General features: G+C 47.5%; 3 protein-coding genes and 1 non-coding gene across 8 annotated transcripts; 3 read left to right on the forward strand and 1 right to left on the reverse strand.

Annotated features, from left to right (window-relative positions):
* The first annotated feature begins 302 nt into the window (after positions 1-302).
* Positions 303-37,501, forward strand: SLC12A5 (solute carrier family 12 member 5). The gene is made up of 25 exons (XM_074347352.1): positions 303-741; positions 13,584-13,678; positions 14,013-14,144; positions 14,533-14,679; positions 15,500-15,554; positions 16,055-16,185; positions 17,782-18,023; positions 18,755-18,966; positions 20,619-20,789; positions 21,091-21,189; positions 21,337-21,394; positions 23,305-23,479; positions 24,092-24,210; positions 24,530-24,628; positions 25,542-25,661; positions 26,004-26,108; positions 27,389-27,557; positions 29,671-29,866; positions 30,712-30,881; positions 31,263-31,394; positions 32,361-32,468; positions 33,335-33,457; positions 33,550-33,749; positions 34,349-34,482; positions 34,685-37,501. Exons 1-25 carry the CDS (start codon positions 621-623, stop codon positions 34,774-34,776), a joined length of 3,405 nt encoding a protein of 1,134 aa, XP_074203453.1. The 5' UTR covers positions 303-620; the 3' UTR covers positions 34,777-37,501.
* A 634-nt stretch (positions 37,502-38,135) lies between these two features.
* NCOA5 (nuclear receptor coactivator 5) lies at positions 38,136-66,916 on the reverse strand. 4 transcript variants are annotated; one of them, XM_074347353.1, is made up of 8 exons: positions 66,758-66,914; positions 55,832-55,898; positions 46,872-47,198; positions 45,365-45,501; positions 44,259-44,385; positions 42,202-42,401; positions 40,517-40,837; positions 38,136-40,056 (listed from the first exon to the last, which is right to left on the reverse strand). In XM_074347353.1, exons 2-8 carry the CDS (start codon positions 55,867-55,869, stop codon positions 39,467-39,469), a joined length of 1,740 nt encoding a protein of 579 aa, XP_074203454.1. In that variant the 5' UTR covers positions 55,870-55,898; positions 66,758-66,914; the 3' UTR covers positions 38,136-39,466. The 4 variants fall into 4 exon arrangements, with proteins under 4 accessions (XP_074203454.1, XP_074203455.1, XP_045375279.1 ...); XM_074347355.1 differs by having other exon boundaries at positions 39,860-40,056; positions 40,494-40,837; positions 66,758-66,915; XM_074347354.1 differs by lacking the exon at positions 55,832-55,898 and having other exon boundaries at positions 66,758-66,916.
* An 18,671-nt stretch (positions 66,917-85,587) lies between these two features.
* On the forward strand, positions 85,588-95,755 carry CD40 (CD40 molecule). Of its 2 annotated transcripts, none has more exons than XM_010958645.3 (9): positions 85,588-85,738; positions 89,048-89,126; positions 89,401-89,526; positions 89,788-89,934; positions 90,294-90,387; positions 93,065-93,126; positions 94,682-94,780; positions 94,887-94,915; positions 95,465-95,755. In XM_010958645.3, exons 1-9 carry the CDS (start codon positions 85,688-85,690, stop codon positions 95,609-95,611), a joined length of 834 nt encoding a protein of 277 aa, XP_010956947.1. In that variant the 5' UTR covers positions 85,588-85,687; the 3' UTR covers positions 95,612-95,755. The 2 variants fall into 2 exon arrangements, with proteins under 2 accessions (XP_010956947.1, XP_010956949.1); XM_010958647.3 differs by having other exon boundaries at positions 94,682-94,768.
* TRNAV-AAC (transfer RNA valine (anticodon AAC)) lies at positions 93,916-93,988 on the forward strand. Its single transcript has one exon. It is a non-coding gene; the product is annotated as a tRNA-Val (tRNA).
* Positions 95,756-125,437: the final 29,682 nt, after the last annotated feature.

Genomic DNA, 125,437 nt, shown 5'->3' on the forward strand with positions numbered 1-125,437 from the left:
GCTCCTTCTCATCAGTGAGGACTCAGTTCAAACATCAAATCTTCTGAGACGTCTTCTTAGACCATCCCCTAGAATAGTCCTTCCCCTTAGTCATTATCCCTTGGCCCTACTTTTCCTTCTTAACATATACCACAATCTCAAATTATATCATCTATGCGTTTGCCCACTTTCTCCTCTTTCTCCTCTCACTCATTAGAATTTAAGCCACACGAGGTCAGGAAGCCAGTCGCTCTCATCCAATGCTGTACCCCCGGGGCCTAGCACCCGAAACACAGGCGCGCTATCGAGATGTGTTGAATGAACGAGTGAATGAAACCCTGGTGTTTAGGAGGGCCCGAGCTCCATGAGCCACACACTGGGGACCCTGGTGCAAAGATAGCTCTCCGCAGTGGGTGGGATCCTCAAGCGCTTCCAGTGGAATTGAGAACCCAGGGCCTCAAAGCGAAGTGGCTGGATACAGACGCTCAGCACAGCGGGCACTAGGACCCTGCGCGGCGCCGCGGCCGGCGGGGGGCGGCCGGCGGAGACTGGGAATCCGCTCTTTCTGCCTCCTAGATCCCGGCTGCGGCCACTTGTGCGATCCGGGTTCCTGCCGCGGCCGCCTGGCCCCTTTCGGCACCATGAGCCGCAGGTTCACTGTCACTTCGCTGCCCACCGCGGGGCCTGCCGGGACCTCTGACCCAGAGTCCCACCGGCTTTCAGCAGCGGATCCCCGCCGCCTCTCAGGGGAAGACGCCAAAGGTAGAGGCCGCAGGGGGCGGGGCCTGCCTAAACGGGGCGGGGCGACACAAGGGGCGGGGCCATGGTGGGCAGGCTTTCTTTTGGGAGGGGAAGGGGCCAGGAATGATGAGAGAGGGTGCAAGCCCAGGGCCAGAGAAGAGAGAAAAGCGGGGAACTAGGGAAATGGGGGAAGGCTGAAAAGGAAATGTTGAAAAGAGGGGCCAGATTCGAGGTGGGTGGGGACATAGGGAAGAGGGTGGGGCTAGAGGCAAAGGGGCGGATCTTATGATGAAGAGGTTAGGGCCAAGGGGGCTGGGCCGGAACTCAGTAATGGGGCGGGGTTATCTAGGGTATGGGGCTGGACCAGAGGGGAGAAGGTGGAACCAGGGAAAGGGGAGGGCTATGTGATTAAGGGGTAGGTCTGGAGCCAATGGGAGGAGGCAGGATTAGCTCGGTTTTGGGGCAGAAAAGGGCGGGACCAGCGAAGGGGTAGGGCAGTAGCATAGGGGTGGAGTTGAGGGCGTGAGGGAAAATGAGTCCGGGTCGCTGGGTCTCCTGGTCTCTGGTGCCGGGCAGATCCTCCAATCCTCAGCCACCCAGGAGGTGTCGCGGACAGCGCCTGGGAATCCCGTTAAGGAGACAGGAGAAAGAGAAGTTTCCACCCCGGGCAGCTAGATCCTGGGTGGATCCCGTGGGGACTCCAGTCCCGACCCTGGGGACTCACTTAGCTCCCTCTGCTTCAGCTCCACAAGGAGTGCGTGGAGCCAGCTCAGGCAGGACTGGGGGAGGGTATCTTTCTTTAGGGCCCAGTGCAGTGGTCTTGTAATGGAAGTTACACGCAGGGTACATAAGAGAGAGGACGGAAAGAGTCCTACTAGCCTTCGGTGAAGAATTAGTATCCTGTATGCACACAGTCTTCTCCGCAGGGGGCACTTGTCAGGGGTCCCTTCGCTGGCTCTGTGCCCGCCAGGTCTGGAAGGAGCCTGGAGAATCGGCTTGAAGTGGCCCCAGCGCGGGGAGGAGGAAGAGCCTCCCCGGGCCGCCAGGGGTCACTGCTGAGCCGCAGGTGAGCTCGCTCTGACCCCAGCAAAACTACACCAAAACCCCTTTAGCGGGTTATTTGTTGAATCCCCTCATTGGACAGATTACCAAACTGAGGCCGAGATTTCCGCAGAGCTCCAGTCCCGTGAACAAACCGCCTCCTGGATGTGGTCACTCGGAATTTTGGGGCTCTTTTCTCTCTTAATCTTCCCCATAATCTATCTGCCCCTTTTCTCATTTTCTGTAATGTCCTTATCATCCTTACAGATTTAAAAGTCAAAACTCTGGGAGCTATTCTCAACTTCTTTTCTCACCTCACCAGATCTGATTGGTCCTCCTGTCTTGGCCATGACACTTTCCAAACTTATCCTGAATCTTGTCACATCTCTCCTGCTGTCACCATCACCCTGGTCCAATCCTCCATCAGCTCTCACATGGCCAAGAACACAGCCTCCTCACTGATCTGCCTGCCTCCAATCTTGTCCTAACTGCTCTCCACACAAGCCCCCCTCCTCCATCGCTTGTAGAATAAACGCCAAACCTTTCATTCAGCCTGTCATTCAAACTCCCCCCTCATCTGCTCCTGTATACCTGTATGTTGTTCTCCCCACCTCCATTAGCCAGGGAAACTCCTACTCACTCTAAGTTATAGCTCATTTAACCTCTTCTGAAAACCTTTTTCACTCTCCCTCACTTCCAGGCAGAGACAGACATTCCTCTCCTGCCCACTGCACCATTATAGCACATGTCCCAATGGATGGAAGTTATTTACTTGTGTGTCTCCATCATCTCAAGGGCAGGGACCATATCTTTCTGTGTTCCAAATTCCAAGCCCACAGCCTTGCACTTAATAGGTGCTTACTGCCCTTCATATGAGAAGGGGAGTGGCTGTAGGTTCCTACTTCCCCTACTCCTGCCTTCTCACCTGCTATTGCCCATCCCCTTGCCTGTGAATAAGATGGCTCTCTCTTATCCGAAGGCAATTACTCAATCTTCCCATTCCCATTTCCAAGATCCTGCATATTGAAGTAAAATACAGCTCCCAGTATTGGGTGTGCAGGTGTGTGTGCAAACTGGATGTGAATCTGGAGTGCTGTGGGCATGTGGCAGAGGTGGTGTGGGTCTTTGCATGTCTTGAAGGAGGGGCATCCCATGCTAGCTCTGTTAACCCGTGGAGCAGTCAGTGAGTCAGTGCTTACGTATGTCACTGTATGTCAGTGTGTTGATTGGCATGTTGATGTGTGAATTTCCATGTCTATCTGTTGGGTGGATACCTGTGTGCATGAGTTTATTGAAGTTCCATCTTGAGAGTAATTTGGGGAATTTTAACCTCTTACGCCCTGAGACAGCCTCCAGCACATGGCCTCCCTAGGAGAACACAAAGTCTGCTGGTATCTTTCCCAGAGCTGTTCTTGTGTCAGTGCTCTGGCCCCAGGGAGATGCTTTCTCAACCTCTTGTCCTCATCCAGGCCCATGGGGAGAGATGACAGTATGTGGAAGGTGGAGGAAGGGTTGGGGGAGGTTTTGTAGGTTATTTGCATAGGAGCCTTGTGTTTCATTCTGGATCAAGGAAGTGGTGTTTGCCCCTGGAGGTGCTTCCTGCTGCCAGGGAATCAGCTGTAGGTGGGAATGCAACTTATGGGGGTGAAAGAAGCAAGTCAGTAGCTGATCCTCGAATCAACCACTAACCTTGGGCTGCAGCTCCCATGCCTCAATTGCCTCATCTGTACCATGGGAAGATCAGTGGTGACTTGGCTGGATAGAAGTGGACCTGGGACAAATTGTTACAACTCTGAGCTACTGCCCCATCATTTTCTACCACTCTCTGCTGTGCCTCAGCTTCTCATTAGGAAGACAGGGCACTAGGAAGGGTGTGGCCCTGGTTAAAACTAATAGGAGTTAGGATGTGTCCCCATGAAGTGAGAGGGGGCCAACTTATGCTAGGGGGATGGAGCAAGATCACAATGTAGCCCATCCATGCTCTAGCTCAGGCTCTGTGGTGTAGCCTTGGGCACACTGCTTCCCCTCTCTGAGCCTCAATTTCCCCATCTTGAGTATAAAGAAGTTATTGGACAGGAAGCTATCTGAGGGTCCTTCTAAACATAAAAATGCTAAGATTCTTTGATGATCTAGAAGAGTCATGTTCTCTACCTCCCCCATACCCAAACCTCATGTTTCAGTCTATCTGTAAATTGGGAAGAACAACACTGAATTATTGGTATAAATATCTGATCTGGAGATCTCCAGCCTACCCAAGGAGTTTCCCAGTCACCCACTCCTCAAGCCAGGACTCAGAACCTCACTGCCCAGTACCTCAGCCCAAGGTGAGCCCTGGGAATCTCCATGGCAACAAACTGGTTAGGAACGGGGCTGTAGTTGCCATGGTGATGAGCTGCTCCCTCTCTCTCTCTCCCTCCCTCCCTCTCATCCCCCTTATCTCCCCTCCCCTCTTCTCAATGAACCAGAGCGATCTGATCTTTGGGCACCAGCTCTCCAGGTCGGGTGGGGATGGGGGTGGGTACAGTGAGAAGGGGGTCTAGACTGAGAAAGAGGGAAGATGGGTTGAATCAGTGGAGGAATGGGGGGCTGTTGGGGTGCGATTGCCATGGTGACAGGGCTGCAGCCTGTTAATTAAGCCCCCGGTTACCACGGAGACGATGGTGGTTGACGTGCTCTGCAGCGAGCCTTGTATGTGTGGGGTGTGCTGTGTGCCGGACTCATCAATTCACTGCGTTTTGGGTCTGGAGGACAGGGCCTGCGTGTCAGGGAGAGAAGAGTGAAGAGAGTTCATGGCCTTGGCTCTGTGAGGCTGGAGCTTGGGTGGGTCTGTTAGACTGTAGGGTTAATGATATAGAGACAAGGGTGGATAGGGATTAAGCCATAAGGAGGAGCACTCTGCCTGCCTTTCATGGAAAAAGAACCCAGTCAGGTGGCTCCAGTTTCTTCCAAACAGCTCTTTTTCCTGATTCAGCGGATGGGGCCTGGACTGGAGGTCAGGGAGCTGGATTCTAGCCCCTAGTTTGCCACAAGTTCAACCCATGAAGAAAATCTGTACCTTTCCAGACTTTCTAGACTCTAATTTCTCCATAAATGAGGACTGGTAAAAAGAATTTATAAAGTTTCTTCCAGTTCCAAATCCTGATACTTATGAGGCAGCTTCCCTGACCTTCTTTCTCTCCGAGAAGCATAAAGTGGGAGGGGGATGAATTTTAGAGACTCATAGTTTAGAAATAAGACCCTGCTCAGCTCTGCATCTCATCTTTAATGAGAGGATCCCCCTGGCCTGAGATCTTCCTAGCGCTCCGGGTGGAGATGGGGTGCTGAGCTGGCAGCCATGTTCCTGGGGCTCGGAGTTGAGTGTCACCTTACTGGCCAAGGCCTAGCTGGCAGTATAGGAGGTGCCTGCAATGTATTTTCTGAAAGCTTCACTGCATAGGGTTGGCCTGAGGCCAGAATAGGGATCAGTCTTCTTGAGAGGTGGGGGCTGTGAATCAAAGGACTGGGGTCTCCCCTTGGGGCTGTCTCTTTACTTGGCCTTGCCTCCTCAGGAAGAGCTCTGTGGCTTTAGTCTGAGATAAATGGAGCAAGCATGAAGAGTTTTAAGAGTGGGAAAAAGGCCTATGGATTATGCAGCCCAACCCTTTCATTTTACAGATGGAGATACTCAAGCCCTGAGAGAGGAAGTCAGCTTTGCCCAAAGATACACAGAGTCTGGGGGCAGAGGACAGGATAGCACCACAATTTCCTGAATCCCAGATGCTTCATGAGATTGGGGGTCTGTGAGGGTGGACAGACGGGGTACCTGGGAGAAGAGGAATGACTCCTGCCTTCACCTGTACTCCCTTGGGATTTAGGTTTTCTCTGTGGGCAGGCTCAGTTCCTGAGTAGCCAGGGCTCTGGACCACAAACGAAAGGAAATACCCCTAGCGGAACATCCCAGACCAGGGATTGCTGGAAAACCTCAGCACTTAATTTATTTCACAGCACTTCTCAGACAAACATGTTACACATTTTACTATGTTACCTTTCTCTACGGACTAGTAGAAAACCATAATGCCAGTGGTGGTAGTGATGGTGGTGGTGGTGTGTGTGTAATGGAATGCTTAGAAATTCTTGAACACTGGCCTACCCACCTGCAACCCTTTTAACCCCTGTCACCAATCCAAACTCATCTCACTTTTTTTGGTGGTTTTCTCTCTGGGAAAGCCAAGAAGACCAAATTTCACACCTTGCCTGAATAGCTAGCTCTCCACCCTAAAGAGTCCTTCCAGTGTCCACAAAACCCAGTGGCAAGGATACCTTACTAGTGGCCCCTCCCAGTCAGTCATCGAAGACTCTGTGGTTGACCCAATCTGAAACCACTGACAAATGTTTAGCAACAGAATCTGAGCGGCAGGCCCTGTCCATGGTTCTGAAAACTTACGTCCTATAACCGCGTATCCAGTCAAGTAGATGTTGTTTGCTTGCTTGCTTGTTTGTTTGTTTTTAAAAATGACCCTTGAAGGTCTTCTGGGCCCACCTCCAGCTGCAAACTGAGAGGCCACTCTAGTCTTGCATCTCTGAAGCCTGAGCACAAGAAATGGGAAAGAGCTCATCTCAGGCCCAGTCCCTGTTCCTTTCTTAGTAGCCAAGGATTAGAGGCTGCTGAGCAGTTTGGATATGATTACATTCTTTCCCCTACTATTGGATGCAGGATCCACTTAAAAAGAGGTTATGTTGAGGAAAAGAATCCTAAACTTGAATAAAGGAAACTGGATTCTAGACCAAGTTCTGCCATTCACTGACTGGCACTGTGTTCTTAGGCAGTCATTCTCCTTCTTTGGGCCTCAGCTTTTTCACCTGTACAATGAAAGCTGTGCATTAGCTAAGATGATTGACTCGATCCTCTCCAGCTCTGGAACTTAGAGGGCTAGTGTTGGGAGCTAGGGTAAGTCTGGAAAATCATTTTCCCTTTATCTGCCCTCCCCTTTGGATGTTTACATCTTCCAGGGACTCAAAGGGTCCAAACCTCTGATGCTGCTTCACTAGTTCAAGCCTGGATTCCAGGGGTGCTGAGGGGTCCCAGGGTAATCAAGCTTCTGGGGGACTAGTGTCAAGGGAGGGGGAGGAACACAGAAAGCATGTTAGCTCTGGAATCCTCAGAAAGCAATCCTGGATTAGGGGATTAGACACTCCCGCCCCAGGAGAAAATCTGGTCCCAAACCGACAGGCGGCCTCATTTTCCCCTCCCCCATTCTGTCCCTGGCCAGCCTCCGACCAGTCTGCCCTCCCTAGAGGCTGCACCATCCCCAGTGGAACCTCACTGCTGCCTTCTCTCCTCAACACCTCTCCTTCCTAGGGTCATTCTACAGTCAAGAGGGTCCTTGTCTGTGGACTCCAGTGATTCTTCTTGGAGGAGAGATGCTAGGATTTTTATCAGTATAAGCACAATGAAAAGGTTCACTGCAACTTCTCAGACTCATACCTCCCATCTTAAGACAGGATGAGCCAGACAGTTCAGCCCAGTGACCCGGAACCTCCCTGGGGGCAGCACAGTGCTTCAATTAAAGGCTCTGGCCTCTATACATCCCAAGCTCCCACCTCTTGAACAGTGATTATGGGAGAGAGTCTGGTTCTCCACCATTCTTCAGGGCTGGCCTCCCCAGCTTTGCAGACAGGCTCTCTAGGGACCCATATTCCATGGCGTCCTACCCTCACTGCCTCAGTGCCCCTCATCTTCCCTCTAGGGGTCACCCCAGACCCCCAGCCAGGCAGCCGCTGCGGGGCCGCCTCCCCGCGGCCGCGACCTAGTTCCCTGCCGTTATTTTTAGGGCGCGGGATGGCACCTGCCCACGTGCCGGCCCCGCCTGCGCTGGAGAGTGGGGGGCGGGCGGAGCTGCTTCTGCTCAAGGGAAGCGAGGCCCCTGTCCCCCGCAGCACTCTCTGATCCCACCCGTGCAAGCCCCCAGTTTTCGTGCGAGGGGACCTCCAGACGCGCTCTGCCCGCCCCTCGTCCCCTCTTCTTCCTCCCTCCCGCGCTCCCCCCACAAAACCCCGCCAGTGGCTCACGCCTCCTGCATACGGGATGAGGTGAGCAGCGCCGCCGCTGAGAGGGGGCGCGCGCGGGTGTGAGCGTGTGTCCGTGTGCGAGTGTGTGTGCGCCGGGCGGGCGGGCACTGCAGCTTCTTCCTCCGTGGAGCGGAGAGCGAGAGAGAGCTAGAGCGAGAGAACGAGCGAGCGGCAAAGGCGGGCAGAGGGGCACGGGCGAGGCGGTGCAGCCATCCCCGGGCCCGGCTCCGCGCCGCCACAATGCTAAACAACCTGACGGACTGCGAGGACGGCGATGGGGGAGCCAACCCTGGTAAGCAGCGGTCCGGGGGCGGCGAGGAGAGGAGGCAGCTCTGGGGTTAGAGACAGAGCGGGGGCCGCCTCCTTCAAGGAAGAGGCTGAGATTGACCGGGCGGTGGGCACCCAAGGCGGCCTGGAGCCTTGCTCTATTGGAATGCGCCAGGCGCTGTCCGAGGTGCTGGAATGCGCCGCGCCCCGGGGCAGGGCTGGGGGCTGAGAGGTTGCCATTGCTCACTGCCCGGGGGCAGACGTGGGTTAGCTAAGCCGGGGAGGCGGTGGGAAGGGGTTGGAAGAGCTAGAATGAGCTGACGTGTAGCTCGACGGGTGGGAGGAGGGCTCCTCTCCCCGAGAAGGGACCCCGGCGTCCTGGCGCAGAGCGTGGACTGGTGGCGCGGGGGTTGGGGGGGGGGCGCAGTCTGCTGCAGTCCCTCGCTCTGAGACTTCCAGCTGAAAGGTGGGGGGGTAGGTGCCTATAGGGGGTTGAAGCCAGATGACAGCCCCCGTCCGGGCTGCGGTGTCTCCTTAAGGGGACACTTGGTGCAATCTGGGCCCCCTCCCCCAAAGCAGCCCGAGGTCCGACCTCAGACTGAAGCGTACCTCCTCCAGGGATTTTTCAGCTCTACTTTGCGGAATCTCCCTCTCCCTCTCGCGTTCCCTTGGGTTCCTATTCAGGACGGGAAGCAAGATTATCCTCCTTTCTTCCCTCTTTCCCCTTCCTCTGGGTACCCTGGGATAGCAGTGAGGTTTCCAGGGCGGGACAGGGGGGAGTCTTTCTAGTCAGCTCTGCTAGCTTCCCCAGTGAGGCCTCAGGAATGGGGTCCCAGCGGCTGAATCCCCGGCGCCGCGCGTGGACACTGCGGACGCGCTGCGGTGGGTGCGGAGACTCGCTAGGAGCAGAGGGGCTTGGAGCAAGTCCTTTCGCAGCTCCCGCTCTCCCCCGCCCTCCTCCGCGGTTTCCCTGCTCCAAGGTCTTTGGGGCCAGCCACCCCCTCGGGCTCCCATGCCCCCCGCCGCCCCTCAGCGGTCTCAGCCATCCATCAGGGCTGTCAGCCGCCCCCAACCCCCACCCTCCAGCGGCGCTGCGTCCCTTGCGCACTAGCGCGCCTCCCGCTCTGGCTGCCTGCGCTCAGCGCCTTCAAATGCTCCCCTGGGCATTGCTTGACCCTCTGGGCCGAGACTCCTGCAGACCTCCCCCAGGGATGTCCCAAGGCACTAAGGGCTGAAAGAGCAGGGTCTTCTAGGGACTGGCAGCCTTGACTTGAAGTCCTAGGGATCCTGGATCCAAGTCAGAGCCAAGTGATCGCTTGGGAAGGCTGTGGACACCAGGGTCCTGGATCCTTTGTCTGACACCCCTTCTTCCTCCCTGAGGCTGAGTGGTATACAGGACTAGGAACTACTGGCTGGCAGCTCATTCATCTCCCCAGTGACCCTGGAGTTACCTCAATATGCAGCTGCCCCCCTCTACAGCAGGCTTAGGCTGCAGCGGGGAAGGGGTTTGGCAAAGTCGAGTCTGCAGCAGAGTCAGGCATCCCAACGCGATGCTCAGGGAATGAAGGTGGATAAATTCCACCTGGGATCCCTTTGAGTTGTCTCCACTCTGAGGAGAGGGCTTTGCTCCCCCAGACATGGGGTACAGTCCAATCTCCCAAGCCTTGCTTTCTCTCCCCTGATAATGACGACTTGCTGGGCCACAGGGTTTCCATGGGGTCTCAGGAGGCCTAGAAAAGAGGCATCTATGTGTGTGGAGCAGGAGTCAAACCAGGAACCCCTTCAGTTCTACACCTTCTCCATTAGTTTCTAGACTCTGTCGCAGAACTATCTGGAGACTTTCTCTCTATATATAAGGGTTCAGGACCTGGAACCAGACTGGCCAGGACCTGGGTCAGGTGATTTGAGTCCCAGAGAGAGAAAGAAGGCCTTCCAGTGGTGCCTGGAAATGGTGGTGGTGGTGGGTCCTAAGGACCTACTGGACTTGAGGGAAGCGGAACCATCAGACCGAGAGCCACTGGCATCTCTGGTTCTTGGAAATGTAGAAGAGAACCTGGGTGCTGACCTCGGAGAGGTGGGAATGACCAGAGTAAGAGGGCTCCTCTGGACTAAAGAACACAAGGATATTGTCTCTGACCCCCAGGTCTCCTTCCCTCTTGGGGTCTGACGCCCTCCCCTACTCCCCTAGTCTGGCTTGGGGATTCCCCCAGGCCTGGCCCCAGGCCCCCAGGGGAGGCTCCTTAGCCCGCACCACTCGCCTGTTTCCTCCCCAGGAGCTCTGGCCGCCGCAGCTTAATTGAAAGCCGATTCGGGCTGAGAGCTCCCAGGGGGCGGGGGCGGGGGCGGGGGCGGAGAGGGCTCAGCCTCAGTCTGGCCCTGCTTCTCTCGCGCGCACAGCGCTGCGCTCTCCCACCATCCTGACTCTTGGCTCTGGGGAATCAGGGCGAGATCCCCCTTCGTGGTCCTGCTCTGAGAATTCACGAAGCTCATCCCTCCCCCTCAACCGGTGTTCCAGGGAGGGGCCGAAATCAGCCCTGGCAGACGAGGCCGGAAGCCTGGCGTCCCATCTAGACAACGGGTGGAAAGGCGGGACCCAAGACAAGCCTACTGAGCTGCCCCCTCCCCTGCCCTCATCTCCTGGCTGGGATCCGGCCCAGAGTCTAGCTCCGAGCTGCGCGCCGCGTTACATAAGCAACTGCGGGCGCGTGGCCGGCTCTGCTCCGCGCTGCGCTCTCTGCCCGCGCGGTCGCCATGGAGACCGGCGCGGGGCTGCTAGATGCCGGGTCTCCGGCCACGACGCCCCACTTCCCACACAGCACGCGCTCTGCGCCTCCACGAAGGAGAAGGGGAGGGAGGTTTTGGGTCTTGCTGTCCTGCCCCTATGAGTGGATGCTGTGGGGCAGAGGGACCCAGCCCGGCAGGAGACAGGGTCCCTAAATCTTGCTGCTGGGGAAGGGATGTGGGATGGGGAGCCCAGGCTGGGTGGGGCACGATAGTATATTAATAATAATCGTAATTGTAATAGTAACAGTAACAGCTACACTTCTTGTGCTAGGCATGCCCAACAGATATCATTTTACTTAATTCCCACAACAGCCCTACGAATTAAACACGATTGTTATCCTTTTGCAAAATAGGAAACTGAGGCTTAGTTTATGTGACTTGCCCAAAGTGCCAACACAGCCAAGGAAGCTGAGACTGGAACCTGAATCTCCTTGACTCCAGCCCGTTTTCTTAACCATTAAGAAATTTCTTCTCATCTCATCCTTTTTCAACCCCTCTAGTTCCCAGTACAGTGTGATAAGAGCATGAGGCATCTTGTCAGCATTTTAAAAAGAGGAGGAACCCACCTCAATTTTGTTTCTCCTCTTTTCTGGCCCCAAACAGCTCTTCTGAGACCCTGAGGGTCAGGAAGGGAGCCTGGGGGAAATTACCTCCACAGACTTTTTCCTGAGCACCCATTATGTGCCAGTATCCCATTGGGAGGACAGATCTGCTGGTCCCAGGAAGTCACATATGTGAGGAGAAAAAAAGAGCTGGTGATGGCCCCTGTTTGGGGAACCAGGAGTTCCTGGCTTGAAGGGTGAGGTGGAGGTGGTGACAGGAGACAGTGGGTAGTGGGTATCCCTTGAGTATGTGAGGCACCAATTCCTCCACCTACAATTTGGATGAGATTAGATTTATAGCAGGTAATGCTCTGGGGATGGACTCTGGATGGGTTTCCTGGAGGAGAGGATGGGGAGGGTTTGGGCAGATGGAGATGGAGAGAGAGCTATCAGGAGATGAGGGGACAGGAAATTCAGAATATGTAGGGCCTCAACTTCACTTGTACTTTGGTCATTGGAGACTATCTCCAGGGTCCAAAGAGATGTCTACTACTGCGATTCAGCCCTGAAACTGAGGAAGTGCGATGGCTGGAAGCAGGGCAATGTGCCTGTGAGAGATCCCTTACATCTCTTTGAAAGGACCCTCTTCTTGATGCCCAAGAGACTTTCTTCTTGGATGATCTCATCCAGGCCCACTGTTTCACACACATCCTGCACAACTTTTCATGGGTTACCCTCATCTCTTTCTCCTACTCAGCCTATCTCCTGGACCCAGACTGATCCATATATACAAGTGCTTCTGGCATATTCACCTGAGTGTCCTACAGTGCCTCACACCCAATCAAATTCAGCATCTTCCACATCCCCTGTCTCCTCCTTTCCCCCATTTATTAAATAGCATCATCCACTCATTTACCCATGCTAGAAACCCAGGAATTATCCTAGATTCCTCCTTCCCACACCCCCAGATATCTGGCATAGAAATATGTGCCAATAACTCTGGAGTCTGTTCCTTGTTCCACATGGCCTTGGTCTGGGTTATCATCAGCCCTTGCCCAGATTACTGGAAGTTCCTAAACAGTTTCTATAGTCTTCATCTAAAGGCCAGAGTGATTGCTCTAAGACCCAATTCTGTTCATGGTACTTTTTTGGGGCCTGAAACTCTTCAATGACTTCCCGCTGTCCTCTGGATGATGTCCAACATCTTTCACAAGGCCTTTTAGTTGTTTAAGGACCCAGCTCACACTAGCGTTCTCAGTCTCATTTTTTCACGTGCCACTCCCCAACCTCCAGTGTTCCTCCCCTCCATGCCCCTTCCTTAGACTCCTGCCAGATCAAACTTCTTTCAGCTCCTCTAACCCAATCCATTCACTCTCACCTCTGGGCTATTGAACATGCTGTTCTGATCATCTAGCTGCCTGGAACACCCTCCTGCCTACCCTGCCCCGCAGTCTAGCTCTTACTCATCCTTCAGTTCTCAGCTGATACGTCACTTCCTCTGAGAAGCCTTCCGTGACCTCCCGGGCTGGGCTGAATGCCTCTCCTGTGTTCCCACAGTCCCTCGTTCATCTTGTATCACAGAACCCACCACTCTGGGTAGGAAATTCCTGGTTACTGCTTTATCTCCCCTGCCCTTGGGTTTCCCAAGGACAGGGATGGTGTCTTCTTCTGTGTTTTACTCTTTTTCCCACCCCCATGCCCATATTGGCGCATAGTAGCCATCTAGCAAATACATGTTGATGGAAGATGAATGAGGGACATAGGAGATGCCAAAGGGGGTCACTTTTCTAAGAGGTGGAGTATCCTTGGGGCCTCGGACTGCAGTGTTCTCTGCCTTTCCCCTTAGGAAAGAGCATGCTTCCACCCTCAAACACCAAGAAGGGGCCAGTTATGGTCAAGGAGGGGGCCCTGGAGAATCTAGGGTGCCATGGTGAATAAGGTAGGACCCTCAAGAGCAAGGAAGCACTTCTACATTCATTAAATACCCCATACGTGCAAGGGAGTGCACTAGTCTCTTTATACACTTTGTCAACTAAAATTCTGCCAGGGCCGTAGTATTAGCTCCAGTTTCCCAATGTGCAGACTGAGGTTTAGAGAGCAAAAGTGGCCACACAGCTGGAAGCTCAGGCAGATGGAGGACAACCAGCTGGTGCCAGACCCCTGACTCCTCTACCTTCTCAGGTGATGGAAACCCCAAGGAGAGCAGCCCCTTCATCAACAGCACCGACACAGAGAAGGGAAAGGAGTATGATGGCAAAAACATGGCCCTGTTTGAGGTGGGTTGCTGAAGGTGTTGGGCCTCCACAACAGTTCATCTCCCCATTCGTCAGCTGCACCCTCCCTCCTTCCCTGGGGAATAGGTCCCTCCTCTCCATCCCTCCCTCAGATCCACCTTCTTTCTTGAACCTCCCCATCCCTTCTTCTCCTTCCCCCCTCCTTATCCTACCACCCTCTTTCCCTTTTCTCCTTGCCTATTCCTTCTCCTTCCCCATCTCATCCCAGCCTCAATGGTCTGCCCTCCTGGTCCCCATCTCTCTCTGCCTCCTACCTTCTAGCTCATCCCCCCCTTCTAGATGCTAGCACCCTAACACTGACAACCTCCCTCCACAGGAGGAGATGGACACCAGTCCCATGGTATCCTCCCTGCTTAGTGGCCTGGCCAACTACACCAACCTGCCCCAGGGAAGTAGGGAGCATGAAGAGGCAGAAAACAATGAGGGTGGAAAAAAGAAGCCGGTACAGGTGAGGGCCTTGGGGAAGAAGGGATGAGGGAGGAAAGCGGGCTAGAGGGGAGAAAGGGTGGGGGAGGAAAGATGGACTCAGATGAAAGGATGGATGATGGAGGCAGAGGGACAGAAGTTGGAGGTGGAGGGAGGGGAAGGGATTGGAGATGAGGGATAGAGATGCAGGGGAGGGGCAGTGGTTTGAAGGATAGGTGTTGGAGACCTGACGGGAGACAGGAGAAGGAGGGGAGGAGGGAAGGGGGATGAGAATCAGAGGGAAAAGGGATGAAGAGATGGGGATGGAGGGAAAAGGAAAGTGGTGGGTGGAGGAATAGAGGAGTAGGAGTGGGCCTGGGGTGTTGGTAGTGATTAGGGGCTGCAGAAACTGATGCTGGCCTCTCCGGCAGGCCCCCCGTATGGGTACCTTCATGGGCGTGTACCTACCGTGTCTGCAGAACATCTTTGGTGTCATCCTCTTCCTGCGACTCACTTGGGTGGTGGGCATCGCAGGCATCATGGAGTCCTTCTGCATGGTCTTCATCTGCTGCTCCTGTGTGAGTGACACTCTCCTTTCTCCCATTCTCTGACAGCTTGGGCTGAGCAGGGACCTGGGGGTGGGAAAGGGGAGCGGGGGAAGCATGAGACCAGAGCTTTTTATAGGAACCACTGCGTATAATATTTGAGAGTAAATTAGGTCTGACTGGGTCTTCCAGCATCTCACAGGCTGGTCCCTGATGGCTATTAACCAGGTTTTACCTGGATCTGTGTTTGTGTGTTTGTGTGTGTCTTGTGCACATGTGCGTGGGTGTGATTACACAGGTAATGCAGACTCATTGATGAAAAAGATGTATAGAAATAAAACTCATGTGTAATAGGTAGCAATTTGGTAGGTCCAGACTCACAAAAAATGGGATTATGTGTCACAAACAGCATTGTAACTGAATTATCCCCATCCTCTCTGAAAAATCAAATGTTCACTGAACACCTACTTCTTGTGACATTTACATTTCCTCACACGTGACCCTTGCTCCACCTGCTCATGTAAGGTATCCAGTGTGGAAGCTAGTACACCTATTTAATAAATGAAGAAACTGAGGCTTAGAGAAATGAAGTGACTTGTCTCTGGTTAGACAGCTGGTCAGAGGCCAAGCGGGGGTTTCCAGAGCTCTCTGATGCTACAGCTTGTGTTTCTTCCATGTGCATGGTGAATAAGAGGTTTTCTTGACAAGAAGGACTTGGCAGGAGTAAAAGTTGGAACAGGACCAGGGAGAAGCTCAGTGGAAGAGGACTTGTGGGTTTGGCGGGTGTTTGTAGGGTATAAGGTTTGGCTCCCCTCCCCTCCGGCTACCACTCTGATGATCTCTCTTCTCACAGACGATGCTCACGGCCATTTCCATGAGTGCAATTGCAACCAATGGTGTTGTGCCTGGTATGTGACTGGGGCTTTTTGGAGGGGAACGGGGCCTGAATGGTTGGGAGAGAGGTCTGGAAAGTTGGAAGGAGGGACAGTGCCCTGGGCTTTGGCAGCCATCAGGACCTCAGGGAGGCAATATTGCAGACCTAGAGGCTGGGCTACAATGTTCATGGGGTAGGTGGGGGCAGCCCATTAAGGGGAGGAGAGGGAGGCTGTTGATGGTATTGTAAAGGGCAATGCAAGATCTCCTCCCTTTGCCTGATGACCCTCCTCTCCATCATCCTATTTTCTGAGCCATGACCTCCTTAGAGGGGTAATTAGCAACATGGTAATTAGCGCTGTAAAATCCACTCAGAGTGTCTGGCTGGGTCTCCCACCAGTCCCAGGGCTACGGCCTGTAAGGCTTGTGAGGCTCAGAGCAATCCCCTTCTCACCACTGTCTCTGATGCCCCCTTACCCTCTATGGCAGCCCGGTGCCCCTTGAACCTCTTGCTGATACTGGGTTCTTTCTGCAGCTGGCGGCTCCTACTACATGATTTCCAGGTCTCTGGGTCCAGAGTTTGGGGGTGCCGTGGGCCTCTGCTTCTACCTGGGCACTACGTTTGCTGGGGCCATGTACATCCTGGGCACCATCGAAATCCTACTGGTGAGAGGGACCGAAGAGGAGGTGTGGGTCCCAGGCTGTCAGTCAGTTAATCGATGCTCCCTGGACACCTCCTATAGGCTAGGCCACTCAGGAAGGGGAATCAGATGTGGTTCTGTCTTTAAAGAGTTCACAGTCTAGTCGGGGAGACAAGATACGCTAATTATGTAACACGAACAGCTGTCGTTTATCAGGAACCCACTGTGCTCTCAGCAGAGTTCCAAGTGCTTTACAGTCATTAGCTTGAATTCTCATGAGGTTTAAGTATTATCATCCCCATTTTACAAATGAGAAGCTCAGCGAGGTGAAATGACTTGCTCAAGGTCACTTGGCTACCAAGTGGCAGAAGTGGGTTGAGAAGAGTAAAATCATGGTAGAAATAAAAATAGTAAGGTCCCACAGTGATTGCCTACTATGTGACCAGAACAGTTCTCAGCCCTCCACGAATGTTAATTGTAGAGGGCTGATGGTTAGTGATTGCAAAGAAGAAGAGAGCCGAGAAAGAGATCTGTTAAGAGTGGGGACAGTTGAGAAGTCAGGTTCGTGGGCAGTGTTTGAAGGAGATGGCTGCTGACTTTGGTCTGGATTCTTCCTGCCCCTGAAGGAGGGGGTGGGAGCTGAAGAGGGTTCCTCGGTATATAGACAGTGGGGCTGACATTTCCCAAGCCCCTACTCTACCCAGACCCCATGACCTGCAATGTGTCATTTTATTTTATCCTCATGACTCTCCCATGAATTAGAAGATGTCCCCATTTTACAGATAAGGAAAGCAAAGCTCAGGGAGTTTAAGGAATGTGTGGAAGGGATATGAATCTGTGTCTTTCTGACCCCAAAGCCGGTGCTTGTCTACCCTACCACACTGCTTCAGAGAACTAGAACTAAAAGATGTCATAGCTTCTGGTCTGGGGACAGAATGGAGTCATCCAGTGACAGGGAGGATGGATGGGGAATAAAGGACCTGAGGAGCCAAATTATGAGAGAATAATAATAGGCCTTTGTGACTTTTACAAAATTAAAAAAGTTATAAAAGCAATTCTGCCCCCTGCATAAAATTGGAAAAATATCAAAGAATGTAAAAAAGGAAATAATAGTCACCTGAAGAAATTCATTATTAACGTTTTGGTGTATCCTTTTAGTTTTTGTTTTTCGACATGATATTCTGTCTTTATAAAATATAACGCAATAGATTTCCCTAACTAACTCTCTTTGCAAATATAACTTACAAGTGAAAATAACTTTTGTAAGAGTACAAACATGTCTAATTTATTCCCGCCCTTCTAATTGAAATAACAAAAACAACAAATAATCATTAAGAATTATATTTGATAACAAAAAGCACAGAAATTAAGAATTGCTCCCAACATCTTTGCTATATCATCTTTTAATGACTGTATAGCAGTCATTGCAGGACAAACCATGATTTCCTCAACTGTTCCAACTATCATTGGATGTTACTTCTAGTCTTCCACTACTGTCAATATGGTGTGATGAGTATATTTTTCCCAAAGCCCTGCCTGCACTTCAGGGTATTTCCTTGGGGTGATTCTTGGTTGGTTCTCACTGGGTTACTCACCTGACTGCCTCACCCCTTTCCCACAGGCTTACCTCTTCCCAGCTATGGCCATTTTTAAGGCAGAAGATGCCAGCGGGGAGGCAGCAGCCATGTTGAACAATATGCGTGTGTATGGCACCTGTGTGCTCACCTGCATGGCCACTGTGGTATTTGTGGGCGTCAAATATGTCAACAAGTTTGCCCTTGTCTTCCTGGGATGTGTCATCCTCTCTATCCTGGCCATCTATGCTGGGGTCATCAAATCTGCCTTCGACCCACCCAACTTCCCGTAAGTGCTGCTGCTCTGAGCCTAAGGCATCCTCCTCCTCCTCCCTGGCCTGGTTTCAGGGGCTTCACACTAGTCTCTGCCAACACCCCTGTCCCCATCTCTCAGAATTGGAGTGATTGTAGATTCAGAGTAACTTCCTTTGTGAGGGGAAATCTCTCCCGGTTTAGGGGCAATCTCTTTAGGGTGGGATAACATTGCTGGAGGTAGGCAGAGTTTCCCTTGTGAAAGTCAATTGCATGCTGGTTGGATGGACTTCGGAAGAGCCAAATGGAATGATTTCTGAAGGGACAAAAACTTTGTATTAGTTAAACTGTTCCTGGGTGGGGACTACCTTGTGGATGGTACAACTTCTCAGCATTAAACACCTCTCTATCATGAGAAAGGACACTGAAGAGAGAGTCCAGGGGCTCAGATCCCTGTTGGTTCTGCCTCTTTCCCTAGGACAGATTGCTCTACATCTTATTGCCCAGAAGAATGGCACGTGGAGACTGCTGTCCACAGTGCTGAAACATAGCACTGCACTAAAATGGTTTGCCACTGTGGCTGCATATTAGAATCACTTGGGGGACTTTGAAAAAAAAATGCCAATTCTGCGCTCCATCCCAGTTAAATCAGAATCTCTGGATATGGGGCCCTGGCATCTGTGTTTCTTCGCGCTCCCCTGGTGGTTCTACTGAAGCCAAGGCAAGGTTACATCCCCCCCCAACTTCCTCCCTTGTTTCTCTCCCCAGGATATGCCTCCTGGGGAATCGCACACTGTCTCGCCATGGCTTTGATGTCTGTGCCAAGCTGGCTTGGGAAGGAAATGAGACAGTGACCACACGGCTCTGGGGCCTTTTCTGCTCCTCCCGATTCCTCAACGCCACCTGTGATGAGTACTTCACCCGAAACAATGTCACAGAGATCCAGGGCATTCCTGGCGCTGCCAGTGGCCTCATCAAAGGTCTGAGGAAGGGAAGAGGTCTGGTGTCCAGGGAGCACTGCAGGGATTCTGGGTTAAACAGTTAGGATTAAGGGACTCAACTTGGGATTCAGTTAAATTTGATGAGTTTTAACTGAGCACCTACTCTGGGACATGTTCTGTCCTTGAGATAATGGAGGGTTAGAGATGAAAGGGAGCATGTGAGCATCTTACCACCTAGTGGGAAAGTCATCAGTTTGACAAGGATTCACTAAGCACCTGCTAAATTCCTAGCACTGTGCTGAGCACCAGGAACACAACATAAGTAAGTCACAGTTCTTGGCCTCAAGGAGTTTAATAGCCGAGACAAATGTAATAGCAAATAAATTATGACATGTGTAGATGTGCATTCAATGAACAGAGACCTCCCAAGGGAGGACGTGGTTATGTGTATAAGGTGGTGAGACAAGGCTTCTTGGATTCATCTGAGAAGGGTTTTGAAGGACAAATAAGAGATTTCAGTTATACAAGGGGAATAAGGGAATTACATGCAGAAGAACAGCTTGCCTAAAAGCATGCAGACACAGAAGAGCATATTGTGTCCTTCCAACCACAAGTAATTTGGTATGACTGGGGCATAAAGTGCAAAGGAAGGAGGGGCAAGAAATGATATTGGAGAGGCTGGCATGAGTGACTGTGGTGAGCCTTGGAAGCCATGTTGAAGAGTTTGGACTGTGTTCTGAGGGCAATAATGCCACCAAAGGGTTTTGAGTAAGGGATAGACGAGGACAGCTTGTTGTTTCTGAAGGTTCACTCTGGCTGCTAATGTGGATAAGCTAAAAGTAGGGGAAAGAACAGAGTCGGGGGTCTTGAAGGAGGCTGATGTTGAGTCCAGGTGAGGGATGACGGTTTTCTGACCTATAGTGATGGAGTGATGGCAGTGGAAATGGTGCAGTGGTTCTCCATCAGGACTGTTTTGCCGCCCCCTCCCCTACAAGAGATATGTGGCAATGTCTAGAGACATTTTTGGTTGTCACAACTGGAGGGTTACTACTAGCATATGGTGTGTAGAGGCCAGGATATTGCTACACATCCTACAATGCTATAGGACAGCACCCCATACAAGGAATTATCTGTTCTCATGACAATTATTACTAAATGTCAATAGTATGGAAGTGGAGGAACCCTTGAAAGGAGAGAAGAGGTGTATTTGAGAAATATTTGGGAGGAATAATGGACAGCAGTTGGAGATGGTTTTGAAAGGAAGATGAGGAAAGGGAGAAGTTGAGGGCAATGTCAAGCTGTCTGAGTCAATGGTGGTGCCATTTACCGAGATAAGAGGTACAGGAAAGGAGTTGGTTTGTGGTGAGTGGGTGGTGAGATCAGTTTGGGAGTTTGGGACATACTGAATCAGTCTGAGATAGGTCTTTGGATGTCTATGTACCCTAGTAGACTGGATTATTTGAGGGCAAGGACTAGATCTGATTCAGATGCAAAGCCCCTGCACATGACCTGGCCCAAAGCAGGAGCTTAGGAATGTTGGTGGATATAAAATGGAGCCAAGGCCCCGGGGAGTGAGAGGTGGTTGACCTTGACCTTTCTTTTTGCCCACCCCACCTCCTGGCCCCAGAGCTTTGGGATCGTGACGTCTGGTCTTCCCCCTGAGCATCCTGTCTCCCCCGTCTCCCCCACAGAGAACCTCTGGAGCTCCTACCTGACCAAGGGGGTTATTGTGGAGAGGCGTGGGATGCCCTCGGTGGGCCTGGCAGATGGTACCCCTGTCGACATGGACCATCCCTATGTCTTCAGTGATATGACCTCCTACTTCACCCTGCTGGTTGGCATCTACTTCCCCTCAGTCACAGGTGAAAGGGAGCTCAGAGAGGGAGGACTCTGCCTGGGAGTGGATGGATAGGAGAAAGCCAGTCATGGTGTGGGGAATTTCTTGGTCCAACAGCCCTATTACATAGGCAGGAGCTAATGATTTCATTCCCACTGGACAGCTGAGGGAATTAAGGCCCGCAGAAGCCAAGTAACCTGCCCAGGTTCTCACACGAGTCAGTGTACCAGGACTAGATCCCTGGCTCCCTGACTCTTGAGGCTGGTGTCCTTTCTTCTTTGTCTGGTCTCCTGTGGCTCCTGTCCTAGCTGCTCCTCTGTTCACAGGGATCATGGCTGGTTCTAACCGCTCTGGGGACCTGCGGGATGCCCAGAAGTCAATTCCTACTGGCACCATCCTGGCCATTGCCACCACCTCCGCTGTCTGTATCCTGCACTGCTGGGCTGGGACCATGGTGGGCGGGGAGGGCTAGACAGAAGGCATCTGAAGCTGCTGCCTCATCTGCTGGCTCAGGATGGGTGGGAAGGAAGGGGAACATCACCCTGGGAATTCTCCTTCATCCTCTGCTGCAGACATCAGCTCCGTTGTTCTGTTTGGGGCCTGCATTGAGGGGGTCGTCCTTCGGGACAAGTAAGTAAGGGGATCGGGATGATCCTGTTCTGGGGAGGGTGAGGTGAGCACGGAGGGCCAAGTTCTGGGAGAAAGGCCTGGCAGGGGTGCTGAAACTTGTGCAAGGGAGCTTTTAGAGGGAGGTCCCAGGGATTGCTTGTCCACTCACTTTCTTGAATTATAATTCCTCTTTCTCATGTCATTCTAGCTCAGAAAGCATGAATGCTGTCTTCTTTCTTTTAGGATAATGACACTTCCCTTTTCTTTTACTTTAGAATCTACTAATTCATTTACTATTTCCTGGATGTCTATGTGTTGGCCACTGTCCAGGGTTCTGGGGGAACAAAGATAAATAACACATGATTTTTGTTCCAAAGGAGCTCTTTGGGGATGGTAACCATGCTTGTCAGCAGACTTGAAATACAGAGCAGTAGGGGTGGTGATAAAGGAAGCCCCAGGGCTATGGAGGTACACAGGAGGCTGTGATCCAGAACTCAGAGGGTCAGGGAAGAGAAGGTGCTGCTCAAAGTACCTTATATACATTTTCTCATCTTTCCCTCCCCCTTTAAACTTTGAGTAGAGGTTACCGAGGTGACTAGCAGGGGGCAAGGCATTCCAGGCAGTGGGAACAGCATGAACAAAGGTGGAGGAGGGAAAGAGCTGTGTGTGTGTGTGTGTGTGCACGCGTGCGCACGTGCACACATACGGGTGCCTATAGCTATAAGCAGTTCAGAGCTTCCGGAGCACACACTGTGGAGGGCGTGTGCATACACAGCCAGCAGGGTGAAATACGAGGTCCTGTCACAGAAGTCAGTTTCCATAGCACCACCCTGGCTTCTGGGAGGTGGGGACATAAGGCGGAGACCTAGGCTGAAGTGGGTCCTGGAGGCCTGGGTTTTGTCACCAGGAAATTTGAGCTGTATTTTATTTTGAAAAATGGGGGAATCCTTGAAGGGTTTTAAGCAGGGAGGTGACCTGGTCAAATGGACAATTTGCATATATTACACCTTTTTAGCTTTTAGGGCAACTTAACCTCTGTTTATCCCATTTCATTTAATCCAAGACCTCCTACAAGACTGCAAGGGATTCAGCAGGTCATCCAGTATAACCCTTCCTCTGATTCTTAAAGTCCTGAAGCAATGGCCCATTTGAACACACCTCTGCTTGCCCACTCCAGGGACAGGGCTCTCTCTACCTACTGAGGCAGCATCTTCCCTTTCAAGACAGTGTCATTGTTAGAAAATGCTTTTCTTGATTCTCACATATCATTACCACACGATGAGGCCAGAACACCCACTTTTAAGATGGAGACACTGAGGTTCTAACAGTTTAAGGGATTTGTCTGGGATGACATAATATTACACATTTGAACGTTTCCTAGAATCACTACTGGGGGAGGTCAAGATGGGCAGGGGACTCAGAGGTATGTATATAATACATAAGCTACAAGGATATATTGTTCAGCATAGGAAATATAGCAAATATTTTATAAATGGAGTATAACCTTTAAGAATTGTGAATCACTATGTTGTGCACCTGAAACTTACATAATATTGTACATTAACTATACCTCCATTAAAAAAAAAAAAAGAATCACTATTTGTACCATGTTCCAGGCAGTGTGCTAAGCTTTTACATACGTTATCTCCTTATCCTCTCACCAAAACCTATCACCATGAGATAGGTTTTAAATGACCCTCATTTTATAGCTGAAGAAACTGAGACACAGAGAGGTTGGATGACTTGCCCAAGGTCACACAGATAGAAAGTGCCTAGGACATTAGAGGCTTTGTCTGTCCCTTGCCCCCTGCATAGAATAGCCCTATGGAGGACATACGGTTGGTCCTGAAGGTAGCGTGGGAGACCTGCCTTGAAAATCCAGGTGGCGTCGCTCACCCAGCATCTCCTGTCCCTTTGCTGCTTTATTCCAGGTTTGGCGAAGCTGTGAATGGCAACCTGGTGGTGGGCACCCTGGCCTGGCCGTCTCCCTGGGTTATTGTCATAGGATCCTTCTTTTCCACCTGTGGGGCTGGACTGCAGAGCCTCACAGGGGCCCCACGCCTGCTGCAGGCCATCTCCCGCGATGGCATAGTGCCCTTCCTGCAGGTCAGTTGGGGGCAGGGCTTAGGGACAGCAGGGCTTAGGGACAACAGGCCTCTGCCCAGCGAGGCCACACAGTGAACCAGGGCCAGGATGAGCCTTGCACTGCCTTCTGGAGCCCTGCCACTCTGTGCAACCACTCAGAAGAGTGGGTGTGCCTTTTTTGGGGGTTTGACCCATCATCAGTGCCATCTCTTTGGGCAGCATTATCTGCTTTTAGGGGAAAAATAAATGGCCCTCCTTTGGCCTGGTGATTGGGTAGGGACGCATGGAGGCAGCCAAAAGTCAAGCAAGAGAAGTGTGGCTCTCTCTGTGGTGCACTCAGTCCTGGCCATTTGCTGGCCCCTGGAGCTCTTCTCCCATCTGTCCCCATCCTTCTCCCCTTCGGGGGTCATTTGAACTTCATTGCACTGGGTACCAATGTCAGAGTGGGCAAGATACTGCAAAAGCCTGGTATCCCCTTGGGTACCTTTAAAAGATAAGAAATTCAGCATCCTCTGCCTACCGCCTCACTGACTAGGGGATTCCTGCCTCTACTGTATGGGTCCCCAAGAACGGAGGAAGGAGACAAGAAGCCCTTAAAGTCTCAGGCCCCCATGATGGTTGCTCTGTCCTCAGGTTTTTGGCCACGGCAAAGCCAACGGAGAGCCAACGTGGGCCTTGCTCCTCACCGCCTGCATCTGCGAGATCGGCATCCTTATTGCATCCCTTGACGAGGTCGCCCCCATCCTCTCTATGTGCGTGCTGGCCTCTGGCCCTCCCCATCAGCTCTGGGGGTCTCTCTACATGGATTCTCCAGCTGTGACCCTGGACAGACCACCCAAACACTTTAACAACCCCACTGTCATAGAAACCTGTCCTTGTTATACAGAGATTCAGCCCCACATGCATCAGGGTGTGTTGTAAGGGGATTTGGCCTTTGAACCCCTTTCTAAGCACCAGAATGTGATTCGGCCATCTCCGCAGTTTCTTTCTCCCTTTTCCCCTTTCTCTCCCTGTTTCTGTTTCTGCCTTCCCTTGCATCTCTGTCTCTCCTGGGGCCTCTCTGTGTTCTAGGTTCTTCCTGATGTGCTACATGTTTGTGAACCTGGCTTGTGCGGTACAGACGCTGCTGAGGACACCCAACTGGCGGCCACGCTTTCGATATTACCACTGGTGTGTGCTCGTTCCCCCTCCCTGCCCCACAAGATCATCCTCTCATCTCAACCTCATCCCAGCCCATCCTCTCCACGTCTAAGGATCCCAAATTCCAGTTTTGCTAGCCCAACTAGCACGAGAAAAGTCTTGGAGAAGGTCTCCTTATAATTACAAGTAATAACCTAACACAGTATCAACTATCTCAGCTACAATCCCTCTCCTGTCCATAGTGTTCAACATCTTACAGTCTAAATGAGAAAACCTCAGTTTCCTCAGCTGTGAAATGGAACGATAACTGCACCTACCTCCTCAGCCCTTGTGAGCATTACAACGCTTGGTGCAGGGAAGATGCTCCTTATGTGGGGCTGGGAGTCCGGTCATTTTACTTGATGGCTCTTTATCCTGACAACAAGCCTGTGGAGCAGACAGGGCAGGAATGATCATGCTTGTTCTACCAAAAGTCTCCAGTAGGGAAAGGACTGGCCCAAGGCCACCCAGCAAGACCATGGCATATGCGGACCAGAACCCAGGCAGCTGCCTCCCATCTCAGTGCTCCTGCTATGCCAGTCGCCTCTTCCTAGGGGCACATTCTTCCTGCGAGATCTTGCCTCCAGCTCTTCTTAGAGACCCCTGTCTCAGAACTCATCTGGCAGGGCAGTCTGACAGGGTCTAAGGCACTGAGACAGGGCAGAGGGTGACTTAGGGGTTGGGTGGGGCAGGAGGTGGTGCCCTATCTGCGGCTGCTCATTCATCCAGAAGGTCCCATGTCCCCTGGTGCTCATGGAGATGATGGTGTGGGTTCCCCTAGACCTGGCCATAGCCTCCCAAGTCTTGCCCAGGCCCTGCTCTATACAACTCTTGCTGCCAGAGCCCCCGCACCAGTGACAGCCCTGCCAGGGCTTAGAGCCTGGGTCTCCCTCCCACTGTCCAGGACACTCTCCTTCCTGGGTATGAGCCTCTGCCTGGCCCTCATGTTCATCTGCTCCTGGTATTACGCCCTGGTGGCCATGCTCATTGCTGGGCTCATCTACAAGTATATCGAGTACCGCGGGTAAGTGTGGGAAGTGGGGATGGCTGCGAGAGGCTGAGGGATGGGAGGGGGTGAGGAGGGGAAAGGGGTGATGGGTGCTTGGAGGGTGGGGGTGGGGACGAGGTAGGAAGTGGGAGAGGATGGGGCTAGCATGGAGGGGAAAGGATGATGGGGAGGGTTTGGGAGATGCGGGGCAGGAGCAGAGGGAGGGGCTGAAGCTTTGAGAAATGGATGTGGCAGGAGCGATGTGCACCTCCTGTCTGAGCCTGAGACAGATGGCTCTGGGCTGGGGCAGCCACTTCATTGTGGACGGTTCTCCCTGACACTACTTGGCCTTCTGTGATCCTCCTTCCTGGCCCCCAGGGCAGAGAAGGAGTGGGGTGATGGGATCCGAGGCCTGTCTCTCAGCGCTGCTCGCTATGCCCTGTTACGCCTGGAAGAAGGGCCCCCGCACACCAAGAACTGGAGGTAAGTGGTGGGGGCACAAGTGTCAGGGCTCAGGGAGGGCGAGGAAGGGAGCAGGGCCTGACCCACCCTGCTTGCTTTGGCTGAGTGGTGTTCCCGCCATAAAGGTGAGCTCTCACCTCTCCTCCTTGGCTCAGCCTCATCTGAACCCTTTCCACCTACAACACCCAGGCTGAGCTGAGTTCCAGACATTTTGTTCTCCAAAACCCCACCTGCCACACCAGTCTCCATCCATCCATTCATTCCACCATTTGTTTAAAAAAAAAAAAAGAGGAACACATGATGTGTGCCCAGCCCCCTTCTAGTCTCTGGGGACAGAGGGAGCACACAGTTCCATGGAGAAGGCATATGCAGAGACAGATAAACTTAATGTCGCATTGCATTTGCTCTGGGAGAGGTGGAATCATCCACTCTGAGAGTTATAGGACCTCTTAGAAATCTCTAGGTTGATAAGAATCCCTCCATTTTATGCACGTGAAAATCAGGGCCTAGAGAGGGTCTCAGAGGTCATGGAAGGCAGAACTGGACCCAGAATCTTCACCTCTTGCCTCTCAGCCCAGGGTGCTAACTGATTGCTCTGCAAGCCTGACCCCTCATTCTTCTCCCTCAGGTCCAATATGCTAAGAGTAGGCCTGAGACTCTAGACTATGCCCAGGACATCGTTGGCTTGTCCTTGCTGATATCTACTAAACTGGGTCTTCCAGAGACTGGGCCTTTGCATAATTTGTCTGTGAATCCTTGAATGCTTAGCACAGGGTCTAGCCTAGAGCAGGTGCTTATAGAATGCTACCAGATTGATAGGTGGTTGGGTGGATGGGATGGCTAAATGAATAAGGAAATGAACAGTTAAATAGATGGGTAGATGGCTAAGTCTACATACGTAGGGGAGGGTGCCTGAGTGAAGAGATGAATGTGTGAATGGACAGTGGTAGGTGGCTATGGGGATAACTGAGTGAATAATACATTTGTAGGTAAATTAACATAGAAATGAGTGGATAACTGAAGGATAAAATAGATGGGTGGGTGGTTGGATGGACAGATGTATGGATGAGTGAGGTAGATGGAGAGATGGATGGGTGGGTGGATAGTTGAATGTGTGGGAGAGGGTCGGATGGGTTGCTATTCAAAGAAGGGGATGGATGAATGTTTAGGTGGGCGGATGGATGTTGGGGGTATAGGTGGATGGAAGAATGGAGAACAACTGGTTAATGAACTCACCAGTGTATGGTGTATGTGTGTATGGTGGGTGGTGGCTGGATCATGTGACCTTGCACTCTCTTCAGGCCACAGCTGCTGGTGCTGGTGCGTGTGGACCAAGACCAGAACGTGGTACACCCACAGCTGCTCTCGTTGACCTCCCAGCTCAAGGCAGGGAAGGGTCTGACCATCGTGGGCTCTGTCCTTGAGGGCACCTTTCTGGACAACCATCCCCAGGCCCAGCGGGCAGAGGAGGTGAGTAGAGGCGCTGGTGGGGACAGGGGAAGGACAGGGCACTCAGGAAGACAGTCCTTGCTCCTTTCCACGTTCCTTCCTTACCACCTTTGCAATCAACTGGGGCTCAGGCTTTTCTGTCCTCTTTCTTGGAAGAGGAGTCCAAAGGCTAAGTGAGTGTGTTCCTTAGAATCCAACTCACAGAACTCGACCATCTGAGCCAGAAGGGCACATTTTATGGGTAAGGAAACTGAGGCTTAGAGAAATCAGTCCTTTTGTTTAAGGACAGAAAACAGACACACAGAACTGCTAGACTAGAGGCAGGGGAGGGTATAACACAGTGGTAGAATGCATGCATGAGATCCTGGGTTCAAAACCCGGTACCTCCATTAAAAAAGAAATTAAATAAATAAATAAAATTGTTAAAAAAAAAAAAAACTGCTAGATTCCTACTCCAGACTTCTTCCTGCCGAAGTATAAATCTTTCAGTGTTTTCACATCTGTGGGTTCTCTTGAACACCATATCACATGAAATTGGCAGGGTGAGTATCCATATTTGTCACAGGAAGAAACTGAGGCCCAGAGAGGGAAAGCAGATTGCTGAAAAGTCACAAAGCCGGCTGGAAGCATAGGCAGGATTTGAACCCGGGTCTCTGACTCTAGGTCACCTGCTCTTGTTACCATCCACTGGCCCATGCCTATGGAGCAGTGCACAGAGCCAGTGTGGGCTAGGGTGGTTGGGGTCTGCATTTAGTGGCATTAACAGGTGTCTGGAACCTGGTGGGTGGAGGAAGTGGTTCCTGTCTGCCATTTGGGCCTCTCTCCCCTTGGGGCTATGGCTAGTAGTGGAGAGAGGAAAGGGAGCCCCAGGGAGGTGAGGGGAGGCAGGGAGGGGCACCCCTAATGGCTTGTGACAGTTGCTATTTCTGCCTCACTGGGCCGTTCACACCAATCTGTCAGGGCCCAGGGCTGGAGGCCTCCACTGGTCAGTTTAATTCAACATGCAGTGGCTGTGAACGCGCTGTGCACCAGGCACTGGGTGAGGCCCCGGGGGAACATGGAGAGGTAGAAGACCAAATCCCAGCCCTCGAGGTGGTCACAGGCTGATGGGGAATAGCATGAGAGTAATACAATGTGTTGAGTGTTTACAATCTGTCAGGCTGTATACTAAGCCCTACTCATATCATCTTATGTAATTCTCCCTCTTTCTAAATGAGGTAGCTGTCACGATGCCCATTTAATAGATGAGGACACTGAGGCTCATGAAGGTGATTTGCCCAAGGTTACCCTGAAGTTATTAACTAACACAGCACCTATCAACCTCAGTGTATGTTGTATCTTCCCAAACAGCCTGTGACCACCTCAAGGGCTGGGATTTAGTCTTCTACCTCTTCATCTCCCCCAGGGCCTAGCCCAGTGCCTGGTGCACACACAGCACATTCGCAGCTACTGCATGCTAGGGTGGCAGAGGTAAAACCTGAAGAATTGTTTGACATCAGGATATTGGTTAAGAGTGTGAAGGATGGAGTCAGACCCCTGGACTTGAACCTCTACATTAACATACATTAGCTGTATGCCTTTAAGCAAGTCTTAATTTCTCTGAGCCTCAATTTCTTTATCTATAAAATGAGAGCAATGAGAACACTTCCCTCATTGTGCAGATGGAATGGGCATGTAAAATGCTTACCATTATGCTAACTTACAAATTTGTTAGATATATGTTGTCTGGCTATGCAGAAGAGCCCAGTTTCATTCTGGTCTGGGTGGTGGGGGGTGGTAGCTGAAGAAGGTGATGGTTGAGTTGGGCCAGGTAGGGTGTCATGTACTATGGGGGGAGGGAGTCTGGGTGTGGTGGAGAGTCTGCAGAGGGACTGTGTGAGCAGCAGTGGGGTAGTGGGAAGTGTGGGGTCCAATTATGAAGAGCTCTGATTGATCAGGGAGGAATGGGGGCCATAGGTGACAGGGAGCCATGCATGATTCTGGTGCTAGAGGCTGAGATGATCAGAGCCGAACTTCAGAAACATCAAAATGATGGAGGGGAGACATGGGAGGTAGGGAGACTGCAAGAGTCTGGGCAGGGCCAGGGAGGACCGAGGCTGGTCCTTTTCTGACCCCTCACCCCCAACCCGTGCAGTCTATCCGGCGCCTGATGGAGGCAGAGAAAGTGAAAGGCTTCTGCCAGGTAGTGATTTCCTCTAACCTGCGAGATGGCGTGTCCCATCTGATTCAGTCTGGGGGCCTTGGGGGGCTGCAGCACAATACCGTGCTCGTTGGCTGGCCCCGCAACTGGCGGCAGAAGGAAGATCATCAGACGTGGAGGAACTTCATTGGTAAAGCTGAGTGGGCTAGAGGTGGTGGTGGGTTGGGGGCTGTGGTGGGCTGGGTTCTTCGGGCCTCAGGACCATTTCCCAGTTGTCATAGTGTGGATTTTGCAAATGCAGGTGATGGTGTTCAAAGCCGGCCATGTGCCAGGCACTGTGCTGGGTGCTGGGGACTCAGGTGTGAAGGAGACGGTCTTGGTTCCTGCAGGGCTCACAACCCTGGGAGGAAGACAGTGCAGGGCAGTGGGAAGAGCTACAGCTTTGAAGTCACAGAGGCCCAGGGCTGAATCTCACCTCTGGCCCTTCCTCGCTGTATGATTGTTCATCAATGCTCCACCCTCTCTGAGCATAATATTCCTTGGTAGTAGTTGGTAATAAGTAATATAATAACTAATATTTATAGACTGTGTCCTGTGTGCCAGACAAGTGGAGGCTTTCTCTAGCCTTTAATTCTCTCAGCAGGCTGGTGACAGCTAGGCATTGCTGTCTCCATTTTATTGGTATGAAACTGAGGCCCTGAGAGATTAAGGTCACACAGCTGGTAAACCCAGAGGCTGCTTTATAGGTAGATCTGAGTTAGAAGACGGTTGGGAGGATTAAGTGAGCCCTGCATGGTAGAGTTCTTAATCAGAAGGGGCAGGTGTTGTTATTATCACTTGACAGGTGGGGAAACAGGCTCAGAGAGGTTTTCCCAAGTTCAAACAACACATAAGTCATGAGGCCCGGGTAGATGGGGGTTTTCTAACTCCTTAGCCCAAGGCCAAGGCAGGATGGGGTGGGGTGGGGGTGCTGGGTGCCAGGAGGGGACCAGGGTCACTGTTTTACCGTCTGGCCGTCTCCTTGGTCTCCTCCAGAGCTGGTCCGAGAAACCACGGCCGGTCACCTGGCCCTGCTGGTTACCAAGAACGTCTCCATGTTTCCCGGGAACCCCGAGCGCTTTTCCGAGGGCAGCATCGACGTCTGGTGGATTGTGCACGACGGGGGCATGCTCATGCTGCTGCCCTTCCTGCTGCGGCACCACAAGGTGCGCGTGCGCGCGCATGCGCGTGTTTGTGCGCACCAGCCCACGTCCATGGGCGGGGCTCCACCGGGGCCAGCCTCCCCCGTGAGCTCCCGGGAAAGGGCTCCGATCACCTCCTTCACTCTGAGATGTTGGGAACTGTGTCTCCCCTCACAGATATCCTTGAAATATAAAGGAGAACAATATTTAACTCAAGAGAGGGACCCTCACCTAAGCAGGGGAGTTTTTTAGGGTGTGGCCATTGAGATAGAGGATTGTGGGGCTGCATGTGTGTGGGGGAAGGTGAGTGGGAAGGGTGAGGCACAGGGTCCTCTCTAGGCTCTGGCACTGGGTCTCTGCACCGCATCTGGGCTGGATCTTTCTGGGTCCCCCTCACCCTTCCAGGTTTGGCGGAAGTGCAAGATGCGAATCTTCACAGTGGCCCAGATGGACGACAATAGCATCCAGATGAAGAAGGACCTGACCACATTTCTGTACCATTTACGTATCACCGCGGAGGTCGAGGTGGTGGAGATGGTGAGTCTCCAGGAGCCACCTCTGAAGTTTTGGAGTTCCACCTGGCTGTCTTTCCCCTGGGCCCCAGCACCAAATAAGGCAACCCCAACACCCATCAGCTTATGATGCTTCATCCTTTCCCCCTCATCCACTTTTTATCCTTTCACATATTCACCTGAGAGTCTATCCATTCATCCATCAATCCATCCACCCCTCTCTCTATAGGAATAGCCATGTCTCCATGTCTAACACTGCTTATTATTACATGTGAGGCACTGTTCTATGCACTACACACACACACACACACACACACACACACACACACACACACACACACACACACATATATATAAATTCTCACAGCAATCAATGAAACATACACAATTATCAGCATTTCCATTTTACAGATTAGGAAGCTGGGGCACAGAAAGCTTAAGTAATTTGTCCCCAGTGCACACTGTGACAGAGCCAGTATTCAAACCCAGGCAGACTGGCTCTAGAGTCCATGCTCCGAGAGATTATATTCCACAGCCTCTCATCCATCCATTCCCCTCAGCTTATGTATCCATTTACCCATCCCTCTGTGCATTCATTAATCTACCCATATATTCATTAATGTACTCACTCATTCATCCATTCATCCATGTATGTATTCATTCATCTCTGTGTTCCTTTTAAAATTTCTTCCCCTTCTCTACTCACCCAGGTAATTAATTTATCCATTCATTCACTAATTCACCCATTCATTTTCTGGGTCTTATGCTTGGCTGAGGAGGGAATGAGCTGCATTCCTTCAAAGAGCATCACCCTCTGCTTTGTCCTTGCCTCCCACAATTGTTGATAAAACTAGGTCATTGGATAGGGAAGCCCTGGGCTGACAGAAAGAAGGGGGCCTGCCTCCCTTCCCTTGGCCTTGCACCTGAGCTCAGAGCTCATACTTTCTTCCCTTGCCCTCCTCACCCTGTCTCGACCCCTGCCTGCCCACAGCATGAGAGTGACATCTCAGCTTACACCTATGAGAAGACGCTGGTGATGGAGCAGCGTTCCCAGATCCTAAAACAGATGCATTTAACCAAGAACGAGCGGGAGCGGGAGGTGAGGTTGCCCTGGCTGGGCTCTGAAAGTCTCAAGCTGCTGGCAGCTCTGGGTCTGCTCAGGTTTGGGATGGCCTGCTCCTGGCCATTGGCACTGCCACCTCCTGGAACTGGGCTCCCAGCAGTGGGGGTATACACTGCACCTGCATCTATCAAGCCACCTAGCCAGGATGCAGAGGGGCTTTGGCATGGGTGACAGATCTGCTCTCTGTGAGACTTCTGGGGCCCAAGGGAGAATAGTGCAGGCTAATTAGATGTATGGATGATGATTCCTCAGGGGCGTGGGCTGCCAGTGTGGGGGACAAGGGATCATGTGATAGACCCTCAGAGACTGGGTAACAGATGGATATTTCAGGATATAGCTGATGGTAGGAGTTGAGGGCAAACCTCCTAGGGTGTGGATGGTGAGTTCTCAGGGGTAATGATGGTGAGCTCCCATGGGGAGTGGAGTTTGGATGAAAGCTCCACACCAGGGAGTGCAGTCCTTGAGGAAATGAGTGATGGTACCCTGGGTCTGGGGACAGAAAAGCCCTTGGAGGTGGGTGACAGTAAGATTGTAAGAAATGGCATGTACACTGGCCACCAGAACTGACACTGGGACTTAGTGATAAGGTAGAGCTCGGCTGAGCCAGGTGTTAACACTTTGGTCGCTGAATAGTGGGGAGGTTAGGAGTTCTGGAGAGAAGTTTGAGTGGCCATGTCCATGGAACAATAGCCATTTGGTGTGGAAACAATGCAGTATTTTAACAACCGGTACATGTCTCAAAAGTACACATCTTGACTGAACATCAGCTCTGGGAGTAGCTCTTTTTGGGGCATGGGTAGTGACTTCCAGCAGAACTGGCACCACCCTGTGTCACTCCCTAGATCCAGAGTATCACAGATGAGTCTCGTGGCTCAATCCGGAGAAAGAATCCAGCCAACACTCGGCTCCGCCTCAACGTTCCAGAAGAAACAGCCGGTGACAGTGAGGAGAAGCCAGAAGAGGAGGTATGCAGCTGGAGTGGTTTGGCCCCAGCCAGTGGGAGCAGAACGTTTGGGCTCCAAAGGAATCACATGCTGTCCCTTCTTTCATCCCTCAGGTGCAGCTGATCCATGACCAGAGTGCTCCCAGCTGCCCTAGCAGCTCGCCATCTCCAGGAGAGGAGCCTGAGGGGGAGGGCGAGGCAGATCCAGAGAAAGTCCATCTCACCTGGACCAAGGACAAGTCGGTGGCAGAGAAGAATAAGGGCCCCAGTCCTGTCTCTTCTGAGGGCATCAAGGACTTCTTCAGCATGAAGCCGTACGGGCCTGGGGGCTAAGGGATGGGGTCTGGGGTGAGCCTCCAGGGTCTTTGCTCCCATGGCAGAGCAAATGAGCAGAAGGGGTCCTGGTCTGGCAATTGGAAGACCCAGCCCAGACCTTGTCTTTGTTTCCCCAGCTGAGAACTCTGGTTGGGCCTGATTGCGAATGGTCAGAATTCCCAGGTTCAGGCAGTGGAAAGGCAAAGGCTGAGGGGCTGGGAGAGCAGGACCAGTCTGCACTCAGGGTGGACGATGATCAGCCGCTCCTGCTTTTTCTGACCCCCTCTCTTTTTCTTCCTCTCTTTGCTTCTCTTGTGTTTCCTGAAGGGAGTGGGAGAACTTGTAAGTGCTTCAGAATTTTAAAATTCTGGGTTGGTTAGGGTACCTTCTCTCCTCACTCTATCATGAACATTCGATTTGTGCTCCTGACTTCGGGGGTCTCTGAATAGCCCAGCTTGGAGAGGTCTGGGATTGGTAGTCCCTGGCTTGCAAGGACCAGGTCCCAGCAGCCAGGTGCTCCGGGGGCTGGGAGGGCTCCTGAATCCAACTCTCCCCTCTCCCAGGCTCACGCACCCTCCTGCCTTTCTTCCTCCCTCAGGAACCAGTCCAACGTGAGGCGCATGCACACGGCTGTGCGGCTGAACGAGGTCATCGTCAAGAAATCCCGGGACGCCAAGCTTGTTTTGCTCAACATGCCTGGGCCTCCTCGCAACCGCAACGGTGACGAAAATTGTATCCTGGGCTTAATATTGGGAGGAAGGGGGTGGTGGACGTCAGGGGACCTGGGTCTTAACTCTGGGAAGGAAGGAGCCTGTCCTGCTTCAGAATCAGCACCTCGGACAGGGACGCATTCCCAGCGTTCCCCTGGCGCTGAGCGCGACCCTAATTCCATCGCGAGGTACGGGAACGGTCTTTCTCCTTGACGGGCCCTCAGACATGGAGTTCCTCGAGGTCCTCACCGAGCACCTGGACCGAGTGATGCTGGTCCGCGGCGGCGGCCGCGAAGTCATCACCATCTACTCCTGAGAGCCAGGACCTGCCACTCGGGCCCGAGCGCGCCCGGCCCGCGGCCCTGGAGCCCTTGCCGCGCCCCCTGCCGCTGTCACCGTTTACATACAGACCCTGTGCCCACGCCCTGGCCCCCTTTCCCGCTGCCTGAAGCCCAGAGGTCACGTCCGTCGGGGCTGACTCGGAGAGGACCGCCCCCACGCGGAGATAAGAGCCCCGAGCTCCCCGTTGGCGTGTCGCCCTGTCGGCACCGGCTGCCCTTTTTCTAAGCCCGGCCTCGCCCCGTCGGAGGAGAAGCTGCAATAAAAGTCCGGAGGAGGCGCGGAGAGGAGCGGAGCTGGGGCTTTGAGGACCCCGGGTAGTCCGCGTGGCTCTTTTCCCCTCTTCCCACGCACCGCCCGGGTCCTCGCTCTGCGCTCCTCCCCCGGTGGCCCGGAGGGCGCGGGGTGGGAGGCCGCACTCAGCGGTGTCCGTCACTCCTAGTGCAGCCGCAGGCGCAGGCCGGCCGAGCCTATACATAGTGTAAAGGAGACATCGCGTGTATTTTTAACGTCCCCATATTTCTGTGACTAGAAGCGCAACAGACTTCTCGCCACTGTCGAGCTTTCCCGCTGGGGGCGCCCAAGGACGGCAGAGGCCTCGGGAGGCTGGGATTTCCTTGACATCCGAGAGTTTGAGAGCAAAAGTGCGTTAGGCCCAGGCGGGAGTCGTGGTCCCTCGACACCCCCTCGACGCCTCCTCGCCCTTTTCTGCGCGCCCTTGGCTTCCGACCCTTCCTCTTAGTTCTTTTCGGAGACGAGGTGAGACAAATGTCCAACTTTTCCTGGATTCGCCGCCCAGCGGATGTGAGCTTCCACTGCGGCTGCAGAGACGCGCGCGCAGCCTCTTCTTATTGGCTCTTATGCAAGCTGGGGCCAGGATAGGGGAGGGGCGCTCCTCAAGGAGAAGAAACCGAGAGAGGCCCTTGCCCCACCGAGGAAGCCCCGCCCCGGTGCCTTCGCTGGGGAAGCAGGCGTCTCTCCTCAGTCGGATAGTCGCCTGCTCCCCCTATCCCATGGCTCTTCGCCAAAGACTGAAATCTGGGAGCTGGAGGGCGTCCCGTCGCCCGGAGTTTCCTCCCTGGGACAGGTGAAGGCGGCGGCAGAGGTTCTGGTTTAGGGGCTAGACCCACCGGGGAGGCCCCTGATGTTCCAATGTCGCCTGTCCCAACCCGGCAGCTCCGACTTCGGGGACCCAGCTGCCTTCTCCGCGTCCCGGGGCCGGGCCTCGCTGCCTAGCAGCGGCCTCTAGCTGCGCCTCCCAGGTACCTGGGCCTGGGGGAGGGCTGGAGTCGCCACGTGCTTTGTTCTTAGCGCCTCTCTGCCCTCCTCCAACTAGGACCCAAGGCCTTTGGCTTCTCCAACTCCAGTCCTTAGCACTTTGGCTCCACCAGCCCGGTTGGAGGCGCCCTCTATCCCTAGAGAAAGTGCTTTGGCCGGGTTCCCTTCCCCCCAGGGCACGTTACTAAGGGGGATAGGCACTGCATGCTCGTTCCAGGGTCCTCTGGGACTGGGTACAGTACCTCCAGCTCCAGGGCCCTGATCTTCGCACCTAGTTAGACATCTCGCCCACCTCCCAGAGCTGGAGCTACTGGCTACTCCTGACCTCACCACCTCCTTTCCTTCCAGCCCAAGGCAGAGAGCTGGAGCTGGTGCCATCTAGACTGGGTCAGGTGTGGCTGGAATTAGGTCTGAACAGCTGCCGGTTAGGCCAAGGCTCCTCCGAAATTTCAGCAGGGGGCTGGATAGATTCTTCCAGGTAGTAATCATAAGTTGGAGGTATTAGACACCAGCACCTCCCCCAAACCCCCATCCTTCAAAAGACCTCCCTCTGAGAACCAAAGCTGGGTCTAGCCTTCTGGGAGGCTGAGCATTCCCTGGGCTAAAGTGGTGGATAGGCAGAGGGAAAAGGGGCTGTATTAACATCAATTAGGGAACCAAAGTTGCACTACCTGGGCCCAGACTGTCTGGTTGGCAAGAGCAAAGTTTCCGTTGATGAACAGACATCTCACAACAAAAACCCAAGTTTTCTGTGCTACATGTGCAATATTTGTTATGAATGTTATCACACGTCATTCATCAAATTATCTTTACAATCATGTAGCTAGATGTTTCATGTCCATTCAAGTGACTTTTATTCTGAGTGCAATATTTCAATAGCCTTGTAGTGATAACTAGTGTTGCTTTTGTTTTAGACTATGTGCAGGGCAATGCAATGAAGTTGAAAACCCTTGTAAATAGAAGAGGTTGCAAACCAAATCAAGAGTATTTATTACTATTATTAGGCCTGCCTTTAATTTTCAGTGTGTTTCAGTATTCTGCATTCTGCCTCAGTATTGATCTTGTGTTCTTTGTGCCAATATGAAAAGGAGAGGGTTGGTTCTTTCCTTTATTGTTGAATGCTCCCATTTAATGCTTTTTAGCTTTTACTGTATTAATTTTTTAGATTCCCGTCTGCACAAAATGCAATAAAAATAATTTTATTATACCCCTCACAGCCTGAGGTGTGCTGTTTGAACACTCTAGGGGGAAGAATTAGTAGGTGGCAAGAAGGGTATTTAAGGTGGTCCTCCCAGAGGACTCCAGGCTTTTAATCAGAAACACTGACCTCCCCCTACAGGAGACTTGGGTGGGCTGATCCTCCAGGTCTGGTTGCCGAGTTTGTGTGCTAATTCTGGGGCCCTGTCCTAGAGGGACAAAGAAACTGGCAGCAGGGGCATTGCACTGACATCTATGAGGTCATGAGCACTTACTAGGTCAGGCTCAGCGCTGTCAGCATCATGGTCCCTAATTCACTGGAGGCCTTGTGTCAGTTACTTCCCCACCCCCACCCCAAGTTTCCTGATGGGGCTCTCTATTAACTGCTCTCCAAGGCTGTTACCTGTGACTTTATGGTTCTGCCAACTCTCTCCACAATGAGCAGAACAGAAGGTGGTAACTGAGACAAAATCAAAACAGGAGAGTGCCCCACTCTCCACTGGCCTTCGGCCAGAAATGGCCTCCTCACAGTCCTGTTTTCCTTTCCTACAAAAGGAGGACAAGCCTCTGACACAAAGTCTGTCACAAATATGGACGTTTACACAGCATTACAATTAACCAGCAGGCTTTTGCTCTGAACTGGTTATGGAAACTTCTAACTAGGTGAGCTGCATAAGAAAAGAAGCTGAGGTTAAAAGAGGTTTTGAGGCCTGACTGCAGGTTGAGTGCAAGATGGGGCAGACCTCATAGCAGACTGAAACCAGTCAGTGGCTCTGTCAGAGAACCTCACCTTCTGACTCTTAGAAGGAAGGCCCACAAAGAGGCCCTGCAGATATTCACACCCAAAAAAGACAACACAGCTTTCACTTTTTCATTTTAATTAAAAAGTAATCATCTCATCTTATTAACAACACAAGAGTTCCAAAGAGGAAAAAACACTATATAACACAAACAGGTCAGAACATAAAACACTGCCATCTGGGGACCTTGAGATTCTGAAACCACTGTTTACTCAGTTACTGGCAGGGACTCAGCTGAAGTCACTGCACTCCCTCTGCCACGGGCCCCTTGAGACCGATCCACAAGGCTCTAATGAGCACCATCCGTAGGGAGAGGGCAGCTTCCTTTGGCTCCATTTAGAGCAGCAGCCAGAAGTCCTCCCTCTAGTAACATCACTCTGGCTCAAAAGTTACAAACAGCCGCCTATATCCAGAACATGTCCAACTACCAAAAGTCTGATATCAAAATGGTCCCTACCTCCTGCTGCTCAGAAAACAACAAGAGCCTCATTTTTGAGCCAAAAGCTCAAAACAATCACTGAAAACAATGGGTGTTCACTGCCAGAGTCGAGAGTTGCCTTCTCAGAAACAATTCCATGAAACCACTACTGGTCAGGGAGAGGCTGACAGAAAAGTTAGGGGGTAAGAGTGGTTGGGGCCCAGATTCACAGTTTGTGTTAAACTGCTGGTCACTGGAGTTGTTCAGTCCATGGGAGATCCTCCAACAAAATGAAAGCAAAAAAGAAAAAGAGAAAACCTAAAACCAGTAACACTGGGTCAGGCAGAAATGTGTCTGCTCTGTGGCTGCCACGGCCACTCCTTAACAACTCCAGAGGAGCTGGTTTATGAGCCCTCAAGCAGACCCACGTATGTGGGATGGGGCATGATGGCACCGTGCCTGCCAAGTCCAGACTGCTACTCTGCAACCCTGGGCAGGAGCTCGAGCTCTGGCGGGCCTGTGTGAGGCTGGGAAATCTTGGTAGGTTCACAATAAACAAGGGCAGTGGCTCCTGACATGAAAATGCCATCCCAAACTCAGCCAGTTGGGGCTTGGCTCCTTCTCCTCCCCTGCCCCCATATCCAGCTGACAGAGAGACCAGACAGACCCATGAGATATAGAGACAGAGCCCAGACACCTATACTCCCTGTGACCCCAGAGATATTTTCTACCAAAACAAACAAAACAAAAACAAAACAACAAAAAAAAGGACACCCCCAAATGCAGTACAAAACTCTGACTCTAGAAGGAATAAGTAACACAGCCTTGGGCAGAAGAGAGCAGGTGGTAGAAACTTATGACATTCGATGTGGACCTGGACAGGCGCAAAGAACATCCTCCAAACAACTCTAGTTAGAACGCAATAGGCGGGAGGCCAGGGGACGAAGGGAACCGGGAGTAGTTGAGATTCAGCCTCAGTAATGCCTCTGGTACGATCCCATGGGGGCCTGGGGCCGCCCGACCTGTGCTGCGGTCTGGCTAACCAGGTGGGAGAGAGCAGGGCCACTCTGGATCAGTGTGTCCAGAGCCTTCTGTACACTTGGATTGTCAAAGTTGATACCTGTGGAAGACACCGGCCTCTGGCTAGCTAAGTTGCTGGCAGGTGCCAGGCGAGTGGAAGGCTGGCCAAAGAGCCCTTGGGAAGGAGCCCCAGGCCGGGGGCCCATGTTCCGAGCAGATCCTGCCTGTCCCAAAATGTTTGGAGGCTGATTGCCAGAGGCCTGTGATCTTTGCTGAGGCTGGCTGTTCGCTGCTGTGGAAAAATTCTGGTTCTGGGTGTTTCCGGCAGCAATCGAGGGGGATACAGAGCTGCTATTGGCCGCAACCGTGCCACTATTGAAGAGGCTGAGGATTTTGGCCTGAAGCTCTTGTTGGGAGGTGGGGGGTGCAGCTGGAGTGGGTGTAGCAGAGGGGAGCACTTGGCCGCCCTGGAGCGGTTGGGAGCTTGGCTGTGTCTTCAGCGAGGCACCCGAAGTCGCCCCGAGTGGTTGACGGGAAATCGGGCCTAGAAGATAGAATGAGGAAGTACCTGCTTGAAATGTACCCTCCATGGGCAGGAGGCTTAGCAGCCCAGGGAAGAACAACAATCACTGATCACATCAATCACATAGTACACAGACTATAACATCAATTTCCCAAAGGGGCCACTTCATGGTAAGTGCTGTTTCCAGGAAACAGTCTAGTTCCCCTAGAGAATCCCTAAAGAAAAAAGGGCATCCATCTTGGTTACTAGGGAGCCAGCAATACTAGCCCACCCACCACATTAACTACAGGGATCGTAATCCAGTACCCAAATCTTAAGATATCATTACATCAGCATGGATGGCCCAAGGGAGAATCCAAGGGATGGGCTCGTTTCCCTTACCCACCCCAAAGAGCCCTGGGCCTGCAACCCTCCCAACAGAGCCTGGGGATTAGAGAAATGCAGAGTCAGAACTTCACCTCGGCCCTGCCACGTAGCTCACCAGGCAGAGAGTCGGTGCTGCTCCTCATAAGCCGCTCCTTCCGCTCTCGCAGGTAGTTGATGATCTTGTCAGTCTCTTCGGCAGTGAGATACCTATTGTCTGCCAGCAAGTTGATGAGGCTTTGGATGGCTGGAGGGTGCCCCCCGCGTACTCCTTCCTCAGGGCCTCCTCGCTCTCTTTCCTGGAGGATGGCTTCATCAGCCATCTTGGCTGCCTGTCTGGCAATCTCCTCACGTTCCTTCTCCCGGCACTCATTCTTGTAGCGCTCATAATTTCTGGCCACCAGCACCATGGCGTCTGCCTGGGGCATGTTGCGATGCTCTGTGGGAGGGGATGACAAGAGTTATTTACTCCCATGACAGATTTGAGTGTCCACTCTACCAAGCCTTTCCTAACTTCAAACCATCAAGAAAAACATTTCAGTGACAAAAAGCCTTGGATTGGGAGATGGAGAGCAGCTGGAAGGGGAGGGAGATAAAGGCTGGGAAGATAGGTGAATGGATTTCTTTGGAAGAGTTCAGACATCTTTGTACAGAGCTAGTTCTTTGGGGGTATTCCTAGATCACAGCCATGTGCTAAAAACCAAAGTAACATGAAAGTCTCTCACAGATTCAAAAAGACCATGTGGAGAATAACCACAGGAGGCAGGCCACAGGGGTCCAAAAAGCCCTTCTGTAAAGCCTAGCTCTCCACTGTGCTCCTTGGGAGAGAGCTGATTTTGAATTCATCAGTTCAAAGGTCATGGATTAAGATCAAATTGTGACCCTAAATAACCTCCTCTCCTCACCCTTGGGCAACATGATTTACAGGGTGGTGAGAAGATTTCTCAGCACTTGATATAAATGTCTTCACACATCTTGAGGACAGTTCCTCAGAGAGACAAATGACCTGATCGTTTGAGAACCTTATACACTCTGTGGTTATGGGTGTAACTAGTCAGGCAAACAGAGCCTGAAGGTGGTAGGAAAAGGGAAAAGTCTATGTTGTAAGATCAATGAGTAGGACATTAGTTGGCTGAGTCTCAACAATCTGGGAGCAAAGGACTAAAAGCTACTTTAGGGAAGGACTTCAAGGAACCTACTCCGGGTCTCTGGGAGGTCAGGGCAACCTCCCTATTCTCACAGCCCCTCTACCCACTTCTCTAGCACACTTACACATAGTATCCTAATTGCCTGTTGTATTCTTTGTTCCTCATTAGAAAGTTCAATGAAAGCAAGGACTCAATTGCACTCAGTGTAGTATGTGCCAGAGCTCTGCTGGAGCTGGCTCTCACTGGTGAGAGCAGACTGTGCACATCTCTTCCCAACTTACCTTGAAGTGACTTCATGTTGGTGGCTTGAAATAGAACATGGTGGGAGTATTTACACCATGGAAATCAGCAAATGCTATAAACCACACCATCCCCCACCTCCAGAACTGGCTGTTAAACATTTGCCAGCACACCACTGTATACACCTAAGGGCTAAATATATCGTCATATATGGCAGGCCCAGAACTGTATCCAATGAAAGAATATCAGACAGACAAATGACTATCCAAGTTTCCACCAGGACACTTATAAAAGAGCCCTACCACATTTGAGTTGAAATACATTTACCTAAAACCTGCTGCATCTGAGTAAGTCATAAAAGAATTAATGGACTAGTGACTACTTCTGGAATTCTGACCCACTTGGGCCTCCATACCTTGTGGGGTTCCAAACATGATGTTGACTGTACAGGAGCGGTGAATCTGGTGTTGCTGGGTGATGACAATAGCAAAAGGAGACCCTCCTCTGCTAACATCCTCCAAAGCTTGTGACAGTGACACTTCTGTGTTGAGGAAGATCAAGTCCACTACCATGCCTAGGTCTCGAACCTTCCGTCCCACAGATTCAGCATAATCTCTGCAGAAACAAACAGGATCCAGGTGAGAACTTGATCAACTCCCAATCCACACACTGTGACATCTCAGCCAGCTCTGTGTGCTCCTATGGAGAGTTCAAATCCTAGCCCTCCCAGGGTCTCCCTAGCCCCCTCTTCAGGCTCCAAGGATCTAGACCAACTCCTTCTCTTTACATTGACTCAGAATGGTCACACATGAAGTTGCCAATAGCATTTATTGTAGGTATTTAATACCCAGGTCCTTCTCCTGATTCTCTAGTCCAATGGTCATTCCTTAACACCATCCTGCTGCCTAAGACATGTGGCACATACCTGTCTTTGGGGAAGCTGCACAACATAGTGGGGAAAGCATGAGTGTTAAATGCTAGAAAGGTAGGTTTGGATCCTAGTCCTAACATTTGCTTGCAAAGTTGAGGCTTTAAGCAAGTCCCTTTATCTCTTACAGACCTCAGTTTCTTTACCAATAAGACAGGAATAATATGGCTCAGCTTGTATGTCATTTCCTTGACTTTCTCTCCAATCTAAATCATATCCTTGATTTCTTCCTATAGGACTCATCACCAATACATTTATTTTTGTCATCTGTCCACATAGGGGATAAGTTCCACAAGAGGAAGAGGCCATGTGTGTTTGCTTAGCATTACAGCTCCAGGACCTAGCACTTGCCATGCATAGAAAAAAGCTGCTGAATAAATATACATGTAACATGACTATTGTGAAGATTAAAAATAATTTAAGTAAAGCACCTAGCATGATGTAATACATAGTAGGTCCTCAGAAAATGATAGCTATTATCACATATATAAAAAAAAAGAATTTAAAAGAAAAAAGAACAAAAAAGCTATCTACAGGTTAAAGCAGCATCTATTTCTAAGTAAGGTAGCCCAGAGCCTGTGAGCTCTGCCTACTGCTTGGTGTCTCAACACTGATTTCCCTAGTCTCTGCCTTGAAATTAGCTCTTTAACCCCAAACTGCTAGAAAATACATGAAGTTATTTACTAACCACCTGGGGAAAGGGAACACAGCTACTGCCAAGTCTGCAGGCTGCTGTACTCCCTTCTGCATCTCTACTCTGCTTGTTCAAGGAAAGAATGTGAAACAGAAGGAATGCAATGGTGCTGTGAACTCTGGCTTGGCTAGCATGGTCACCTAACAGCTCTGCAAGGCCACAGCACTTCACAAAGGTGGCTTGGTTTTTAGCTGACAAATTCAGAGACGTGTACTTCCCAAAGTACTGGGGATTAAGAGTTGTCCCACAAAGGGGACATCTGTTGCTCTGCCTGACCAGCATATACTCCCTCTTCGATTTTCCTTTTGGAAGGGTTCCCTCTCCCACTCAGTCCACGTGGTTCCACAGGACTAATCCCACCTTTAGTTCTAGGGATGGGCACATGACCAGAACTGCTGGCCAAAGTGACTAATTCAGGGATGGGGAAGTAAGCCAGGGTAGTCCAGTGAAAAACAATTCCAGGACTTCAGGTGGAAGCAATGAGAAAGAGCAGCTCTTTCCATGGGTTTGCTAAGCTAAGACGATACATGTCTAGTACCATTCTGCCTTTTCAAGTAGAAAGCCTGTCTGAGAATGAAGGCAATACAGACACCAAGTCTTTACGACAGTTTGACCCTGGATGTGGCCATACCTGAACTTCCCAGTCAAGCAAACTGAAAACTCCCCTCTGGGGCTTAAGCCAGTTGCAGTGGGTTTTCTGTCACCTACAACTGAAAGGACACTGGCTAACATGGTATAGCAATGCCAGAATACACAACCCAAATTCAGTGGATACAGCTGCCAAGATGGAGCCTGAATTTCTCTTCTGGTCCTTCTCCTCACTCAGGAAAAATATCCAAAGCATTCTTACTTAGTCTGCTTGTTGACCACAATCACAGAACAATCCACAGGCCTCTCGGCATCAAAGCGTCTCTGGATTTCCTCAAAATACTGACGATAAAGCTCTTCTCTACGCCGTTCCTCACGTTTCAAACGCTCTGCAAGATAACACCAGGGAAAACTACAACACAGACTGAACCTTTCTATAAAATTAAGTTACAGGTCTTATTCTAAATCCTGAACTACTTGTAGGTAAAGGTCATAATATACACACACTCTCTGAATTAGTCCTCTAGACTACCACCTGAAATTAACCATAATTACTATTTTTTACTATTATAAATTCACTGAAATGGAATGATTGGATGAAAAGGCATGGTTGTTTTAATGCTTTATCTGATACATGCTGCCAAAATGCCCCCTAGAAAGGCCATTACTAATTTATTCCTTCACAAGGGTGGATTACCTAGTGCTATTTCTCCACATTTTAATCAACATCGAGAAGTGTCATTTAAAAAAAAATTCCTGCCAACTTGATAGGTAAAAGACGGTATTTCATTACTATTCTGATTTGCATTTTTGGGACAACTATTGACAGATACTTATTACTTGCTTAAAAAAAGAAAGCCAGTAAAGAGTATGTTTTATAACAAATTAAAAATGAGGTTCTTAACTCAACTTGTCCAGGTATAAAATAATTTAAAATCTTTAAAGATGCATTGAGAAAAACAGAGTTTTTAAAAAACATGTTTGTCGTAACCTAAAAAGGAGAAACTGTTAGGTAAACATTATAAATAAAACAAAAACCCCCACATGCTACATAGGTAAGGCAGACAGTTATTTGCTCAATGGGCAAAAGTAAGTACTTAACCTCTTCAGCTCCAACTTTTGTTCATTTCTTTTCTTATTGCTGGAATTTCATATTTATTTCTTCTTTTTGCATGACTAAACCAGACTAATTTACATTTAAAAAATGATTTTCAAGCTGAATGCTCTGTGTACGTGAATAGGCTATTTGTATTTCTTTTTGTGAATTGCTTGGCCAAGTCATTAGCCCCTTTCCAGTTGGTCATCAGTTTCCTCTCTCTTTTGTAAAGTATTCTACCAGTAACAGGAATAAACTGTTTCTGACACTACCTTTTGCACGAGACTGACTTTCTGGGACTGGAGGGCCTCGTCCATCAAAGCTATCTCTGTAGCGGTCAAAGTAAGGGTCATCCTTCCTCCTGCAATAGTCATCCATTCGCAGGTATCTGTCGTAAGATCCTTCTCTCCTGAAAATTTAAAGAAATTTGCACAAAGTTAAAAGTCCTATCCCACAAAAATAAAATACAGAGAATTCTTCAAGACCCAGTTGTCTGTGAGGAAGTAAGCATAGTAAGGCATAGGACTTTGGGATTAGACAAAGTTAAGTATCAGGGACTCAATGCTTATCAGTTCTGTGGTTGAGACTAAGTTAACCTACCTTCCAAAATGACTGGGAGGATGTACAGAAAGCTCTCAGCATAAAGTAAGCTCCCTGGCCTAAAGTAAATACAAAATAACTGGTAGTAATTATTGATATTAGTTTCAAGAAACCATTTCATGCCCCCACCCCTAGCCTCCTTCCCTGTGCTTTTTAAAAATTGTGGTTAAAAAACAAAACAAACAAGCCAAAAAGTATATATATAAAATGAATTTTCATCACCCTGAACAGTCTGAACAGAAACTCCTCCCCAATCTCTATAACCTCTAATCTACTTTATCTTTATGAATTTGCCTTTTCTAAATCTATAAGTGAAATCAAATGATATTTGTTTTTTGTGTCTGTCTGTCTGGCTTATTTCACATAGTATCACATTTTCGAGGTCCATCAAGGTTACAGCAGGTGTCAGAATCACTTTTCTTTCTATGAGTGAATAATATTCTATTATTTGGATATATCACATTTTTTATCCACCCACTGATGGACATTTGAATTATGTCTACTTTTTGGCTACTGAGAGTAGTTCTGCCATGTCCATTCACATACATTTGTGAGTCCCTCTTTTCAGTTCTTTTGGAAATATTCTCAGGAGTGGAACTGATAGGTCATAATTCTACTACAGTTATATATTATTTATTTATGTACTATTCTGCTACTATACTGAGGAATCGCCAGTTTTTCACAGTGGTCACACTATTTTACATTCCCACCAGCAATGTATGAGGGCTCTAGTTTCTCCACACCTAGCTAACACTTATTTAAAAAAAAAATTATTATAGCCATCTAGTAGGTATAAAGCGGTATCTCATTGTGGCTTTGATTTGCATTTCTCTGATGACTAATGATGTCAAGCATCTTTTCACGTATTTATTGGCCATTTGTGTATCTTCTCTGTGGTTTCGCCTGGCTCAAACAATGTGCACTCCATCTTTTTTTTGATTTGCACAATGCTGTCTTTCATAGGCCACAGGGTAAGATCTAGATTCATTCACTAAGCATAATTCATCATTAATTCATATATTCAGCAATTATTTATCGAGCACCACATCCATCACTTGATAGACACTGGAAATAATAGGGCTGATAAAGTCACTGTTGTATAGAGCTTTCAATCAGTTCAGCAGAACACACATAAAAAAGACTTAAAACAGAAACCAAGCAGAATAACTGTATATGTACCTGTACATGGGATCTCGGGAGTCTCTCATCTCTCTGTATCTGTCGTACATGGGGTCCCGGTGATCTCGAAAATCCCTTGAGTCTCTTAGGTCACGAAAGTCTCTAAGATCCCTCATGTCCCGAGCATCACGCATACTTCTGCTGTCTCTGTGATCCCGAATGTCTCTGCTATCTCTGTGGTCCCGCAAATCTCGGGGGTCTCGCATGTCTCTACTATCCCGGGCATCCCGGCCATTTCTGCCATCTCTGGGCTCTCTCCTCGGACTTCCTCGAATTGGGGATCGATCACGTCTTGTATCTCGACTGTCTCCAAAGCCATATGGATCTCTGTGGGAGGTAGCAAGAAGATGCTAAGACAAAGAAACTGAATAAGCCAATCCATCAGCTCTATATTGGAGGAAGCCCCCACCCTCCAAGCACTTTTCTCTAAAACATGGCAGTCAAACAGTGAGAACATGATTGAAATGTTAAGGACAGTCATCCATCTGGTCAGCAAATAGACTAGTAGGTTCTACAATCTCAAAAGATTAGGGCAAGGAAGGCTTTACGATCCAGAGCCAAAGGTTTTGATTGGGGTTGTAGGATTTACCAGGCTTCAGGAGTAATTCAGTATTCTGCAAGCATGTCAAACTCTCATCTCTATCTCAATAGGCTTTCAAAGTTAAAGTATCTTCCCCTAGAACCTATTTCTTCCCACCAGACTTGTTTGAAAGAGGCTTTAAAACAGGGGATGAATTGGGTGCTCATAGTAAGGGGCAAGACTCATGAAGAAAAATAGCAAATGGCACAATCTCATACCAAGTAACGGTGCTCAAAAGAGTTGTCCTTAAAGTACAGAAAACTTCACTTAAAACATCTAGCAGGATTCATCAAATTGAGGGAAAAAAGAAAGAGAAGTACAGTAAGATACATACAGTCAAGTATAAGAACATCCAGTTTCTCTGTCTTCTCAACATAGTTACTGAGTAGTGAGTGGTCTCTTTCAGTCTGAGGTTTACATAGAACCTGGTTCATTTTTGCCAAAGTGTTTAGTTTTGTTTTTTAAAAAACAACAGTGTTTGAAGTCACAGGTATATTTGGCCGGCTCTGATTTAGTATCCATGAGACATTCCACTCCCCTAGAAACTCATCCCCAACATATCTAAAATTAAACTTCTTATGCAACCCACTCAGGCCCGGTCCGACTTTTTCACTTCTGCCAAAAATCATCTTCCCAGTTACCAAGGTTTAAGTTCTCAGTAAGTTAACTTCGATTCTTCTTCCCTATCTCCATTAGGCCATTTGAACCTTGTTCATTATTTCTGTCCATTCTCACTGGATTCATAAGTTCAATCCAAACCTTTACTTCTTTTTTTTTAAATTGAATTTTAATTTAATTTTTTTATAGTCAGTTTACAACGTTGTGTCAATCAAACTCTTACTTCTATGCTGGCACCAAGAGTGTCCATTAACAAAACCAAAAACCAATCTTCCAGATTTCAATTCATTCAGCACATAAATGCAAGATTAACTATCTGAATTTCCACCTGTTACCAACTGCAGCTTGGCTATCATGCTTCTGGGCACCCCTCCCTAACAAATCCGGTCCCTTTCCAACTATTCTCTCTCCCCCATTTCCTGACTCAGCCTCCTCAGTTCTACTTAAGCTGTTCTTATGCCTTAACTCACATGACATCTCTGTCTTATCATATGGTTTTTCAATGAGGAATGTTTTTTCCTGCATTAGTTCAAGTATCACCCAATCCTCAAAGGCAAGTTCATGTCCCACGTCTTTCAAGAAATCTCTGATCTCTCTAGTAACTGCTGATCTCTCCTCCGGCTCAACTAGTAAACACTTACTATTTCTATTATTCATCTTGATCTGGTTTACCTTTTTATGACATCTTCTTGTTTGACCCACTTTAAGGGTTACCTCCTCCATAAACCTGCCCTGAACTCTTGATCTTCCCCAACAATTATACTCCTCCTCCAGTCCTTTCCATCTCAGTAAATGGCACATCCATCTACTCAGTTGCTCAAGCCAGGAAACTGGATGTCATCCTTTCCTTAAAGCCCCACCCTCTCCCAATCACACTTCCAATTCTGCTCATGCTTTCTCTGAAATTGATATCCATTCTCCCATGTTTCTTTACCTCCGTTGGTACCACTGGAAGATCAACCCATAATCATCTCTCCCCCAAAGCACAAGAAGAGCCTTCTAAAGTAGTCTTCCCATTTCTGCTCTTACCTTTTTTCTAATATTACTTAAGATTACTCGAGTGATCTTTTGTAAAACCTTATGTAAAACCCTTCACTAGTTTCCCCCAGCATTTAGAATTCAGCCCCAAATCTCTACTAAAGCTAGTAAGGTTGTACAGTCTTGGCTCCTGTCTTCTCCAACCTTGTTTCACTCTCTCCCTAGTTCACCACTTTCTTACAAAACTGGCCTTTGTTATAACTAGTCAAGGTTTTTCCTAATGCCTCTAATGGAGCGGCAAGAATGAATCCATACTCTTTTCCAAGGCTCAGGCTTAAGTATTCCTCACTCTCTGATTCTGTTAGTCTAAAAGTTTATCTTCTATCCCTACATCCTGACCACATTCTCTCACAGAACTTTGTTTTTACTCATGCCATTTATCACAATTTGACATCACATATCAATTTACTTGCTTAATCTCTGTCTGCCCTACTAGTCTGCAGGTTCGTGAGGACTGTCAGTTTGACTCTCTACTAAAAAGCCACTATGTAGGTTTATATTGTTGACCATGCAGCAGATGCTCCATGAATATGTTAAATGAATCTTGCTCCTGCACATACTTCTATTATTGGACTTGTCACAACGTTCTATAGTTATGTGTTTACAAAGCTTTCCTACCAAACAGTAAGCACTCTTGAAGGCTTTGTATCCATAGGACACAGCATAGTTAGGTAAATGTTTAATAAATTGAATTATTCAACTGAACTGTAAGCCTCTCAAGAGCAGGCATCATGCTCTGTTTATACTTTTGTCACCTACCATGACTACACATACAAACATTCATCATGATGCTCTCAGCTTGGAAGAAAACCTCAATTTCATATCATCCACATGGTCACAGCAAAAACAATTTAAATGCCAACTCTGCTTCTATGAAAAGTTCTTGTCATATATTTAAGGCTCACAAGTACTCCTGATTTGCGGAAGCAAACATATGGGAGATCAGGGAATTTAAATGAGGACAGCTAAACATTCTTCCTATTAGAATAAACTACAGACTAACCAGGATTCTTACTTCACTTTTACTTATTAAGTCATATAATCCTTCTAACATATGTAACATCTGATACAATGTAAAATGTGGTCAAATGCCCAGAATCCAATGGGAAGGGACAACTGTAAAGTATTTTTGGATTAATGATCAGTAGATAAACCTGCCTTGGGGAACAGTTAGAAATAGTCATTAGAGGTGGAATCAGATTTCAAGTGTTCTTGCCAATCAAAGCTGAGAGAGATCATGAACTTTATAGACCAAAGACCACACACAAAGCCTTGGGCTGGTGACACTGGGGGTGGGGACACAGATAAGAACACCGTATCACAGCATGTTATGCACAGTCTTAGGATAATTATAAATGCCATATTTGGTTCTCACTCTTTTGAATCTACTGAAATACCTTACTCATTCATCAAGAGTCTACCCCTGAAGGTTGACCATAATTGCCCTAGATTCCCAAAATCTGGGTTCATGCTTCCAGTTTGAGAAGGCAAGCACTCCCTTCCCCTCAATGAATCTCAAGTCTGTGTGCAACAAAATTACAAATTCCTCCTCAATTGCCTTCTAGGTAAAAATGTAGAAGAAGGGGAAGAAGAACCAAAGAAGTATAGAAGCAGGGACAGAGAGAATAATAATTCTCTAAAATGAAAAGGCAAAGTTTTTTTCCTTTCTCCAAAAGATGAGCAGTGTAACAGACTGCTGTTCTTCTGGAGACAAAAACAAAACAAAACCCCTTTTAGGGTCACTTCAGAACCCAAAGACCTCCCCAGAACAAAAGAGCTCCTGCTGCTGGCCCCAACACTTATCTCAAAACAAGATCCAGCTAACAAAAGGGTGGTACAATGTGCAGGATTCAAAGTGCCCCAAAGATGAAGCCTGCTGAATGAGATGCCTGACTTCTGATAACAAGTGGGTTAGAAAATAAGTTTCTGGAGAATAAAATTTACCATATCATCCCATGGCACCAGAGGTGTTTAACTGGAAACCAATGCATTGTACCCTCAGGTACCAGGGCATCAGGTCACTAGAGGCTAAAAAGAAACTGAACAGTAGTTAAATGCATTTCAACACCAGAGTCCACAAACTGAAGGCAGTTGACAAACAGCACTAAAATTCTGTTGCAAATTCCTCATCTATTCAGCAAGGGAGAAAAAAGCCACATGTTCTTTGCCATGAAAGAAATATAGTCATACCATTTGGAAACATTTGAGAGGTAAGGAGGGATGGGCGGAGGGAAAAACCATGGCTCAGATGGCAAGTGATGTGGTTCTGGCAGAACTGCTTCTCTTCCTGGACACTAAAGGGCTGTGTAGAGCACTGGGGAGAGTTTACAGAATAAGAACTCATAAGACGATTATCTTAGAAGACTGATGGACTCTGAGCTTCTCTTTGGCTTAGAGACTGAGATCTCAGGCCCAGGACGGTGTTCTTTGGCCTTGGCTGTACAGAAGGTCAGGGAGGAAGGCCTCTGTCCTTTTCTTTATCCACATATCCTTTCTTTCTGTTCACTGGAATATTTTGCCTGGAAGGCCAGCCTTTTTTTGCTTCTGGAAAAAAATCCTTTATCAGCTCTTCATACCTCTGTTCAGTCACAGACACTGTCCACAAATATCATTATCTAAATAGCTGGCTGCAATGTGATGATCCCCCACCATGATGGCTCCATGCTACTGTTCGAAACAGAAAGACTTGTGCGGAATTTTGCCATTAGGTGCAGGTAGGACACGGGGTGCAATGAGATATCACACCTCACAGATTCAAATTTTGTAAGTGCCCATGCTTCTTCCTAGGAAGCACATTGATGATTTTCTCAAACACAAAGAGGATTTTTCTGTTGGTAGGGAGAGGTGGCACTTGCTGAGAATTGACGGCTCTTCTTTAAGTGTTTGTGCAGAATTACAGCCTGGAATCTTTAACTGTAAGGCCCACATTGAGCTAGCGCTGTCTCATAACCAAGAGCAAGCAGTTATCAAAGGAATTAACACTGTGGACATGCAGAAATCACCTCAGGCCATGTAAGAAACTTGCCTACAGTTAGATTATTTCTTTTCTTTTCTTGATGACTTTCACCGAAGAGGAACCAGGCCTAATATCCTTCATGTTTACGTAGGGAAAATGCTCTGCAGAGTTCTTGATGTAGATTAAGTTAATTCTATTTGCTCTTCTTTAGATCACGCAAGAGGGTTCAAGAAATAGTCTCACTTGGAGGCCAGGTCTGCACAGGGGTATGTTTCAAGACCTGGATTGCCAAAGTGTTGAGCTGAAGACGGAAACTGAGAACTGAGGTACGACTAGAATCATGGTCCAGTCTTCGAGGAAGGTAAGGACTGCTGTCTAGCACCAATGCTAGCCAACTTGCATGGTAAGTACACAGTACAAAGAAGTCCAATGAAGTGGTCCAGTGGTTAAATGATGAGAATTCAGTCTGAAATTTGATCCAGAGCAGGGATCCCGGATGCAGAATGCTGTGCTTGGTTGGGCCAATATTGTCAGAGCAACACTCTGATAGCTGGAGTCATTAGGGAGGCATGTTACGGAACAAAGAGCAATTCCAGCAGAACTGTGCTTACAGAGACATTTGAAGAGGTGATAATCCTGCGAAAACTCCCAAAGATACCCAGGTGTTTTGATACTCAAGGTTAAAGTCCAGCAAAACAAGGTGTTACAAAGGTCCTGCCAGCAAGCTTAAAAACAATTTTCGTATTAAAAGTAGCAACACTGAAGACACAGAGGTGCAACTTAAGGGAAATGTTTGCTATATAGTGTTTTTTTTCCCTGTGAACAATGCATCCCCCTATGGCTGGGGGAACATATAATGATTAAGGTTGCCAAATGAAGACAGTTTGGTTCTTGTCAACATACTGGTACATTTGTTATTATCTCAAGGCTTTGACTGGAAGCACAGACCCAAAGAGAGTGATATCCAGTGTTCACCCTTAGAGAAATGATTAGCCCTTTCCAGGCTAACCACCCACCTTGTCTACTTACTGTATTTTACTTCTGTGCTATTGGTACATCTTAAGAGATAATACACAATCAGGGCAATGGTCAATATATTAGTGTTTTATTTTGAAAACAATGTTCTATTTGTCTGGCATTAGGGTTTTAAATTTTTACCTTTAAATTAAAAAAAAAAAAAAAACTGACTCTTTGCTCAGATTTTAGATGGGGCTCAGACCAGATTTTACTAAACATGAACATTCCTTTTCCCTGAACCTTATTAAGCATGACTATATAGAACTTCATCATGGTTAATAACATGTTGAGGAATCCAGTTAGGGATACAACATCAAGGGGAAGAGTGATTCTTAATGGAATTTGAATTAGCCTAGCTGTCCCTCCTACTGATTGTAAATAAAGCATAAATAAAGCAGGAAGCCACTACACTATCCACATCCCAACAACTTCATTTTAGAATTTATTTCTGAGGAAGGTAATGTATTAAAAGGTATATAAAAGTGACAAATATTTTTATTTATATATTTGGTAAGGAGAACATTTTAAAAGGCCCCCTCTAATGTTGTTTGTATGTTTTAATTTGGATGGGCAGGGATATTAAAAAAAGAAAAAAACCCATAAAGATACTTCTTCCATTACAGGTGAAATTATAGAGCTGCATTTTAGGTTAGGATGAAACTAATCTTTTAAATTTAATGCCCTGGCATGGCTATATTGAATTCCAACCAGGGGAGCTGGTTATTTCCCCAACATTGCCAATGTTTCTTGAATACCTACAATCAACTGGAAATGTTAAAAGCATTTGGTTAAGTATACCGTTAATGGGATAATATAAAATATTCTTCTCAATCCACAGCACAAATGGGAACTACTCTGTATTATGTAATGTGCCCCACTGCCCTTTTTTTCTTTTTGCCTGCAGAAACACACAGACAAAATTATCCAGAGATCATAAGCATCATGGGGACAACAAAGAGCAGGAGGATTTTACTAGTGGAGTCAGTGTCTTTATAGTGACTAATTCTACACTCCTGGTAAGCGACCTACTTCAGAAACACACACATTAGGGTTCCTTAGAAATTGGATATATACCGTATCTCCCTTCAAGCCATTTAGCAACCACAGCTTCTAACGGAGCCCCATATTTCTGAACATTAGATGCAAACTCCTAGTACTTGTATTCCATGTTTACTGGAATAACGAACAACACAGTTGGGACTGCCCAACATCTGCAGCACTGTCAGATACAGCACAACAGAAGCAGACACTGTATGGAACTGCTGAAGTTCTACAGGATTCGTTTATATTCTTTAGGATATTCACACATACACACAAAATCAATCAATACTGTATTTACCTGCAAGCTGCAGGCATACCTTATGGTGTTAGAATGAACAGAATACCAATGTATATGCTCACTTCTGCAGTGAAACCAATGAATGACCAGGGCATCCACCTAACAGCTGTAGTGTAGCTTTAGTTATGGTGTCAGATTCAACTCCTCTGTGTGGGCAGAGTGCTCAAAGAATCCAACTGAAATCAGCAGCGTTACTTTGTCCCTGCCTGAACTCTGCAGAACAGACATGTATATGTATAATCTGTTTCTGGTAGCTTAGAAAATACCCGTCATATCCAAGTGGGGGCATATACACCAAACACACAGCAGCCATTCTCTTCCATTAGTAGGTAACAATGAATACAGGTGTTTTTCTCCCAAAGCAGGATAGCTGTATGTTATGTGTAACTAACTGCTCAGATAATTGGGTGTATCCCCAGTGACCTGTGGAGCTATCAGTACAGACTAGGAGTCATCATACTCAACAGTGTTCAGTTCATCACAGGAAATGCAGTTTATGGTGGTAAATAGTTTAGGTATGTAGTTTACTGTGGAAAACTGGCAATTTCACTTAGGAGCAAAGGCAAAATCCATACTGAGTATCCGCTTGGGCCATGAAGAGATACCAGATATGAAATATGTGTTTGCATTCCACACAAAACTGCACACACTGCATCCACCTGTATGCTCTTTATGGGGCCAGACAGTTGAATACAATACACTCATCTTTGGTGTAAATGGTAACATTAATAAGGCTCCTCTTTGAGAGAAGGGGCCAATTTAATGCATATCTCAAGGGTAAACATCAGGACCATCTCTTCTGTAAATACTGGAAGGAAGAATATTTGGGGAAATGCCTTTTATTTCCAGGAAAGCTAAGAAAAAGGGAGACTTCTGAGAGGTGGAGTGTTTTTGCCCTTTTTATTTCCCCTCAATAGGTAACCCAAGCATGAGAGCAAACGGGATCGGCAGCACAGGCATAGCAGCAATCTCTCAAGCAGCACTTTCTGTAAACCTGGGTTAACATCTGGACCAGCAGCCATTTGGAATGAAGAGTCGAATCTCTGCTGCCTGCTGCAGTGCAGCATGGCACACGCCAACGACCCTGGGGCACTCCTCCTGCAGTGGAGGCTCCCATTGCCACGTGAACTGAGGACAGACAGAGGTTTATCCTCTTCCAATCGCCTGCAACTCATGTCACAAGCTGAACTTGCTGGGTTTGCCACCGAAAACACAAAGCTTCCTCTGCATCTCCTGATGTATGTTTTAAAAAAGCAGCAAGGCCCCTTCACACAAGGCTCATGTTCTTATTGTTCGCTTGAGCGTTTCTGATTTGTTGGGGGGGGGAGAAAAGACCCTTGATGTACGAAGTTGGGCTTAACTCCCCAGAGCCCAACTCTCCCAAGGGAACTCACTGCTTCAGGGTACTTTACCTTCGTGTGGGGCTGGGTCTTGATGGAGCCGTATTCATATTTCTTCTTTCCGCTGCCTTATTAATATCTGAAAAGAATAATCAACCCATCTGTTCAATGCTACGGAATAAAAATAAGATCATCAGCACATTTCAAATGAAAGCAACAACCAAAAAAACTACAGTGACAACCAGATGGTGTAAGAAAATCCATTCAGCAGACACACTGTCACTTGGGCAATTTTTATTAAGTTATGGCAGTACATTGTCATGGCTTGGTAGGGAATGTCCCTCAGTTTTCTAGCTAACACATAATTTGTAAAAAAGTGATTATGTCAATCCTTTAACATTCCGTCAAGCCTAAACCTAACACCTAAAAGGGGAAAAGGTTGTCTTCTAAACTCTTGAAGAGCCAGCTGTCAGATTCTCTTTTGAGGGGAGGAGAAAGAGAGAAAGAGAGTTTAAAAAAAAAGAGTAAAGGCAAATAATTCCATTTTAGGTCACAAAGAAGTAATGGCTGCAATCCATCATCTTAAAACTTCCAATAATCTATGAAGCAAGGTCTCCTTTTAGTTTGCCTTGTGTTGCATTCCATTGGATAGAATCTTCCAAAATGAGATGTAGGAAATAAATTGATTAATTTTTTTCTGAACAAAGTATATGACATATTAACATTTATAACCCTCATAGGTAAGTACCTAAGAATAAACAGTGGCACTTGGTATAGCAGCGTTAGGTAATAAAACACTCCTCATAAGTTTTCATTACAGAAGCCTGGCTCCTAGACCACTAGATAAAGGAGAACAGTGGAAACATACAAACTTACAGAAAGCCAATTTGTGTAGTTAAAGCCTGCCTGCTAAAAACAAAACAAACTTGCTTTGCAAAAACTGAAGTGAATAAATATTACGTCTAAGAAGTGATGACGTATCTGAAGAAATGTACCGATTTATGCCCAAAGATAACACTTGACAATTTTTATATGACTTAAAGTTTTCATACTTTAGTGAATGGAGGAATAAAACTGCTTTCTGCTGCAATGTAATTTTATTCCCCAAACGATAGTGCGTCTAATGACATTAAATGGTACTAAGCACAAAATAGTAATTACGTATTTGAAAAATTCTAACCAGAGTCCTGTCACATGAAAGACCACAGTAATACCAAAAAACTTAAGTGGTCTGGTACAGACTTTACTCTGCTATGCTGTCAACTTTTGAGTTCCTGTTTTAAGTGAGAATGATCTTCAATTTCATTTTAAGTCAGAAGTCTATTATCCTTAAGAGAATGGCTATTGACAAAACTGAAGGTAACATACCTAAATAGAGAAGTATATTCTACCTAAATTGTCGCTTGCTTTTTGAATTGAGCAGACACAAGCTATAATCTATTTTTAAAGAATCAGGAAACATGTTCTATAGGACTTGGCCAGTAATATTTGATCGTGGCTTTGGCACTGCACATCACCGTTTACAACCCTTAAAGTTCACTAAGGCCTGAATTACATATTACATAATGACAGGCCTTATGATGACTATCTAGTTCTTTTATACATAACTGTGAAGAATACCAGTTCAAGTTTAGAAGAAGGGCCTACTGACCTAGTCTGCTCACTTACTTTGTACTGCTTTCTAATATACGGTGACCATGATTCAAGAGAGAAATGTAATGTCTTTGATTATTTAAGTAGTTTTCAAAGTACCTCTGGAATACAGGGGCAGTGGTGGTAGTGAGTGCAGATTTCTTTTAAATAAGTACCATATTTTCCAGAAGGATTCTATGTATTATTAAATGGTCCTGTGAATAAAGAAAACTCACCTAACATTGACTTGACCTGGTAAACATTTAGAGTATGGAACATATGGTACTACTTTAATTGGTATTTTTAAATTTATACAATTTGCCCTCATAATATAAAAAGGACTATTATACAGTATAATTATAGTCAATTCTGTGAGTGCCTACATATAGGTAGGACTGGGGAGACCAAAGCAGTCATGTACTATGCACCTTTGGGGCAAAACTGGTTCCAGGTGGACTGAAGGAGATAAATATTTTCCTTTGACATGGTGAGTTTTTCCTGCAATCATTTGAAAGATTACTTAAAAATTCAAGATTATATCTTTAAGCCATTCTGATTATAATTTGCCTCCTACTATCCATGAAGTAGTCCAAAGCAATCATATTTGAATGATGTGGCTTATGCTTTGTCTGCAAAAAAGAACTCTCAGACTGGTTTCTTATTTTGGGGGTTTAGCAAACTTCTAGTGTAGTAAGTCAAATGTTTGTTTATCCATTCCTACTTAAATATCTACTTTGAGTCAGATATGGAGAAAATAAGACCTGGGAAACTCTGATAGTTTCACTGCCAATCTAAGAAGACTGCTCAGTTAGGAAAGGGGTGGATGGCTTTTCAGGGAGAGTTATGAAAAACTATCATCACCACCAATTCCTATACACAAAAAATCCTAAAATACAAGCAAACAGAATTTTTAGAAAACCTATGAGTTCAGAAATATGGGAAGAACAGAGAAGATACCAAAAGTACAAATAACCTCAGGTAACTGATCATGGTACAGCGAAGACTTAAAGAATCAGGAAAATAAAAAACCTTGCCCCATCTCAATGAACTATCATATAATTTGAAAACTCATAAATTGGAGGTTGGAGGTTCATTTGAAGAAATTTCTCTTCGAAATGCAAATACTGGGACTGGTAAAAGGGGCTTTTGTATTAATTAGTTGAATCAGATTATTTTTCTTCCTAAATCCTCACAGAGATACATAATTTACACCAAGGAAACAGAAATGATGTTAATGTAAAGGAGAAGGAAAAAACAGACGAAAAGACCATTTGGGGAACTTTCTGGACATTAGGTGGGAGCTAAAATTGGAGAGAATTTAATCAACAAGAGGGCAGTGGCAACTTAGGAGTCTCCAAGGAGAGGTGGAATGCCTCCTCTGCATAGAAAAGGGAAGAAATGGTGCTTCTTTCTCTTCCTGCTGTATTCTACCCTGGTCAAGTCAGGCTCTTAGTGTCTCTTCCACCTTAGCTTGGTTGGGAGTTCTATACTTTGTCAATTACATTAGCAACATGAATGCCATTCAAAATCATCATCACCACTAAGTACTTTACCATGGCCTGAATATCTATAATTTCCAAGTGGAGAAAACAGTTAAAAGCACTTCTCAGGTAAGAATTTTTAGACAAGAAAAATAGCACTAACTGAAGGGATTTACATTTAAAAAAAAAACAAGGGAAAATCCAGAAAACATGTTATACAGGAAGTGGCAGAGTGCTTTTAAATCACAAAAGAACGGGGTAAAAAACTCCCAAAGGAGACACAATGTCTAATCTACAATTTTATTTTAGAGTAATATGCCAGACAGGGTTCACACAATGGTCCCTGGATAATGTTATAAACAAAAATGCATGTTTCATTCATAGTATCATGAACTGCTTTGCTCTATTTTTAAATTGTACACCGTAAACCAATTCTTTTCACCTTGAAACCAATTTTTACACTACACAGGCTACTGCAATGGAAAACAGTGGACTATTCTAAATGAGTGTAGTATGAACCACATTCGACAGTACCACCATGGCTGTTGAAAGGATCCAGAAGCCTATACAATTTCAGTAAGTGATTACAAATGAAATAAAGCTTGCTAAAAGGCCTAGTTGAAAACCAACTAACAATCAGTAATTATTAAATTGGAAATGCACGATGATAATGATAATGCTACTGGGAAAACCACACTGACAAGACAGTGGACATCACACATTAAACTCTCAAAACTGGGAAGGGAAGGGACTTCCCATTTAAATTTTATTTATGAAGATGACTTTAACGGTATTATTTTAACACCAGGGATATTATAACGAGTTCCACTGTAACGAGTCAGGGAAACAAGAATGCTCTGTTTGATATTTTTAAATTTTATTTTATAATGAAGTACAGTCAATTTACAATGTTGTGTTAGTTTCTGTTTCTAAATCAATCCTACAAGCTCACTTTGAAAACTATGCATTCTGTCACATTTGATTATCTCCTCCATTTCTAATTAAAATAATTATTCTGTCTTTAAATGTATTAGAATATTATTCTTGGGAATAGGAATGGGGGACACAATGATAACTTATATTTACAGAACGCCTACTCTGTCCCAGAGCCTGTACTAAAAACATTATGTGCATTATTTCATGTAATTCTTTCTACCACTCTTGGAGTTAAGTACTATTATGATCTCCATTTTACAAATGAGGAAATTGAAGTTTAGAGGAATTAAGTGACTTATCTGAGGTTACCAGATGATCAGGAGGCAGAGCTAGAACTCAAAACCAGGTCTGTCTGGCACCAAAGTGCTTAAACATGCCTCTGGCAGGGAGTGCAAAAAACTGATTTCCATTTTGAACACTTTTTAAAGGACTCTCTGATTAAATGCTGATGAAACCTAGAAAAGGCCCAGTCTATGCTGGTCACTCCAATGTTTAAGTGCCCCACTCAACAGGGTAGGACCTACTTACTCAGTTACCACTTCAATTTCTATCACCTCAAACGTTTCTAGCTTTTGCTACTGACAATCTATTTGCTTCAACAACTTGGACAAAAATTCTCCATCAACATTTAACTTCTGTCCCATTTTACTTCTTTTGAGGAAAGAACACTTGGCTGGGATCAGCAAATCTGAGTTCCAGTCCTATTCTGGGGGTAGGGGGTGGGGTCAAGTCACTTGATGTACAAGTCGGGATCTGTAGAGAACTAAATTAATGAACTTGAAAATTACAGTTTATAATCAGTATAACAAATGGTTCTGTATCTACTATGTGTCATACTCTGCACTAAGTCTTGGACGTAAGAAAATAACAAGGCTAAAGTCTCTGTCTTAAAAGAGCTCACTGTTTATAAGAGAGAGGCACATGCACATAGAGAATCACAATACAATTTCAAGTGGGATTATGGCACAGATAACTGTGTATGTATGCTGTAGGGAAGAGGAGCAGGGCAGAGAGAAGACTAGGAAGAATAGGGGACAGGGGAGAGGTGGCAGAGGTGGGGAAGGCCTAAAAGTGACATTTAAACTGAGTCTTGAAGGATGAGAAGAAGTTTACCAGAAAGAGAGAAGTCATTCAAGCATATGCAAAGGGAAAGGAATGGTGTGAAGGACATAATAAGTTAGAAATACTATAGGAAGTTTAATGCAGGGAATGGGAGAACAGGAGGAGGAAAGAGAGGAATTACAGATGCAAGCCAGAGTGAACTAGATAAAAAACTGCTATAAAAAAGGAAGAAATTGGTGGCAAGAGGACCTATTAAGAGGCTATGAACTGAACTACCATATATAGAGTTTCAGTGAAGTCAAATTTATGAAGGCTTCCTGTATGTGTATTATCCAAAAAATGAGGGAAGGGAGGAGTATTTAAATCTAAGACATTCAAAATACTGCCCATAATAATAATGTTCAAGGATCATTGGTTTGACACTGTAGGGAATAGGTGGGAGAACAATATTTAAAAGGTTATGATTTTACCTTCAATAAAGGAATAGAAAATGAACTTACGGCCAGAAGTGTCACTATTTAATAGCCAACAATCCATTGATCAGGAAGAAATAAACAAATCACCCTTCCATAATTTTTTCTACTTTCTTAAAATCTAATTGTGATAAAAAACACATAACATACATTTATCATATTAACCATTTTTTAGCATACAATTCAGTAGTGCTATCTATAGTCACACTGTTGTGCAACAGGTCTCCAGAACTTTTTCATCTTGCAAAACTAACTCTCTTATATCCATTAAACAACTCCTTATTACCCCTATATATATTTTTTTCAGTTTCTACATTGCATTTCTTTAATAAGATACATCAGCATTACCTAAGATTTTCAGATCCCATCTCAAACTTTTAGAATCTAAGGATTAAGCCTAGGAATCTATATTTTAACAAGTTTCTCAGGTGATCCTTGGCAGGCATTTGGGAACTACCATTATCTATTTACCTCTTTAGCTTATACATAACATGTACTTAGATCTTTCATTTAGAAGCCCCTTTAAACTCCTGTGTTCAAGGAGAAATAACTCACAAATATAAACTGTTACAAAGAACATGTCAAAACAATGGCTAAAATCTGTAAAAATACAATCCCTGAAAACAGTATAGAAAGTATAATCACACAGAAACCTCCAAAGGAAATGGGATCATCAACCAAAGTTTCTACCATGCTAAAGGTGGTAGTAGTAGTAGTAGTAGTAGTAGTAGTAGTAGTAGTAGTAGTAATAATAATAATAATAATAATAATAATAATAATAATAATAATAATAATAATAATAATATCTGAGTATAAGGTTAGTGCTCCTTGCTCCCACAAGGAGGAGTGTGCAGTCCACTACTTCCCTTCAATTTCATCTGCTCATTTAAAAAATACCCTGAAAATTTAAGTTTCTTTTTCCAATTATGTAGTTATAAACTGGCAGGAAAAATATTAACCACTGTGCTTGCCACTTTTTAATAGCATGTTATCCTCTTCTTTGGTTAATAACGGCAAACTACCCACTAAAGTTCTCTCTAAATTTCACAAACTAGAGCTGTCAGTATTGTTTTGCTGGCAGGGGCTATAACTTCTGAGGCGTTTGCTTTTTTATCTAGACGCAACTCTTTACAAAAAAAGAAAAATGGCCACACATACATATAACTTCATATTCACACCACTACAAGTGAAGTGGAGCAAACCTAGTCACTAAGTAGACCACAAAATCTTGGTAGGTCTGCTTTCTTCTTAAGGTGAAAGCATCTGACTGATATGAATGGAAGGAATTAAAATATTGAAAACCACAGACATTCTAACTATTCCTATTACTTCTAGTTCAAATTATGAAGCTAAAAAACATTTTACAGTTAAAATTAAGGTCTTGCTTAAAACAAATCCATTAATGTAAATCCAACCATAAACCAGAGCTGTCAATTCCCATTAGTAATACACTAATTAGTATATAAATAAATTAGTACTAGAATGTGCTTCAATCTTCCATTTCCAGTGAAAACTCATTTACTAAAGCCCTAAATCAAGAGTTCTCAAAACTTTAATGTACATAAAAACCACAGGGTGGCTTCTGAAAGGCAGATTCCCTGGCTCCCACCTTCAGAGACCGATCAGTTGGGAGTTGGGGTGGGGAGCTGCATCCAAGGATCTGTATTTCCAACAAGCTATTCTAGTGACTCTGATACTATTCTAATTTAAGTTTCCCAAATGCTGCAAAAAGTTCAGTTATATGCTTATAATCCTAAGTTTTAAAACCGAATGAAAATCATGTTTTTTCTAATTTTTTCTTTTGGATATTAAAAATAATTTCTGAAGAGATTAAAAATAAATATCTTGTATCATCTCTGACCCTAAATACCTGTTATTATTATCTCAATCTCCAACTGCATAATTAAGTATACTCACTTAAAACCAAGTTACCTATACCACAAATTTCTTCAAAGCTTGCCCACTAGCTACAGGATCAACCTAACCTTCAGTATTTAATCATTCCAAATCCAAATCAGGGGACCACTCAAAATATTTTACAGAACTAAAGTTACCTCAAGATATTTTTTAGAGACACTCCACTTTATAACGGTTCACAATTGCAACTCAGGTTGCCCTGATCCTTGTCTAGAGTTGTTAATCTTTACATAGGCCAACAATAATGTTGTTCTAAATATAAAATAAATGGAAAAGAGCTTTACGGTCTAGAAGAGTTCTGATTCTTTGAAGGTAATTATTTTCTTACCATAAAAGTTATTAGTCCAGTTGACCTATTATCTCTTATTTTTTTAGTGATAGGATAAAGAATGAAAATGACCATCCCTATAAATATTCATGTCTGCTGGTAATAAAACCACCATTTAAAAAGCAGCAGGCATGCTGGTATTATATATTTAGCTGTCAGAATACTTCATATTTCCCTAATGTGTTGCTGCTTCAGACAGTGGCCTTACCCTGATCCTTTCATTAATGCATCTCATTAATGAGAATAACATAGAGGACAATTTTCTGTTGGTGTCACTGCCCTTTTAACTTCCTGATAGTTTACTTCAACTCTGCCTAAGCTCAACAGTCTAGACAAATGTGTATGCTGTTCACAGGACAAATCCTTTGGCATAAGAAAGCTGATGGAGATTTAAAAGTACTTGTCTTAAAGGCACGTGGTAATCATTAGTTAACCTCAAGGTATGGAGAGGAAACTGAAAGTAGCAGAAAGAGTACTCACTTTTGGGAAACACTACTACTTCAAGATATTCAAGGGAGGAAAGAAAAAGAAAAGTATCACAATACCTTCCTCTCTTGGACATCTACATTTGCACATGTTAAAGCCTCTGAGAAGTTCTGGAGAAAAGATACTGCTTTACCTCAGTATTTCCCAATTTTGCTTGACCACAAAATCCTTTTGTTTTCAGTAATATCTTGAATATACTAAATATGTGATTTGGGCAAGAAATCCAGCCTTTCTGAGCCATTGTTTACTCATGTGCAAAAAAGATACCGACAAACTTCACAAGATGATTGTTAGGAGAAAGTGAGTTGCTATTTGTAAACCTGTTTTGTGTACCAAATGCACTGCTGGTTGTATGTTATCATTACCACCAAGAATAATGGAGTTTAGGAATAGATGTTTCATTTCTTATGTGGAGAGCCAAAAAACAAAGAAAAAATATAAACAGAAGGGAATAAAATATCAAATATATTTCCTTCAAAGGTTTTCCCATTCTTAAAAGCACAACTGAATTCCAACAATTTGCAATTAATAATAAGGTTGTACAAAGGCACTGCCATCTGCAGGCCATAGAGATGGAATGCTTGCAATAGTTATTTAAAATGAAGTTTCAAACCATCAGGTGCTCTTTCTTGTCAGACTTCTAAAGCCTTCCCGAAAGATGTTTATTCCTAGCTTTTGAGCACTAGTAGATGAGGCTCCATTTGCTGAAGTTCTAAAACTGACTACAGTAAAATAAAACTCTCATTTCTTCTCCGCATAGGATTGTGTTAGAAATGTGAAGAAAATCACCTTAGCCTTATGTAAGTTCTATACTGTGCTCATACAAAGTAACCCCAAAGAGTATGGATTTTTAACACAGCCTTTGAGGAAAAAAACCCTTGAATGGCTTAAGCTGACTTTTCCTTCAATGAGTTAAAGAAAATCTGCTCTCTCACACACAAAAACAGAGCTTATGGATAGACTACAAATAGAATAGACTGTTAACTAATGAATGAGTTAATTTGTCAATGCCTACTTCAAAGTGTGGTGTTCGCGCGACATTGAACAACCTGCACCTAGAAAAATTCCTTCTACTGGGCCTTGCAATACTGTTTCTCCAGCACATTCTACAAGGAAAATCACTGTTCCTATGTTTTAGATTATAAGACTGTGTCAGAAGTTTCAAAGAAGTATCTGGAGAGTGTCAGATGAGCTAACAGAAAGGCAGTGCAACCAGAACGAAAGAAGAAACTGACGTTAACCTGTAGCCAAGTGATCGCCAATACAACGCAAAGCTTGGACTTTATTGTTTTGGAAAAGTCAACATGAGAAAGTTAGTTTTCACACCCAAACTGACTCATACCGAAAACATTAAATTTAGAGTTGTCAAAAACCCAAACTGCTCCATCGGCGTTTGCAGAAACTTTTTTTTTTCTTTTTTTGAACTGTCAGGTAGCTAATACATCACAATGTTACAAGAAAATTGAGGAGGCACACCCGGTGCCCTTGAGCGCACAGTTCCTGAAGTTCTCTGGGACTATCATTCGTTAAGTCAATAAAGAGAGCAGTTTACAACGAGAAAGCTTTATAATATTATTATCCCCGACGACCCTGGGACATTTCATGGAATCCGCTAAGTCTCAGGGAAAAATTCTGTGAAGAGCTAAAGGCGGGAGGTCCACAATTAACCCCATAAGACTCCTAGGGCAGCGTTTCCCAAAGCGTGGAACGCAGAATAATTTCAGGAGGAACAAGGACACACTGTTTATTTTGATAGACAAGTGTTTATTTTTTTTTTACGAGCATTAGAAAAATAAATGGCTTTCCATTATGCGGGTTGTGGTTTACGTTTCCACCTTAAACAAATGTATTTAAGAAGGAGGAAAAAAAAAGAGTCAGAGGAAAGAAAATAACATTTGATAAATAAATAGCAGTACAGATGGGGACACGAACATAAAAGTGCAACGCGAGAAGCTGAAACTGGGGAAACGCCGTCTTAACAAAAGCCCCCCGGCGCGCTGTCCGGGTGCGGAAAGTGCTCGGGGTCCGGGGAGAGCCAGCAGGTCGAGGCGCGGGCTCTGTTGCTAGTTGCCGGGGTAACCTCGGGCTGTTTCTTTCCCCGTTTCCTGGGCCCGGGTCCGCGTTATAAAATGGATAGGGGTGTCACCTAACAACGAGACGCCTCGAGAACGCTGTCATGGGGCCGCGAGGCGGCAACGATTGGGGACGGCGCGCTCGGTTCGCCGCCCTGGGCCGCGCGCCCAGGAGAACGCCGGGTGAGGCCGGCCTCCTCGGCCCGGGTTCGAATCCCGACTGCGCCAGCAAGTCGCTGAGGCCCCGCAAGCGAGTGACTTCACATTTCGAGAAGGGGGCGCGAGATGTGCAGCCCTAGCCTACAGAAGAGCCTGGAGGACTATTTTCGGCGGGTCGCGCACAGATGGGCGGCGGCGGTGCGGCGCCGCAAACCCCGGGTCCACCACTGGCAGCCCCGGCTGGCCAGGCCTGCGCCGGACCGGAGCCAGAGAAGGCCGCGCCCCGCACAGGGCATGCGCAGCCCTGCGCGCGCCCGGAGAGGAGCCGAGGCCGCGGCCGCGCGTCGAGCGGGCCCTCCCGCCTCAGCCTCCCCATCCGGCCCTGGCCCCCCTCAACCGCCTGCCCGTCAACCCCACGCCTCGGCGGACGGCCACCGTTTCCTGGCACTCACCGCTACCAGCGCGGCGGGCTCCCGGCCGCTCCTTCCCCTCAGGCCCGCCGCTGCCGCCTCCGCCTCAGCCCACCTGCCCACCGTAGGACAAAGGCGCCACCAACCGACCGGCGCGGGCACGAGGCAATGGCGGCCGGGGCGGAGAGTGGGGGCAGAGGGCGCGCACGCAGCGGCAGGCGCGGCAATGTCGCAAGAGCGCGAGGGTTTGCGGCAGGACTGAGTTGGGGCGTCGATCTCCTTAGCAACGAGGGCGGGGTTGTGGCTTGAGCGGCGGTTGAGAACGCGAGGGGTTGCCTAGTAACCGTATCTCGACCGAGGATGGGTCCCAGGCCAGGTCTTTTCCACCCTGAAGGGCTTCGTCTTTCTTCTGATTTTCAGAGTACCTTCTTTCCTCTTTAACTGTAGTAATAGATCATTTAAATCTTAAAATACTTTGATTTCGTCTTGCATAAAACTCCAACTGTAGATGTGTGTATTGGAGATTAGTATGTATGTTCCTGTAACCTCTGGATCACAAGGAACAAAGAGAGCAGAGAGGTAGAGAAAAGGTTTTATTTAAATTTACATTTAAATAGGCTGTGTATCCTATTAGTTTCACTGACAAGAGGCAAAAGGCTTCCGGTAATATAGTCACAGGTTCTTCTTGAGTTATTTATTTCTTCCTGGAATATTCATTCAATGTCAAAAATAAATTTCCCAGAATGTAACTGTTGACCCTGAAGCATGTAAAATGTTGTATTGCTCATTTACTCTATACAATATATTTGTAACAGGGAGTGGGATTTGCTCACACAATTGTAAATACGCTCTTTTACATACATACAGCGATGGCTATATGAATCAGGTAGGCTTTTTGATTAGTTAAGAAAATGCCCCAGATCCCACAGGGTCTAATTTTTCTCTTTTTGAATAGTGCATGCCAAATAAAATTGGCAGCTGTGGAATTTGAACACTGTGGGAAGTCACATTTCTTTCACACCAACTTATTTCACTCACTGATCTATCATACACCTACTTGCTAGGCACTTTCATGAGCAAATGCAGACCTATCTCTGCTATCTTGGAGATTACTGTCTAGCAGAGAGATAGAATTAGACGAATAATCACATGAGTACAAATAAAAATAATCGAAGGAAAGAAACAGGGATGCACTCTGTTGCCTAGTTTTTCTCCTTGTGAATAGTGCAGGGTGTGTCTGATGCCTATGAGCAGATATGCTTAGCCTTCAGACCCTTACCATAATTCATCATGGTACCTGGGAAAATGGAAGTGGTGTGGTTTTTCCTGCCTCTGCTGACAGGTCCCAAAGGCAGATATAGACTTGAACTCCCAGGTATTTTCCCTTTACTTTATTCCAGATTGTTCACTCACTCTAGGTGAGAAGTCTCAGGACTTTATGGATTCGCCTGCTTTCCTGATATCCTTCTGTGAGTGAAGTTAAAAACCACACTTGATTCAGTTCAGAATCTTCTGCTTCTTTCCTTGGTTACCCCGTTTTGATGCTTATGCCATAAAGTTGTACCTTTTTCATTGCTTGATTGAATTAATTCTCTTGATTAATTTTGGGGGTATCATTTAACTTAATTTTTCATTATTACTTTTTGGTTAGCTATCCAGGTACAGTGATTCTGTGACTCAACTTCATCTTGTTATCCTTACCCACCCAGAAGTTTCACATTATCTCCTTTAGTCTTCACAACAACCCTATGTGATAGATACTATATAATTTATCTTTTATTATTTTATTTTTATTTCTGGGCTCTCTATTCTGTTCTGATACTATATAATTTAAACTTTAAAAATTCCTTAACATTTCAAACATGCAGTAAACTACATAAGATAATATAATACATACCTTTTTCTTGCTCCTAATACTCTCTTGCCATCTCCTTCCTCTCTCTTCTAGAGATAATCACTCTCCTGAAATACATTTTCATGTATGTTTTGTACTTTTATTATAGAGTGGTGTGTGTGTGTATATTATATATATATTAAATATATATACATCATCTGTATACTATTATTTAATGTTTTTAGATATATATTATGTATCTTTTCACAATTTGCTTTTATTGTTTTAACTGTACTAGATTTTCAGGATTAAACTGTACTGAAACATATAGCTAGTTTAATAGTTCTTAAAGTGTAGTCCTTAGACCAGCAAGTAGCAGTAGCAACCTTGAGAACTTGTTAGAAATGCAGAATTTTGGCTCTACCCAAGACTCACTGAATCAGAAACTCTAGGGATAGGATCCAGCAGTTCGTCCTTTGCCAAGCCCTTCTGGAGATTCTGATGCACCCTAAAGTTTGAGAACTACTGCTCTAACTTATTCATTTTATATGCTGTGTAATATTTTATTGTATGACTCAATCACAGTTTACATATCTGTACTACAGAACAGTTAGATTTCTATTACAAGGAGTCATGCGTTGAACACATTGGTACATATCTTCTTGTGTACACATGTCAGAGTTTTCTAAAATACACACTTAGGCATGAAATCAATGACTTTGTAGTATATCACATCTTGAACTTTAGGAGATTTATAGCCAGATTGCTCTCCAGTGAAGTATTAATATATACTCTTACCAGTAATATATAAGTACCATTTCTAGATATCCTTGCCAACTTTTGATCTTTTCAGACTTTATTCATTTATTTATTTTTGCTCATAACAATAGGTGTGAAATGATAACTTTGTTGTTTTAGTTTTAATTTTCCTGAATTTAGTTATATTGAGCATCTTTTCTTACAGACTATCTGGGTTTCTTCCTTTATGAATTGCCTGTTGATATTTCTGGACCTTTTTTTTTTTTTTTCTTTAAAAATTTTTTTCTTCCAGTTTTATTGAGCTATAGTTGACATACAGTACTGTATACATTTTTTTTTTTTTTGGTGGAGGGGGAATTAATTAGGTTGTATTTATTTGTCTATTGTAATGGAGGTACTGGGAATTGAACCCAGGACCTTGTGCTTGCTAGGCACGCAATCTACCACTGAGCTATACTCTCCCCGCTGGACCATTTTTCTGTTGGGTTTATTTACACTTTCTTATTGATCCATAAGAATTGTTTATATATTCTGGATTCTGATCTTCTGTTAGGTCTTCTCTTTGTGGTTTGTTGTTTTACTTTGTTAATGGTGTCTTGTAATTCAAAAGTTTAAAAATTTAATGTAGTCATATGTTTCAATCTTTCCCTTTATGGTTTGTAGCATTCTGTGTCTTGTTTAAGGATTCCTTCCCTCTCCTGATGTCATGTAGATATTCGCCTTGGTAAATGCTGTTATTATGTCAATTTTATAGGTAAGTCATTTGAATCATCGAGAACTTACATGACTTGCCCAAGGTCACAGAGCACTGGAGGTCAGTGACTTGGGCTCTTGACTGCCAGGTTGCTGTACATTCATTCCACAATTGAGGAACTTCTTGCCATCCTGTTCCACTAGTTGTCTCATGAGAACACCTCTCAGCCTTTTCCTGTAGATATAGAAGATGTGCAGAGTTCAGACAGGCTGCAGGTTAAGCACAATTCTCATTGGCTATAACATGAAACCCTCTGGCTCTAAACTTCATGATTCTTAAAAATAGTTGCAAAAAGTAGGACAAAGAATTCCTGAATATCCTTCACCCAGATTCTCCAAATGTTGAGCATTTCACCTTATTTGCTTTATAATAACTCTGTTTCTTTGTATTACCTAATCCACAGTGTTAGATTAAATACTTAGTATCTCAGTATTATCTCTATAGTATCTTTGTATCATCATGCCTATTATTTGAATTTCACCAGTTGTCCCACTAATGTTCATTAGAGCAAAAGAAACTATTTTTCTGGTCCAGGATCCAGCCTAGAGTTACATGTTGCCTTTAACTTTCAAGTCTCTTCTGTCTCCTTTAATCTGCAACAGTTCCTCAGTCTTTCTTTGTTTTTTGTGACCTTGACTTTTTTGAAGAGTTCAGGCTGTTTATTTTATAGAACGTCCCTCATTGAGGCTTGTCTTATATTTCTTCATTGTTAAGTTCAGGTTATACATTTTTTGGCAGGAAGACACAGAAGTGATGCTCTGTCCTTCTCAGCCAGTAACTTTCTTTTGACTAGAACCCTCTGCAATATTACATGCATAAATGCATTTTTTTTCCAGGCTAAAGAGCTAATATATCTTATTTTCAAATCTCAGAGGAGTCACCTGATCAAGAAACTCTTCATTCCTCTTTGCTGGTCTTGGTGGGGGTCCTTGGCCTCTGAGAGAGGTGAGGAGAGAGGCATTGAGAATGAGGGCAGACAGGCTTGCCACTGAACACAACAGGCTTCACAACATCCCTCTCCCTGGCCCACCCTGGACCCGTCTGTTTGGGGAGTTTACCATTTATGAAGTGGATCACAATCAGACTGCCCCACATCCACAACTCCACACTACCACTTCCCAGCTGGGCCAACTTGAGCTTGTTCTTTAACTTCCCATGCCTCATTTTCTTCATATGTAAATTGGGGATAAGAATAGGGCATACCTCATAAGGTCAGTATAAAGTAAGTTAAATGAAATGAAGTAGCACATATCACTCATAAAGTTCTTAGAATCATGTCTGGCTCACCACACGGACTCATCAGCTCATAGATCTCATGTAGGTTCATTTTATGACACCATAGTTTTTGTCTTTCTATTGGTTTGCTTGTGCTAACAGCTTGTTACACCATCCCTAGAAAATAGAAGCCCTTGGGTTTTCATGGACTACTTTGTTCATAGGTAGAATAAATGCAATAAATGTCACTGGAAGTTGATCAGTGAGTCCTTGTTCTTCAGGACAGTTGGGGTGTGTGTGGAGGGGACTTTGTTTGTGGTTATACAGAGTCTTAACAAAGCTAATAGCTTCTCAGAGGAAGATTCTGACAATAAAGTGGATCAGAATGGGTCTGGCCCCACTTGGCAAGTGCTGTTGTATGTTGAAAGAGTTGGCTCAAGAGCAGCAGAGCAGTCACTAAGGTCCCTCGCAGCCTTCAGGGACAGCCTCCATGACAAATCCATTCATATCAGGATGGCTCCATACAACCATGGTAGTCAGAATAATGTCCTCCAAAAGATGTTCACATTCTAATCTCTGGAACCTGTGACATATTCACAGGTTATATGGCACAGGGACTTTGCAAATGTCACTAGACTAAGGATCTTGAGGTGGGGAGATAATCCTTGATTATCCAGATGGGCCCACTGTTATCACAAGTGTCCTTATAAGAGGGAGGTAGGAAGGTCAGAGTCAGAGAAGAGACATGATGATGAAAGCAGGGGCAGGGGAGAGAGATGGAGTTGGAGATGGATATAGAGAAACAGAGGAAGAGGGGGATGAGGTGGGGTGGGGAGAGAGAGAGAGATGGGAAGATGTTACTGCACTGATGGCTTTGATGATGGAGGATGGGCCATAAGCCAAGGAATTCAGGAGGACTTTAGAAGCTGGAAAAGGCAAGAAGACAGATTTTCCCCTGGAGCTCCCAGAAGGAACACGGCCTTGCTGACTCATTTTTGACCTTTGACTTTCATCCCTCCAGAAAAATTAATAAATATATACCTTTCTTTGCTAATTTTACTATGATTTACTTTCCCTCTTTTGATAACTAAATCTTTAATTAAATTAGAATTGATTTTCATGTATGATGTCATAGGTAGGTGCTTTTTGGTATCACTTCTTTATTATATAACTCTTTTCTTTAGGAGGATTAAATTAAGGGCTATTCATTGTTTCTGTAATATCTCTGTTTCTATTTGAGGAAATTCACATGGTTTCAATTATTGTTACTCTAGATGGAATATATTTATTTTATTTCCAGAGCCCTGTGGAATATACTTGTGAAAACATTTAAAGATAATTATCTTTGATGTAAGTAATTGAATCTTGTTTATGCTGCTCAGATGACTAGAGAATCTGATTAGTGCCCCTCTTCCTTTGAAATTCTCAAAGGATCCATCTCCTAATTTGCCTACATAGGTTGGGGTATAGAAATAGAATATAAGTATAATAATCATAAAAAAAGTTTAAGGATAACATCAGAGAGTAGCTGAGTTAATGGAGATAATTATTCAGTGAGTCTAGGGTAGAACTTGAGAATCCACATTTTTGTTAAAAAAAAAAAAACAACAAAACTCTCCCAGGTTTGCAAACCATGTGGCTAGGTAATTAAAATTGCAGAGATAACATGCCTAAAAGCTATTTACCATATTTCAGAGTCCCTCACAAATAACCTGAGAATGTTAAATCCCTCTTATGAGGGTTAGAACTGGATAACTGGCCAAGTCAGTTGAAACAGACTCTGAAGGATGAGTGAGTGTCCAGATTCCATCTTAGTGAGGTAAAGCAACCATGTTATCCTTGTTCGTACTTTCTGGGAATCAGGAACTTGGGAAGGGTTTGTTTGAGAAGTTCCAGCTCAGAGTTAGTCTGACAGCAGGGGAAAGAGCAGCTGCCGCTGGCTGGGCATCTCTTTCTTCACATAGTCTCAGAGCCTCTCCGCATGGTCTTGTCACATGGGCTAGTGTGGGCTTCCTCACAGCATGGCGGTCTCAGAGCACCTGTGCTGCTCCAGTGGGGTTCAGGGCTCTGAGAGAGTGGCTGAAAGAACCAGGCAGGAGCTGTATTGCCTTCTATGACACAGCCTTGTAGTCATATAGCCTCATAAGGCTGGCCAGATTCAATAGTATCCCTTAAAATATTCTCCCAATCCTTTTCCTACATTTTCATCCCCCTTCCTCCCTTCTCTGCCACTTCTTTAATTAACTTCTATTCATCCCGACAGTTTTGATTTAAATCTCATTCTTTCTTCCCATTCAGAGTAGAGAGATAGAATAGCATGGTAGCTAGGAGTGCAGACTATGGATTAAGACTACTTGGGTCCAAATCCAGGCTCTACCATTTGCTAGCCGTGTGACCTTGAGTGTGTCACCTAACCTCTCTGTGTCCCAGTTTTCTCTAGTGTAAAACAGAGATAGTAATAGGACCTATCTCAAAGGATTATTGTGAACGTTGCTTATTAACATACCTAAAACCCTTGAGCAGTATCTGCCAAGTACTGCCCAATAAGCGTTCGCTGGTAGTAGTTTGTCAGCCTCTTGCATACCCTTACAGGGTGGTGGATTTCTGTCTTGAAATTTCTTTTTCAATCAGAGGCCATGCAATGGGATTTGAGGAAAATTTTGGGTTACTTCCTAATCCCACAGCTGAAAATAAGGGGTGCTAAACATAAAGCAGGGCCCTTTAACATGAGGTTCATGAACTGGGAAAAACCTACTTCCTTATTTTCATTTACCTATAACTGAAATTAAGTATTTCTCTCAACTAGGAATATAGTCAACAAACAGCAGTATTAGCAGAGCCTGCTATGTTGTCTCCAATAGAAGTCGCAGATATTTCATCTCACATTACATTTATTGCAGATGTCTTGAATTATTGTTTACACTCATCATTACTTTGAAATTATGTAAATTTTAGACTTGCCACTAGATCTTATTACTTAATCCATTAATAGAAGCACATGCAGTGCTATAGCACACATTTGTCTTTTTAATATTTTGATGACTGTATTTCAATATAAGTGGTTTCATTTATAACTCTATTTATCATATTTTATGCATTTACAAACATTTTTCTGAGAAGTTTCCATCAGCTTCTCCAGATGGTCAGAGGGGTCCACAACACAAAAAAGCTTAAGAATCCTGCTCTAAAGAAAGTAGATAATCACTGTGACATAAATTGTAGCAATATTTTTTGGCCTGTCTCCTAAAGCAAAGGAAAAAAAGGCAAAAATAAACAAATGGGATCTAATTAAACTTAAAAGTTTTTGCACTGCAGAGAAAACCATCTATAAAATGAAAAAACAACCTACTGAATGGAAGAAAATGTGTGCAAATGATATGACTGATAAGGGATTAATATCCAAAATATATAAACAGCTCATACAAGATAACATTAAAAAAAAAACCCCACCTGATTAAAAAATGGGCAGAAGAACTGAATAGACATTCTTCCAAAGAGGAATGCAGATGGCCAACAGGTACATGAAAAGATGCTCAATATTGTTAATCATCAGGGAAATGCAAATCAAAAGCACAATGAGATATCACCTCACACCTGTTGGAATGTCTATCATAAAAAAGAACACAAGAAACGTGTTGGCGAGGATGCAGAGAAAAGGGAACCCTCGTACACTGTTGGTGGGAATGTAAATTGGTGCAGCCACTATGGAAAACAGTATGGATGTTTCTCAAAAAACTAAAAATAGAACTGCTATATGACCCAGCAATTTCACTCCTGGATATATGTCTGAAAAACCCAAAAACATTCATTAAAAAAGATACATGCACCTCAATGTTCATAGCAGCATTATTTTAAATTGCAAAGATACAGAAGCAACCTAAATATCCATCAACAAATGAATGGATAAAGAAGATGTGGTTTATATATACAATGGAATACTACTCAGCCATAAAAAGAATGAAATTTTGCCATTTGCAACAACATGGATGGACTTGGATGGCATTATGCTAAGTAAAATAAGTCAGATAGAGAGAGACAAATACTGTATAATATTACTTATATGTGGAATCTAAAAATTACAACAAACTGGTGAGTATAACAAAAAAAAAAAAAAAAGAAAGAAAAAGAAACAGACTCGCAGATAATAGAAAACAAACTAGTGGTTACCAGTGGGGAGAGGGAAGCGGGAAGGGCAGTATAGGGTTAGGGGATTAAGAGGTATAAACTATTACGTATAAAATACAGGGAAAATAGCCAATATTTTATAATAACTGTAAATGGAGTATAACCTTTAAAATATATGAATCACTATATTGTACACCTGTCACATATATTACTGTCCATCAACTATACTTCAATTAAAAAAAGAAAGTAGTCAATGACTGGGATGAGAAGCTCTCCTCAGGGCATGCTAAGGTGAGTCAGTCACTGTCTGAGGGCTGTATATATATCCTTATTTAATCCTTCCAACACCCTGATGGGTAGGTAGGTATTACTATCCCTATTTTATAAATGAGAAAATCGAGGCTCAGAGAAATGGGTAAATTACCCAAGGTGACAGGACAGTATCCTAGTGGTGAAGTCCATGCTTTTAATGACTTCAATATCTTGTTTCCTGTATAAATCCTCTTAGTCCTTTCACTACCCTGCAAAGTAAGTATCCTATTCCCCCATTTTACAGATGAGGAAACTGAGACTCAAACAGGGGAAGTTATTTTTTTCTGATAGTTAAACAACATGGATTAAAATAGGATTAAAACCCATGTCTGTCAGGCTCCAAAGCCCATGTGTCATGTGTCCCACCGTGCCCCAAGGAGTTAATTAAAGGTGCCATGGAAATATAGCCTGGGAGAGTTGATGGTTTATCAGATACATGACTCAGGCAGACTTTCCCATGTCATCTATCAGGATTAGATGGTTTGAAAGAGACTACTGCTATTGCTATGGGATTACAGAGCAGCGTGGGGAACGTCTTTGTGGATGCGAAATACATACTGACACTTGGAAAACTCCATTAGCTGCTATTGTCTAGACAGTTAAAAGGAATCAGGAGATAAAAGAATACTCAGGTAGGAAGTTCTGTATTGGGCTCATGCTGAAATGGAAAGAACCATTATTTTGAAACCATTAATGGTGAACTTGGTAAAGATCAAAGAAGTCTTGTGACTTGTAAATCTAATGAAATGAAAATGAGGTAATGGTATGTTTTATAACTATTGAGGATCTGAGAAGCTGGAAATTATCTCAGTGTGAATACTGTAAGGAACAGGGAACAATGGAAGCCATCCAGAAAAGGATCTTTATTCAGCTTTATTTATAGCAGGCATTCGTCTTGTCTTTCAACCAGGGGATCAAAAAGGAGTTTGTTTCACCTGGCTGGGTGTATGAAAATACAACGATTATCATAGTTCCTATTGCTTCCCTCCATAGAACGTGGCATACACAAAGGAGGGAAAGGTGGAGAGTGCTATGAAGCTGAATAGCTGGGGCTAGGAAAGGTGACAGGAGGAGAGAGAAAACAGGGGAAGAAGAAAAGAACTAAGATTCTTCCTACCATTGCTGAGCCCCCATTCTCTAGACCTGAGCTGTCCAATATGGTAGCCATTAGCTATACGTGACTATTTACATTCATTATGAGTAAATAAAAAATCCACTTCCTCAGTTGCACTAACCACATCCTAAGTGTTTAATAGGTGCAAATAGTTAGTGGTTACCATACTGGATGGTGTAAATATGGAATGTTTCCCTCACTGCAGAAAGGTCTATTGGATAGCACTGATAAACATCCAATTCTACCTATAAGTCTAGGAGAATTCAAAGTCCAGGACAAGCAGAACCCCATAACTGTAACATCCCCAGCCCATGGGAAGACAGAAGAGTCTTCTGAAGTGTGGGACATAAGAGTGTCAGGTTCCTGGTGACTGGGCACACGTATGCTCTAGGACTCAGTTTTCTAATGTTGATGATTAATACAAATTTTAATGGGATATTATGAGATAATTACATAATTAATTTAATTCTTATGATAACCATGTGAGCTATTAGGTCCATTTTAACAGAGAAGAAGTCAGAGATTAAAAACGGGCTCAAGGCCACATAGTTAGAAGTGAAACCAGGCTTTGGACTCAGGCTTCTGACTTCAGAGGCCACATTCCTACCCATCAAGCTACGCCACTTCCTGCTGCTAGTTCCTCATATGCAAATAAAGTTGCCTCAGTTGGATTCTCCCAGAAACAGAAACTGAGACCGGGAGTTAAGTGCAACTAGTTCATTTGGGAGGTGGCCCCAGGAAGTACCTACAGATGAGTGGGGAAGTGAAATAGGGAGAGGAAGAAAGCCATTCCAGGGTGGGTTACTGACCAGGTTACACTGTGGGATGTGGAGCTTTATCTGGGTGGGGAAGACAAGGTAGAACACACACCTCTCAGTTGTCCCACCTAAGGAACAAGGGAGCTGGGATGTTCATTCACCAACACCTTGTCATTGGTAGGAGGCTGCTCTCAGTGGCATTAACTCTGGAACTTTTGTCCTGATCCCCTCAAGAGCTAAACATACTCCTGCAGCTATAAAAGGTCCCCCAGGCAGAAGGCTACAGATACTTAAAGTAGGGAACAGGCGCATGTATATGGACGGCATGCGAGTGGGTTACAAAAAGGCGCTACATAGGAGATTGGATTGAATGCTCTTTCTATTCTAACAAACTAATGATTAGCTGAGCTTGGCATCCATATTTTTACATCATAAAATCCGAAACCATAATGATTAACAGTCTGCCAGAAAATGTTTACAGGAAAAGCCTGGAGGTACAATTAGACAGCTGAGCTGATTTTCAACATGGATGACAGAGGAAAGGGTTAATATCGATATCCGAAGACCTCTTCACTAGGGCTGGGAATTTGTCTAGTCAGTAGTATAACATTTAACACGTGACACATAGTAAGTACTCAATGAATATTTGCTGAACAAATAAATACATGAATGAAACTGACATAAAAAAGACAATTCAGTAAAAAAGTGGACAAAGAATATATACAGTTAGTTCATAGAAGAGGATAACCATTTGATAGGCTATTTCCTAATTATTAATGAAATTGAATTGATAGGCTGTTCAATTTCACTAATAATTGGGAAAATGTAAATTAAAGCAACACCCAACAGATTGTCAAATATGAAAATTAATGATAACATCTAGTGACGGTGAGAAGGCAAAGTTAAGGGTCCCTTCATATATGTGAATTTCCCAATTTTTTGGAAAGTATTTTGAAAATATCTGTTAGCATTTACAAGATGCATACCCACAAATCCCACTTCTAGAAGTCTGTTCTATAGAAATTAAAGCACAAATACCTAAGCACATATGTATAAACATGTGTGCTGTTACAACGTGCTTTGCAGTGGTAAAAACTTGGATGCAGGCTAAATGCACATCAACAAAAGAATAGTTGAATCAATTGTGACAAGTCCACACCATGGAATATTACACAATTACTAAAAAAAAGAAAGCATCAGGTCTGTGTCTACCAGCCTGGAATGATTTCCATGATATATGGCTAAGTGAGAAAGTGACTGCAGAAAAATGATTAAGATTTCTTTTTCTATGAAATGAACAAATGTAATCTTAGATATGTAGAAAGATATCTACCAGGGGAAAGTTAAGGGGAAGAGGATGAAAAGACAAAGAAAAAATAGATATTTACAGAAGTGGAAATAATACATATGGTATAATGTTACAGATAAATATAAAGCAGAAAAATTATCTATGATATCCTTGAGAAAGAAAAATTTGACGGTATACATGGACAAGGACAACAAGGTGGTGTGTACAAATAAAAACATTGATTTAATTTCAATGTTCAAGGATGGGGCCATAGGTAACTTTTTTGGTCTGTTTAAAGTGTCTGCTTCGTATATATATCAATAGCAGGAAAGGTTTGATTGTTCATTGGGCTTCAACTATAGGAAACAATGCAGAATTGTATTTCTTCATCCTGATTCCCAAACTTTATTTTTTCCCCCACTAATTCACTGAGAAGACGTGGCCTTCTCATAGTTCCTTCCTCAAGGTTTGGCATTTCTGAAGGCAACAGGTTTTTGACTTTTAAGGATATCTTCCCTACATCATTGGTCCAAGAGACCATCTGCTTCTTTTGGTTTTGGGGTCTGGTGTGTGCCCAAACTTAAGAGGAGGAAGGGGAAAGGAGAAAATGCCTTTCTGTGTGGAGAACTGCAGCTCGTGGTAAGTGTTCTGAAGGACACTGCAGTGCAAATGGACTGTTTTGGCTGCTCAGTATCTGAACATCCTTCTTATTTGAAGGGAATGGGGCAAGGGCAGGACCCACTGAGGAGGCCAAGAGGGCACAGATGTCTTTCCTACCTTCTGGGAGCCAGAATATGGGGTATCAGCCAAGCGTGGTCACTCTGTTGCCCCTTCCCAAGACTGAGCTTTGAGGGAATGATGCTCAAGTTCAGGGTCAGTTTAGAGATGATATCAGTTATCTTCTGCTGTGTTAGAAATTACCCTGAAACTTCATGACTCGAAACAACAAATATTTCTTATCTCACTGTTTCTGTCGGTCAGGAATCCAGGAGCAGCTTGGCTGGGTGGTTCTGATTAGGCATCTCTCACAAGACTGCAGTCAAAGTGTCAGCTGAGCTGCAGTCATCTGAGGCTTGACTAGGGCTAGAGGATCCACCTCTAAACTCTCTTATGCAGCTGACGGCCAGAAACTTTGGTTTCTTGCTATCCAAGTTTCTCTAGACAGCCTAAGTATCCTCATGACATGGTAGCCGGCTTCCCCAGAGGGCCTGATGGGGGAGAGAGAGAGAGAGGGAGAGACAAGGGGTGAGGAAGGAGAGGCAGGGAGGAGAGAGGAAGAGAGAGAGAGTACGCAACAGAGCACAAAAGACTGAAGCCTCAGTAGTTTTTAAAACTAACCTTGGAAGTGACATCACTTCTTGTTTCTATTGGTCACACAGACCAACAGTGGAGTTATGATGGAACTACCCAAGGATGAAAAGACCAGGAGACAGGATCACTGAGGGCTCTTGGAGGTGGGCTCGCACAGAGCTGGCTTGTAAGACCTGTTCTGTAGAAGTCTTGACTATGTCCTGCCTCCTTCAGTCCCTGCCTGAGTTTGGTTCTTCAGCCTTCCCGTCAATTCTATGAGTTGCCTGATACATTTACAAGAATGTTCTCTTCTATTTAAGTTCGCCAACATTGTCTTCTCTTGCTTGCAATGGCAACCCTGACTAGAACAGGTGCTACAAGAGAGGACAGCAGTGGGGAAGGAGGGTTGGTAGAGGAGGAACTCACTTTAGATAAAGTGATCAGGGAAGGCTTCTCTGAGGAGGTGCCATCTCCCCAGAGACCTGAATGGTAAAATAGTTAACAGATGAAGAGTAGGAGGAGAGGCATTTCAGGCAGAGGGAGCGGCCCAGGCAAAGGCTCTGAGAGGGGAACTGAGAGGCTTGGATGTCTAGGGTGCAGCAAGCAAGTGGGCAAGTGGAAGGAGAGGTCAGCAGAAGCCAGATCACACAGGATCTTGAGGTCATGGTAAAGAAATTGGATCCCTTCCCAGAGCCAAAACCTTCTCTTATTCCACACATCAGAGTCCAAGAAGGCTGAAGACCAGCCAGACCTGATGTCTCCTTGTCTAGGAATCAGGATCAGCCAAGTCAGTGAGTGGCTTTACCCGGATCATGATAAAGAACTTCTATACTTTGAAGGCTCACTCATCTGTTTTGCTGGCACTTGGAGTTTCCTTAATTTCTGGCTGGGTTCTTTCCTAAGTTTCTTTGTTCCCTCTGATAAATCCCAATCCAGCTCTGCTGAGCTGAAGGGAAAGATTTTTGTCCACAGCTGGGCCTGGGGATCCCAGCTAGAGAGCCCAGTCATCTGGTGGAGACTGGCAGTTACTTAGGACAGTGAGGGGAAGAGTAGGTGGATTCTGATGGATCCCTTCTGTCTCATTATTTCATAGTCCCACATTTACTCAACAAACAATTGTTTAGTATTCAGCATGTGCCTGGGCTCTGTGTGGGCCTCAGGGTACAAAGATCCTCTTTTCTAGGAATGAAGTTACATGTGAGGGATGCCTTGGTCCAAATATGATTGAGTGGGAGTTCCCTGTTACTTAGGAGTTGGCCCACAGCCAAAGCCACAGGCTCTGTGTAGTCTGCATTCCAAACAGGAGCCAGATATTTTCCCTCCAAGGTTTACTAAAGGGGGACAAACTTGTCCTAAATCCCCTAGCCAAAACCTCACTTTCCTTTTCCTTGTGCATATAATAATCCTGGGGAGAGAAGAGTTCTTTGGTTTTATTGAGGAGTACAGTGTTTGTGGCAGAAGACAGTGTCCCTCTGTAACTGGGAGTCCCCGGATATTGAGGGGTGATTTCAAGAAGGAGTTGCTGAAATGCTGTACCCCACTGGGGGTCTACTTGGTAGTGAACTTGCTGATGTCCCCCTATGCTTATTTTGCTTATTTGAGCTGAGGAGAAGAAATGGGGAGGGGGAAGGGGGAAGTGGAGCAGCAGGCCAAGACATGCGAGTTTCTCAGGGTCAAGTGGACACTGCAGTGGTTAGCCAGGCTCTCTGGTATCCTACCCAAGCAAGCTGACTGCTGAGCAAGAGGGTCCCACCAGTGGCAGGAGCCCTGGTGGTGGGGTGAGTTAGGAAAGCTCAAGTCTGAGCCAGACGCCCCTTTTTAGAGAACTGTGCAGTGCAGAAGCCCGTAAGAAACTTACTCATGTGCCCCACGAGAAACCATGTCTGGACATTTGGCACTCTGGGGTAGCCAGGAAAGCAGGGTCAACCAACAGGGAGAGGGCTGCTCCCACTCCGTCCTCCCAAGTTCAATAAGAGGGAGGGTGCTTGGGCATGTCTCCCAACCAATCCATGCCTCTCCCTCCACCTTTTATCCAAGCAGGTGGGAGCAAGTCAATTCTTAGATAAGTAAGGGAGAAGATAAAATGAGATTTAAATTGAGTTTGAGAATAAAGCTTTCAAGGATGGAGGTTTAACAACAGAAAGTGATCCAAAAGTAATGTAATCTGCCCAGGATGTCATTAAGGGATGGAAAATGGAGATTCAACACAGCAGGGCTGAAGGCAGAGTTTAGGGGGGAAGAAAGCTTCATTATTATGTCCTATTGAGTTGAATTGCCTCCATAAACTGGTTCTGTGAGTAAACAGAATAATTCAACTATGGTGTGGTAGGGCTGGAGTCTTACTTAGGCAAAAAGCTCCAGGGTTCTGAGAGGGCTTGAGGAGGCAGGTGTGCACATCCTAGGCTGGCTGATGGAGAGGACTTTCCGAGAAGGGGCACCTGAGCTGAGCCTTGAAGAATGAGAAAGAGTTGGTCCAATGAAAGGACAGTGGGAAAGGGTTTTCTAGGCAGAGATGCCAGCATAGTCTGGGGGCAGTAAGTTGACAGCAGGAAGGATGGTTAGAGAGGCAGGCCAGGAAACCCATGGCCTTGAGGCCCTGGGAGCTTAAGGAGTGAGGGCTCTGGGGATTTGCTTCAAACCTGGGAGCAGCACGATTGGGTTTGCATATTAGAACCATCTGGTAGCCAGATCCTGGCAGTGCTGCGGACTTGACCTCCAGACACGCTTCTCACCTATTCACCTTGGCCCTGGGACCCCTACCTCCCTACAAAGGCCATTTCCTCTGTGATCCCAAAATCCTGGGTCCCCACTCTTTGCAATGTCCTTTGCCTTACTCCCATCACTGAAATCCTCCTAGTTCCACTCTTTGAAGAAAGTCTGAAATATTGCCACCCTCCCCCTAAGTCATCTTCTGTCTTTCCTCCTCCAGCATACTCTTCTCAGCCCAAAGAGATTTTGTGCCTTCTTTGGGCCCATGTCTGCCAGCCCATGTCTCCTTGGGATGTGCATACACTAAAATATCTTCTCTTTATCTCATCTGGTCTTCGCCCCATGGGGCAACCCGGAGGCTACTATTTATTCCTTTCACACATTAATTTAAGCTGCCTTAATTGTTGCTATGATATGTTTTATATAATATAATTAATGTTTTAATTCTGTGTACTTCCTTTCCAAGGCAGTTTTATGAAGGGCCCAATTTTAGAATCAAGCAAATAAAGAATAAGTAATGGCTGAAGTTATTACAGCAACGCCCCTCCTCTCCACCCCCACCCCCCCGGAATTAAAACTGTGCTTGTTTTTTCAAAGTGGGTTAAAAAGGGAAAAGATATTTTAATGTTCTCTTCATCCCAGGCATGCTGGTGTGGCTTTCATGAAGTTCCCTGGTCTCTGATTTCAAGTGTTCCTGGACTACTGGTGTCTGACTACCAGTTTGAGCTCTGTGTTGAGATGACCTGTTTTGTACCTCCTTCTTGATGGAGACTGTGCTTAGAATGAGAACTTATGGAACCTCCTCACTTATTTATTCATTCAGCAAATGTGTCTGGGGGCCCAGGGCTGGGATAGATTCAGTCCTGCCTTCAACAAGCTCATAATCAAATGGGGCCAGGCAGGTGGGGGTGACAGCCCAGCATGCTAATGATATGGGAGTACAGGGGGATGGGTTAAGATGGGGTGGAGTATCTACCTCTGTATCAGGGAGTCAAGAGGAGACAAAATTTAAACTGGTCCCAGGAAGGAGAAGGGAAGAAGGAAACAGCAAGATACAGTAAGAAAAAACAATTGTGTGTTTGGAAAGTGGGGAAAAGGTGAGCATGGTGAAGCCAGCATGTGTGGGTGGACGTGGTAGGGTGTGAGTGTGGGGAGGGTGCAGCCTGAGTGGAGACTACATGCTGCACCATCCTGAGGGTGTAGTGGAGCCCAAAGAGGTTTCTGTGGGGTTTTGGGGACATCTCATAGGACAAGCCTTTATTACTTTTCCTTTTTTTTTTTTTTTTAATTGAAGGATAGTTGATTTACAATGTTGTGTTAGTTTCCGGTCTACCATAGGGGAAAGGGGAGGGTAGGGATAAATTGGGAGTTTGGGATTAGCAGATACAAACTACTATATACAGAATAGATAAACAACAAGGTCCAAAGAGGTTTTTAAGCAGGGAAGTGCTCTGATCAGACCAGATCCTACAAAAGGCCGCAGTGGTGTGAACAGCCAGACGGGGGTGGGGTGGGGGAGAAGAGAGAGAGAGATCACTGGCACGTGGTACTGGCTCAACCCTTATTGAATGAGTGAGGATATTGGGACAGTCCAAGTGAAAGACGCTGAGCCTCTGAATTAGGGTAGTGGCAGAGGAGATGGAAAAGAGGCGAAGGATTCCAGAGGTAGAATCTACAGGTCTGCAAATGTGCCTTTGTGATTGGAAGCCAGGAGAACGGGGTTAGCAGCCCTTTTTCTTTCCTCCTCCCTGATCTGTGCAGCTTGGCCTTTTGGCCCAGCCCAGAAATTAAGAGTTTGGAGGGTCATCACTCCAATCGCTGTCTAGTTCAAGTTCCTCAGGTTTCATGGAAGAAAACTGAGGCTGAAAGAAACTCAGCCCATAAAAGGCAGAGCCTACACTAGAATCCAAGTGTTTCCTGCAGCAGAGCAGAGAGTGTTAACATTGGTTCCAGAATGGCTTGGAGGGCCCGAACTGAGGAAATACTAAGTACAAGGGTGTGCATGTTTCTGCAGAAGGAGGGGGTCCCCAGTCTCCTAAGATTCTCAAGGGGTCCTACGTCCCACGAGAGGCTGGTCTACGTTAAGTGCCTGTCTCCAGGGCACGGATGTGAACTGGGATGGAATAGAATCTGATGGGGATGAATAGATGGATGGATGGATGGGGCGCCTGGGACTCTGCACCCACGCTAGGGAATTTCCTTTGAAAAGAGAGCGAAACTGTAAGCTGGGAAACATTTTTCCTGGAAATGCCTCCCCAGTCCTCCTCCCACACCCCAGCTGCGGCCTTCCCGTTTTCTGGGAACTTCCTAAGGCCCCTCCATCCGCGGTGGGAACGCTTTCAGTTCTGTCGGAATTGCCCGAGGCGGCGGGGAAGAACCATGCGGGGGTCTTCCCGACACCCGGGGGGGGGTCTCTCTCCCTCCCCTTCGCCCCCCGCCCCATCTCCGAAGCGGGCTGCCTCCTAGCCCACTTAAGCTTGGCCTTTGTAGTCCCAGGGGACGCGGAGTTCCAAGAAGGGCTCTCCTTGGGGTCACGCCTCCCGGTTCTCCAGCCCACCGCCCCCACGCCCCCGCCTCCGTTCCCCCCACAGCGCGTCCCTAAACTCCTGGGGGAATCAGACTGCTTGGGAGTGTCCTGGGGGAAATCCCAGGCGGGAGAGCCGCCGGGAGCGCGTCCCCTCCAGCGAGCTTGGCAGCGATTGGGCCCCGAAGACCCCGCCCCCTTCCTGGGAGGGCCCACGGGCTGGGGCAGGGGAACTGGTAGAGGCCCAGGCCCGGCGCCCTCTGCTCCCACCGCCTGGTGCTCACCTCGCCATGGTTCGCCTGCCTCTGCAGTGTCTCCTCTGGGGTTGCTTTTTGACCACCGTGAGTAGAATTTCTGTTCCCACCAGAGGCGAGAGTTTGAGATTTGAGAGTAGGGAATGGGAAGAGAAGAAATTCTTCGCGGGAGGGGACCTTCCAGCTGATTTTGGTAGGATGCGAGGGTGGGTGGAAGCTGGGTAAGGTACCACGGGTCCTGGCTGAATGAGGTGGGCTGCCTCGCTCTTCTCCCAGATTTGGTTCCCAGGTAGCCCACATAGGTCACGTAGTGGGGTCACTGCAGGAAACGTCCCTGCAGGGATGGGATTGGGGTTTTAGAAGCCTCAAGCCTCTATCTGGTCAAAAGGCTTGAGTCTGGGTCTGCCTCAGAGGCTGGCCAAAAACAGACGGATGAGGGCTTTCAGAAACGGAAAGAGAGGCCAGATAAGGGAAGAGGCGGGTCTGGCCAGATTCCTCTCTCTTTCTTATTGTGGACAGATGCCAGCCTCTGTGAGTGGTTATCATCTCGTTTTCAGCTGGGGCTGCCTTTTCCCAGGGCGTCCTGTGGGAACAAGGCATGAGTGCAGAGGCCCAGGTGCTTCTTTGAGAAGGCAAGGAACTTTTAACATTCCCACCCTAGCCCCAAATCCTGGGTGATCCAATTTAGGAGGAATACCCAAGGCTGTTTCTATGCCTCTGTGAATTTAAGATGTCATAGGGGACTCTCGGGCGAGATGAACAGTTCATGGGACCATGAAAGGGTTAGGACCAGGGGTTTCTCTTGGCACCATAAGGGCTCAGATATGCCCAGCCAAGCGCATCTCCGGGATTTTCAGAGGTCCGCACTTGACTCACTTTTAGTTAAAATGTATTTTTGTAGTTCCTCATTCTGGAGGCTGGGAATCCCCCTGAGTACCTGACACTCTCATCCCAGCCCCTCTGGTCTCCCCCTAAGTTTCAAGGGCTGTAGTTTCTGGCACAAAGGCAAGGTAGGAATGACACATGAATTTGGGAGAGGGGTGGCAGCAAGGGAAGAGAGTCCGTGGGGTCTGCTTTGGTCTCAGAGCTTTTTCACTCTAAGCCATGGCTCTTAGGGAAAAAGGACGCAGAAAGAGGGCAGAGCTGGAGAGAAGAGGAAGAGGGCTCTTGGAGGAGGACTGGGGGAAAAGCCAGGGGAGGTAGGGTGAAGGGTGGTCTGTGCTTCTCAAGAGAAAACTTACAATTTTAGCTCCAGGTAGAGGCCAGGCGGGGACAATAGCTGGGGCTATTGACTAAAAGCTTCATCTATGTCAGTCTCTGAGCAAAATACTTTACATGCTCTCTGGGGCTGATTTCTTTCAACTCCCTCATAAAGATGAGCAAACTGAGGTTCAAACAGAGCAAATGTCTTGCCCAAATTCTCACAGCTAGGTGGAATCTGCATGTCAGTCTACATCTGCCTGATTCCTGAGCCCGCTCTCAGATGATGAGTCTCCAAGCCTTGACCCTGAGCTCCTTGGTGTCAGCAGGATTGAAGCTGTGATGTGGGAGCTGGCGGTTGACAAATTTTCAGAGGGGGAGCTGTATTTCTCAAGTGTTTGGAAAATGGCATACATGACTTTTCATTGTTCTAGGAGTGTGGTGGGAGGTTGCAGAGGGCTTCAGGGAGCACATTCATGGGATGGTGCGTTGTGATGTGATGGTAGGAGCAGCAGCCGTTTCCATTTCCTTCCCTACCTGGGGTGATATGCATTTCTGTAAGTAATCTGCCCACCCATGCTGAATGAGGGCCATCAATTAGGCAGGATCCTAGAGAGCCAGCCAGTTAGCCAGGGTGCTGGGTATACAAGCTGATACTCACCAATGTGTGATAATTAAGGGGGGAAGGGTATAGCTCACTGGTAGAGTGTGTGCCTAGTATGCACAAGATACTAGGTTTAATCCCCAGTGCCTCCTAAATAAATAAATAAACCTAATTACCTCCCCCTAAAAAAGAGATTAAAAAAAGAATAAACAAATCTTTAAAAATTTTTTAAAAACACAAATGTATAATCATTAAAACTGCCATTTTTTGAGCACCTTACTGTCTTCTAGACACTATGCCAGGCCATGTACATCTATTCTTTCTCACCTTCACAACCTAATATGTGGGGCATATTACATATATGGGGGTATTACTCCCATTTTAGAGATATAGAAGCTGAGGCCTAGAGAGGCAAAATAACATGGAAGTGTTACAAAGTCAAGACTGGCACCTTAAGCTATTTGACTCTTAACCCTGTGCTCTTTTCACTGGCTGTTCCCAAATTGTGGGATGATTTTAGGGAGCACGTGGATGTAGAATTAACAACCTAGGTTCACTTTCCAGTTCCATTTAAAATCCTTTTTATTTTTTCAAGGAGGAAGTCTCTGGAGCTAGAATATAGTTAATACCTCTCATACGCCTGCTAATCCTTTTTAAACAAAAATCAGGAGCAGGCCTAGGGTGGAGGGTTGTCAGAAAGCAAAGCAACCACCTGGGGTTTAATAACATTGTTTTGTTTCTGTTAAATTTATTTTTAGAGTTGCCTTTTATTTAGGAGAAGTGATACTGGCTTTTCTCTTGGGACAATGATTTGAGGTTTACATTGAAAATAAATGTATTTAAATGAAGAAGAAGTAATTAACAGCAGGGGTGGTACTTGGATGTAGTAAAAATAGTGCAGGTGAGTCCCAAGTTGATGGTGAGAGAGAGTATTGAGACCTGAGTTCTTACCCAGATTCTATCACTGTGTGACCTTGAGCAAGTGACCCTGCCTCCTTGGTCCTTATTCTCATCATATGTAAAGCAGAAGAGTTGGATTTTGTCCTTCTGGCTTCACAATCCTGACATTTCATGAGGGAGGGGTCAGATAATCAGATGATGAGGGGTTGGAGGGAGAAAACATGATGAGGCTTGGAGAGGGGAAGGGGCTAGGAGCAGAAGGCTAGAAGGAAGAGGCCAGGTGCTAAATATAGCCCAACCAGAACGCAGACCAGCTGAAGCCAGCCAGCCTCAGGACTCCAGGGGAGGTACTGGAGTCCTTACGTCCTTTGGGTCTTGGGGAGAGGAAAGACCCAGGAGTCAAGCCAAAAGGGAGATCTGTAAACATATATTTCAGTTTATATTGTGAGGTTCCAGTGAAATTACTTTGTAAAATACCAGAATGACTCTCTGGGTGCTTTTATAATCATACCAGCTGGCAGTTTAGTTTAAAACAAACACACCAAGTAATATGTAGGCTCCATTTTTCTGCTTTGGACTCTCACTTTCACACAAAAGTTCTAACCTCTGTCCTGGCTGATTTGCACCTTCCTGCCAAGGCGGCTACAGTGGAGATTTCAAGATCCCTTCAAATTGCCCAATTTTGTTTTTAGGTCCACCCAGAACCACTCACTGCATGCAGAGAAGACCAATATCTAATAAACAGTCAGTGCTGTAATCTGTGCCCGCCAGGTGAGATGCCAACCCTCTAGCCCCATGTGTCAATTGTAAACTCATGTGTTAAATGACCCCTGAGATGTCCCATCCCTGCCCTGGGATGTTCTGGGGTCCCTCTCTGCCTACCCAGAACTAGGGTTCCTATCTCTTCTATGTCCCCCACCAGACTGTGTAGGCTGGAAGGGTCCAAGACTGTCATCTTTGGCTCCGCCTCCCCAGCCTCATCAGTTTTTGATGTATCTGACTCATGTGTTGGCTGGAGCTACCTTCATTTCCTGCTGTTTTCCAGGAGAGAAACTGGTGAACGACTGCACAGAGGTCACCGCCACAGAATGCCTTCCTTGCAGTAACGGCGAATTTATAGCCACCTGGAACAGAGAGAAACACTGTCACCAGCACAAATACTGTGACCCCAGTGCGTGGGCTGCCGGGGAAGGGGCACTTGGGAGCTGGGCTGATATTCCAGCTCATTCCTGACAGTGTAGCCATTCTGTTTTTTTAAATAGCCAGGGTCTGTTCTGATCGGTTGGAGTCTGGGTTGTCTTGGTTGTTACCTAATTTATTACCATCCCTACTTGGAAGAGGGTCTAAGAGAAAAAGAATAGGAAGTGTGAGGAGTGGGCCCCCGAGCATGGCCACCAAAGGGTTCCCATCCTCCCCGCCCATCTCTGCGCAGACCTAGGGCTCCTGGTCCAGAGGGAGGGCACTTCGAAAACAGACACCATTTGCATATGTGAAGAAGATCAACACTGTACCAGTGACACCTGCGAAAGTTGCACCCTGAACAGCTTGTGCCTCCCTGGCCTCGGGGTCAAGCAGATCGGTAAGTGGCCTGTCCAGGAATCAGCTCTAGGGGCAGGAGAGAGAAGGCGAGGGCCAAAGGAGAGGGCCTGGGCAGTGGGCACTCGGCCCTGGAGATGGAGGGACCAACGTACGTTGATATCTCCACTTGAGTGGGTGGGAAGTAGAACCTTTTCCTTCTGCCTCCTGCCAAGGGTATCTGCCTTGGGAAGGCAGTGGGAGAAGCCTTCCCAGGGGCTGCAGTAGTTGGGGGAGGGTATGTGTGGTGGGAGGAGTGTTTAGAGCAGCACGCTCTTCCTGTCCTGCCTGGCCACCAGTTCCCTTGAGAGCCAGACAGGTGGTCCACCGTGATGATGAATGCCTCCTCCTCCTCCTTCCCAGCTACAGGGGTCTCTGATACCATCTGTGAACCCTGCCCGGTTGGCTTCTTCTCCAACGTGTCATCTGCTTTTGAAAAGTGTTACCCTTGGACAAGGTATAAGGGCTCATCCCTGTGTTTCCTGCCCCAAGAGGAGCATGGGACCTGCTTCCCTTCTGTCTGGCCACCTGTCCTTCAGCCCCTGCTCCCTATGTCTATGCACACTCGTACACCTGCAGAACTTCTAGAGTGACCTCGTGGCCGACCACATGGACACTTCCCAGCACTTTCTTGCCTGCTCTCTCTTGGTGGTGACAGACACCGTTGATCTCTGATCTTTGGTGAAACGCTCCCTTCTCTGGGGGTACTGTGACCTCTCTTCCTCTTCTTGAACTCCTCCTCTGCTCCTCTTCCCTCCTCCTTTGCTGGTTCTCTAGGACTTTGTTCTAGGCTCCACTCCCGCATCACTTTGCCCGCCTTCCCTGGGGTCTCACCCACATCCATGGCTTTGGCTACCATCTCCCTCAGATGGGTCCGGATCAACATTTCCCTTTTAGATTTGTCTCCCGGGTCCCAGACTGTTGTATCTAACTGCCTAGGGTACACCTCCACGCGGTGACCCATAGGCACCTGCCTGTTGCTCTCACTCACTGTGAAAAGCACGAGCATGCCTCTGGGCATCTGTTCCAGGATCCTCCCACTCCAACTTCCAACCCCGAATCAGTCATCAGTTCCTGTCCATACGGCCTTCCAAATGCTTGGGGACTCCTCCACCTTCTAGCTCCACTGTCACCACTTTCATTCAGGCCTCATCATTGTGGCCTGGATGATGCCTTGGCCTCCTCACTGGCCTCTCTGCCTCTGCTCTCTTCCCTTCAGGCCACCAAAGGGTTCTCCATCCCTTCGCCGAAGTGAGTTTTCCACCATTCAGTCTGGATCACGGCACTCCCTGTTTAAAATGCTTCATGGCTCTCTGTGCCTTTAGGGTGAACCCCAGACTCCTGGGTGGTGCCTCTGACCTTCTAGCTCCATTTCCTGACCTCTTCCCACATCCCGCTGCTTGCAGTCCCCTCAACACACTGTTCATTCTCTTGCACCGAACTCTTCTGCCTGGAGTGCCTTAAACACATGCCTGATGTACTTTTCACATTTAATTTGAAAAAATGAATAAGACAGGTGTGAGGGCAGAAGGCACAAGGGGGCCTATAGTGGTATGTCTCCGATCCACCTTGGCCCTCAGCCATCCAACAGCCACTGATCTTGTGTGTCCTTCCAGAAATTCTATGCACAAACAAATAAATGTGTGCACATGCAAACATATTTTTCACACAGAGTAGCATCCCATATATACTTTGTTATTTGTTTACTGTCTGCCTTTCTTCAGTAGACTGCAAACTTCTTAAATGAGACTTGACCTTTTTTTCTTCCACGCATGCATCCCTTATGCCTGGAACAGTGCCAGGTGCATAGTAGGTGCTCAATAAATCTTTACTGACAAATATCGACTGAAAAGTGGCAGCACCTTGGTGTAATAGAACCAGAACACTGGGTTCTGGCCTCACTCAGCTTAGAAAGGGTGTGACCCCGTGGAAGTGTGACCCTCATCTGAGCCTCAGTGTCCTCATTTGGAAAATGGGAATGACTTTCATCTCACAAGGCTCGAGGAAAAGCCACGTAAACATGTTTGGTAAATGCTTAAGCACCCTTTTCGTGTGTGTGCTTTCTTTGAAGCTTCTCTTTCCCCCACTTTAGATCTTTTTTTCCTTTGTTATGTCCTTCTCGGTCCATTTCTTCCCATTCCTCCTGGCACCGCCTTGGCCCAAGTCTTGGTCATCTCATGTTTTGGTTCCAGCAGTGGCCTTCTGACTGGCCATTTTTCTGTAATTTCTCCTCCTGGGAGTTCTCTGGCCACCTGAATCCTCTCACAACTTGTCATCTGCTTGGATGCTGACATAACCCACTGGCTGAATCCATTTGAAACCTCCATGGCTGATTATCAGTGATCAGGTCCTAAAGACCCAATTTTCCATAACTCCTTAACACTATCTAGCACGCCATCCTCCTAAACCCTGCTCTCCTACTTAGCTAGAATATACTGCTGCCCTAAATTTTACATCCCTCAGGGCCCACTCAGATCTAACTTCCCCAGGGAAGTCTTTCTGGACAACCTTTAAACCAGAGATTCTCAACTGAGCAGTTTTGTCCTGCAGGGGACATTTGACAATATCTGGAGATATTCTGGTTGTCACAGCCAGGGAGAGGGATGCTATTGGCGTCTTTTGGGTAGAGGCCAGGGATGCTGTTAAATATCCCCACCACATAGAGGATTGTTTCCACTACAGAAGAAGAATTATGTGTCCCCCAAATGTCAGTCATGCTGAGGTGGAGAAGCCCTTACCATCTCTCCAATCCAGCTATCAGGGATTCTGTCTCTTCTTCTCTGAACAACAACCCCCAGTTCACTTTAGCCCATATCACAAAGCTGGGCACTCATCAGAGACTCTCCGATTATCACTCCTTCAAGATGCACAATACTCTTTTCTCTGCACTCACAGGTTCCATAAGAACAGAGTCTGTGTCATTCCTGTAATAACCAGCACAGGAGGGTGCACAGAATATGTGCTTAGTGATCCTGGACTTGCTGGATGTTGGCTGTCTCCCTCTGGGGTTGGAAAGCTTATGTTTGGGGAAACTTAATGTCTCTTTCTCTCTCTCTCTGTGTGTGTGTGTGTGTGTGTGTGTGTGTGTGTGTGTGTGTGTGCGCGCGCGCGCATGCGCACATGTCTGTACACAGCTGTGAGAGCAAAGGCCTCGTGGAGCAACGTGCAGGGACTAACAAGACTGATGTCATCTGTGGTAAGTCCTGGAGAATGGGCCCTCACAGCAGGCGAGGAAGGTGGGGAGCTGAGGGGGTGACTGGGGCCCCCAGAAGCACTGATGGGGAAAGAGGGAGGGAAGGGGAGGCAAGAGGAGGAAGAGTTTGGGGTTGTGGCAACCAGCTCTGTCAATTATCTGTGGAGCCTGAGCAAGTCACCTCCCTCATCTAAGCCTCAGTTTCCTCATCTGTAAAATGGGATACCACCACCTCCATTCATAATTTGGTGTAAATGCCTGGCATGGGTTCTGGCACCTTGGGTGGTCCATCAGTGCTCTTCTGCCATCCTGCACATCGTGGGTACTCTCAGGGCCTCAGTTTTGACTTTAGAACCAGGAGGCTGGCCTACAGCATAGATCACAGACTCAGATAACTCCAAGGGTTAGGCAGGGTCATGTTAATGAATGAAAAAGGTCAGGAAAATACACTCTCTTTGCTTTTCCTTAAACATCACTTTTCCTCTTGGCAGGGCTGGGACTAGTGAGGTGAGGGAGGCACTTACCTTGGGCACAGTATTTAAGGGGGTGCCAGAAAAATGCAGTCATCAAGATAAATAAAAAATGCATCATCAAGATAAATAACAGTTGAGGAAGTATTTTTTTAAAAAATCAAAATTAATGCAAGAAATCCATAATGAGCAAAAGAGCAAAATTTTAAATAAAAACAGGATCTCCAACCCTGCTCTTGTACAACCTTGCCTTACTTGCCTCACCCTAATTCTGGCCCTGGTTCCAATAAAACTTTATTTAAAAAATAGGCAGCTGGAGGGTGGAGGGTATAGCTCAGTGGTAGAGCATGTGCTTAACATGCACAAGGTCCTGGGTTCAATCCCCAGTACCTCCATTAAATAAACAAAAAATAAATAAAGAAACAAACCTAATTACCTTCCCCCAACAACAACAAAACAGGCAGCTGGCCTGTGGGCCAGAGTTCGCTGATGTGATTTTTCAAAACATGACATTAAAACGTGACTTAATCTTGATTACTGAGTTTTTTGGTACCCTCTTAAATTTTGTCCCAATGAGAGAGCCTCACTTGCCTTACCCTAAACTCTACCCTGTCTTTTGGTCTTTCTTTCATCTTCCTGTTTAGAATAGATATTTAGGTACAAGAAATACTTTCCTTTCCCCTCCAAAGGCAACAGTAACAAAAGCAACAATGTAGACATAAATGGTGCTGAGCGTTGGTATTGGGCAAAGAGTAGGGAGGAATGGAGGTACCTGTCACCCCCTAGTTCTGGCCAACGAGGGCCAGATGAGGCTGGATCTTCCAAATTTCTAAAAGAAACCAGATATCCAGATTTTTAAATATGCAATCCCCTGATTTTAAAATTTTGGCAGATATTTTTTAAAATTAAAAAAATAGTGTTGGTCACACTAAAGACATCTGCTGGCCGCATTTTCCCTGGGGCCACCTGTTGTAAACCTCTGATGTAGACGAGCTTAGACACGGAAGGATTTGGGAGTTCAGCAAGGCACAGTAACTCTGGGAAGGGTCGGGGTGGGGAAACCATTGCTGAAGTCTCAATTTCTCCAGGTTTCCAGCATCGGATGAGAGCCCTGGTGGTGATCCCCATCACGATGGGGATCCTGTTTGCTGTCCTGTTGGTATCTGCCTGTATCAGTGAGTCCCCAGGTGGGGAGGTGATGGGGAGGGGGGAGCAGAAGGTACAGTAGAACCGGCCACCCGTTTCCTGATCTGGCCTCACTAACTCCCCATCCCATTTTTGTTTTCTCTCTAGGAAAGGTGGCCAAGGAGCAAGAGACTAAGGTAGGTCACCCCAGGGAACCGGCTCAGAGTTTTGGTTAACTGGAGAGAAAGGCTGATTCATTGTTGTCTCTGGGGCAGCAAAATTGATTCAGGGTCTGCATCTGTGGCCAGTGGGGTGGCAGCAGAACTGGCTACTCTCCCTCGGCCCCTGTGCTCCAGGGTTCCTCCTAACCACTCCCTCGGCACCAGCCTTTGTCATCTCCAGAGCTCACCTTCCCACAGAGCCGCCCAGGCACCACTGGCAAAATCTGACATTTGCTGTTCTTTCATGGCATTCAATACGTGGGGGAACCCCGTTTTGGGGGACTTGGTGTTGGGGGGGGCCTACGAATGGGTACTAGAGGGACAGCTCCTTGAACCCACTGGCTCCCACTATGGAAGCTTCTTGACAGCTTTGATATGGCCAGCAGGGGGCAGGAGACACCCATGAAATCAGCACTGACCTGCCTTTTGGGAAAGGGGGAAGGGGCTTGGGGTGAGGGGTGGGATTGCTTCCAGGGAAAGGCTCAGAGGTTTTGCGAGGGGTAACCCCAAGCCTTGTCTCCCCAGATCCTCCACCCTAAGGCTGAAAGGCAGGATCCTGTGGAGACGATTGATCCTGACCCCACTCCAGTGCAAGAGACCTTACACTGGTGCCAGCCGGTCACCCAGGAGGATGGCAAGGAAAGCCGCATCTCTGTGCAGGAGCGAGAGTGAGGCTGTGCGTGCCCAGGAGCGTGCAACATGGGCACGTGGCCGGAGAGCCTGGGGCTGCTGCAGCGGCGTGAGGGCAAGGGGTTGGCAAGCCCCCCTCTGCCTACACCCCTGCAGTCCAGAAACAGTTCACCTCGGGGAGACTCTTACCCCAGCCCTGGAGCCCATTCAGTCTCCCAGTTTGCTTTTAAAGGTGGAGACAAAACTTTGGGGGAGACCATATAGTAATATCCACTAAACCTTCCAACCCAGAGATGCAGTGCCTACAGATCTAATGGGTGGCTTCTATGAGCCCAGGAGGCATATACGTGAATATCCATCCATCCCAGCATTGTTCATGACAGTGAGCAACTGGAAACCGCTTAACTGTCTATCAACAGGGGACTGGCTAAATAAAATTGTAATATATTTATGCAACAGGATCTTGAAAACACTGTCGTGGGGTAGGGGGGAAGCAGGTTGAGGAATGGTTTATTTTTTTAAAGCACTTAACCCAAAACGGTATGATATATTGTCTATGGATAAATGTGTATAAACATAGTATATGTTATATATGTAAGGGTAACAAAGGGGTTCTGGAAAAATACACAGAATATGCTCAGCTCAAAGAATTGTCATGCCTTGGTTGGGGAAGAAGTGTCTGGGGGAGGGTTGGTTAAAGAAAGATTTGACTTTCCCATAATGCTTCATTTTTCCCCCCCAAAGGAGAGTGAATTCACACACAGCTTATGTAATTAAAAAGTCATCAAACATGTAAAAAGAAAAATGGGGGTGGACATGCTGGGTGACATGAGCTGCTTAACATGCTGGTAGGCTCACAGAATTAGATCACTTTCTGAGAATAAATAAGAAGGTCCCCAGGCTGCTGCCCCTCCAGGGCGGTTTCCATGTGCACTAGCACTTGGCATCAGGTTTGCAAAGAATTCTTCCCATCTGATTCATGTTCACAGCAACAGCCTTCAGGGCAGGCAGGGCCAGCATCCCTCCCTCCTTCCCTCTCTTCCTCCCTCCCTCCCTCTTTAACAGAGGTGGGAATGGAGGCCCAGAGAGGTGAAGTGACTTACCTATGGTCACACAGCAGTTCAGGATGTTGCAACTCAGAGCTCCCCACTCCTGGTCCTGTGCTGCTTCTCCCAGACCCACCTGCTCTCTGGAGCCTACATCTGTAGCCTCTTCCCCGGGAGCTCCTGGGCCTCCCACCTCCTTTGACCTCCCAACTGCTGCAGGAGCTGCTGCTTCTTGGTCAGATGGTGCCCCCTTCCCCCCAAGCAGTATCTTAGGATAAAAATAAACTGTCCTGTTCTCTTTTCCTGCTGTGCCAACTGAGGGGGAGCCTAGCCAGGAGGAGCAGCAGATGGAGTGGGAGCAGAGGGGAGGGGAGGAAGGTTGTAGGACGAGAAGGAGAAGGAAGAGCGAGGCGAAGCTCCAGCACAAAGATTCATGGTGAAGATGAGGCCGGGCTGCTTTAACCCTGGGATCTCACCCTTGCCCCTGTGAGAAGCTGCTCCGGATTTTCTCAACGTGTCCTGCTGTCTGGAGGGTGGGGGTGGAGAGGGCTTGTCCCCAGTGGAGGCTGTGAGGGCAGCTAGGAGCCAGGAGAGGGGCACCTGGCTTGGCAGGCTGCCTGGAAGAGCTTCAAGGACCATTTGGATGCACCAGGGGGAGATGACTGGTTTGGAAAGCAGGACAAAGCGTTGGCATTGTGCGGTTGGGGGAGGGGAGCTCGGGGACCTCACATTTATCTCCTACCTAGAGTCTAAATGCTGGTTTTTCTTCTGTATGTTACAGTATTGTGGAAAGAGACAAAAGACCCATCTCTGCCACCTATTACCTGTGTGACCTTGGGCAGGTCACTTTCACCTTTCAGCGTCACAATTTGCTCATCTGGCAAATGGAGACAATGGCTGTAGCAGATGCTCCTTTGTTTTCTCCTAGGTCATTGGTTCTCAACCTGAAGCATGTATCAGAACCACCTATAAGATTTGTTAAAAGAGATTGCTGGGCCCCACCTCCAGTGTTTCTGATTCAGTAGGTCTGGGATGGAGCCCAAGACTTTCTAAGAACTTTCCCAGGTGATGCTGATGCTGCCGGTCCAGGGACCACCCTTGGCATTCACATTTCTAGATAAGCAGCCCGTTTCCTATCGCAAGCACTTGGCATTGCTTGCCTCGGGGCTTTCCTTGGTTTAAAAACATGTTTGGTGCAGGCGTGGGCCAGATAAGATGTACCTGGGGGCAGCTGGTGCCCTGAATACTCTCAACCAAATAGGAGTGAAAATTGAAGGGTAAATGCCCCAGCTTCCTTGCCCTTAGGAGGGACAAATCTGAGGTGTGCTCTACACTGTCTCCCAGGTTCCTTAGAGGGACGGAGCCACAGGCACCCCTCTGCATGGGCTTCCTTCCCTTCCCTGTCTCATTCCTCACAGCTCCACTGATGCTTCTTGGGTTTAACTCCTGAATAAACTACCTGCATTCCTTCTTTGTTACAGAGTCTGCTTTTGGAGAAGTTCCCCCTAAGAGTCAGCAGAAGTCAGGCATGAAAAGGTACAATTTTGTGTGTCTTGGCATCACCGACAAAGGAAAAGGGTTATTCTTGGCAGTTGTAGCAAGTTCTGGGTTCTCAGCGGAGCTCAACCTGGAACTTTCTGTGTGACCTTGGGAAAGTTGCTCTCTGGTTCTGGACTTTTTTCCCCTCTAGATGTGATGAAAGTTTGGTCCTATAAGTTCTAAGGGTCTTGTCAATTCTAAAAAGAAGAGGATGAGCCCAGTGTTGTAGGGTCTGCTCTGGCTGGTGGATGAATGGGTGGGTGTGAGGTTCACGTAAGCCAGAAGGTGGCGCCAAATTAATGTCCGAAGACCCTGGCAGCTGATTTTTGCAGATTCTCATTTCTTCCCTTGGCCATCAGCCTGAGCCTCCTGTAACCTCTACTCTACAATTTCATCCGTTCCCCAGATCTCCCTCTCCACTGCTTCCTTCATTTAACAAGCATCAACTGCATTCCTACTGTGGCCTCCCCTCGAGCTAAGGTTGTGCAGTGACACCACTATGAACACGGATGAACTGAGTACTCACTGTGTGCTGGGCACGGTGCTAAGAATTTCACATGCATTTCTGAGTCCATATGACAACTCTGCATAAGGCAGTACAGTCTCTTCTAATGCCTATTTTACAGACGGGGCTCAGAGGCTAAATGACTTACTAAGGTCCGAAGAATTAGAGCTGGAATTTGCACCTAACTAGGTTGATCCGAAAGCCTGTGGTTCCTACCCACTCATCAAGTAAAAAAAACCAGACATGTTATCAGGCCATTAAAAGACAGTGTGCCCAGGGCAGAGGGAAGGCCCAAGGCAGGAACAGCCCATCTCTAGGGCAGGGGTGGCAAACACACCAGCGCACAGGAGCTAAAAAGTGAGGCAGCCCAGTTCAGGAGGAGTCAGGACGGCACAGACTGGCAAAGTGGTGAGGCTCTGCCCATCTTGGGGTGGGGGCAGCGTCTATGGATTCCTTCCAATGGCTGCCATGAAGGAATGAGATTTGTGTATTGCTGGGAATCCAGATTTCAATGTGAAATCTCCCAATGTTTAAATGCTACCAATCCCCCAATTAAAACTCCGTGAGAGCCCAAGAAAGCATGTCACAGACGACTGGAATTAAAAGAGACTGGGAATTTCATTGTGTCTGACAATTTTGTTTTCTATATGGGGAAACTGAGGCCTTGGAAGTGTCCAGAACCAAGTTAGGCAACATGTCCTAAGCAGGTAGTCTCTTTTTTCTGCACCCCAGCTGGGAGGCTGGAGAGAGCTCCTGGGGGTTAGGCTCCACCCTGCAACCCTGGTTAACAGGACCTAAAGCATTGACGCCCGCCCGAGGACTGAGGGGCTCGGGCTGAGCTGGGTGAAGATGTCCTCTTAATTCTAGGACACTCCCCCATCCCAGTCTCCCAGGCATGGACTCATGTACCCTCCCCCTGAGCCTTCAGGGCCCTGCAGTCGATTCCTTGGGCAGCAGAAGTTATTAAAGACTCTGCCCCGAAGGATTTCTCTCCCCAAGAGTGATCCTGGCACAGAAAATTACAAACCCACCTGCAGGGGTGGGGAGATACAGTTTTAATTTGTAAAAAAAATTTAAAAATGAAAGAAAGAAAAAGAAAAAAACCCATGCTGTGGTTTTGGAGTCTGGGGGATGGGGGAAGCTCAGGAGGGGGGCTCCTCTGGGACAGGTGGCACTGCTGTGGGGGCGGGCTCAGTAAAGTCAGTGAGCAGGTTTTGCCCAAACAGACGGGGGCAGTGAATGGGGGACTGGGGGTGGAGGGCCCCTCTCCTCTATTCCAGTCCCCTCTCCCAGTCCCTGAGACTCTGCCTCTCTCCCTGTCAACTGGCACATCCCTGGCACATCCCGCTGGGCCTTGGCACCGAACTAGTTCCCTGCCTCCTCTTCTCTCCAGGACTCCCTCCCACCCTCTGCAGTCTCTGCCCATCCCCTCCCATCCCTGCATTCTGCTTAGCTCCCTAACCAACCACCTCCTTTCCCTTCTCCCAGCCCTTCCACCTCACCCTTGTTCTCTTGAACGCGTACTATTGTTCTGGCTGATCACGAAAGTCACACCTAGCCATCACACCTTGCCCCCCAACCAAGCAGCACACAGGAAAATAAGCCCACCTTTAGCCTCCCCACTGCCCCTGCCACCCACAAGCTACAGGTCTTTCCAGACTTGTTTTCTGTGCCCAAAATATTTTCTAAACTTGAGCTATTATTACATACACTGTTTTGTAAGCAGCCCTCTTTGCTTGGCTGTATACGCAGACATCTGCCAATAAATATAGATTAACAACACGCTTTTTAATTGTTGCATAGGATTCCATTGTCTGCCTGGAGCCTGATTCACATAAGGGCTCCATATTGATGGACATTTAGGTGGCTTCTCTCCCCTTTTCCTCTTGAGTCCCTTCCTGCATCCAAGGTGCCTACACCCCACCCTCCTGCCTTCCTCCTCTCCGCTCCTCCCCAGCATCCAGCCCTCTCCACCCCGTCAAAGCCTTCGGCCCCCTGCGGCGGGGGTAGGGGGTCACCAGTGTTTAACAGTTGCTCCCAGGTGTCAGACATGTGCCATCTCATTAGTGCGCGTGTCCCCCCAAGTGAGGCAGGCAGGAGCCACAGTGGCAGCAAGAGGCCTAATTGAATGTAACTAATTATTCACTCCCTTAAATGGGCCTGGGAGGGACAGAATTACTCACTCTGAACTGGGGAGACAGGGAACTGGCCGGCTGGCAAACAAATCCTGGGGCCTGTGGAGCCAGCTCTCCTTGGAATACTAATTAGGCAGGAGTGGGGGGGGGATCAGGATCAGAGCTGCCTCTCCTGGGTCCCCACTCCCATCTGGGAAGCCAGGGTCCCGAGGAGAAACCAGTTCTTGTGTGAATCTAATTGCAGGCCTGATCCCACCCTGGACCCTGGGAAGGGTTAATGGGGGGGTGGGGCCCCCCGGGGAGATGAAATGCTGAGCCTTCAGCCTGAGGAAGGCAGGGGGCTAAGGATTCATATGGAGAGCGGCAGGAGGGCACAGCAGTGCCTGGAGGGGACGTGCTGGGGTGGGGGTGGACGGCGAGAAACCCCAGTCCCACCTGGAGCTGAGGGGACCCAGCCGGCTCCCTGAGCGCACGACCAGGGCCAGACCCCACGCTGAAGACCGATGCCCGCAGCCCTCCTGGGGTGAGGGGTGCGTGTTCTCCAAGAGGGGAACACTGAGGCCCAGAGAGGGGAAGGGATTCCTCCCCATCAGAGAGCCAGCAGCGTGGGGCAGAGCCAGGGCTCCGTCCTGTCTGGCTACCAAGCTTGAGCTCCTAATACTGAGAATGACCCGAATCTCATTCCCGACAAATTAAAATGTTCGTGGGGTAGGGGGTGTGATGGTAGCAGTTCAGGCTTCGGTATATTTTTAGAGATTCCTGGTGATTCTAACATTCAACCAGGACTGAAAAACCACTGGTTTAAACCTTAGTTCCCTGAGTCTCTGCTCTGGTGGTGGGCTGGGGGAGGTGAAGGAAGAAGACCTGAATATGGCCCCAGGTGGGGGTCTATTCTGGGCAGCTCCTGGAGGGCAGAGGTGAAGCTATGGGGAGATACAGAAAGGTGAGGGCAGGGGTGTGTGTGTGTGTGTAGCAAGCAGTGATTCTGCCATTTATGTGCAGGCACTTCTCACACACTATCTCATTTGATCCTGACAACAACCCTTGGAGGGGGTATGGTTATCCTTGCAGCTGAACCCGGTGAGGCTCAGAAAGGTTGAGTAAGTGGCCCTAGGAAACACAGCACAGCCAGTATCCAATTCCTGGCTCCTCTGGATTCCAAATCCCGTGCTTCTTTCTCCTATGTGGCTTTGATTCTGCTATCGTGTTTGTGATCTCTTCTCCAGCAGGTGTTAGTGTGGGCGTGCTACTATTCTGCGTGTGTTTGTGTGTGTGTGTGTGTGTGTGTGTGTGTGTGTGTGCATGCATGCTTTTCCCTCCTGAAAGGCGCTAGCTGTTCACAAGCTTCCCACTCCCCACCCAGCGCAAAGCCTCCCGCTGACAAGTGAGAGGAAGGAGGGGGCATTAGACCCGGCTCCTCGTCCCCTTTCCCCTCAGCCAGCTCCAGTGCCCACCCAGGAGATGGCCTCCCCTCCTGGCTGGGAGCTGGTGAGGGGCAGGGGACGGTGGGTCTACCTGCGTAACAAGTGATAATCAGCCTTGCTTGTAATGAATGTAGAGAGAACCCTTGGCAGTTCTAGGGCAGGGAAATTCCCCGTTTCCCCTGCAAGTGCGGCCCCCTCTCCTGTCCCCAGCAAGGGTGACAGGAAAAGGTGGGTGAGAGCCCATCACACTCACCTGCCTCCATCTACCCTCTATCTACCCCCCCCAGGGGACTTCATGGGGGCTTCATAGCAGGGCAGCAAATTTATGAGCCCAACACAGAGTCCCCAATCACCTTGCTGGCTCATCCCTCATAGTGAGGGATGAAATGAAATTATTGTGAAATAAATCTACAGATGATGGAGGGACTAGCAGGATGGGGCAGCAAGGGTGCCAGCGGCAGAGGAAACTGGGGCTCAGGTGGGAGGGCCACTGCCACTCTCCCTTGGCCAGACCCAGAGAGGGGACTGCTGACCTTCCTTCCCTTTGAGGTCTTTGTGGGGCGGCTCTATTCCATCTATTCCATTCCTCCAACTCTCCTTTGAAGCCCTTGCCCAATAAGACTCTTACCCACAGGGCTGGATGCAGGACCCTTCGGCTGTGAGGAGGCCCTGAGTCACCTGTGCTTCAGACTCCCCCAGTCAGAGAGAGAGAGGCAGGGCGAACTGGGCAGGCAGCTGCATCGGGGGAGGGGTTGGGTCCAGGGTGAGAAGTAGGGGCAACAGAATCAGGGTCAGGACTGTGGTCCTGGAGGATGCGCCACATCTTTAGTTGCTGACCTGTAATCATGGGCAAGGACCAATGAGAAGGGACCTCAGAGGGACAGGGTCCTTGGAGGCCCCCTGCTGTGCCAGGTGTTAACTCTTCAGTTTCTTGGAATGAGGAGAGAGTCAGGGAGGGGACAAGTGGGTTGGGGCTACTTGAAGAGCTTGGGGCAGCATCAAGTTAGCAACATGTTTGGAAGTACAGTTGACCGTCGGATAACATGGAGGGTTAGAAGTGCAGTGGAAAATCCACATACAACTACAGTTGGCCTTCCATACGCACAGCTCCTAATCCAAAGATTAAACCGATCCTGGATTGTATGGTACCGTAGTATGCATTTATTGAAAAAAATCTGCATATAAGTGGACCTGTGCAGTTCAAACCCGTGTTGTTCAAGGGTCAAGTCTAGTTCAGTATTTTCACATCCCCTATAACAGGATGGTGTGTTTCAGTTGAAAAGGGCAAGGGTTTGAGGCAGCAGGTCTCCAAAGCCCTGTGCTCCCTCTGTCTCCTCTCTGGCCAGCAGCGCCTGGGTCCTCTCCCCAAAGACCTGTGTGACCGCTGGTATTTGGGCCATTGAGTCAGGGGGTGAGCCGAGGGCTGCAGGGCACACAGGGACTCATCCAGCCCAGAGTGCCAGAGCCCTCTTGCCTCCCCTCCCACCCTCCAGCTCTCAGGGGACCCCTCCATGCACTGAGGCAGAAGAGGACGCAGCCAGCCGACTAGGATGTGATCATCTGGTCTCCTGAGCAAGGCCAGCTTTTCCTGTTGGAAACGGTGTGTGTTAAGGCTCTGGGGTGGGGGGGTGTCACAAGGCAGGATGGGCCCTCCTCCCTCCCCCGCCCTGGGCCTCCCATCTGCCAGGAAGGGGCACAGCGACTTTGGGGGATGATAAAGGCCAGAAGCCAGGCCATCAGCACCTATTGATGTTTTGGGCCAGGTGGGGGGCCTGGTGTGTGAGCGCAGCCCCGAGGCAGCGGGGTGGGGGTGGGAGCCAGACACAGACGCTCTGGAAATGAGATTTGCGTTGTTATCTGTGCTCACTAGGGCTGAGGGCCTTGGGCATTAACTAACCCATCCATGGAGTTAAGAAGTGGGGAGGGGCCTGGCAGCAGAGGGGTGGTGGGAGCTGAAATACAGGCTGGAGCGGATGGAGCACCTGCTGGACTGTGTGTGGATGTCCCTGGGTGGTTTATATTTGTGCCTTCTTGTCTCCCAAAGTGTGTATGTGTGTTTTCCTGGTTAATGTGGACGTCCTTTAAAAAGATGTGCTCTGCTTCCTGCTCCTGTGTTGATACTTCTTTTGTGTGTGTGTGTGTGTGTGTGTGTGTGTATGTGTGCACAACCACACACTCCCGGTGGTTTTGTTTGTACATGCCCCAGTCATACTGCACCCCAGCCTCCTCAGAAGCCTGCAGACCCAGACACAACCTAAATGACAGAGCAGGGGGTAGGGGGTGGGCAGGGCACCCAAAGAGCCGTCTGGGGAGAGCTGGGCCCTGGAGGCGGCACTGGCCTGGCAGGGAACAAAGGGACAATCAGTTGAGAGGCTCTGAGAGCACTGGCTGATTGAGGAAGAGGAATTAGTGAGGAGCCTCCTGGGGCCCTGCAGGGGGGTGGGGGTTGGGGGGCCCCTGGCATCCTGATTAGGGAGCAGGTGCAGCTGGGTTCACCTGAGCCGCAGGAGGGCAGGCAGCCTGGGGCAGAGAGGGGAGCCCAGGGATGGGCCAGGGACGAACCACAGCAGGGCCTAGGCTGAGGACCTGGACTGACAGCCAGGGTCCCCGGGGATGGTGGGGGCAGACTATACAGAGCAGATATGACCATGACCCTAGCAGCTCCCACCTACCCAGAGCTCTCGGTGGGCCTGGTGATGGACTGAGCATCTGCCACTCAATCCGTACAACCCGGAGGCAGGTTTTATCATCAGCCAACCTCCTAAATGAGGAAACAGACGCTCAGAGTGGGCAAGGGATGCTCATCCAGGTTGGCTTGACCTCAGAGCCCTCCTTCTACCTTTATGCACCATCCATGCCAGCCCCCAGCCCTCTGCTGCCTCTCCAGTGGGGAGAAGTTCTAGGGAGACAGACTGTAGGGACAGAAAAAGAAAGATTTACAAATCAACCTGACCAGCAAAGCAGACTGCCCTGAGAGGTGGTGAAATGCCCATCACTGGAGGTATGCAAGGAGTGGGTCACTAACAAAGGGCTTCCTTCAGAGACAGGGGGTTGGGTTCCATTTTCTCCATCACTGTAACACGAACTTTATTCAGAGCCCCTTGGTTTGAATCTTTACTGTGTGATCTTGGGCCACTTGTTAGCCCTCTCTGTGCTGCAGTTTTTTCATCTGTGAAGTGGAGGGGTTTGAGGATTGAATGGCACATAGTAAGCACTCAGTAAATTCTAACATTGTGTGTTAGGTGTGGGGCAGAATGGGAATGGATGGGGGCTTGCGGGGGTCAGAGAGAGCTGGGGAGGAGGTAGGACTTGGGAAGAACAGAAAGTAAGGTGGGAATATAGGTGCTGGCTCTGAGACTTGAGGGGTTAAGCAGCGGCTTCAGGGGACCTCCTGACAATCTCTAGGTTCCTCTGCTTTAGTCTAGACCTCACATCTCTTTTCAGGGCTCCCTACCTCTCTGCTCTTCCTGCCCAGTTTCTCCTTCTCTAGCCCATTCCCCAGCCCGCCAATTTGACCATGACACGCCCTTGTCCACAGCCTTCAATGACTCCCTTTTGCCTGCAGAAATGGCTCTCCATGTGCACTAGGAGAACCCAGGGATGTGGGGGTCTTGGGTGGTACATGATCTGTGGTCTTTGGGAACTTTCCAGTTCTCTTTCAATGCCAAGGAGGACATTTCAGTTTGGTAGTGGTTTGTCTTTCACACCTTTTACCAAAGAGAGATCAGGCTCAGACTCAGAGCCATCAGCAAGCAACTGCCTCTGTTAGAACTCAGTAACACGGATGTGTTTTCCAACAAGATTTTGCCAACCATTTCCTTCTTCTCAAAACACCTCTCCTCTTGGGTCCTCAACTCCATGCTTTCTTCTTTGCATCCTCTTCGCTAGCTGCTCTTCCCCAATCTCCACTTTAAGATTCTCCTCTAGGGCCAGTGCTCTAAAGCTGGTGTGCCATTGGCCCCCTTCTTCTCTCGGGACTCTATCCAGTCCTGTGGACTTCAACACCACCAGTGATTCCCAAATCCATCTCTCCAGACTCAGAGAAATGTCCAGCTGCTTTCTCTACATCACCACTTGGATGTCCAATAGGCATTTCTCCTTAAAAGTCCAAAATGGAGCTTGAGTTACCCCCACATCTCTGTCTCCACTCCTGCCCTCCCTGTTGAGGAGATGCTTAAACATCTAGGACCTATCCCTGGTTCCTCTCTCTTCCTTGCCTGTCCTATCCAATCCACCAGCCATGTCTGTCAACTTTACCTGCAGAACATATTCTGAAACTGTCACTTCCCTCTGTTGCTTCTTGCCCTGGCCCAAGCCATCATCATCCTTTGCCTGCCTGTAACAGTAATCTCCGCACTGGTCCTGCTGCGTCCACCTTGCATCCCCACGATCCACCACACCGCTGCCAGAAGGGCTTTTAAAAACAATCCGATGATGTGTCTCTACTGCTTGAAAGTCTCAAAGGGGATTCCCGTGTGCTTACAAAAACCCAAGTCCTTTGCTCTGGTTTATTACACCTCATATTACCGGGGACTTTTTCTGTCTGTTTCTCCCACTTCATCCCATATGACTCTCCCCGTCACCCACTCTGTTCCAGGCACACCAAGCTCAGTTCCATTTATTCCCTCTGTCCAGGAACCTTCTCCCCTTGATCTTTGCAAGCTCGGTATCTTCCCTTCCCTAAGCTGTCAGCTCGAGGGTCACCTCCTCAAGAGGCCTTCCCTGACCATCTAATAGCTGAGTCATCCCCAGACATGACTGCATCTGTCTCTTCAAGCGCAGCAGAGCATGGGTTTTCTTTTTTATTTGTTTCCTTTGTTTGGTTTTTGCTTTTCTCCATATAATTAGAAACCAAGAACTTTAGTTAGTGAAATGTTTGGTAGTAACTTTAATGGTCTGGTTCATTGCTATGCCCCCAATGCCAAGAATAGTGCCTGGATCATTGGAGATGATTATGAAGTTTTTGTTTCTTGAATTAATGAATTGTATATATTTTTACAATCACCTTTGATTTATGACAGCTCTCACTGTTTTTCCCCCCCATTTTTGATACTGCTATAATCTTTCCTTGTAGGAATAAAGCAAAAACGATCTTATAAGAGACTTGTATCCAGAATATCTAAAGAACTCTTATAACTCAACAATAAAAAGACAAATAACACAATTGAAAATGGGCAAAGAATTTGAATACACCTTTCTCTCCAAAGGGAACATACAAATGGCCCATAAGCACATGAAAAGATGCTCAACATCATCAGTCATTAGAAAATGCGAATCAAACCACAATGAGATGCTATTTTAAGCCCATTAGAATTTAGCTACTAGGATGGCTAAAATGCAAAAGACCATAACAAGTGTTAGCAAAGATGTGGAGAAACTGGAATGCTCATCTACTTCTGGTGGGATTGTAAAATGGTACAGCCACTTTGGAAATGGTTTGGCAGTTTCTCTTCCTCAAAAATTTAAACATGGGGTTACCATATAACCCAGCAATTTTTCTCCCAGGTGTATATCTAAGTGAATTGAAAACATTCATCCACATAGAAACTTGTACATGAGTGTTGACAGCAGCATTGTTCAAAAGAGCCAAAAAGTGGAATCAACTCAAATGTCCATCAACTGATGAATGTGGTATATCTATGCAGTGGAATATTATTCAGCAATAAAAAGGATGGATCTTAAAACCAGTCTGATAATTGAACAAAGTCAGTCACAAAAGGTCATATATTATGATTCCATTTATATGAAATGTCCAGAATGGGTAAATCCACAGAAATAAACAGACAAACCAGATTAGTGCTTGTCAGGGAGGCTGGGGTGGGGAGGTGAGAAATGGGAAATGACTGATAATGCGTACAGGATTTCTTTTGGGATGATGAAAATGTTCTGAAATTAGATGGTGGTGATGGTTGTACAACTCTGAGTATGCTAAAAAAAACCACTGAAATGTACACTTGAAAATGATGAATTTTATGCTATGTGAATTCTATCTCAATAAAGCCATTATTGAAAAAATAAAGTAAAAAAGTGATCATTGAAAGAAAAAAGCCAACAGTAGTACAGAAACACATGGATCTCTGGCAAAATCATGGGAGAGGAGTGTGAGAGATTGAATTTGGCTTATAGGCTTACAAGGATAAAGTCTAGACATTGTAGTTTAACATTCAAGGCTTAACTCCAGCTTTGTACACTGCTCTTCTCCTTAATCTGGCCACATTGGGCTGCTCCCTATTTCAGAAACACTTAGGAATCTTTCAAGCTGCCTTGCCTTAGAAATCTTGGGCCCTGACTGGGATGCCCCTTCTCCTTTTTTCTAGCTGGTTTAATATGATCCAATCAATATCGCTGGGATTGATAGGTACTGAGGCACATGCCAGGCGCTGTCTGGTGCCGGTGATACAGTGCAGAGGAGTGAGACAGACACAGTCTGGGCCCCAGGCTGGCTCCCAGACAGGATGAGGAAGACACAGGAATACGGGGCAACAACCAAGCTGGAAGAAGAGTTGGGGCTGCAGGGAGCACTGGGGCTGCAGAAATGCAGTGGAAGGAACTAACACAGCCTGAGAGATCCAGAGGGGATGGAGGGGATGTTTCAGCTGTGGAGCTAAGCCTGGCAAAGAACAGGGGGAAGAGTGTGGCAGGCAGAGGGAACAGACTGGGCGAAAGCCTCAGAACAGAGCGCAGCAGGTTGGAGGGAGTCACCAGAAGGTGGATGTGGTTGGAATTTAGCCCCAGAGCTGGGGAGTGGCAAGAAATGATCTTGGAGAGAAAGTGATCAGGTGACCGTGGTCAGGGCCCTTGCTGGCCCTGCCAAGAACTCTGGGTTTCTAATTTCAGAGCTCAGTTAGATTCCCCACTATACAATATTATGGTTATTTTTGCTTCAAATCACTGATCACCCCTGGCATTACACATCCATCTGTTTACTGCCTGCCCTCCTACTAGAAAGGACACGAACTTTGTGCTGTTCACTGCTGTGTACTCAACAGCCAGAACAGTTCATGTAGACGCTCAATAAATACTTTTCAAGTGTATGAATTTACGTGCCTGTCTCCTCTGCTTAACAGTTATTTAAAGTCAGGGAATGATTGGATTCATCATCGTGTCCTCAGGGCCCAGCACGGAGCGTGGCACACACATGCTGCTTAATAAACATTTAGAGACTAAGTGAGTGAATGATTGTCTTCTCCGATAGGCTACAAATCCCTGAAGGCCAGGGACTGCCCGATTTATGTCCCCAGTGCCCAACACATTGCCTGGCAGAGAGCAGATACGGAATAAAGATTTGTTGCACTAAATCAAGAGTCTCCTCTGGATGGGGACTCTGGCAAGCCTGCTGTGAGAGCTAAAACATGCACACCTTCCACGACACTGGCCCCTGGGCAGGCAGGAAGGGGAGATTCCCCAGCTGTCAAAGGGTCTCAGGACCTGGGGTCGCCCTGACAGGATCAGCTTGGATGTGCCAGGTAGCCAGGGAGACTGGGGGCATCAAGGTGGGCTTCCTGGGGATCAGAGACCAGTCCCCCTAGCCCCACCCTCCTCTGGTGGCTGGCAGGCAGCTCCACCAATGAGGTGTGAGTGCAGCTGCGGGTGGTGGTGGGATGGGACAGATGGTGGGAGACAAGGAAACCCCCATGTTCTCCTCCATCTGTTACATTTAATTGACTTCCCGCAGAAAGAAAAAAAAAAAACAGTTGCAAGGATGAAATTGCTAATTAAAAGGCCCTCTGATTAGATAGACAAATATTTACCAATTATGCCTGACCCTGTCTGTCCCTCTTATGTCTGCAAACTCCCCCAACAGCACCATGGCTGCATGACACCCAGCTGGTGGCTCTTCCACCAATCGTTCTCCTGGGGCTCAGACTGGCTAAGGGTGAAACAGGGTAGGAGAGAGGCAAATACTGACAGATAGTCATTCAACAAACAGTGCCTATTGCACATTCAGGCTCAGTGCTGCACCCCAGGGAGCCAGAACAGGATTTCCACGCACAGTTCTTCAGGTTGTGTGCTACACAAAGTTTCATCCCTGGGAGAGTGGGGCTCCACTTGTCAACCTGGGACCCCTGGTACCAGAGGAAGACGACTTTTCTTCTTTTTTGGCACAATGGGCCATTAGCTCGCCAAGCTATGTGCATGGGAACGTGCCTGCTTTTTCCTAATCCACACAGAATGGGTTAGTAACAGCTCTATAGAGATGAATTCAGTTCCTGAGCCAAGGGCTCCTGGGAGTGGGGGAGAAAAGTATACCTATGAGGAATAAACAATCATTTAACAAACATTTATTGAGCACCTAATGTTTGCCAAGCACCATGTTAGTTGCTGGGGGTGAGAGAGATGAGTAATATATAATTCCTGCCCTCCAGGAGCCCGGTCTACTTGGAAGAGATGGACATACATCCCTGGGTCTGTCCTTTCTATTTTCTTTTCCTTCCTTCATCCCAAATAATCTTTAGGAATGCCCGGGAGATAAGAGAAATAGCTCTGGACTCACGTGGCCTGCATTCGAACCTTGGCTCTACTAGGTCCTGGCTGTGTGACCTTGGGCAAGTTACCTCACCACTCTGGGCCTCAGGTTTCCTCTCTGTAAGTTGGGCTTAATAATGGTAACAGCATCTTGCATTATTATAATAATCAAATGAGTTAATGCAAGTAACTCATGCCTGACACAAAGTATGTGCTCAGTAAAAGTTAGCTATTATTATTATTATTATTATTATTATTATTATTATTATTATTATTATTATTATTATTAAGTCCTATTGTGTGTCTCTTGGGAACACAGAGCTGTCAGTCCAGTTTCCTCTCCCCTTAGAACTCACAGCGTGGTACACACACAGAGAAAGCCATTAACCTACACAATCTCACATGCACTCAGGCTGTGCTGAAAGAAAGCTGTGGTGGCAAAGTATGGTTCTAGAATGAATGAGTCTTAGTTTAGAATGGGTGGAGTTTGTCTTAAATCCAGGCTGCAGAAATGGCACGATGGCCCGCTAAGGTCATGAGCTCTCCATCACTGGAGGTATGCCAAAATGCGGGGTTTGCCACAGAGAGAATCCCAGCTGTGGGAGAAAGGCAGCTCAATTCCATCAGGCAGACGCTGGTTTGGAGCGTGACAGCCCCCTCCTGGGACAGTGGGACAAGTTTTCCAGGACCAGCTGGGCAGGCCTGGAAGTCTGACATCAGGCCATGTTCTGGGGGTCCATTTCACCAACAAAGGGACGGCCAGGCTTCCCTCCGTGCTTGTCTGTTCATTCGCTGGGGCAAGACCCTGAATGGGGGGACTGCAGGCAGAGGAGAAAGTGGCAACCTCCCTTAGGAGGCCCACGTTGGGGTGGGACAGAGTTGGGATGGCTCAGTCCTGAAGGGGTGACTTGGAAACCCCCTCTGCTGTGTGACCACTGTCTACTTACTCCCTATCTCAATTTCCCTACCCGTAAAATGGGAAGAAAACGAACCAGAAAAATATCAGTGGCCAGCCTGTGTTCCCCGTCTCCCATTCCCAAATTACAGACAGCACGTATTAAGTGCTCACCGCATGCCATGCACTGGGCTAAGCCTGTTGTGTGGAGTGTCTCATTTAAATTTCACATCAACCCAGGAAGCAGGCACTATGATTGTCATGCCCACTTTACAGATGAAAAAGCTGAGGGCTTAAGAAGTAAAGGAAGTTGTCTAAGTTCACCTAGCATGGAAACGAAAATGCCAGGTCCCAAATTCAGGCCTGGCTGACATCGAGGCCTGGGATGCCAGTAACTCTGTCCTCCTGCCCGCCAGTCCTGCTAGGCTCCCCAGCACGGCCCCCACCCTATGCCCCATCCCTAGGAATGCGCCTCCGCTCCCCGTCCCCCTTCTGAGCTCATACCATGAAAGCCCCATACGGAGCCGTCTACTCTAGAGGGATATATATTATCTAAATTTGATAAGACAACTTAATTTCACTCCGTGTCTGTTACCGGCGATAAAACCAGGAGACTTTTATGACCCAGCGTCCTCGGCAAGATTGTCAGGAACTTATTATACAAGGTCTAACTGGATTTCTCTCTGCAGATGGCTGGGAGCCATAGGCTGGAACGCAATTCGGCAACACATTTGGGGGAATAAATGCAAAATGCTTGTTCCAGAGGCTTAGATAAGGCAGCAGGCCTCTGAGCTCCCCAAGAATCGGATCTGCCTTTCCAAGGCCCTGAAGGGTGATTCAGGGAGGATTTGCCCTGTTGGTGGAGGAGGAGATGATGGATTTTCTCTCTCCCTCATCTCTTCATCCTCCTCACCCAGGGAAGGAATGTGGGGGCACCTGAGACTTGGGGTTCAGAACAGCAGTTCTTGGCAAGTGCGCAGTTCAGGGCATAGATGGGGGTAAGCAAGGGGGATGAATAGGCAGTGGAGGGTGAGACCAAAGATAAGAGGATTGTGTGCACTGAGAGAGGAGTAAAGGATGAACAAAAGGATGAGGAATTGGGTGGGTCTTCACTAGCTGCCCAGGATCCTCCCAAGATTCATTCCTTACAGCCCTGAGATGCCTGCTCCTTCCCAAATGCACCTCCAGGGCTGGGGTAGACCCCCGCACACGGGGCTTCTAAACAGACTCCATCCCTCGGATGCAGGGTTCACATGCTTGGGCTCACAGACGCCCTGACAGTTTAAGGTTCACTATCAGCACATCCCACATTCAAAGCTCACGTCCAAATCTGATATCTCCTAGGCTTGGGCTCACAGACCAACTTGGGGTTCAGCTCAGTCTTGATAACACCGAATGCAGATCTACAGCCTCCCAAACCTGTAACTTCACAACTGGAGTCAGTCCCAAGTTCAGAGTTCACTCTCCATACCGACATTCCCCAAATGTGGGCTCAAACACAGATTTGGCACAACCCTAGATTCAGACATCTCCCCAAACTAGAATCCAGCCCCAAGCTTGGGCACCCCAGCCTTGGGCTACCGCCAGAATCCGAGGGGTCGCCTTCAGATTCAGGAAGCCCCACTGCCCCAAACAAGCCCATATGAAGCCTTGGGGTCATGGCAGGCCTGGCTCTCCCGGCGCCCACCCAGGTGCAGGGAAGCTCTCTCACTGGCAGTGACTTAGGAAGCAATGACCTGGGACCATTTCTACCAGGCCAGGGAGGCAGCCAAGATATTGTCATCTGTCACCCAGCCCCCTGATGCCCTTATTTATCTCCCTTTCAGTGGACTCGGGACTCCATTAAGGGAAGTCTTGTCTCATCTCTTCAGCCCTCTCTTGCCTCCTCTTCCATCTAGAATCCTCATCCCAGCTGGGCCTTTCACCTCCCAGTTTTTGGAGGGAAGAGGGCAACATTTCTTGAGCATCCTCTGCATGCCAGGGCCTGGCATGACTGTGCTCTCATGGAACCCTCACCCCAACCTTTCAAGCTAGATTTTTATCACACCAATTCTAGAAATGACGAAACAGAGGCACAGAGAGGTTAAGTCACTTGTCCAAAGGCACACAGCCCTGAAGGCTGGGAGATTTGTCTCTGCCAGGATCCTGCCCCGGGATTTGGGAATGCCCTCAGGCTTTGGGGCTTGGGGAGGGGTACTGTCACCTATGTGGGAGACAGGCTGGGGTAGGGGGTGGGGGCACTGCTGTTGTCACTGAGCCTAAGTCTGTATTGTCTCCACACTGGCAAAACAAATTATTCCTGGCAGACAGGAGAATGGGGGTGGGCAAATGGGAGTGGGGGACACTGCAGTGAGATCAAGGGCACTGGTGGCCAGGGCCAATCACTGTGGGGATGTGGTGGTGGCAGGAGCTGGCCTTTGCCAGGAGACAGTGATAAATGGGCTGGGTCCCAGCTGCAAGGTGCTTAAGAGCAGAGATCGTGTGTGTGTGTGTGTGTGTGTGTGTGTGTGTGTGTGTGTGTGTGTGTGTGTGTGTGTGTGTGTGCAGGGGTGTGTGTAGGGGTGTGTGTAGGGGTGTGTGTGTGTGTAGGTGTAGGTCAGAAATCACTGCCTCCCTGGAGAAGCCAGGATCAGGGCTGCCCCACCCTGAGTGAAGGCCAGGAGGTCCATGGGACCTCTGGAATACTAACGACCTCTGGCAGGCCCTGCAGGATGCAGAGGACAGGCCGGAGCCTGCCTGTGTTCCCCCTCCTCAACTCTGCAGTTTCCTGCAGGATCCAGAATGGGCTTGAGGCTTGGACCAGGATCCGGGGCTGAGCAAGAGCCTGGCCGCATTGAGGAGCATGTGACTGTTGGAACCAGGGTCTACCACTTCCCAGCTGTGTGACCTCAAGCAAATCATTTCACCTCTCTGAGCCTCAGTTACCTATCAACAGGTGCTATGATGCTAATCTGCGGGGTGGTGAGGGTTAGAAGGTACATACCAAATGCTCATTCAGGAAATGGTGTTTTGTATTATAAAGGGGTTACCATGCCTGCCCTCTAACAGGCAGGCCCTGAAAATTGCCTCCAAGGGGGATAGAGATGGAATCCAAATCCCTCAACTGAGAGTGGCTTTTTTTTTTTAAAGAGAAACAAGTAATATAATCCTCAAAGGATTTTCTCTCTTCGCTCTTAAAAAAAAAAACAAACCTAATATCTTCATTTCCATCCCCCCTTTTAAGCTAATTTGTGGAAAATTAAAACGGGGAACTTACAGTGGCTGGCATTTTAATTGGATCTTGTCTGGCATCCTCTCTAGGATTCCCTGATTAGCTTCCTCTGTGAAATCCTCTGTGCTCCGTTTAGCAGGGTTCTGGGCAGGGCCTGGGACAGGCAGGGCAGAGAAGAGGGCTGCAGGCTGGCGCCCCAGAGGCTTTGGGATCAGAGCGACCCAGGTTGGAATTTTGGCTCTGCCCTCAATGGCTGTCCGTGCAAAGGACTTGCAGGCGGCACTTGTGTCCTCATCTGGGAACCGGCCTCACACGAATGACCTCACTTGGCACACACAGATCATCAATACACGGTGTTTCCTTCCTCAATCCACCTCCAGAGCCGGGCGGGGGTGGTGGTGAGGGGGGAGCTTTCATGGCGGGTTGTGGGGAGAAGAATGGCCATCCCACCCTGCCTGTAGGACGCAAGGGCAGAGCTTTCTCCTGCATCCATCAGCCATCCAACCTCCGATTAAAAAGACAGTTTGCTGCTTTTCCCACTTTCAGGGCTTTGGATAATACTAATACTGTTTCTTGTGTTCTAACTTCCCGTCAGACCTATTTTGTCTTCATGACAACCCAAGGAGGAAGGGGCTATTATTATCTTCCCATTTTGTGGATGAAGAAAACAGAGGCTCAGAGAAGTTAACCTGCCACACAGCTAGTGTAACTGGCAGAGCCAGAATTAGAGTTCAGGAGGTTTGGGACCCAAAGCTCCCTCAACCAGCCTCCGTTTCCCAGTTTTGGATTAAAGTGGGTTTCTCCCAGCCCAGGGTTCCCAGGGGCATCCTTCCAGGGCTCAGAGTGTAGCCCCCTGGCTGGCAGGAGACCACGTGGAGGAGAGGAATCCTCAAAGCCCACACTCCCCCTCCCAGCAAACCCATCCCCAGGTGGGGCTCCCTCCTTTGCCCAGCTGGGGGTCTCCGCAATCAGCGCTAATCAGCCCCAGATAATTACTCAGTCCGCAGGGAGGTGAGCGCAGCGGCAGCTTTAGGAGGGCTTGCTCAGTGGGACGCTGGCACAACTCTTCCTTTCTGGGTCTGGGTTTCCCTGGCTACACTTTGGCGTGGGTGAAGGCTGTAGGTCTTTGAAATGCAGGAGAAAGAGGCTCCCCGCCCTCTTCAAGGAAAGCCAGGATGGTGCACACCTCCCAACTGGGGGTGTGGCCTCAGCCCAGCTGTCTGGATTAAAACCTGGCCCTGCCCTGAGCTGCTGGGATAACTCATTTAACCTGGTCAACTCTCACTTTTCCCATCCATTAAATGGTGATAAGGTACTGACATCTGATGAAAATAATTGATAGGAACATTCAGTATGGTACCTGGAACAGTTCTGGAAATATCATAAGTGCTTAGTAAATGGAAGCTGTGGTTAGGGAGCATTTTACTTGCATTATCTCATTGAATTCTCAGAACAACTTGGTGAGGAAGGCAGTCTTCCTGAAGGGGAAACTGAGTCTTAGAGATAAGAAACCCCTTTGCTCAGGGGAGCTGGTGTCCATTCACTCTGAGCATTGACTGGACACTTACCCTGCTCCACGTCCACTGCTGAAACAAACAAGCAGCTCCCACCCTCTTGGGGCTCCTGTTCCAGCAATTTGAATTTGATCCCCCTGGCTTTCTCTGGGAGAGACATCTCCCCACCCTCTTGCCGCAGCTGGGGAGGAAATAAGGGGGGGGGTCCTGGCTAATGGATATCCTTGGGGTTTGGGTGCTTAATGATCCCCCTTCCCCTCATAACCATCTCATGTAAATTTCTTTTATAATTACACTGAAAGCTATCAAACTATCTAATTTAATTTCTTTGCGAAAATAAATAGCTCAAGTGGCCCTAGGTACTGGCATAAATACTTCAGGCAGAACAGTCCGGGATTGCTGCTTGTGCAGGCCTGACTGGCTGCAATACACACTTCATAAGTACATATTTATTGGGCCTGGGTTCCCCCCCCTCAGAAGAGGCAAGGATCCTGCTGACTCAGCCAAAAGGAAAGGAAACTGATTGGGGCCATAGTGGTAATGTGGAGGAGGAGGGGAGGGGAACGGAGGGAAAATATGCTGGGTAATTAATTATCCGTCTTTGTACATCCATAACTTTTTATTAAACAAATATGCAAATACTGCCTATCGGCTGCCTTTGCCTGGGTCTGCCATGGGGATGACTGTTAATTTGCAGCTGGGCCCGTGGGAAGGAAGCCTGTTCGCAAAGTGGGTCAGGGCCGGGCAAGCCTCCCCTCCCTCCTTCCCTTGCTGTGGCTCCCTTGGTCCATTGGGTCCAGCATCATTACTCTGATTTGCTGACACAAGGCCAGTGGCTCATTCCATTCTCATATCACCCCTCGATATTTCTACTTTTCTTCTCTGCTGCCAGTGCTCAGGGTCAGGCACCACCCTCTCTTGTTCTGACTTCTCTTTCCTTCTTCAGCCTCATTTCCTGTCCTTCTCCCTCTTGGCTAGTATGCCTCAGCCATACTGGCCCCCAACCAAATCCGTTCTACCTCAGGACCTTTGCACTAGCGGTTTCTCTTCCTGGAAGGCTGTGTTCCCATGGCCAGCTTTTTCTTGTCATCCAGGTTTAAGGTTGATGTGGCTTGTGGGGTCACTTTGGCTTCTGTGCTCCTTTGCTTTATTATTATTTTTTTCATAACACCTATCACTTGGGTGATTTTCTTTTTTATTAGTTTTGTAAGTTTATTATTTTCTCCCACTAGAATATGACTTCCAAGAGCCTTGTGTTATTTTTGCTGTATCCCCAGTGCCTAGAATGGTACCCATAGTTGGCCCTTGCTGAATATTCATGACCTGAATGAATGAATAAATGAAGGAAGAACCTCCTCACTCCTTTCCTTGTCCCCAGCGAACCTCTTCCATCCTCCACACCATTCAGGATAGTCTTTTTAAAAGACAAATCTTACTGTGGACAACCTTCCATGGCTACCTAGTTCTTTGGAATAATAGCCAAGATCCTTTACCTACCCCTTTACGACCTGGCATCTGTTTACCATTCCAGCTCCTCCTTTACCGCCCAACCCTCTTCCTCCTGGGCACACATTGACCTTCCCACAAAGAACCCATCTTCCACGTGAACCTCAACACAAATTGTTCCAGCTGCCAGATCTCTTCAATCCTCCAGATCTCTTCTACCCCCCTCTTTGCTTGGCCAACTCTACATTGTCTTTTGCTTCTCAGATCAGGCATCACCTCCTGCAGGAAGGCTTCCTGCTTAATCTGTTCTACTTTCCTCTGTTGATGTACCTTTCATCTCACTCTCTTACTTCTTTGCTTCTCCCTCTAGATGGAGAGCTTCAGGAGGGCAGGGATGGTGTCTAATTTATCATCTCTCAGGCAACAGTCGTGGAGCTGGAATATTAACCAGATTCTGGATTAAGAATGGATTCTGGAGGCAGCCTCCCTGGATTCATGCCCCAGCTCCTCTATTTACTGGCTGGGCTGGATACCCAGTAAGATGGCCCCCAGTGGGGTGGTGGCATCTGGTATTTGTGCCTTTGTGGAGCACCTTCTTCTTGAGTGTAAGCTGGACCTAGTGACTTGCTTCTAATAAATACAATACAGCAGAAGTGATGGAATATCACCTCTGAGAGTAGGTTATAAAAGGATGAAGGCTTCCATCTTGGGCACCCTATCTTGCTCGCTTTCTATGAGGGAAGACAGCTGGCCTGTTGCCAGCTGCTCTATGGCCCATGGAGAAGCCCATGTGGCAAGGAGCTAATACCTCCAGCCAATAGCAGTGAGGAGCTGGGGCACCCTGGTATACTGTACCTGGATTCCTGACCTACAGAAACTGTGAGATAACAAGTGTTTATTGTTTCAAGTCATTAAGTTTTGGGCTAATTTGTTACACAGCAGTAGATAACTATTGACTGGATCATCATGGGCAAGGTACTTGAGCTTTCTGTGCCTCAGTTTCTATATCTGTAAAATGGGGCTAATAACCATCCATCTTGTAGGATTATTGTGGGGAGTAAGTGAGTTACTTAGAACAATGACTGGCATACACTGAGTGCTGTCTAAGTGTAGCCATTATCATATTCTCAGCACTTTGGAGGTGCTTAATAAGCAGTGAACAGAAATAAACATGGTAAGAATAATAGTTACTGCTTATTTCCCTCTGGGCATGAAGTTCTAGCTTCTTGAGATGGCACTCAGGGCCTTTTATGATTCCTTAGACTCCTGCCAGCTTCATGGCTGGGGTGCTAGCCCTCTGTTCAGCTCCGCATATCATTCATCCTTACAACATCCCTGCGAGATAGGGACTATTTTACAAATGCAGAGACCAGGGTTCAGAGAGGTTAAGTAACCTGCTCAAGGCCATACAGCCAGAACAAGATTAAACTAAGTTTTGAATTCAGGAACATCTGGCTTCTGGTTCAGCTTATATCTGTATGGCCTCAGTGCCTGGCATAAAGTAGGAAATGGGTACATGGTCACTGAACTGCCTGGATGAATAGTGCCCCTTCCTCTACCTCCCATTTGCCAGCTGAAAAAGCAACAGAAAAGCTCACCCCTGCCAAGAGAATTTGGAGAGCAGTGCTTAACCCAGAGGACTGACTCACCAATGGGGCCCTGGGGCATCAGCCCAGCGACCCTGCTCGGTGGCTTGCTCTAATAGAGGAGGAGGAGGCAGCAGGAGCCAGCAGGGAGAGCTGCCCATTAGCCCTAATTAGCAGCCCGTCTGGAAAAGAGCTTGGGCTAAAATTAAGATGCTGTCAGTGGGTCCCAGCTGGGTCATAGCAGAGTGGCAGCTGCAACATTTCCAGAGCCTGAGCTTGAAACACTCAGCTGGGAAGTCCTCTCTGCCTGATTCCACCTGGCCCTTGGGAGGCAGCCAGATCTTCTCCCAGAGAGACAATGATGACTGAGACCCCCGCATGCATCCAAGCACTCCCAAAGCCCCCATTGTCTTGGTTATCTCCATGGGTCCTCCCACAGTTCGGGGAGATGGTACCTCCATACCCATTTTTCAGGAAGAAACAGAGGCCTTGAGAGTTTTAATAGTGCGCCCAAGGTCACACGGCTAGGAAGTGGCAGAGTTTCAGGGGGCTCTTGAGCCAGTGCGCTGAGTTCAAGGTTGAGGGTGGCTGGGAAGGGGAGATCCTGACTAGGGCTTGGGTTAGGAGAGTCACCAGGAGGACAGGGGCCAGTGCCTGGGCTCCAAGTCATTCTCTTTAACTCCATCCCCTCTTCGTCTCCCAGGGCCGGACAGAGGTCCTGGTGCAACCCACTTTGTGGGAAAAGACAAGTTATGTAGAAGAGGTGGGCTGGGTTTGGGGGTAACATAGGGTGAAAGAACAGGAAAACCAAGTGTCAGGAAGGATCCAGCCTGTCTCCAAATCTCCACTTCCTCTTTTAAGATGCTAAGAATAAACCAAGATTTAAAATCAAACTAAAAGAAAAATCACAAAATCCTTAATGCTGCCTTCCAAGAAATCAATGGCAGTGATTTGTGTAGCAGATGTGCCGTGGGAAAGCCAGGCGGGACGATGCATGGGGCTGCATTTTGCGAGGTGGGCCAGGAGGTGCCTGGAACAAAGGGTGCCCCAACCTATGTTGTCGATGTTATTTGTAATAATAACAGGCAGCTTGTTGAGGGCTTGGAATGAATGGGTGTGCAACAAATGGCAGGTAGACTGAGCATTCCCCATCTCGGAATGGCCCTCTGGGAGGTATTGGGCTCTGCCAGAGGTCATGGCTGGATCTTCACAAAGCTGGCGTCCTCAGAGAGGCTGGGATGACTCCCACAGCCAGCATACCCCTGCCTCAGCCTACTTGCCCATCCCGCTGCCAGGGTGGGTTGGCAGTAACTGGCTCCCCAGCCGGCAGGCAGCTACTGACATTTTTTATGGGCAGGTAATGAGCTTTCCCTCCAGGACCTGGGGATATTCTACAAAATTGTATTCGGGTTGGAGAGTGGGAGGGTGGGAGAGTAGGGCCAGGAGGTCAGAGAGCCTCCCTGCCTCTGCCCATCTCCATACCCACCCCCATCCCCACTGCAAAGGAGAGAATCAGGTGAAGCCATCAGGCCCAAATGGAGAGCCCAGAACCACTAGGGGTTGGGCAGAAGGCAGGTTTGTCTTCTCTCTCAGGATTACTTTGTGCTGAACTCTTATCTTGGATGCTGATTGCCTGGAATCACAGATGGCACTGACTGTGCTCCCGAGGTCATCCTTTCTTTCTTCCATGCATGCATCTACCATCCATCCACCATCCTTCCATCCACCATCCATCCATCCACCATCCACACACATCCATCCATCATCATCCATCCTCCATCCATCCACCATCCATTCATCCATCCATCCACCCACCCATCTAGTCATTCATCTACCTACCTACTCATCCGTCCAACAGATAGTTATGGGGCACTCTCCTTGGCTAGGCAGTGGGCAAGGTAGATGAGGTGGTAGAGTGGTGCACCCGAAAAGAAGTTCCTGTCCTTCCTAAGAACATTCGCTCATTCGTCTATTCTAAAGATGTTTACGGAGCTCCTACTATGTGCCAGGCACTGTGACTAGAGGAGATAGAGTGATGACCAAAAGGACATAGTGCCTATGCCCGAGGACGTCACTGAGGATGCCAACCAAAGGCTTTGGGGATGTACACTGAGGGGTACTCCTGAGAATACAGGTGATGGACCTGCAAGGGCACTGATAATGAACATCGATGGTGCCTGAAAGTCATCACTGATGAGCATGGATGGTACCCTCTGGGTGCTGGTGCTAAGCGATGTGCTCCCAAGGACACTGGTAACGGGCATTGATGGCTGCTCCTATGGCATCCAGCGTGGGCACTATTTTGCTCTCGATGACATCAGTGTTGGGCACTGGGGAGAACCAGTCTTTGCTTCTGCTGGAGATCTCAGCTCACCCTCCCCATTCAGTCTCCTTTTCCCCACTTAAAGCTCCTGCAGGCAGACAGACCTCAGGATGACCCTGCAGCTCTCAATGTGATGTGTTGGGGGCCTTCTCATTGTCTCCTCCCATCTGTAGGACCGGTCTTTCAACTGGAAACCTATTGATCCCCTTCCCAGGGATTCTCTCTGTGGCTACAATGTCATTTTCCACAAAAAACCCTCTTTCTTGCAATTACTGAGAATTACTTATGAAGAGAGAGAGTGTGTGTGCATTGATTACCACCCGTGAGAAGCTCAGGGATCATTTGGAGTAGATTAACCTAACTTTCTTTTGCCTTTTGGGAAGTTGGACTCCAAGTTATTTAAGGAAATTAATCAGCTCATCGGAGAACGAGACAGTCTTCCTACTTCTGTCTCTTTCAGCTGGGAACGTGTCATTTTCACCTGGCCTTCAAAATATCTTTTTCCCACCACCCTGCCTGTATTTCCACCATTATAACCCAGTTCAGTTAATCAGGGTCCTCTGCCAGCTCCTCTTTAGGGGACAGGTGGGCACATCTCTGGCCACCATTAGTTTACTTGGCTGGCCTTGTTGCCTGGATCCCAGTCTGGGCGCAACCTCAGAGAGGGCTGGACCACCCCAGGCCAGTCTCCCCTATCCAAGCCCTGACTCAATGAACCTGTCACATAGGAAGGGTCCAAACACTCCATCCACCAAAAGGCAGTAGCTTCCAGAGGCTTTTCTATGAGGCTTGCCCATTGATTCTGCAGATGTCCACCCCACCCATCCACTCTTCTGAGTCTCCAGGTGCAGTCCCAGCCCCCTCCTCCCTTCCAGGAAGTTGTCCTAGACTGCCGTTATTTTGGGAACATTTGTTCTTCTTAGAGAGGCAGAGGGGGGATATGAGAGAGGGAAAGGCAGTAAGAGGGACTGGGGCGGATTCAGCATCTGCCTGACTCCGTGATGCATCTGACAAGTTCACCATGTACAGGTGGAAAAAGCACCGGTTCTGGAGCCAGACAGATAGGTGTTTAAATCTCAGCTCCAGCCTTTCTTGGCTGTGTGACCTTGACCGAGTCACTTCACCTCTCTGAGTTTCAGGCCTGTCATCATTCAAATGGGACAACAGTTCCTAACTCTTAAGGTTGTTACAGTTGCAAATGAGGTCATGTATGTAACATGCTTAAAACAGAGCCTGGCGCTTAGTAGGTGCTCTGCCGACAGCAGGTAGCTATTGCCGGGTCCCACACTTGGAGGGATTCATGGCAGACCCTCTATGAAGGCTTGCTGTATGGTCTGGAACTTCATCTCTGCCTTGGACCTCCATTCCTCTTCTCCAACCTCCTGCCTCCAGGTAGATGCAGACGGGGCAGCCAGTGCCCCGGGGTCTCTGGGAGGAGGGGCCGGGAGTCTCCACTCCTGGGGTCTGGGCTGGGAAGCAGCTCCTTTTCAGAACATTGCAGGCTCTCCCTGACCCCTCTCTGCCATTTCTCTCCACTTCCAGGAAAAAAAGTTTGAAGTTGAATGGGTCCCGAGGTGGAATATTTTCCAAATGTCAGTGCAATCTGTGGTACATTACTGCTAAATGTGATCATCTCAGTGCCGGGCTCTGAATGTCAGCGCATGGGCCATGATGGAGTGACAAACAGCAGGTTGACAGGCGGGGTCTCGGCCCCTCCTCTTTTAGGAAGTCGCTTTGGTTGGGGAGGGAACCAGGCTATCTCTGGGTTCAGCAGACGTGGACTGTGGGCCTCTGAGGGACACGCAGTGGGCCAGTGAGGGTCCTGTATGTTTTGTGTGTGTGTGTGCAGGTATGTGCACACCTGCTCCTGTGTTTCTGTGCCTATATATTTCTTCATTGTCACTGTGTGTCAGTGTGCACATGCTCAGACACCAGGAGGATGTTCACTGAGTCCCCACTAAGAGCTGTGTATGGCCGTGTATATGTGTTCTCCATCTCAAGGTGTCTGTGTGTTCACAGGCATTAGTAGAACTCCTGGAACGATGTGCACACATTCATAACACCGACAAGGAGACCGTGTGTCTTTGTGGATAGAGACACCATCTATCTCATGGTGCCTTTATCTCTGTTGTGCCTCTACGTGTAGTTGTGTGTGTACATGCAGTTAGTGTGCTTCTGTGCATACATGACTGTGCGTGTGTATGCAGTCTCAAAACCTCAGCATGTGTCTGTGTGTTTGTGTGTGTGTACATATCCAGGTTTGTAAATTCCATCTCTGCTACAAAGGTGGATGGGGAAACCGGAGTCGGGAGGGGTCTCTCTGCCTCGCTGCCCTCGTGGTGGGGCATTTTGGTGGCTGCCTGCTCTGTGGAGCCTGTGATTGGCTGGGCAGGTTGGGGATTAAATTGCCTCCAGTTACCAGGGAGTGGTGGTGAGCTGTGAGGCCAGAGGGATGGTGCGTGCATGCCAGGGTCTGCCAACCACAACAGGATTAAGAAGTCCTATGTGTGCAGGTGGCCCCTGTGCGGGTGTGTGTGCATGGGAATGCCTTTGTCCATTTGTTTTGTGTCTGTGTGTGTGGCTCTAACAGCCTGTGAGAATGCACAAACTGATCTGCATCGTGTGAGATTGGGAGGTCGTAGATGCACCCCTGGGCGTCCATCCATGTGGCTGTCACTGTGTCTGTGTGAGTGACATCTGATGTGTGTGAGTTGTGGTCTGTCTCTGTGTGTCTCCACGGCTGTGAGAATGTGTATATACATGTGTGATTCTTTATGTACGAGGGTTCTGCCCAAGTGTCTTTGTGTGTGTGTGTCTTTGTGTGTGCCCACATGTAGATGGGAGGGGCTCTGGGGCTTCCTCTGAGTAGAGAGTCTGAGAGTGTGTGTGTCTGTCTATGGTTAAATGTGAGGTTCTGAGTGAATCAATAGGTAAGAAGGAAGAGGAAGGGAGAAAACTATGCCCCACCCCACCCATCTCAGCTGGTGATCAGGGTCCCAAAACCGCCTCACTCAGACCGCACAAGTTTCCACCAAGCGTGGAGGACCCACTCAGCTCCAGTTAAAGAGCCTGGGGAGGGGTCTGTGGTGACAGTTGGTGTGGAGCCTGGCACAGGGGAGGCTATGGGCTGAATTGTGTCCCCCTAAAATTCACACGTTGAAGTCCTAACCTGCAGTACTTCAGCATGTGACCTCATTTGGAAATAGGGTCATTGCAGATATGATTAGCAACTTCAAACTGGAGTCGGATGGACCCCTAATCCAGTATGACTGGTATTCTTCTAAAGAGGGGAAATCTGCATATAAATCAATGAAGTTAGAACACTCCCTCACCCCATACACAAAAATAAATTGAAAATGGCTTAAAGACTGAAACATAAGACAAGACACCACAAATATCCTAGAAGAGAATATAGGCAAACATTCTCTGACATAAATTGCAGCAATGTTCTCCTAGGGCGGTCTACCCTGAAAATAAACAAATGGGCCTAATTAAACTCATAAGCTTTTGTACAGCAAAGGAAACCATGAACAAAAAGAAAAGACAACCTACAAGATGGGAGAAAATATTTGCAAACGATGTGACTGACAAGGGCCTAATTTCCAGAATATACAAACAGCTCAAACAACTAAATAACAAAAAACCCCAAACAACCCAATCCAAAAATGGGCAGAAGAACTAAACAGACATTTCTCCAATGAAGACATACAGATGTCCAATGAAAAGGCACATAAAAAGATATTCAAGATCGCTAATTATCAGAGAAATGCAAATCAAA

This window comes from Camelus bactrianus, chromosome 19 (assembly GCF_048773025.1).
Source record: "Camelus bactrianus isolate YW-2024 breed Bactrian camel chromosome 19, ASM4877302v1, whole genome shotgun sequence".
Taxonomy (NCBI): domain Eukaryota; kingdom Metazoa; phylum Chordata; class Mammalia; order Artiodactyla; family Camelidae; genus Camelus; species Camelus bactrianus.

What these genes read in the sequence shown, in the direction of transcription:
- CD40 (XM_010958645.3), top strand. Translation starts at nt 85,688, where the DNA reads ATGGTTCGCCTGCCTCTGCAGTGTCTCCTCTGGGGTTGCTTTTTGACC. An exon ending in AAGTGTTACCCTTGGACAAG is followed by an intron (nt 90,388 to 93,064) that starts GTATAAGGGCTC and finishes GTCTGTACACAG; the next exon opens with CTGTGAGAGCAAAGGCCTCG. An exon ending in CCAAGGAGCAAGAGACTAAG is followed by an intron (nt 94,916 to 95,464) that starts GTAGGTCACCCC and finishes TTGTCTCCCCAG; the next exon opens with ATCCTCCACCCTAAGGCTGA.
- SLC12A5 (XM_074347352.1), top strand. Translation starts at nt 621, where the DNA reads ATGAGCCGCAGGTTCACTGTCACTTCGCTGCCCACCGCGGGGCCTGCC. An exon ending in GACGTGGAGGAACTTCATTG is followed by an intron (nt 29,867 to 30,711) that starts GTAAAGCTGAGT and finishes GGTCTCCTCCAG; the next exon opens with AGCTGGTCCGAGAAACCACG. An exon ending in AGGAGAAGCCAGAAGAGGAG is followed by an intron (nt 33,458 to 33,549) that starts GTATGCAGCTGG and finishes TTCATCCCTCAG; the next exon opens with GTGCAGCTGATCCATGACCA.
- NCOA5 (XM_074347353.1), bottom strand. Translation starts at nt 55,869, where the DNA reads ATGAATACGGCTCCATCAAGACCCAGCCCCACACGAAG. An exon ending in GTGGTCAACAAGCAGACTAA is followed by an intron (nt 42,402 to 44,258) that starts GTAAGAATGCTT and finishes TTGTTTCTGCAG; the next exon opens with AGATTATGCTGAATCTGTGG. An exon ending in CATGTTTGGAACCCCACAAG is followed by an intron (nt 40,838 to 42,201) that starts GTATGGAGGCCC and finishes CCCCTCCCACAG; the next exon opens with AGCATCGCAACATGCCCCAG.